Source organism: Oryza sativa, chromosome 7 (assembly GCF_034140825.1).
Source record: "Oryza sativa Japonica Group chromosome 7, ASM3414082v1".
NCBI classification, from domain to species: Eukaryota; Viridiplantae; Streptophyta; class Magnoliopsida; order Poales; family Poaceae; genus Oryza; species Oryza sativa.
This window is the reverse complement of record NC_089041.1, coordinates 19,092,970-19,236,769: the sequence shown is the minus strand read 5'-3', so window position 1 is coordinate 19,236,769 and position 143,800 is coordinate 19,092,970. Positions and strand designations below refer to the sequence as shown.

At 44.8% G+C, this 143,800-nt stretch overlaps 8 protein-coding genes, 2 long non-coding RNA genes and 1 pseudogene across 10 annotated transcripts; 8 read left to right on the top strand and 3 right to left on the bottom strand.

Annotated features, from left to right (window-relative positions):
* The first annotated feature begins 1,240 nt into the window (after nucleotides 1–1,240).
* On the top strand, nucleotides 1,241–3,361 carry LOC4343319 (anthocyanidin 3-O-glucosyltransferase 6). Its single transcript, XM_015790308.3, has one exon. It carries the CDS (start codon nucleotides 1,443–1,445, stop codon nucleotides 3,015–3,017), a length of 1,575 nt encoding a protein of 524 aa, XP_015645794.1. The 5' UTR covers nucleotides 1,241–1,442; the 3' UTR covers nucleotides 3,018–3,361.
* A 44,573-nt stretch (nucleotides 3,362–47,934) lies between these two features.
* On the top strand, nucleotides 47,935–54,438 carry LOC4343318 (protein DETOXIFICATION 19). Its single transcript, XM_015791806.3, has 6 exons — nucleotides 47,935–48,457; nucleotides 52,651–53,195; nucleotides 53,295–53,381; nucleotides 53,464–53,520; nucleotides 53,628–53,985; nucleotides 54,089–54,438. The coding sequence occupies exons 1-6, from the start codon at nucleotides 48,185–48,187 to the stop codon at nucleotides 54,215–54,217; spliced, it is 1,449 nt and encodes a 482-aa protein (XP_015647292.2). The 5' UTR covers nucleotides 47,935–48,184; the 3' UTR covers nucleotides 54,218–54,438.
* Nucleotides 54,439–58,479: 4,041 nt separating this feature from the next.
* LOC136357256 (uncharacterized) lies at nucleotides 58,480–78,865 on the top strand. The gene is made up of 3 exons (XR_010742458.1): nucleotides 58,480–58,834; nucleotides 75,452–75,508; nucleotides 78,560–78,865. It is a non-coding gene; the product is annotated as an uncharacterized lncRNA (long non-coding RNA).
* Nucleotides 78,866–79,642: 777 nt separating this feature from the next.
* On the top strand, nucleotides 79,643–86,576 carry LOC4343316 (transmembrane E3 ubiquitin-protein ligase FLY2). The gene is made up of 15 exons (XM_015791782.3): nucleotides 79,643–80,060; nucleotides 80,680–80,749; nucleotides 81,676–81,803; nucleotides 82,213–82,328; nucleotides 82,770–82,830; nucleotides 83,048–83,111; nucleotides 83,189–83,266; nucleotides 83,434–83,591; nucleotides 83,682–83,741; nucleotides 83,847–83,940; nucleotides 84,661–84,828; nucleotides 85,412–85,740; nucleotides 85,972–86,088; nucleotides 86,171–86,327; nucleotides 86,421–86,576. Exons 1-14 carry the CDS (start codon nucleotides 79,872–79,874, stop codon nucleotides 86,270–86,272), a joined length of 1,734 nt encoding a protein of 577 aa, XP_015647268.1. The 5' UTR covers nucleotides 79,643–79,871; the 3' UTR covers nucleotides 86,273–86,327; nucleotides 86,421–86,576.
* A 4,075-nt stretch (nucleotides 86,577–90,651) lies between these two features.
* On the top strand, nucleotides 90,652–96,159 carry LOC4343315 (receptor-like protein 4). The gene is made up of 9 exons (XM_015789817.3): nucleotides 90,652–90,870; nucleotides 91,611–92,669; nucleotides 93,015–93,162; nucleotides 93,866–93,937; nucleotides 94,299–94,370; nucleotides 94,920–94,991; nucleotides 95,078–95,155; nucleotides 95,332–95,516; nucleotides 95,616–96,159. Exons 1-9 carry the CDS (start codon nucleotides 90,771–90,773, stop codon nucleotides 95,744–95,746), a joined length of 1,917 nt encoding a protein of 638 aa, XP_015645303.1. The 5' UTR covers nucleotides 90,652–90,770; the 3' UTR covers nucleotides 95,747–96,159.
* Nucleotides 96,160–96,219: 60 nt separating this feature from the next.
* On the bottom strand, nucleotides 96,220–99,453 carry LOC4343314 (protein C2-DOMAIN ABA-RELATED 5). The gene is made up of 3 exons (XM_015789818.3): nucleotides 99,011–99,453; nucleotides 97,578–97,673; nucleotides 96,220–96,773 (listed from the first exon to the last, which is right to left on the bottom strand). Exons 1-3 carry the CDS (start codon nucleotides 99,125–99,127, stop codon nucleotides 96,486–96,488), a joined length of 501 nt encoding a protein of 166 aa, XP_015645304.1. The 5' UTR covers nucleotides 99,128–99,453; the 3' UTR covers nucleotides 96,220–96,485.
* A 4,772-nt stretch (nucleotides 99,454–104,225) lies between these two features.
* On the top strand, nucleotides 104,226–115,332 carry LOC107277901 (putative disease resistance RPP13-like protein 2). Its single transcript, XM_026026842.2, has 3 exons — nucleotides 104,226–104,607; nucleotides 109,670–109,885; nucleotides 112,865–115,332. The coding sequence occupies exons 1-3, from the start codon at nucleotides 104,342–104,344 to the stop codon at nucleotides 115,089–115,091; spliced, it is 2,709 nt and encodes a 902-aa protein (XP_025882627.1). The 5' UTR covers nucleotides 104,226–104,341; the 3' UTR covers nucleotides 115,092–115,332.
* Nucleotides 105,985–107,576, top strand: LOC136357502 (F-box protein At5g49610-like; annotated as a pseudogene).
* An 834-nt stretch (nucleotides 115,333–116,166) lies between the features above and the next one.
* LOC107276825 (probable carboxylesterase 2) lies at nucleotides 116,167–117,694 on the bottom strand. Its single transcript, XM_026027196.2, has one exon. It carries the CDS (start codon nucleotides 117,668–117,670, stop codon nucleotides 116,324–116,326), a length of 1,347 nt encoding a protein of 448 aa, XP_025882981.1. The 5' UTR covers nucleotides 117,671–117,694; the 3' UTR covers nucleotides 116,167–116,323.
* A 17,491-nt stretch (nucleotides 117,695–135,185) lies between these two features.
* LOC4343313 (chalcone synthase 1) lies at nucleotides 135,186–137,322 on the top strand. Its single transcript, XM_015790795.3, has 2 exons — nucleotides 135,186–135,573; nucleotides 135,985–137,322. Exons 1-2 carry the CDS (start codon nucleotides 135,351–135,353, stop codon nucleotides 136,977–136,979), a joined length of 1,218 nt encoding a protein of 405 aa, XP_015646281.1. The 5' UTR covers nucleotides 135,186–135,350; the 3' UTR covers nucleotides 136,980–137,322.
* Nucleotides 137,323–139,297: 1,975 nt separating this feature from the next.
* On the bottom strand, nucleotides 139,298–139,826 carry LOC136357497 (uncharacterized). The gene is made up of 2 exons (XR_010742816.1): nucleotides 139,679–139,826; nucleotides 139,298–139,587 (listed from the first exon to the last, which is right to left on the bottom strand). It is a non-coding gene; the product is annotated as an uncharacterized lncRNA (long non-coding RNA).
* Between the last annotated feature and the right edge of the window lie 3,974 nt (nucleotides 139,827–143,800).

Below are 143,800 nucleotides of genomic sequence, written 5' to 3'. Positions count from 1 at the left end.
AGTGATGTATCTGTTGATAGCGAGGCGCTTATGGTGATTTCGTAAATCTTAATATATGCTGGTCCAGTCTTCCGAAGTTGATAATAAGGGTAGGATGTACGTGTATGCGTTGGGATCAGTATACGCGCATTTTGAGTGTCTGCATTTGCACCAAGTTTGAAAAAAAAAGAGTTTGCCTAGGCTCACAGCACAGGACACATGCATTCCTATCTGTATGTGATCCCGTGGTGCCTGATCTGATTGCGACGCTGGAGAAAGGGACAGCATGCTAACTTATTAAGCATGCACGTCAGCACGTGTAACAAACGCCGTTGATAAAATAGATGTGGTGGTGTTCACCCAATATTATATATGGTTTGATTGACTAAAAGTAAGTTTAATAGTATAGCCTACTGCTAGTAGTTTCAAATCATCTATAGCCAATGTAATAGATAATTCATACAATAGTTGCTTACTATATACAATTAGTACATGGTCCCACTTGTCATACACACATTACGTCTTGAAGTCCGTGCTGCAGTTGGCTATAGATTTGTAGCCCGCTACTATTCTCTCTCATTTTTTCTCTCATTAAAATATGTTTACAGCTGGTTAATAGCCTGCTATTGTACACACTCTAAGAGAACTAAAAGTAAAATAATAGGCAAATATGAATGGTGTGGTGTTGTGGGAGCATGCAGCATGCTACCACCTATTACAATTTAAAATCCTGATGTACCTAATAATGTTATGTATATGTGAACGTAATTTTAATATAATTTTATTGAGGCTAGGGAATTTGTTGTTGATCTCTGTCTCTAAGGACGTGCGAGATATTCGTGGTTGCAAAACAAAGTGGTGGTCAATCTATACTATTGCATCAATTTAAAACTCGTAAAGTATTATTATTGATAAAGATATAGATCTAAATATATATATATATATATATTACATGATGTCGTCAGTCTTGTCAACTGCTGTGTGAATCACCTATTAGAGGGTAAGGTATTGTAGAACTGCTGTTTGTAGCTGTATTGTGATGACGTGGGAATAAATTTTAAACTCTCCGTCTCATTGTTGTTTACATGTCGTCTAAATAGTTACGACAAAATTTAACAAAATTAACATGGTAAATTAATATGATATATATCACTCTACAGATATACAATTCAAAATTTAACTTCTATAAGTTGTAACAAAAAGAGCTAATGAAACTATAGCAAGTTAATGTGTATTCACAATTTAAACTTGTATATTTGTTGAATGATATATCACATGCATATTTATTCTTTTTCTTAACTTGAATACGTTGAATTTAAATATGTACGTACGTTTGTTGAGTAATGTATCACATATCAGTGAGATCTTACCTAATAATATAGGCGCCGTTGTTTTGCCTTAATTAGCCAGATCTAATCCACTGTTCATCTGATGTAGCAGACATGACATAGCATAAATTGCACATGATCGGACACTATCTTTGCCTGCTTGCTTTGCTACAATACAGCCTGCCTGAGCAGTGTATCACACTGTCGTCTGTCGTCGTCGTGCCGCTGATCAATTTGGCCAAAGCAATGGCGATGGCGAGCGCGAACGTCCTCCTCCTCCCCGAGGCCGGCTCCGGCCACCTCATGTCGCTGATCGAGGCCGGCAAGCGGCTGCTCGCTCACGGCGGCCGGGGCGACGGCGAGGGCCCCGCGGTGACCGTCACCGTGCTGGTCGTCCGCCCGGCGACGTCCGAGTCGGCCGCCGAGGTCGACGCGCACGTCGGGCGCGTCGAGGCATCCGGGCTCGGCGTCCGGTTCCACCGCCTCCCCGCCGTCGAGCCGCCGCCGATGGGCTGCGCCGCCGGCAACGTGCAGGAGTTCAAGTCGCGGTACATGCAGCTGCAGGCGCCCCACGTGAGGGCTGCGGCGGCGGAGCTGGGCGCCGCGGCGCTCGTCGTCGACTTCTTCGCCACCGGCGTGCTCGACGCGGCCCGCGAGGCCGGCGTCCCGACGTACGTGTACTTCACGTCCACCGCCGCGTTGCTCGCGCTGATGCTGCGGCTGCCGGCGCTGGAGGAGGAGGTCCCCGTCGACTTCGAGGAGTTCGACGGCACGGTCGACGTCCCCGGGTTGCCGCCGGTGCCCGCTGGTTCCCTTCCCGCGTTCATGGGACGCAAGGAGAGCCCGAACTTCAAGTGGTTCCTCTACCACGGCCGCCGCTTCATGGACGCCGACGGCATCATCATCAACACAGTGGCCGAGCTTGAGCCGGCCCTCCTCGCCGCGATCGCCGACGGCCGTTGCGTGCCGGGACGAACGGCGCCGCCGCTGTACCCGATCGGCCCGGTGCTCGACCTCGAGGACAAGCCGTCGTCGAACGCTCGCTGCGTCCGGTGGCTCGACGCGCAGCCGCCGGCGTCGGTGCTGTTCCTCTGCTTCGGGAGCATGGGCTGGTTCGACGCCGCGAAGGCGCGCGAGGTCGCCGCGGGGCTCGAGCGCAGCGGCCACCGCTTCCTGTGGGCGCTGCGTGGCCCGCCCGCCGCCGGCACGGTGCACCCGACGGACGCGAGCCTCGACGAGCTCCTCCCGGAGTGGTTCCTGGAGAGGACCAAGGGGAGGGGGCTCGTGTGGCCGACGTGGGCGCCGCAGAAGGAGATCCTCGCCCACGCCGCCATCGGCAGCTTCGTGACGCACTGCGGGTGGAACTCGACGCTGGAGAGCCTGTGGCACGGCGTGCCGCTGGTGCCGTGGCCGCTGTACGCGGAGCAGCGCCTGAACGCGTTCGAGCTGGTGCGCGACATGGGCGTGGCCGTGCCGCTCGGGGTGGACGGGAAGCGGCGGGACAGCTTCGTGGAGGCGGCGGAGCTGGAGCGCGCGGTGAGGTCGCTGATGGACGACGCGTCGGAGGTGGGGAGGAAGGTGAGGGAGAAGGCGGCGGAGATGAAGGCCGTGTGCCGGAACGCCGTGGCGCCGGGCGGCGGCTCGTCGTACGCCGCGTTGCAGAGGCTGCTCGGGGCAATTCGCGGCGGCTTCTCGACTATGACCCAGTGACGTGCAGCCGCGGCGTGCGTGCGGCTGGTTTGAGTGTGAGTGTGAGTGTTCGTCGTCACTACCGCTAAATTTTTATTTGATGGATCCAACGGTCAGGGTGCAGTCCTCGATCGGCCGCCTTGAACTAATTTGCCAGCTTTGATCTGATTTTGGCTGTTATGTTACACTGTAATCAGTAGCCGAAAATGTCTGCCAGTTCATGGTGAGCGGATCGCATTAGCTCACTGTGAATTCTTTTTTTTGCTTTACACTGTTTTCTGTTGAACAAGACACGACAAAACATTGTAATGTTGGAATTAGTTGTACCAAAATTTGGACTTGATAAATATAAGTTGTACTCCCTCCGTCCCAAAATAAATGTAGTTTTGCACTATTCACGTTTAACGTTTGACCGTTCGTCTTATTTAAAAATTTTTTAAGATTAGTATTTTTATTGCTATTAGATGATAAAACATAATAGTACTTTATGTGTGACTAAATATTTTTAAATTTTTCAAAAATTTTTTAAATAAGACGGACGGTTAAATGTTGGGCACGGATATTCACGGCTACCCTTATTTTAGGACGGAGGTAGTATATGCCTGCTGAATTCTTTCTTATTTTATTCGCACGAACTGTAATGTACTAATTGGGGTTGCCAAGATTGATGCATCGGATTGAACGACCCTGACCACAAAATCTAAAGCAAAATATGGTCCTGTCTTGTCCCGACGGGTCCTCAAATCCCTGTCGAGGGAATGTAAGATCGAGGTCACTGCATCCGTCCAAAGCGCAACTAATTTTGGGTGTCACATCTGTTTGATCGGACGTTGGAAGAAGTTTTCGGATACGAATGAAAAAACTAATCGTGCCAATCCCAGTGTGGTGAGTTCCGGGACATGGGTCATCTCGACAAACAAATCCAATATGGCACATCCACTCACTCACCCACCCACGATCCCTTCGTGGGTCGACCCATCCTGTCTGTTCTTGCTCTTCTCATTGTTCGCGAAGCAGCAATGATGTGAAGTCAGACAATTCATAATTATAATAGATCAATACAGCAAAAAAAAATCATCACAGATTAGCCATACGAAACGATATTTATCGTGTGTACTACGCGTATAAGCTGTGGAATCTTGTATATAGTGGTTTGATGGATATATGGGTCGAGCCAGCGGATCAACATGGGTCGATTAGGTTGACCCACGATGTTTTTGCTTCATGTTTTGTGGATGCAATAAGTACACCAGAGGTCCCTCAATTTAACAGCGAGATTTTTTTAGTCCATCAACCACAAAACCAGAAATGTTCACCCCTAAACTCACTCAAACCGTTCGAAAAAGATCCCATGCCAGTATTTGCGCCCGGTTTTGCTGACGTGGCATCCTAGTCAGCAATAAAAATAAAAATAATAAATATGTGGGGCCCACATGTAAGTGAGAGAAAATGGTGTAGACCCCACATCTCTCCTTCTTTTCTTTTTCTCTTCTCTTCTCTCCTTCTCTCGAGCAAGCGCGGTGGGGCGTGAGGCGGCCGGTGGCAGAGCAGGGGCAGCGGCGGCGGGAGAGGTGGAGAGAGACGGCTGACGCGATGGCGAGCTCGGCGGTGGAGAGGAGCGGCAGGAGAGGATGCGCCGGCGGTAGCAGCTGGTGCCGGTCGGAGGGGGGAGATGAGACCCGCAGGAGAGGGGGCGCCGGCGGGACATGATGTCGGCCCCATGTTTTGCCGGCTACTCCTCGCACCAACTCCAGCGAGTACGGCCTCGCCTGAGTCAGCGGTGGAGGGGGTGGCATCAACCGGTCGACCGGCGTCCTCAACATCCCGCTCTCCCGAGGTGGCCCTCCCTTCCGTGCCGCCGCCTCGCTCGTCCTTACTTCGGCCAAAACCCTCACCATAAGCCCCAATTGGCCAATCCCCTACACCGTTGTCTCCTTTCTGCCCCGCCAGTGTCCACAACCTCTCGTAGCAAGCCCGAAACACCTCCGGCGGCGGCATGGCGTCAAACTACTCCTCCAGGTTGTCCGGCTCCACCGTGTCGGCCTGCGACAACCGCGTATCTATGCCGGCGGGGCCGCGCGGCTGGAACCGGTTGTACCAGATGCCAAAGAGGAAGACGTAGAGCTACGCCGTGGGCACGACCAGCTCCGGTTACCAGACGAGGATGAGGTAGAGGACGTGGACAAGAACGGTGGTGGAACGGTGTGGACCCCCGTTTTTATAACAGGAATCAATCGTGTAAACAGTACCATTTCCCTGGATCAAGTAGTCTGGTACACACGAATTCATAGCTGAAATACCAAATGCACATACACGAGAGTCTAGTACGAATTATTACATCATAAGCCCGCAGGCACAGTCTTAAATCATCAGACCGAGCGGTCCGGAATACATTCAAAAAACAGAAGTAGGTAAGGCAGTGGAGTTAAGGCAGCGGCACGCCATTGCCACAGGCAACGACCGTAATTAAGACCTACTGAGCGCCATCGTCTTCATCACCCTCCTGGTAATAGGCATAGGGATCCTCCGAAGCTTCATCTCCGGCCTCTGATTAAGTTTATATTTGCAAGGGTGAGTACCAACTGTACTCAGCAAGCCACCACAGCAACAATGCATATGACAGGGGTATTCAAAGGATGGCTATGGTTCTTTTGCGCAAAGCAAGTTTTGTAATTCTTTCCACAAACCTAAGACCTAGCACAGACTGATCAACTTTTAGTACCAGTGTTCATATCAAACAATGACGGTTTTGTCCACCATCCATTGTGATCCCAAGGATAGCTTCCCGCCATTGAGTCATCATGGTTTTCTGAGGACGTCCACATTCCCGCCTCTCAGGAAGTGGCTCCATCAGTATAGAAATCATCATGCAATATCCCATCCCACACAAGTTAAGAATTTAGAGTCTAGCCAAGTGTAATACATGTCCCGGTGCTCAGTAACTACGGGCACGGCTATTCGAATAGATTTGGTTTACTCACACTGCAGTGGATGTACACTTTACCCGTACTCCGCGACTGCCCAACACATGAGCCTCGTCCCAACACATGAGACGCGCCACGGCAAAGCTTTTCGATAACCTCGCATTGGCAGTACCCGCTCCATGAACTTTACATCCTCATGCACTCTAGGCGTACATGGTTTCTAGCAGTGAGAGGAGTTCTGGCGCACCCGGGAAGGGAAGACTCACACATGCATTAAGTTATAATTATGTTTAGATTCTCACATGGCAGTCCTACCGATGGCGACACCACTGTAGACACCCGCCTCGCAGTCCTACCAATGGCTGCCCCACCGTAGAGCCCCTACCTCACACATCAAGAAACCACTATGTATGGATACTGCCTCCGCTCAGCTATCTATTCCGCTAGGTCTATACCCATACGAGAAGTGCGGTTGTACGGGGGTCGTTTCATGCTTAACTTCATGGCTCGGTCCTTAATTGACCGGGGACGGTACTAGCCTTTTCCGGATACCACCCAAATCCTCCATCCGCCCCAGTCGAAAACAGTTGTTTAATTTTATTTCTCCTTTCATAAATCATGTCATCAACATCATGGCAATGTGGCGCTCATGTCTCCACATGCCGCATCTCAATTACCTTCCCAAAGGTAATTGGCCAAGCATATAGCATTCGATAAATATGAGTATGCATGATTCTAGAGTAGCATCTCTAAGCATTTGTTATAGTTGACCAAGGACTCATACGTAATCATGGTTACAAGGGAATAAGGGTAAACAATAATCAAGGTATGGCATATTCACAAATAGGATGTTCATCATTGCATGCATTCTTATTTGTAAATAAAAATAATTTCGCAATTGGGATCAACATGTTCAAGGGATAGTGATGACTTGCCTTGCTCAAAGTCTTGCGGGTCTTGGCCTTCACTTGGATCCGCAACTCCCTCGGGCTCTATAGTTACGTGCGAAAATTGATTTGAATTCGGTTAGAATTCAAATAAAAATCCAAATAAATCCAAATGGAAGTCGAATGCGAAAGTCGATTCTTTTATATTAACTTTACTATTCACGAACTAGGGCATACCCAATTTCGATTTATACATCCTAAACTATTTTTGCGGGTATAAATATTTTGTTATCATAAGTTTTTAATTTAATCTACCCGAGTATTATATCCATATAATAGGTTAGAAATTTCTATCGCGAGCTAAATATCGGCCGGAATCCAAAAATTATCTTATAATATTATACGATTTAATTTAGTCTATGACTAAACGATTAAATATAATATACGTCTAAAATTCCTATTAATTAAATCCGAGTACCTACTGTGAATTGATCACCTATAGAGATTACCAAAACAATCTATAATTATATTAAATTTTTTCAATTCTACGACTATAATTGATCTATAATTAAATTCTAATTATTTTAAATTTTCTAACTTCCCTAATCTCCCTCTAATTTCTATTTATTTATTTATTTTCTTTTCTTTTTCTCTCCTCTTTTCTTTCTTTTCTTTTCCCTTCTTTCTTTTCTCTCCCTTTTTCTTTTCTTTCTTTCTCTCCTTTTTCTTTCTTTCTTCTTTTCTCTCTTTCTCTCCCTCCCGGCTTCTTCTCCCTCCTCTCTCTCTCGGCTCTCTGGCGACGGCGACTGAGCAAGGGGAGGAGGTGGCCGCTTACCGACGATGGCGGCGGCGGTGATGACGGCGCGACGACGGCGCACGGCGCGGTGGCACGAAGGCGGCGGTGCGGCGGCGCGAGGGCGGCGCGAGGGCGGCGGCGCGGCGGCACGAAGGCGGTGGCTCGGTGGTGAGGGAAGAGGGGAGAAAGAGGGAGATGGAGTGGGGGAAATGGAGAGGGGGTGTGGAGTATTTATAGGGGAGAGGGGGAAGAAAGAGAGGAGGAGGGGTGGCCGGCCTGACACGACGGCGGCGCGGGGGCTCGGGGCGGCGCGCGGGGCTCGGGGCGGCACGGGGCTCGGCGCGCGGTGATGGGACGGCGCGGCGCGGCGCGGGACTCAGCGCACGGCGATGGGATGGCGACGGCGACAGCGGCGCGGGCTCGAGGCGGCGATGGAACACGCGCGGCGATGGGATGAGCGGTGACGGGGCGCGTGGGCGCGCGGGGTGGCGGGATGGCGGCGCGGCGGCTCGGGGCGCGAGGCACGCGCGGTAGGGGAGATGGGACGGGCGCGCGGCGGGGCAGGGGCGCGGGGCGTGAGGCGACGACGCGACGGCGATGGCGCGCGGCAGCAGGCGGCGATGGCGACGTCGGCGCGGCTCGGGGCGGCTAGGGGCAGGCGACGGAGGAGGGGCAGGGCTACGGAACCACATCGAGCACCTTCCGCGCAATGAACAGTGCTAGTTTTCATTTTATCCTTATTTAACCTATTCTCTATATAAATCTTATTCATTAATTCCAAATTTTTACGCAAATGAAGTTTACATAACATTTGTGTTATTTCAACCAAAAGATTCACTCTAGATTAACATTACCCATATTTTATTTTTATCTAATTTTCTTGAATTTAATTAATTCTTATTTCATCGTACTAAAATTTAATTATTGCTAATACGGTCGCGATAATATTTTATTTATTTCCAACCTCACCTAATCTTTATTTTAATTTATATTTTAATTATTTATTTAGCCAATTTGATTTTTAGGGTTTATTCCTAGTTAGTTATTCATTATTCGCGATTAATAAATTCCGAGATCAAAATCCAATGAAATTGGCGAATAAAATCGGCATGATACAATTTATTTAAAAAGTTTTTGAAGGTCCGTATTTTTAGAGTTTTGCTTTTACTGGTCAAATTTTCAGGGTGTTACAAACGGGCTGCGCCACCGCTGCACGCCGTCGAGCCACCGCGCGAGCCCGACGGCCCAGGTGAGCACCCCCATGATGCGGAACCAGTTCGCCTTGGCGCGATGCACGCTCCACGTGTGCCCGTCGACGTCGAGCATGTGGCGCACCACCTCCCGCCCTAGCGGCAGCTCAGACCGCTCCAGCCACGCGGCGATGATGCGCACGGCGGCAGCACAGAGCGCCTCCGAGCTCGCCATCGCGTCGGCCGTCTCTCTCCCCCTCTCCCACCGCCGCCGCCACTCTCTGCCACCAGCCGTCTCACGCACCGACGCGCCTACTCGAGAAAAGGAGAGAAGAGAAGAGAAAAAGAAAAGAAAGGAGAGATGTGGGGCCTACACCATTTTCTCTCACTTATATGTGGGCCCCACATATTTTTTTATATTTTTTGCTGACTGGATGCCACGTCAGTAAAACAAGGCGCAAATATTGCGATGGAACCTCCTTTGAACGGTTTGAGTGAGTTTAGGGGTGAACATTTCTAGTTTTGTGGTTGAGGGACCTCAAAAAATCTCGCTGTTAAGTTGAGGGACCTCCGGTGAACTTATTCCTTTGTGGATTGGGTCACTGGGTAGATATCGACCTAGCCTACTTCTTAGAAGCGGTGAATGGTGTGGCAACATATAACGACCACTCGACCAGTAGGGATGGGCGTGGTAGGGCCAACCCGCTGGACTCATTGACCCATCCAACAAAATTGGCTTCAATGGGTAAATGGGCTGGCCCAAAATAGAAAAGTTGGCTCCAATGGTTAAGGGGTCCAACACATGCTACCTTCATCGGCCTCCACACCGGGGCAACGTATCCTATGCACACATCTAACCTCGTGCACTCATGCACTCGGCTGTTATATACCCATCGATCCTGATCTAACGGATACGATCTAGGTGACTAGGTGAGGTGTTTTTTTCAGAAAAGCGCCCGCATACTCCATACAAATTTGCAGATGACCCCTTACCTTCTTTACTCTTCTCCGTGCTCATTCCTAATCGATCCCCATCCCCAAACCTTCTCCCTCTCCATGTGGCAGGAAGTCGACGCGCGCAAAAATCATAAAGAACAAAATTGTATTGGTCCTTTTTACAAATAAGTTCATTTGAACAATTCAAATTTTGAATTTTCAAAATTTGACAACTTCGAACAAAAATTAGGGTTAATAAATTATTTCAAATGGAAAAGTCGCCCAAACCAAAATTGTAGAACTCATCGAGATGAATTTTTATTTTGGTCATTTCTCCATCTGACTATGTGAACAATTTGAAGTTTGAAATTCAAAGTTTAAGAACTTCAAATAAAGTTTTTTATTAGTGAACGACTTCAACTGAAAAAGTTATCAATAAAAAAGTTGTATAATCTATCTAGATCTATAATTTTTATTTTGGTCATTTATTCATCCGATAAAACGATTTTAATATTGTTCACAAATTTTACATATCTCCCACATGGTTTCAAAAATTATAAGACAGAAGTGTAAATTTTGTGAACAATATTACTATCACTTACTCGGATGAAGAAATGACAAAAATAAAAGTTATAGATATTGATGAGTTATACAACTTTGTTGTTGATGACTTTTTCAGTTGAAATCATTTAGAATTTGAAAATATTGTTTGAAGTTTTCATAATTTGAAATTCAAATTCAAATTATTGAAACAAAGTCATATAGCAGAATGACCAAAACAGAAGTTGTAGATATTGATGATTTATACAACTTTGTTGTTGATGACTTTTTCAGTTGAAATTATTTAGTATTTGAAAATGTTATTTGAAGTTGTCATAATTTAAAATTCAAATTTTATATAGGTCAATCAAACTCAGATGGAGAAATAATCAAAATAAAATTGGCAGATCTCAATAAGTTATACAACTTTGTTTTTGATAACTTTTTCACATAAGTTCATTTAGTATGATAAAATTCAATTCGAAGTTTTAATATTTTGAAATTAATTGAGAGAAGGGAAGCAATATAGACTTCTCGGCTGGGCTGGTGGTCCGAAAAGGGAGGAGGGGAAGGGGAAGCCGGCCCGAGGAGGGAGAGAGGGGCTGCGGGCTGAGGGAGGGAGAGAATAACACTTGGGCCGAAAAAGGCCCAAGGATAGAAAGAGATTTTAATTTGTTTTCCATTTATTTTAATAGGTTAAATGAACTTTGTGATGTAAAAATTAGTTATTGAGCTCCAAAAATTCTAGGAAAATTTCAGAGAATAATTTAGACCATGTAGAATATTACAAAAATATTTCCGACCATGATTTTTAAAGTAAAATTTTAGTTTCCTCATTAATTCACTTGATTAAATTGCTTTAACTCTTAATATATTTTTCTAGAAATGCAATATATAAATCTACGTTTTCTTTGTCCCCCTTATGACAAATTATTATTCGTCATAATGTTCCATTGAAATACTTTATGACGATTTCTAGTTGGTATTAACAACGAACATCTTTTTTTTTTGTCACTAAGCCACCCCATCTCATACAAATCATCATAAAATGGAATATGCTAATAAAGAATAGCTCTGATGTCACGAGGAATTTGTCACAGAAGGTCATATTTCTTGTAGTGGCCATCGGCCATCCTCACGTCTAGGGCAGGCCGCATCACTGGCGTTTTGGCGCCTGTAGTGTGTTCATATAATCATGCAACTAGCTAGACATTGAACTGGGCGGAACTCAAGCAGCATCAGAGCACAGCTGGGCTATAGGCAACGGTGGGGTAGCGCCCAGGTCAGGCCGCAGCCGCTTTGATGCCGTCCTTCACCACCGGCACGGTCGTACTGCTGCTTGCTGCGCGCGTGGTTCATCGCCAGCTATAGATCGAATCTATGTTGTGGTGGTCGCCGCGATGGCAAGCCTCCTGCTGACCGCATTCGATGCACTCGGAGCATTTCTCCATTATTTTCGTTAAAAAAAAGTTCTCCATTCAAGTATTTGTGCTTTGTGTTAACTGATTGCAAAATTGTCCGTGATTGCAAAGGCACTGAAAATTGAATAACGATTTGTGTCCATTTCTTAATTTCTCTCGTTAGTTTGCTTGATTGGACATCACCTACCTTATTCTTGGCATGACAGCCTCCATGCCATGTTTTTTTCCTCAGGCAGTGTGTAGTTCCATGTTAAAATTAAAAGTTTGAAGAAATTGGAACGATGTGACATAAATGTTAGAAGTTTGTGTGTGTTGAAAAGTTCGATGTGACGGAAAAGTTGAAAGTTTGAAGAAAAAAGTTGAAATCTAAACAGGGCCTCAAATAGGCGCTGCCGCTGCTTGCACGTCAGGCTCTACACACCGGCGAAGAGAGACCAGTTAGCCGCGACAGGAAACGGTAGGCACGTCAGTGGGGGCGATTCTTCCTTCCGCACGGAGAAGTTGAAGGTTTGGGAATGGGGATCAATCTGGGGAGTACAGAGAAGAGGAAAGAAAGCAAACGGTCAGATGTAAATTTGTATAGATGATGCGGGTGGTTTTCTGAAAAAACACGTCTGCTTAGACCGTATTCGTCTGATCAGGATCGAAGGGCCTATAACAGCCGAGTGCATGTGTCGAAACATGAATTCGGCAATAATAAAAGGGGGTAGCGCACGAGACCTAAAAGTGGATGGATACGGAGACAAGGATTTAGACAGGTTCAGGCCCTCTCAATGAGAGGTAATACCCTACTCTTGTTTGGGGATTTGAATCCACCAGGTATAGTATAGATCTGACGATCTAGTTGTGTCATGCCCCCTAGAGGGCCTCCTGCCCACCTTATATAGGATGGGGGGCAGGATTACAAGATAGAAACCTTAACCAATACGGTATCGGTTTCTTAAATCTACTTTACAATATCATCAAACCAGGACTTCAGGCCGTTCCGTAATATACAAGGAAACATAATACCCAAGTCATGATCCATTACATATTCTATAGATATAAACTATCCCCTATATCCAGTCGGATAACCATGCCGTGTAGGTATGGGGTACCCATAATCTCCACAGTAGCCCCTGAGACCTTCACAGTCGAAAAGATAATCTTCTCTCGAACTAGATTACTCCAAAACCGAGTGCTTCAATCATCTTTGCCATGATTTCCCGAGTACTTTTACCAAATCTGAAGACTGTGGAGGGCTGAAAAATAAAGTCAGGTGCATCGACTGGATACACCTAATAGGTGTAGCCCCCGACTATGTGGTTAGCTGAACAAACTAAGCATATAGTCAAGGAATAAATAATCCAACCAATGAGTGGTTTTGATAATTGTAATCAACCAAGTGACTTGATATCAATACATAGCATATGCGATGTGAATCCCCAAATAACATGATCCAAGTGATATACCAACTGCTTTGTAAAAATTGATGCGAGCAACCTAAACTTGACTACATCATTGAAAATACACATAGCAAAACAGCTATAAAAAAGCTTGAATGATGTGAATAAAGAAATTTCCAAAGTATTGGGCATACGCCATGCGCACACTGCTTTAACAGATGTGCTTAAGTCCCTAAAAGACACATGGTTTCACCACACCCGAAAATATACGGCATATGTGGTGTAACATCCGAGTAAATAAACTCAAAAAGGATTCACCAACCGCCTGGAAAATGACCATAATATATAATCAGCCTAAGCCATAATATTGGTCAATAAAAGTGCACACTTGTGGCAAGAAAACAACGATATTGTATCCAATCAATTGCTTAAAAACCCCAAACAACACCTTGACTTCTATAAAAAAGTCAGCGGGGCAGCTATATAAAGCTTTACTGTTTGACACCTTTTAAGATGCATTGTACCAACTCCTAAAAAGTTGAGTAACTGCGGTATAAAAGGATTTTAAGGTATTGGGCACTTGATCACGCGCACTTTTGCCTAAGAAAAAATATGCCTAAGTCCCTAAAAGAACGTGGCAGGCCACACCTAAAAATATGGGCTGCAGACATATTAGGCCTAGGCTAAAAAATATACCTTCGACACCCTTTAAAGGATGACGCATGTAACATGCTCCCGAGTAATAAATCTTCCGGGTGATATAGACCAAGTGTAGTTCATATTAATAGCTTCTGATCTGAGTGATTGTCCCTCATGGGATACTCCAAAATAGATATAAAAATTGAATCCCGACTGGCGCAAGTATTCGGTTGATAACCCTTACGGGGAATAATGATTGGTCCAATCGTTGAGCATAAGAGATCGACTCATGACCATGAATCCATGTTAAATGTATCCGGAACAAGTCCAAATTGAAGATATAATCCTCGCGCTTGAGTTGATGAGCCCCTGAGCATATAGCTTGTCATTCTGTCGTAGTCAAAATTGTACATTGGCTATAGCTGATGCAGTCGACATAATGGCCAGATGACTAACATGGAGATGATATCACCCATCAAAGCTGACGAAGATGTTGGTGGTGGTAAAAACAATGACACCAATCAAAGGTGATGAAGTCACATAGCCATGGAGGCGAGGAAACCAGTCAGCGGCAGGCAGATCAACTAACAATGAAGATGAAGGCACCCAGCAATAGCGACAGAGTTTTGTAGCCATGGTGACGAAATAATCAGTCGGAGACAGACGAGACAGCTGGTGAAGAAGACGAAGACGCCCATCAGTAAAGGCATAATAAGCCAGCCATGAAAGCGAAGACACCATGGGCGGCGGCGGAGGCAAGCCGGTGGTGAAAACATAGACTCTCTTCAATGGCAATGGCAAAATCCATCAATCATGAAGATGAAGAAAATAGTCGGCGACGGCAAACGCAATCGACTGTAATGACAATTAGCAGCAACAGACATGATCGACTATGATGACGAAGTTGCCCATCGATAGCAGTAGATTAGGCTATGTTGAAGAGGCTTGACAGGATGTTGATGAAGATGACGATGTCGGCGATCCAGTCAATAGCGGTGTAGCAGCCGATGATAATGATGAAGACGATCATCAGCGTTTGCGTAGTAGGTCAACCATGAAGGTGAAATAATAAGTAGGCGATGACATAATCATCCATTAGCAACAACGGGGATGTCAAGGCCGATGAAGCAAAGGTGCTGGTGATGATGTCAGTGACAATAATCCATCAAACTGTTGAGAAGATATCAAAGCTCGAGTAGTTTCCTTGATGCGAGCATGTGCATAAAGAAGATTAATGCAACGCTTCTTGATTTACGAAGATGACTGCAGAACTTAGTGTTATAACTGTTGTAGATGCTTCACTTGGAGGAAAGTAGATGCTGTTGTCCAACTCGTCTAAACTGAGCTGATTGGTTGATAACTCTGAACTCCCGGACATGTAAATTAAATCTCAAACTTGATACTTGAGAAATTTGAAGTAGATCGTGGCGATGATGTAGAAGCCAAAATTGTTGGTGAAATAATTAGAGTTGATGAAGTAGAAAGCTTGCTCGGAAGCGAAGACGAAGATAATGACTCATTGGCTGGTTAATTGATTGCTTCATGTTGACATAACATCTGTCGTATTTTGAGTCTTGTATTTGTGTAGCCCCCGACTCTTTGGTTAGTTCGGAAACAACTGAACATAGAGTCGAGAACTGTAGCTTGTCGTCATCGAGTAGCCATCACTTGAGTGAAGATACATGTTGAAGATGTCCGAGTAGAATTCTTGAAAATTGGAGAACCACTTGTAGTAGATTAGCATGACGTCAAATTTCGCGACGCGTGCCGAGATGTCGAGGCCCATGTAGACGTCGTGGTTGGTGAAGTAGCAAAACTTGCAAAGTAGCGGCAATAGAGTTTGCCAATGCTGAAGATAATAAAGGTGAAGTCGCTCCACTATGATGAAAAAGTTGCATTGCCGTGATGAAGTGAACACGAGTCGGCAGCAACAGAAGCAAACCGGTAGCGAAAACGCGCAATTGTGAAGATAAAAGCTCCAGTCGGCGGTGGCATAACCAGTCGGCAACAGAAGACGATGATGTCCATCAGTAGTGGTAGCGGTATAAACCAGACGTAGAGGCGAGGGCACTAGTCAACAGCAGACGAGACGATCGGCGGTGAAGACGATAAGGCCAACAACTAGTGGCAGAATCATGCAGCCAAGGAAGTGAAGAAACCAGTCGGCAGCAGACGTAGACAAATTGAGTTGAAGGTGATAACGCCTATTAGCGGTGGCGGCGACGTGGCCGGCTGTGAAGACGATATCACCAGTTGGCGTCATACAAGGCGGCGAGCCGGTCGGTGAAGACATAGACGCCCAACAACGGTGGTGTGACCAACCAACCATATAGGCGAGGGCACCAGTCGGAGGCGGTGAAGGCAGCCGGTGGCGGCGAAGGCAACCGGTCGGTGAAGACGTAGACGCCCAACAACGGCGGCATAATAGGCTAGCCGTGCAGGCGGAGACACCAGTCGGCGGCGGCGAAGGCTAGCCGGTCGGTGAAGACGAGGATGCGCAACAACGGCGGCATAATAGGCCAGCCGTGCAAGCGGAGACACCAGTCGGCGGCGGCGAAGGCGAGCCGGTCGGTGAAGACATAGATGCCCAACAACGGCGGCATAATAGGCCAGCCGTGCAGGTGGAGACACAAGTCGGCGGCGGCGAAGGCGAGCCGGTCGGTGAAGACGTAGACGCCCAACAACGGTGGTGTGACCAACCAACCGTATAGGCGAGGGCACCAGTCGGTGGTAGCGAAGGCAGCCGGTCGGTGAAGACGTAGATGCCCAACAACGGTGGCATAATAGGCCAGCCGTGCAGGCAGAGACACCGGTCGGTGGTGGCGAAGGCGAGCCGGTCGGTGAAGACGTAGACGCCCAACAACGGTGGTGTGACCAACCAACCGTATAGGCGAGGGCACCAGTCAGCGGCGGCGAAGGCGAGCCGATGGTGATGTTCTGACTGATCCATTCCTGAAGCGTAGGAGATAGGCTTAAAGCCATGAATTCCTATTATGCATATCTGGATCTGGATTCTGCAGAACAAACATATAGGATGAGTAGTATCTAATGTAAATATAATACTCGAGGAAAATTCAAGTATTTTAAAATGTTTACAAATATGTATTTCTCCTCTTGTTAATTTTGGTTTCCCCGAGCAGATGACTCCTTACGTTTAAACACTCTGCCCGACTAGTTATAGCCCCCAAGCACCGGGAGTCGGCCTAGGCACTTCCCAAATATGCATATGAGTGACATGAGTTCGTCATTAATGGAACAAAGTTTCACGGATCGGAGTTTACTACTCGGGTACTTTTGCAATTGTTAAGAGCAGAAAATAAATTATTTTATCTCTATGCTTTTGATTTATTCCGAGTAATACTTAGCACCTTGCGTTACTCGGTCCATCCAACGAGCCCCCGGGTGCTAGGAATCGGCCCAAAGGCAACTATCCATTGGCAAACCAAACGGAAAGCATAGGAAGATGTAACTCCATAACTCGATAGGTACTTTTGTACTCAGATTATTTCACACGCCATCAAGATAAATATTATGAAAATTGTTGAAAAATATGATATAATATATGTAGTCCCCGACTCACTAGTCAACGGCAAACCAGTTGATGTAGTGAGGCAGAGGAAAAGGAAAATATCATATAAAGAAAATTAATGATGACTTATCTTTGTAATATTCCCCTTGGTGATGGCAGAGGTAGCCAATGTAGGAATAAAGTCATCCATCAATAACAATGAAGACACCAGTCGGCGACGACGAAGGCGGTCGACGGTGAAAGCGAAGATGCCCACCAACGGCGGCATAATAGGCCAGCCGTGTAGGCAGAGACACCAGTCGGCGGCGGCAAAGGCAAGCCGGTCGGTGAAGACGTAAACGCCCATGAACGGTGGTGTGACCAACCAACCGTATAGGCGAGGACACCAGTCGGCAGTCGATGGTGAAAGCGAAGATGCCCACCAACGGCGGCATAATAGGCCAGCCGTGTAGGCAGAGACACCAGTCGGCGGCGGCAAAGGCATGCCGGTCAGTGAAGACGTAGACGCTCATGAACGGTGGTGTGACCAACCAACCGTATAGGCGAGGACACCAGTCGGCGGCGACGGAGGCGGTCGACGGTGAAAGCGAAGACGCCCACCAACGGCGGCATAATAGGCCAGCCGTGTATGCGGAGACACCAGTCGGCGGCGACGAAGGCGAGCCGGTCGGTGAAGACGTGAACGCCCATGAACGGTGGTGTGATCAACCAACCATATAAGCGAGGACACCAGTCGGCGGCGACAGAGGCAGGCCGGTGGTGAGGTCGTAGACGCCCAACAACGGCGGCATAACAGGCTAGCCTTGTAGGCGGATACACCAGTCGGCGGCGACGGAGACAGGCCGGCGGTGAGAATGTAGAAGCCCAACAACGGTGCTGTAACCAACCAACCGTGTAGGCGGAGATACCAGTCGGCGGCGACAAAGGCAGACCAGTGGTGAAGATGTAGACGCCCAACAACGGTGGTGTGACCAACCAACCATGCAGTCGAGGACACTAATCTGCGGCGGCATCGTCCGACGTGTTCTATGGAAACCACGGCGAATTTGGCGGTGGCTCCACCAGTACATGCGAAGAGACAAAAATAATCTCTAATTAGTATCAAGAAAATTAAGAAAATTAATGATGTGGATGTATATTTGCATATATGCAGCACGCATATGTTATTTCACTGGCCGATTGATCTCCTGTAGCATGAACATTAGACGCATCCATATTCCACACAAGCAGATCATTGGACCAATCTCCTGCCATGCGTGCGTATAGGTCACAGGTCCGAGTCCGGAACGAATCCAAGTCAGAGAGAATCAGACTCGGGAAACGTGGTGCATGCAAAATAATAAATCACAGATCGAACTGAGATTGAGATTAGTAGTAGAAACAAATAAAAAGTGCAGATGATTATGGATATTAATCGATGCATGTATGTATGCATGCTGTCTGCCTTCTTGCTTCTTTATATGCTGTGAAACCATCAGGAGCCTGCGGCAATTGGAGTATTTCACGTGTGGATTCCACTGTGTGTCTCCTATACATAGCCGACGGCTTGCTTGATAGTCTTGCAGCACGATGAGTCGTGCAGAGGCGGTCGGCAGATCTCATCGACCTCCAGTGCATGTATGCGAATATGATATTGGAGGGTAAATCAATATATGATTAGAAATCAATCTAATATAAAATATTGAAACGACAAACCAGGGATCGATTAGAATCATAGTTCTAATTGAGATTGTCCTCGACCAAAAAAGATGTCGGCGATTCCTGAGATTGTTTCTATTGCACTTGTTGACGGAAAACTCGACGATACCCTACCTGGCGCGCCAACTGTCGAAACATGAATTCGGCAATAATAAAAGGGGGTAGCGCACGAGACCTAAAAGTAGATGGATGCGGAGACAAGGATTTAGACAGGTTCAGGCCCTCTCAATGAGAGGTAATACCCTACTCCTGTTTAGGGATTTGAATCCGCCGGGTGTAGTATAGATCTGACGATCTAGTTGTGTCATGCCCCCTAGAGGGCCTCGTGCCCACCTTATATAGGATGGGGGGCAGGATTACAAGATAGAAATCTTAACCAATACGGTATCGGTTTCTTAAATCTACTTTACAATATCATCAAACCAGGACTTTAGGCCGTTCCGTAATATACAAGGAAACGTAATACCCAAGTCATAATCCGTTACATATTCCATAGACAAAAACTATCCCCTATATCCTATCGGATAACCATTCCGTGTGGGTATTGGGTATCCATAATCTCTACAGCATGAGTGCAGGAGGTTTGGTGTATGCATAGGATATGTTGTCCCACACCGGCAGCACCTCATGCATCCTCTCAGCTCCTCCCTCAACTTATGCACAGAGATTTGACTAGGAAGTCGACACTGGCGGTGATCTTGGTAGGTAGATGTCTAACCGTAGACATCTTATTTTGTTACAAGCACTGCTACACGTATTAAATTTTTCTTAATAAATTTGTACTAATAATCGTCTCAACCGTTTGATCAAGGAAGCAGTTGTTCAATTTGAAGAGTTGAGACCACCTGATGTTTCTGAAAAATCATGTGCAGTACTACTGAAAATGATTTACATTCGTTCTGAACCTTTGAAGCTATTGCTGCTCGCTACGACTATCAGGACAGTTCTGTTTGATGATTCATTTTTGTGAGTTTTGAAGCTATTGTAGTTGTTATGTGCCACTGATGTATCTGGTGGCATAAAAAAAGTCATCTCAATGTGTTGCCGTTAACAGCGAGTAATTAATTGTCTTCAAACATGAAATCAACAGGTTTTTCTTTAGTTAAGTGACTTTCATTTTTTAGATAATGGATTTTCATTAATCCGGCCTCTATATCCACGAAGGATATACACCGCCAAAAGGATACAAGAGTACTTAGACTCACATCTCAACAAGGAGGAGACACACAACCAAAAAAGAAAAGAAAACCAAACGACCTCAGCACATCCTACTTCTCTGCCTCCCGCCATATTCTCCTGAAACAGCCAGATTTGATGAGTGGAAGTCTACTGGTCGCTGCCGCCGCTAGTGCGCCATTGATGCAAATCTCCATTTGTGCCATCTTCATCAGTTTCAGGTAAGCTAACGTCATGCACCGCTTATAAGCCCACTCTAAACCGTCGTCATTCGTGGTATAGTCGGAACTAGCCAACTAGACACAAACCGACGGGATCGGCTTCTACTTCACCGGATTCCTAGGCATCTACTATCTAAAGTGCTCAGACCGCCACCGTCTCGAGCCACCGCAACCCCTAGTGCCGCCTGCGTCGACGGGGGCCGCCGTAGCCCATAGTGCCACCGGCGCCGCCGGAAGCCGCCGTCGTCCTCTGTCGCAGCCCCTAGGGCTGCCGGCGCCGATGAGAGCCGCCGCAGCCCCTAGGGCCACCAACGCCAACGGGAGCCGCCGCCATCCTCTGCCGCAACCTCTAGGGCCGCCGGCGCCGACGGGAGCCGCCGCCGTCCTCCGCCGCATCCTCTAGGGCAACCAACGCCGACGGGAACCGCCGCCGCCGCAGTGCCGACAGGAGCCGCCGACGTCCTCTGCCGTAGCCCTAAGGCCGCCTCCACCGATGGGAGCCGTCGGGCCGCCGCCAACCTCCGCCGTCCTCCGCCGCCCCCACCGCCGTCCAAAGAGACTCCGTCACCGATGCCTTGCCACCTCCCCGCCGCCGCCGTCCTAGCCGCCGGTCAGCTCTCGCGACAGGCTAGATCTGGGAGCTGGGGGGAGAGGAAGTGACTTTCATTTGGTCTGATATGTTTTGTGTTTTCCAAAATCAAAACTCTAGCAGAATTTGATCTTCCTTCTAATGGGTCGACCTGCGCTACCCAATAAGATCTAGTGTGATGACCCGTTGGCACTGTTGCAGCCTAGGCTGGTTGCATGGGATGAGTCCGGATCACCCCGCCACGGACCACGCCCATTTATCCCTAACGACTAGTGGTCTGGTTCGGCCAATGGCTTGGTGTGCCAAGGATGAAGAGAGTGATTGGTGGCACAGTAGTATAACTTTGAACACAATGCTGTATGGTGATCGGGAGACAACCATAGTTATGTTATTGAGACCGGACCGGTAATCAAACCGGTGAGGCTCTTGGTTCAATGGTTCACTGGTTCAACCGCGTGAATAGGTGGTCTAACCCGGTTCAATACTTATCAAATATATTAATCATTCTATTAAAACACAAGTGGCAAGGTGGCCTGGTTGTTGAGAGAGTTAACTCTCTCCCATGCGTCCTGGGTTCGAATTCCACCCAAGGACATTTTTTCCACACCTACACGCACGCTTCCCCTTCGTATCCCACGCAACCGGTTCAAGCTTAATTGTGTTGTACTTTCTTCATTCTAAAATATAAGAGAATTTGGGTGGTAATTTAGGTGGGTATGAGCTGTCCAGATTCATGATTCTAGGATATGTTATATCCACCTAAAATTTTTTATATTTTGAGATGGAGGGAGTACTAAAGTGGGACTTTGGGTTTGCCTTTAACATTAATTTATATATCCACTTATGTTGGTCTTGACGAGCTTTGTTTGTAATGGACTGTGTTGCATAGCTTTGCTCTATAATTTCATGGTTTGATAGGGACCCACAGGTACAATTGTTCCTATAACCTCATCCATTAGCCCGAAGAATGAAAAATTGGCGCTACCCCTAGACCTGTATTGTGAAGTCCTCACACCTTGGGTGAAAATTACCACTCTATGTATCCAAATTGTAGCTAAGGCGAACTGTTATTTTCAACCAAAAATAAATGGCAAGATTATTTACTACTTCCTTCGTTTTATAGTATAACTAAAAATATATTAGTATTTTCAATACAAAATAAACATATTATCAAAATATATTCAATGCTAAATTTAATGAAACTAATTTGGTGTTATAGATGTTACAATTTTTTTCTAGAGTAAATTACATTGGTGGTACACAAACTTATTAGGTGGCTGTAATTTAATACATGAACTTGTAAAATGCTCGTTTTGATACATGAACTTATCTAATCCGTACGAACTAGGCCCAAAATGGCTTGGCAAGGTTAATTTTACCTAGCTGATGTTAATTAGAATGTGGCATGCATACGTACAGTGAGTATGCATAAAACATGCTATATTTATAAATTTGTTCTCTACTTTATCTTGAATTTTGTATGTTTCTAACCCATGTATCATTGCTCGATATTTTGTATCTTTCTCTACAATCACCATATATCTTTCTATCTTTTTATTGAACAAGTTTATGTCTAAGTAGTAACATTCTCATATATATGTTTAAGTAGCAACCTTCTCATATATATATGTTTACGTAGTATTCTAATCAGCACCTAAATTAACAAAATTAGTCATGTAATGTCCTTTTGACCTTAGTTCGCACGTAAAAGATTAGTTCATCTACTAAAATGAGCATTTTATAAGTTCATACACTAGATTGCACCTACCTGACAAGTTTACGTACCGCCAATGCAATTTACTCTTTTTTCTATAAGGTAGGTCAAACATAAAAAGGTTAAACAACTTATTAATATGAAGCGGAGGGAGCATTTCCCTCTATGTAGAAAAAAAATTCTTGGAGTATCCAAAAGTTTTCATATGTGAAAAATTGTGTCTGCTGAACTATTGAGTACAACTGACAACTACATCTGACCAACCAACTACTCTAGCCTCTCTGTAGTCCTTTGGCCCCCCTCCTTGTCATCCAACTTCCATGCCCCCACTATTTCTTTAGCGATCCGTGAATGCGTGATCCATGACGTTTTGGCGTGAAACACGACCTCATCCTGGAAAATCCTCCGGTTCATTTTCCACCAAATTTCCAAATTGATAACGAATGAAGATTGATCTGGCTCCATCTTTCCTCCTTGTCTCGTTCGCTGTATCCCCATATCGTCGACGAGTCATATCATCAGCTGCCAAATGGCATGTCCTTTCCTTATATGTGAGCAATTTACTCTTTCTACTGTAGCATTATGACTATTAGCGTTCCAGATGCTTTTTAGTTACAGGATATTCTTCGGAGGTGATGCGATCGCATATTGATTTTTGCTATTATATTTATCGATAAATATTTTCCTAAAAAATTATCAAAAATAAATACAGTATAATCATAGTGTAATTACGTCAAAATTTGTAACTTGAATGTAACTTTTAAATAATATTGGTCATTAGATTTGCTTCAAGATTTGTGCAAGTGATGAAGAAAAAAAATATAGTACGTGCACAGATAAGGCGATTCGGTCTCATGACCTTCGCTTTGTGAAAATAGCATATTTTTATGGGATTTTTAAAAGTTACATACAAGTTGTATTGTAGTTACGTATAATTTATAATGTAATTCCTTTTTAATTGTAATATATTTACATTCGACAAAATTTTAGGATAAAATTTGTTGACAAATGTATAGATAATCCCATACGAAATGAAAAGGTGCGATTTCTTTCTCATAATAAGAGTAAAGTGTATTGATGGTCTTAAACTTATTTGCTTGTGTTATCTAAGTCTCTGAACTTCCAAAATCTACTTTTAGATCCACGAACTTGTTAAAGTGTGTTATTCCGTCGGTTCCAAATTACATCTACCCCTCAACCATCATATGTGGTACTTATATAAGAAATAGAAACCACATAGACGCTAAAATGACATGCCAGACGAACATTCTAATCCTTTTTTTTTCCTTTTTTCATCCCCTCTAGGTTTCCATTCTCTCTTTTTTTCATACGAACAGGAAAGAATAAAAGAAGAAAAATGAGAAAAAAAAGATAAAGAAAATGAGTCAATGTCCGCGTGGCATACTACGCAAGCGTCACGTAGGATCCCAGAAGGGTTATGGTAACAAGTTCTTAGACCTGAAAATGTATTTTGAGACTTCGGAACCTAAAATAACACAGTGCACTTTACTCCATAATTAATTACGTTGGTAGTTGGTTATGGGCTTGTGGCTTACAACTTTCAGAAGCTTAGAATATGCTGGGCTGCATCATGATTTCTGGCCCCAATTAGTATTAAGCCACTAGCTTAACCGGGAGAAGATCCAGGCCACTTTGCCCTAATGCCCAACAGATCTCCAGAGGCTGGCGGCCCATATAGTTTAGTTAGTCAAAGGGTAGCCCAACAAAAAAATTTCTCTTTTCCATAAAAAAAGACTAACAAATCTTTGATTTTTCCTAGAAGACTTTTGTAATTTCAACGGGGAAAAATGAAGAAAGTGAGAAAAACTGACCCTGAATTTCAAAGGGGAGAAATTTCACGAGAATAAACTAGCAGGACTCGTGGAAGCACGCGTATCGTCGCGACTCGCGACTAGCCGAGCTAGCTTCCTTAGCTGCCACAGACTAGCCAGCTAGCTGATGATATGATCCCCGATTGTGCGTGGAATTCCAGGGACAATGATAAAAACGGCCAAGAAAACAACGATTTTAATTTGGGGGTAAGATATTGATGGATGATGCGAGTCTACACATCGGTCTCAAGGATTATTTATTGACATGAGAGACTAAGGGCCAGTTTAGTTTGTCGCTGAAATTAACCTTATCAAAATTTATTATTTGGTACACTTTGGCGTTATCAAATTTTGACAACGTTAGATATATTCAGTTTGTATCTTTACAAAAGAAAAATGGTAGTGTTTGTATGAGAAGAAGCTTTCAAAAATGCTAAATTATTAGTAATCTGGCAATGACAAAAATATATTTAGTTTGTTACCCTACTAAAATAATACTCCTACCAAAACTAAAATTGGTAGGATTAAAAGTGAACAAATCGTATTTGGGAGATGCTCATGAGAGCACGCATGCGTGTAAAGACCTATTGCTAATTTGTTAATTTGCCGGCTTGACGGTATTCCTAAATCTTAAGCACTAAGAAATGCTGTATGATTAATCCAGTGCATGACCATTATTCGTCAGTTGGATTCGGGACTCTGCCAAACCGGAAGCTAAATATAGCTTTCTTGGCTGCACCCTGCACATTGTTCACTAATTCAATTAATCTATCCCATGAACAATCAAGTTTTCTTCTCTTCTGAGGCCGAGTTTAGTTTTAAAATTTTTCTTCAAACTTTTAACTTTTCCATCACATCGAAACTTTTCTACATACACAAACTTACAACTTTTCCGTTCACATCATTTCAATTTCAACCAAACTTTCAATTTTGGCGTGAACTAAACACATCCTGAGTTGTTGATGTTGCTTCTGAAACTCATGCTAAATGTGCTACCTACCAAGCTAATTAATCATTCACTCTTGCCAACTTTCTAGAGGGACATGAACTTCTGAAGGCCTGTGGGTCCTGCATGATCTGATCAGAGAAACTTGACAAGATCTATATTCGGTCGGTGTAGATCTAGTACTGGCTGCTTGCTGTATGCAACATGAAGAATTCATAAGAAGTTACTCATGTCCTAAAATATTTATCATTCTAGGTAGTTTAATATAGATTAAGATTTTCTTAAAAAAATACTATAGTACCTTCATTAAATGATGTATGGTTAAAAGTGAAGTGATAGTTGAAAGGTATAATACGGAGAAATTTAAATGGAAGATGATGGATTGGACTGGGACAAGTAATACTTCGAGTGATAAATATCATGGGATAAATTTTAAATGTTAGGAAGATAACTTTTTGGGGATGGAGTTAGTAATTAACAGCTTTTCAAGGGTTTCTAGGAAATACTTCAGCTTTAGTACAAATGGAAAAATATATATAAAAACTTGCATATATATGTTCATCTCTTAGTAACTAACTTTAAAAAAAAAGGTGTGTTAGAGTTCTTTCTGAAACGATTGACTTACAAGCCGTAATAGGTTATTAGTAAAAAATATTTTGCAAATAAAACTTTTACATGTGTATTCTTAGCAATTTAAAAGTAAATACAGAAAAATAAAATTACAATAAAAACCTATAAAACAACACATAATTAAGTTTTTAAAATTAAATCTTAGTTACGTTTATAAGCTGAAGGGTAAACGATGAGACTGATACCTCGGTTTATATTAACTTGATCATTCCAAAGACTCAATGATCAATAGCACAAGCAGAGTTTATATTAACCTGATCATTTGAAAGAACTTAATGATCAATAGCACAAGCATGCAAAAAGTTGCATTGTTGCAACAAATATAATTCATGCGTGTCGGTATTGGGCAGGTAACTAAATGAAGTCAAGAGAATGACCGGGTAGATGATACTCCCACCGTTCTAAAATATAGGACACAACTGCTTTTTAAAGTGGTTTCATAATATAAGAGTAAGTTTAATAGCATAGCCAACTGCTAACTCAAATTCATCTATAGCTAACCTAATAGCTCATTTATACAATAGTTACATACTACAATATCAATATCTGGTCCCATTTATCATACACACAGTGTGTCTTGGAGTCCGTGCTACAACTGGCTACAAATCTGTAGCCCGCTGCTCTTCTCTCTTCTTATTTATCTCCTTAAAATATGTTTGCAGCTGGTTTATAGCATGCTATTGTACATGCTCTAAGGCGTGTATGCATGCATGCAATTAATTAGCACGTTCTCTCCCCTAAATCATTATTATTTTAAATCCTATACTCGTAAGATTTTCAATTCTATTGGTTGCATGTATTGTATTAATTGGAGTGATTCATGACAACGATGAGATATTAATTATTTCTTGGTCTTTGGGTTAAAGGTGGTTGTGCCTTAGGTCATTCCCAACCTAAGACACTAGATATAGTTTCCATAAACTCCACGTCATCAAGAAACTAGTACTAGACACTACTCTTCTAATGCAAACACCACTATTCCATACTTAAATTTAATGTCACTTATCTCACATGATGTCCTGGATGTTGTGTAGAAACCATGTCTCATGCAAGACATGATTTCCTTCTCTTTCCTCATTTATTCGTTTGCCACATTATTTTTCATCCTATGTGGTAGCTTATTTAATGCTATGGACATTATCCTAGTCATTGGGTTAGGAATGGTCTTAGAGCAGGTACAATAGCAGGCTATTAGCCAGCTGTAAACATATTTTAATAAGATAAAGGATGAGAGAGAAAATCAGCGGGCTACAGATCTGTAGCTAGCTGCAACGCGGACTCCAAGACGCAGTGTGTTTATGACAGGTGGGACCATATATTAATAGAATAGTAAGCAACTATCGTATGAATTGACTATTAGATTAGTTATAGATAAATTGGAGTTAGTAGTGGGCTGTACTATTAAACTTGCTCTTATACTCTAGATATGTACCAAAAGAAAATTCCACATTTAAGGGACGTGGGCCACGTGGCAATATAAACAAATTGAAGCGACCTAATTAATTAATGCGTGCTCATCAACTCATGTGCGCATGGGCAGCTGGTAAGCTCGAGCGACGAAAATGCCAATATCCACCAGCTGCCACACACTGGTGGAGAAACCATCTTTCGTCGGTCGGCCGAATTCCACAATAGTCCCGGATACAATAAAAACCGGGACTAAAGATCGGTTAAAAAGGGTAACGGGCATATTTGATAACCGGGACTAAAGATCATCTTTAATCCCGGTTCAAATGCTGTCAAGGCCTGTCAGGCCCCCCCAGGATCTTTAGTCCCGGTTGGTAACACCAACCGGGACTAAAGATCATAACTTCAGTCCCGGTTGGTAAGACCAACCGGGACTATAGATCTCGGGGATCTTTAAGCCCCGGTTGGTAACACCAACCGGGACTAAAGTCCCACCCCTATATATATGTCTTCTTCCTCCTCCAGCTGCCCGAGCAAGCTCCAAAATTTCTTCAAAAAAGAGGGGAGGTCATACCAAAATTTCCAGTGAATTTATTTTGGTGATTACATACAAATCGGAGGTGCCTAAAAGGTTTGCAACTTCATCCTCCAATGTTTTTTTTGTCATATTACATTTGCAGCTATGTTTTGCACACTTTTTTGTCTCCAAAATTTAGTTGTAAGTTGATGAGGGAGAAAATTTGTGTGGGGAAGAAAGAATATATAGAAATTTAGTTGATTTGCTAAAGAAGGTTTTATAAAATAGTTGAGAAGGAAAACTATAGTGAAAGTTAATCTTGAATACTAGAAAACAAACTAAAATGAAAATTAAAAGAAGTAAAACACATTAAAATTAGTTTAAAACTTTAGAAATAGTAAATAAGAATTATTTGGTGTAATATTTTATGATTTTTGTATGAATAAAGATATGTCATTATTGTATGACTGTTGAAACAGTTTGTAATTATCTTATAATTATTGTATGACTGTCATTATTGTAAGAATAATTATTTTTATACTATTTTTTTTCGACTCATGTAGATGGATCGGCAATGGATGTACGCTGACCGGCGGTCCAAAGAGTTTATTGACGGCGTGCACTATTTTTTGAGAGTGGCCGAAGCTAACAGGCAAAGGGGGTTTTATTTGTTGTCCATGCAATAAGTGTAAGAATCAGAAGGAGTATTCTGCATCTAGGACTATTCATTTCCACTTGTTTAAGTCGGGGTTCATGCCAAGCTATAACTGTTGGACATCCCACGGAGAGCAAGGTGTTGAAATGGAAGAAGATGAAGTGGAAGACGACAATATTCCGGACTTTTCTCAGTACGTTGGATTTGAAGGAAATCAAACGGGCGAGGAGGAAAGGGATGCTGATGTTAACGATGTTGCGGATGATCTTGGTCAGATTTTGCAGGACGCCAAAGAGAACTGCGAAAGTGAAAAGGGGACCCATAAATTAGACAAGATGTTAGAGGACCATAGAACTTCGTTGTTCCCAGGTTGCGAGCAGGGGTACAAAAAGTTGGATACCACTCTGGAGTTCTTGCAATGGAAGGCAAAAAATGGGGTTAGTGACAAGGCATTTGGCGATTTATTGAAACTCGTCAAGAACATTCTTCCGGAGGGAAACAAATTGCCCGAGACAACGTACGAGACTAGGAAGATAGTCTGCCCGCTAGGACTGGAAGTTCAGAAGATTCACGCATGTCCGAATGATTGTATCCTGTATCGCGGTGAGGAGTATGAGAACCTAGAAGCATGCCCTGTTTGCAAAGCACTACGATACAAGATTAGACGAGACGATCCAGGAGAAGTTGACGGGCAGCTAACAAAGAAGAGAATTCCTGCTAAGGTGATGTGGTATTTCCCTATAATACCACGGGTAAGGTGTTTGTTCAGGAACAAGGGGAATGCTAGAATGATGTGATGGCATGCTGAAGAGCGTCAACAGGACGGGATGCTGAGACACCCCGCCGATGGTTCGCAGTGGCGAAACATCGACAGAAAATTTAAAGAATTTGGAAAGGACGCACGAAACATACAGTTTGGTTTGAGTACGGATAGCATGAATCCTTTTGGAGAGATGAGCAGCGGCCATAGCACTTGGCCCGTTACGATGTGTATCTACAACCTCCCCCCCTGGCTATGCATGAAGAGGAAGTACATAATGATGCCGATTATTATTCAAGGCCCCAAGCAACCTGGTAACGACATCGATGTGTACCTAAGACCACTGGTCGAAGATCTTAAGCTGTTGTGGAAGATGGAAGGTGTCCCCGTGTGGGACGAGGACAAACAGGAGTAGTTTAACATACGAGCGCTGCTGTTCGTAACCATCAACGATTGGCCTGCACTTAGCAACCTATCCGGACAGTCCAACAAGGGGTACAAGGCTTGCACTTACTGTATGGATGAAACAAAAAGTACGTATCTTAAGCACTGTAGGAAGGTTGTATACATGGGTCATCGTCGATTCCTTGCAGCAAACCACCCAATACGGAAGAAAGGCAAGCACTTTGAACATAAGGCTGACCACCGTATGAAGCCTAAACATCGCAACGGGAAAACAGTGTTTGCTATGGTTAAAGATCTTAATGTAGTGTTCGGAAAGGGGCCTGGAAGCCAGCCTATAGAGAGCGAAGATGGTCACGCAGCGATGCGGAAAAAGAACTCTATATTTTGGGAGTTACCCTATTGGGAATTCTTGGACGTACGCCACGCAATCGACGTGATGCACCTCACTAAGAACCTTTGCGTAAACCTTCTTGGCTTCCTAGGTGTATACGGAAAGTCGAAAGATACACTGGAAGCACGTAATGATCTGAAGCATATGGAACAACACGGCGACCTTCACCCGGAACCAAAGGAGAAAGGAAGCCATTACTTGAGTCCAGCCAGCTACACTCTTAGTAAGGCAGAGAAGGAAAGTATGTTTGAATGCTTGGAGAGCATAAAGGTACTGTCTGGATACTCCATGAATATCAAGCGAATAATAAGCACAAAGGAGAAGAAGTTCACAAACCTAAAGTCTCATGACTGTCAAGTGTTGATGACACAACTGCTACCAGTTGTAATAAGGGGTATCCTTCCAGACAATGTCCAGGCAACAATAACAAAGCTATGTGCATTCATGAACGCAATTTCGCAGAAGGTCATCGATCCGGATAGATTAGAAGCCCTTCAGAATGATGTGGTGCAATGTCTCGTCAGTTTTGAGTTGATATTTCCACCTTCATTTTTCAATATAATGACGCATCTGCTTTGTCACCTTGTGAAAGAGATCAGTATTCTCGGGCCTGTTGTCACGCCCAGAAATTTAGCCCAAATTTCCAGACTATTTTGTGTATTAAATCCCTGTCCAGGACCAGCCAGGGTACACAAAACGACAAGTAATAAACAGTTCCAAACGTAAATAAAGCGTAAAATACTTACAGAAGAGGCACTTAGTCCTCACACCGAAACAAAAGCAGCAGCAGCGGAAAAAGGCGATCCTAGCGGGGCTTCAGCTCCACTCCACAGGCAAAACTCAACTGGGGTCTGAGCCTTGGTCCTCTAACTCCATCTTCAGCTCAGAAGCACTACACTTCTGAAAAGGGGGAATAATAGCAAGACTGAGTACAACCACCGTACTCAGCAAGCCACACCAACGATGCGGACGTGCAAGGGGATACAAGGAGGGGTTTGTGGCTATTTGCATCAAGGCGGTTGTAAAACATTTTATTGAGCAAAACAGTAAAACTGTTGAGTAATTAAAGTAACATTAAATCTCCACTGATCAACGCTACACCACGTTGAACAGGCCCAACCAACCCACCTGGACTACAGTGCATTGGGTCGATTTATTAGGTGTGAGACTAATCACGGTGAATCTGGTCGATCGCCCATAACCGCGGGCACGGCTATTCGAATAGTTTTACTCTGGCCAGAGGTGCACAACTGTACCCACAAGACACAACCCACCGACATGTCACCGCGTCATCATGTGCCCATGATGCACACGTCACCATGTCGAGTGATTGTGACGAGACCCTTCGCATAACCCTCCCCTAACCATCCACACCACACTAAGGTTTCACCCCCACCCCTCAAAAGGCAGTGGGCGGTCCCCTCTTGCGCCGCGGTGAATCCGGCAACTGGACAACCGGACACCCCGGCCGACCCAACTCCATCACGCCCACCCTCGCCACCGGTGCCTAGGAAAGGGTCGAGCTATACTTCAGATCAAGCAGTTACCCACTCCCGCTTGTGGCAAGCGCTGTAAGTCTTCCAGGGTTTCCCGTGAACCGGTCCTTAATTGCTATCGGTGCGACTCGCAAAACCATGCACCCACAGCCCACCATTCAGTCGCATTTTAGTTGGATAATTACGACCATAAAACATGGCCAGATGTCTCGAGCACGCGGCTCAACAAGATACTAGAATGTCTAAAACTGCAATTATCCCATCGACTGAGCTAGTGGTAATTAAGCATGGCTAAGCATATAGTTCTAGCTAGGTCATCAAAGTAACACCAGCTAGGCGATTTATTACCCACGGCTGACAAAGGACAGATATCAAGTAAACATGGCACAAGCGAGCAGATAGGTAAACCCTGATCCCGTGTAATTAGCAAAACATGCATATTTATTTGCAAACGGTAAAACATTTATAAATTGGGAACAACATGCTCAAGGGGAATGTGTGACTTGCCTTGCTTCTTCACTTTGATCTTCCGAACTCTTTTCCTCGCGACCGCGGACTTCCGAAACGACGGATTCTACACGCTGGCACGCAAAATGAGGAAAAACTCTAATAAAAACCAAGGAAACAGTATATAAAAACTAAACAAACATGTAGAGCTCAATTTTAGATGAATTTTGCAAGTTGAATGGCTCAATTCGGAGTCCGAATGAATTAGATATGAATTTTAGAAGTTTTGAGCCATTTAAATAAATTTCTATAATTAAACTCGATTTATTGCGCAATTATTATTTATTTTTACAAAGGAAATGGACCTCGCTGACGTCATCAAGGGGGAGGGGCGGCGCCGGCAAGTGGGCCCACCGGTCAGCGGCACAAGGGCGCCGGTCCACCATGGACCGGGACCACCGAGGCGGTCCACCGCCGGTCCACGGGAACCGACGGCCCGGATCGGCCCAAAGCCGATCGGACGGCCACGAGGCGGCGCGGCTAGGGCACGGGCACGGCACAGCCGGCCTGGTCGAGCGATAGCGCGCGGCGGCGTGCAGCCAGACGACCGCCGGCGACAGCGGCGTGTCGCGGCAGCGGGCACGGGGAGCGGCGGAGGAGGAAAAAAAAGGAGAAGGGACGGTGGGGATTCTCACCGAGGACGGCGACGGCGAGACGACCACAGGGAGGCGGCTGGCGGCGGAAAGGATGGCGGCGACTGGCACGAGAGGCGGCGGGAACGGCATTCCGGCGACACCCGACCATGGCGGAGACGCGGCCGAGGGCCGGCGGGGCCCTCGAGATGACGAAGCCGGAGGAGGTGGCGGCACAAGTCGGCGTCGACCGGAGAGGCGGCGTGACGCGGCTGGACTCGGCGGTGGCGGCGGAGAGAGATGGTGAACGCGGCGGCGGCGTTCCAGGGGCAGGGAGGGGAAACGGAGTAGGGGCCGGGGTGCGGCGAGGAACGGCGATGCCGATGGCGGTGGTAGCGCAGCGCGGCAGCGACGGGAGCGGTGGTGGCGCGCGACTGGAGGTGACGAGAGGCAGCTGTGGCTCGGGTGCACGGTGGATGTGGTGTTTCGGCGGAGTTTTGTGGAAACGAAGCGGTGGCCGGTGTGTGGCAAAGAGCGGCGGAGCCGACGGTGCAAGCGGTGCGGCGCAGCGGCGGCTACAGCGACGGCGGCGTGCAGCCGGAGCTCGCCGGAAAACGGCAGAGCGCGGGAGCAACGAGGGGAGAGCGGTTGGGAGTGCAGCAGGTTCGGGAAAATTGGGGAAAAGGGGGAGGATGGCACGGGGACCATTTTTATAGGCTCGGGGAGGAGAAATCGTGGCCGGACGTGGCGGATTTGAAGCGGCAACGGCCGGCGACGTGGGTGACATCGTGGGCGAAGTGGGGCTCGATTCGGCGCCAAAAATTGGGGAAAAACGGGGGAGGAGGTGGAGGAGAGGGATGGCTCCCGGTCCCACGCGAGAGAGGGCTCGAGGAGGCCGGGAATGGTGGCGACGTGGGCGGTTTTCGGCGGCCATGGCAGTTGCCGGCCCGGGCTGGAGGTTGGGGATGACAGGTGGGGCCCACGGGTCCCACCTGTCGGCCTGAGTGAGAGGGGAGGCCGGGAGGGAGGAAAAACAGACTTGCGCCAAAAGGGGAGGCAAGCCGGGCCGCGGGAGGGGAAGGAGAGAGGATTTTGGGCCGAGCCCGAAAGGGAGGAAGGGGAAGTTTATTTTGTTTTCTTTTTATTTAAATTAGTTTAATGAACTTTGTGACTTTAAAATTATTTCTTGAACTCCGAAAATTCACGGAAAAATCCGGAGAGTATTTTAGGGCACAAAGAATATTGCAAAATATTCCCGGCCAATGATTTTTAATTCTCCCATTATTTCACTTGATTAAATTGATTTAACTTTTATTTAATTTCTAGAAAATGCATTATTTAATGATTTTTAATCCCGAACGAAAATCGGGGCGTTACACCTGTGTACCTACACAACATGTTTCCTTTCGAGAGGTACATGGGCGTTCTGAAGAAGTATGTTCGTAACCGTGCTCGTCCAGAGGCAAGCATCGCCAAGGGTTATGGAGCAGAGGAGGTCATCGAATTTTGCGTAGAATTTATCGAAGATCTTCGCCCAATCGGGGTACCTGAATCACGCCATGAAGGGAGACTACGGGGAAAGGGAACTCTTGGAACGAAAGCAATAATGACGGTAGACAACAATTTATTCCGTAAAGCCCATTTCACAGTTCTGCAACAATCTTCATTGGTAGCTCCTTACATCGAGGAGCACTTGGCTCTAGTTCGCGCCAGGAATATCGGTAAGTCCGATGCATGGATTACACGGCATCACATTGATACTTTCCCCGCGTGGCTACGACAACATCTCATGGGTAACGAGTCGATCAACCAACAACTTGCCTTCCTGGCGAGTGGACCGTCTGGGTCGATTGCGACATTTCAGGGATATGAGATCAATGGGTACACATTCTACACGAGAGCCCAAGACATGAAGAGCACGAACCAAAACAGCGTTGTTCGTGTCGATGCCATGGGACACGATGGAACAACTGGCACGTATTACGGTGCCATCGAGGACATATGGGAACTTAACTATGGTCCTCTCAAGGTCCCTCTGTTCCGGTGCCAATGGGTTAGGTTGACTAGTGGAGGCGTAATGATTGATGACAGTGGGATGACTACGGTTGACCTTAACAAGGTTGGATACTCGGACGAACCTTTTGTCCTTGCCAACGATGTAACGCAAGTCTCTTTCGTGAAGGACATGTCTAGCAAAGGAACGAAGGGCAGAGGGCCTGACGAGCCTAAGCGTCATGTGGTTCTCCCAGGCAAAAGAAAAATCGTCGGAGTTGAGGACAAGACTGACGAGGATTACGATCAGTTGGATGGGCAACCCCCTTTCACGGTGACGATTGACCCTAGCATCCTCCTATCAAATGAAGACACCCCTTACTCACGTAGCGATCACAAGGAGGGAACAATAGTGAGGAGAAAGTACGTGCGGTCAACCATCACCGCTGTCACATCCGGATTTTCGTTTCAGGATTTATAAATTATCTAATAAATTATTAATAGAATTTATATTAAATGTTCTTTAATTTACAAGTGAAGTTAAATGTGAGAAATAAAAATTTCCTAAATTTAAAGCATGGATGGATTTAATTTTCATTAAATTCTCCATGATTAATTATACTCTCTGCAATTTTCTCGGATTTTTCGGAGCTCAATTCCTAAATGATACAAAGAACAGTTCAGTAATTATTTAATCATTAATGATCTAATTATAATTATGTTAAGTGCTTTTCTTGTTTAAAAATCCTTAATTTATAAATTGTTGTCTAAAAGGGAATTATTAGAAATGATCTTAAAAGCCTAGAAGAGAAGATCTAATTTTAATTAATAAATCCCAATATAAAATGGGGCCAGATAAAATTTCATTAAGTACTTTGCTTAATTCTATAATTCCTAGATTTTTCTGGGATTTATTTGAGCTAAGGAAGTATTTTTAATAAACAGAATTGAATTTCATGAATAATTTAAATTGAAAAAGGTTTTTAAAAATCCTCTTTTGGCTTTGGGCCGAAAGTCGGCCCAAAACCCTCTCTCTCTCCTCCCCGGCCCAAGCCGGCCTGCAACCGAGCCGCCGCTCTCCTCTCTCCCGCTGACAGGTGGGCCCCACCTGTCAGGGTCGTCGTCAACCTCGCGCCGGCCGCCGCCAGAACCCTAGCGCCGCGCCGCCGTCGTCTCCTTCCAAATTCGGCCGCGTCTTTCCGTCTCCGGCCGAATCGATAGAGGGGAAATGATCCCCGCAATCCACTCTATCTTTTCCCTTTTGGAATCGTCGGCTAATTTCGTTTGGAAATCGCCGGATTTGAGATCGAATCGGATTCGATTTTCTTCCCCGAACCCTAGACTTTCCTTCGCCGTCGCCGGTCGCCGTGGGCCTTCGCCGCCGCCTTCCAACCCCTATATAAGGACCCCCAAGCCCGCCGCTACCCGTCGCCACCCTCGCCTTAGTCTCTCGCAACCGATCGAGCTCTAGCGCCGTGCCGCCTCGCGCCGCCGTTGTCGCCGCCGCTCCAGCCGTGCGCCGCCGTCGCTCCAGTCGTCGCCGTCGCTCGGGGAGGTCGCCATCGTGGTCGCCCCTCCGCCGTTGCTGTCGACCGCCAGAACACCGCCGTCGTCGTCAAGCCGAAGGTCGCCGCCGCTTCTTCCTCGACGCCGTCGCCGTCCGTTGATCTTCCGTCGCCGCTTTGGTCACCGGTGAGTTCACCGTGCCGTCCGCTACCCGTAGGTGCCCTCCGTTCGCGCTGTCGTGCCGTCGTTCGCCGGCGAGCATGTGCTGCCCGAGCCGTCGCCGGTGATGACGTCATCGCCGACGTCATCGTCGCCGTGTCTCGTGGACCACCGTGGTCTGGATCGATCTTGGCCGTCCGTTTTGGATAGGGTCGATCTCGGCCGTTCGTTTCTGTGAGCCGCCGCCGTGCACCCGGTCCACCGTGAACCCGAGCCGCTGACGCAATAATCCTCTTTTCCTTTTCAAAAATAATTCATTATTGCGTCATAATTCAATTAAAATCTAAATAATTGATTTAATCTGATTTAATCTTTGAAAATTCATAACTAATTCATCTTAGCTCGGATTTAGTTGGTTCAAGTCTCTAAATTTTTCTAAAATTGAGATCTACATGTTAAAAATATCCACATGTACTGTTTATGCTTGTTTTTGTACTGTTTATTTGGTTTTTATTAGTCTTTTTCTTCGTTTTGCGTGTTAGCTTGTCGTTTCCGTTGTTGCGAAGGTTCGTGAGTGCGCCGGAAGTATTCAAGAAGATTAATTGAAGACCGATTATTGCAAGGCAAGTCACACAGATCCTAAACACAATCCTTTGAGCATGTTGATCCTATATTTAAATTCTCTATTTATTTCAACTGTGCATTTATTTTCGAATGTCACTGGGTGGGGTGAATCTATTCCTTTGTTATAGCCTGTTTGCATTGATTACTTTATTCCTTGATACCTTGGGTTATCATAACTTGACTAGTTGAGCTTTATATATTGGTTCAGCTAGATATTAGATATGATTGCTTAGCCATGCTTAGAAACATTAGCACACTATTGGGATAACTTATGATTCAATATTGTTTAATGATGGCTTAATGATAGTTCACGATGGTCAATCGTGATTGGTTAATTAATTAAATTGCCAACTAAAACTTGACAATGGTGGGTTGTGAGCACATGGTTTTGAGAGTCGTGCTCATGACAATTAAGGACCGGTTCACGATTTTCGGTTGTGAAACATTAACCGTGCCAACCACAAGCCAGCGTGGGCAACAGCTTTACCTTTTGTATAGCATGGTTCATTGCGGAGCACCGGACTGAGAAGTGGCGGAGATAAGCCCACGGGGGTCGCTGGGGAGTCCATGCCTTATTTATAAGGGGGTGACTATGATCAAGGAACGGTGCACTGTGGTGGATTGTGTTGTGCGAGGGGTAATGTCACAGCTCCTTTCCGAGGTACCGTGGTGGTATTGAGGCGCATGGTGACATGTTGTGGGGCTGTGTCTTGTGGGTACAGTGGTACACCTCTGGCCAGAGTAAAACTATTCGAATAGCCGTGCCCGCGGTCATGGGCGGGTCTAACAATGTCTTTCGTGATTAGTCTCACACTTCTCACCATAATAAATGATGATATAATTGGTAATAATTTGTTTAGCTCCTGGTTTGGAGATAGATCTGTGCAGCCGGGTATGGTTGTTCAGGATGGTTGGGCCTGTGCAGCATGGGTGTACTGTTCAGTGTTGATTAATATTGATGATTAATTACTCTATTGTTTTATAATTCTCAAATGTTTGCTAAATGCTGCTTTTGCAAATGAGCCCTATATTATGCCATCCTTTGGTATCCATGTGCACTTGCATATTTGCTGTGTGGCTTGCTGAGTATGTCATATGCTCACCTTGCAATAATCAATCAAACCTCAGTTGAAGACAAGTTGCGAAGGAGAAGACGTTTGGCTTATACCCCAGTTGAGCTGCCTGTGGGAGTGGAGCCGAAGCTTCGCTAGACCGTAATTCCACTGCTGTTTTCTTTTCTTTTGTAAGTATGTAACGTTATTATTATGATGGATTTGAATATTAAATTGTCAGTTTGTGTACCTCGGCTGATTCCTGGACGAGGATTTTATGCACAAATAAGTTCGAAAATTACTAGTGAATTTCCGGGCGTGACAACCGCCGATGTATTGCCGCAATTATTGTGTACACGATGTAAACTATTTTGGATGTATTGATTATCCATATAAATCAATTGATGTATGGCATATGTTAATTACGCACGATTATTAGAGGTTTTAACAACTTTAAATCATGTATATGCTAGTTATATGCGATACTTACAATTTTTAAAAGTTTTAAATCACGTAGGTGGCAATTTCATATGTTAATTAGAGTTTTTAACATTTAATTTACTATCATTCATATGCTAATTATAATTGACTAGAGAATTTTTAAAAGTTTCAAATCATGCATGTGGCATTTACATATGTTAATTAGAGTTTTTCACAATTTAATTTACTATCATTCATATGCTAATTATATATGACTATTCGAATTTTTAAAATTTTTAAATCATGCATGTGGCATTTACATATGTTAATTAGAGTTTTTAACAATTAATTTAATATAATTCCAATGCTAAGTATATATGATGATTACAATTTTTATTAATTTTAAATCATGCCGTATGTATATACATATGTTAATTAGAGTTTTTACCAATTTAATAATATCATTCATATGCTAAGTATATATGATTATTAGAATTTTTATTAATTTTAAATCATATATTTGCTTATTACGTTTTATCCACTTAATTTATTACAGACAACAATAATTTTTCGAAGTAATTGTCATTAATCTTTGTACTTTAAATAATTGTAATGCATTATCTTCTATTTTAGAAACACATATGCAATGGAAAATAATATTCAGTGCGCTTATCAGTAGTCCCGGTTCTTAACCCTAACCGGGTTTAAAAAGAATTTGAAAATAGCGGGAAAAGATCTTTAGTCCCGGTTGTTCTCATCAACCGGGACTAAAGATCTACGGGTATATATATTCCCGATGCGTGCCCTCGTCTTCTCCACCAACACTTAGAAGTTTTTGCCCGATCGATCTCTCTCGGTTTCTCCTTCGCCGCCACTGCCTAGGGCATCCCCGCGCCGACGCCGCCGCCGTATCTCGCCGTCGTCTCGCGCTCGTCGTCGTCGCCGCCGCCTCCACCACCTCCGTCGCCGCCGCATCTCTGGGGTGAGAGCCGCCGCCGCCTCCCTCTCGATCTCTCTCTCCGATCTCGATCTCTCTCTCTCTCCCTCTCGGTTGCCGCCGCCCGCCGAGCTTCAGACGCCGACGCCGACCTCGTCACGACACGACGCCACGCCACGATGACGCCGCGCCACGAGACGCCACGACGCCACCGCGGCACGGCACCGGCGCCGCGCCGCCACGCCGTCGCCGCACCACGCGCCACCGGCGGCGCGCCGCCACGCCACCGCCGCGCAACGCGCCGCCACCGGGTGTAGCGCCACGACGGCACCGCGCCGCGCGCCGCACGCCGCCACCGCGCCAAGCCGATGCCGCGCGCGGCGCCACGCCGCCGCGCCACGCGCCGGCCCGATGCCGCGCGCGGTGCCACGCCGCCGCCGCGCCGCCCCGCCGCCGCTCTGCTGCCGCCACACCGAGAACGTGAACGAGCGAACGAACTTGAACGAGAACAAGGTGAATGAACGTGAACGAGCCAACGAACGTGAATGAGAACGAGCGAACGAACATGAACGATAACATGAACGAGCGAACGAACGTGAACAAACGTGAACGTGAAATGCAATTATAGGCAGGTGAATGAACGTGAACGAACAAACGTAGGTGAATGAAGCGTGACCTTAACGAGAACGCGAACGTGAACGATATCGTGAACGAAACGTGAACGTCAAATGCAATATATGTTACTTCGCGTTTATCCTAATACATCTTTTTGTATCTTGCAGAAAAGACGTTGTCGGAGTCGTCCCTCAAGCCGGAGTGGTAGAGCTAGCCCTCAAAGGAATTCGCCCAGGCAAGTGACATAATTATATATATATGATTGTTATATTTGTAATGCAATTAAGATTATTAGATTTGTAATTAGACTTAATTAGCATATAAGATTGTGTAGTGTTCTAATATACGACAGTTACACTTAGAATACATGACTATTTGAGTTTTAGTATAAGATTATTGGAGTTTTAATATAAGATTATTATATTTATAATTAGACTTAGTATATAATTATTGACTAGCTAGGGTCCTATAATATACGTCACCTAGACTTAGCATATATCACTATTTGAGTTTTAGTATAAGATTATTAGATTTGTAATTAGACTTAGCATGTAAGATTGTGTAGATACGACAGTTACACTTAGCATACATGACAATTTTAGTCTTAGCATATAAGATTATTTGAGTTTTAATATAAGATTATTATATTTGTAATTAGACTTAGTATATAATTATTGACTAGCTAGGGTCCTATAATATACGTCACCTAGACTTAGCATATATCACTATTTGAGTTTTAGTATAAGATTATTAGATTTGTAATTAGACTTAGCATGTAAGATTATGTAGGGTTCTAATATACGACAGTTACACTTAGCATACATGGCTATTTTAGTCTTAGCATATAATATTATTTGAGTTTTAATATAAGATTATTATATTTGTAATTAGACAGTATATAATTATTGACTAGCTAGGGTCCTATAATATACGTCACCTAGATTTAGCATATATCATCACTATTTGAGTTTTAGTATAAGATTATTAGATTTGTAATTAGACTTAGCATGTAAGATTGTGTAGAGTTCTAATATATGACAGTTACACTTAGCATACATGACTATTTTAGTCTTAGCATATAAGATTATTTGAGTTTTAATATAAGATTATTATATTTGTAATTAGACTTAGTATATAATTATTGACTAGCTAGGGTCCTATAATATACGTCACCTAGTCTTAGCATATATCATCACTATTTGAGTTTTAGTATAAGATTATTAGATTTGTAATTAGACTTAGCTTCTAAGATTGTGTAGGGTTCTAATATACGACAGTTACACTTAGCATACATGACTGTTCGTTTAGTCTTAGCATATAAGATTATTTGAGTTTTAATATAAGATTGTTAAAACATAAATGTCTCATGACTTAGCAAATGTTTCCTGTATGAACAGATGGCTGATCGTGATGAGGAAAAGATATTGTACGATACAATCGCGGAGGGAAGCAGCCAGTACTGGAACGAAGAAGAGGGGAACGAGGATCCAAACCAGTATTTGAACGAGGAAGGGAACGTGGAGAGGGATGCGGAGGAGAACCAGGAGGGGCACGTGGAAAGGGATGTGGAGGGGAACCAGGAGGAGGAGGCTAGTGGAAGTCAACCCTCCGTTGGACAGAAGAGGGCACGCGGGCAACGAGGTGCCAAGAAGAAGCTTGAGGGTCGGCACATCATAACGGAATTGAGAAAATGGACGACCTAGTGCCCCGGCAGAAGCCGCCAAGAACTATGTACGTCACAGCGGTTGGGTTGTGCGGGATAACGTGCCTGTCAGTACGGTGTACTGGCGAAGAACAAGGGCACGCGGAGATCATGAAAGCTTTGTCCCAGATTCGAAGAAAGAGATGCTGTGGACCACAATGCTCGAGACATTCACCCTTCCCGCGGGTACAGAGGACAAAGTGAAAAGGTGGACTCTGAAGAAAATGGCAGAAATATATCCTGAAGGGGAAGACACCGAACTTCGACACATTCCCAAAGCTAAGGGATCACTGGGACGAGTTCGTTGCATATAAGACAGGTGAACAAGGGCAGGCGATGATGGAAAGAAACAAAGAAAATGCCGCCAAGAAGAAGTACCATCACCACTTGGGGTCAGGCGGCTATAGCGTCGCGATGCCGAAGTGGGAGGAGATGGAGGCTAGCTTGCTTGAGAGGGGTATCGAACCGGCCACCGCTAATTGGCTGGAACGATCGAAGTTCTTGTACTATGCTCATGGTGGAACGCTCAACCCAGCTGATGGCTCACTGGTCTTCGGTGATCAGATACGAGAGGCTGCGCGTCGACTAACAGACGCAGTGGAAGCCTCTTCTCAGGGCACGTTCCGACCGGACAGAGAGAGGGACGAGCTGTCACTCGCCCTGCAGACTCTAGAGCATCCAGGACGAACACAAGGGAAAGGGGTGATTCCTTGGAAGATTGGGTTCAAGGAGGACATCCACACGTACAGGAGTCGGATGAGGCGCAAGAGAGATACCAAGGCGAAAATTGCAGATCTAGAGTTCAGGGTATCGAGCTACGAGCGCAGCATGCAAAAGGAGGTGACAAGGAAGGTTGATGAACGCATGGCCGCACATCGGTCCCATGATCCCCAGCCGACCATTCCTCCTGCAATGGTGAGCCCATCAGGAAACCGTAGCAGCTGCGCCTCAACGGGGCAAGTAGGATCATAGAGCATGGACGCCATGCAAACCCAGGACGAATCCACCTGCCCCGTTGATGACATCACTCAACGGACACCATGTGAGCTGCATATTCCTTTCAAGAACTTATCAATAAAGGTAAGCTCGTAGTTTATATATTTTAGATTTGCCTATTCCGCTAGTTGCTGCTTATATATGTTGATTACTAATAAATAATCTCTCACCACATGAAGGTGGCGTCGGGCATGGCCATCCCAATGGACCCTTCAGGTACTTACCACTGCAGGCCGATTCCAGCAGGATACTCCAAGGTCGAAGTTGAGTTGGTCGAAGGCGCGTACGAGGACCTCGAGCTGGATTACCCTGGAGGAGACGGTGAGACGCATCTACGAGACACAAGCCATGCCATTATTCTATGGCGCAGGCAGTACATCATCCTCCCTGGGCGACAAGCGGCGTCTCGTGCACCATCTCCTCCGGCTCCGCCATCTCCTCCTCAGGATCCTGCACTGTCTCCTCCTCATGCTCTAGCACCGTCTCTACCTCAGGCTCCTGCACCGACTCCTCCTCAGACTCCTGCACTGACTCCTCCTCGGGCTCCTACACCGACTCCTCCACAAGCTCCTCTTCCGGCACCTTCAAAGTCAAGGGCCCCCCAAGCTCCACCGCCTGCCCACACAAGGGCAATGAAGAAGGCGAAAGTTGACACCGCCAAGAACAAGGACCCGGGGTACGATTGCACGCAAGAGGAGCTTGACGTTTACGTGGCATCAGAAGTCAAGAGACAATTCAAGCCTCGAAGTCCAGAAAAGAAGATTCCTATAGACCCGAGTGTCATGAACTTCTTCAGGGGTATGTCTGCACCTGCCAAGGAGGCCATTAAGCTATCGGACTATGAGCAAACGCTGAAGAAAGCATCTTCTGGAAAGTCCAAACCAGTCCCTCAGCTTAGAGAGCAACCAAACCAGGAGATCGAGCCGTTGGTGACCGGTAAAGAAATGACAATAGAAGAATTTATTACTGACACCGGTCTAACTACGGATCAATTGCTAGGAGTCGCACCAATCGAAAAGGCGGAAGTGAAATACATGTACGAACTCGGTAAACCGCTTGTCAAGCCTGAGCTGCTGCAGTCCCTACCCACACAAATGTACAAGTTCCATCAGCTGTACATGGAGATGAGCGTCACCGGTAGAGAAATGATCGGAGCGAGGATCAGGGACACGGACTTCTTGCAAGGAGATGACATTCTCTGGATCAATTTCAAGGGAATCTACGAACTATACCAGCTAGACGCCCTCGACGTCTCTATTATGAGTTGCTGGATTTTGTAAGTATATCGTTCAGTTAGATTTCTTACTACGTCTCCTTTAATTAATTAGGTCCTTGTATATAAGTAGACTATAGAAAATAATATACTCCCTTTTATCGTTGTAGAATAGAGATTCAAAGGGCCCGACGGCGGGGGGTTTTCGATACTGGATTCATTGACCCTCGGAAAGTAAACGTCGCAATGCTCGACCAATATCTGCAAGCCACAGAGGACAATCTCGTCCATCTCCTGAAGGTGCAGCATTACAAGACGTTCATACTGTTGCCGTACAACACAGAGTTAGTTTAATTTTACTGTCTTCCTATATCAAATTTCATTCCCGTACGAACTTGCTAAGTGTTTCATATGTAATGCATCCCACGCACATTGCAGATTCCACTGGGTGCTTTTACTCTTCGACCTGTCGGCCTGCACCGTCAACGTATATGACTCAATGGATAAAAAAGAGTCTACGTTTGACAAGGTTTTCGAACTTATAGATAGGTACCGTCATAAGTTCCTCTGTTAATTAAGAAAATCTTGTTATGTTAATTGCTACTACGAATCATAGCTTTAAACTCCATGTAAGGCTTGGTATCAGTTCCGTCATTTGGTCCGCGGCAAATGGAGAGAAAGACTTAGGCGGAAGTTCAAATTTCCTGTGAGTACACATGCTCTACATTTATATTTCTCCGATTCAAATGCATACAAGTGTATATTAATTAGATCTCTCGTTGTTTGTCATTTATTTGTAGTGCGCAAAGCAAAAGCAGGGAACTAACTTGTGCGGCTATTACGTGTGCGAGTATTGCCACTGTCTTGTAGACCAAATCATCACCACAAGAGAGCTCGATGTACATACAAATAAATTCAAAATTTCATTACGTATCGATTTCTTGTTTAATTACTAATCAATTTCATACATTCATATAGTTTATTCGCATGAGAGATAACCTGACCACACACAAGGAATTTATCGCGGCGGTTCAAGAACAACTCATGGGATTCATCAACGAACAAATCCTTGATCCCAAGGGTGAATTCTACTACGACGGAAACACAATTCATAGGTCCTTAGCTTCTGAGCTAGCGACTACTACTACGTCGAAATCGTAGCTAGCTAGGACATATAATGGATTGTAATTAATACATGACTACATATGTTTCTATATGCATGTGTACACATTTTCTATAATGTAAATATATTTTGGTCATATATATATATATATATACACACACATATGCATTTGCATAACATATATATGTATAAATACATATATATTATGCATGTACATATGTATTGAAACATATATAAATATAATATGCATATATTATATATGCATATATATATATATATGTACTGAAACATATATATGCATGGTTTATATATATATAAACCATGCAGCAACAGGGCCATGCAAAAAAAAAAAGGTCAGCTCGATCTTTAGTCCCGGTTGGTGTTACCAACCGGGACTAAAGATCGATCTTTAGTCCCGATTATTTCACCCGGGACTAAAGATAGCGATCTTTAGTCCCGGATTGGTAGTCCCGGTTTGGAAACCGGGACTAAAGGGGGTTACAAACCGGGACTACAAAGGGTTTCAACACATTAACTATTCATTCTTTGCATAGGAGTACTCATTATTTCACTACCTACACCCATAAAAGGCACAAATTAAGCAAGGCAGCGTTGAACAAAGCAGATTAATATATGCGAAGTAGTAAGCGAGGTCAATGGATGTTGAGGAAAAGGTCAGCGTTCCTAATTTCACACTAACTTTATTGTGTCGTTCAATAGAGCTCGGCGGAACTGGTAGCCGCGGTTACGTTGATTTCTAACATAACCACACCATGCCAAAAAAAAAAAAGTTTATAAATAGAACTAAAACGTACGACTTACATAAACCATAAGTGAATTAAACGAAATCAACATGACTGCGAGCGAATCTACAGTGATGAGGTCAGGTGACTTGGACAAAAAGCCGTATATATGATGCGGGTTCAAATATGATCAGTACTGCTCCCTCCGTTTCTAAATATTTGACGGCAACCATTAACTTTTTAAAATATATTTGACTATTCATCTTATTCAAAAATTTTAAGTAATTATTAATTATTTTTTTATCATTTGATTTATTATTAAATATACTTATTGTATACATATAGTTTTACATATTTAATAAAACGAACGGTTAAACATGAGCTAAAAAGTAGAAACGGAGGGAATACTAGTTATGACACCAATAAATACATATGGCAAAGATGGTGTATCATTAGTTTTCGGTATCCACCACTGTTGCTTGATAGCAAAAATGCTCAAGTACTTGCCTCTCATCGGATCGACCTATCCGAGAATATTATCACGAATTATTAACACTACATCTTTAAAAAAAAGATATGTTTTCTCATTAAGAAAATATTTTATGAAGCCTATTTTAATATGGATGAATTAAGATACGAGTGAAAAGTTTCCTACAGAAAGAAGAAAGAAGGTTACATCGGAAGAAAGCTTATACCAGAAGATATCTTATCGCGAAGGAAGAAAGCTTATACCAGAAGATATCTTATCGCTTAAAAGAAACTTACGTCGTGCAAGAAAGTAAGCTTGTTGTGGAAGCCATTTCGCGAGAAAAGCAACTTTATGGTGCAAACCAACTTACATCGCAAGCTAGCTTACGATGGAAGTCTTTGATTTCCTCCGCCTATAAATAGGACCCCGAGGTCGAAGGCGATGACAACTACTCTCTCCAACACCTATCTTCCATCTTTAGCTTGTACTCAAATTCAAAAGAAATAAAGTTTCTACTCGTCCATACTTTATGTGTTCCATAGCTTCTATGTTTATCTCCTTTTGTGTTCATCAGTAGAATAGCTTGGTTCCTTAACACAACTTACCTAGACCATAAGTAAATTAAACGAAATCAGCATGACAGCCAAACATGAGGGGATCTACAGTGTGGTGAGGTCAGGTGACCTGGACAAAACCCACATATAGTATGGTGCAAGTTCAAACATGATTAGTAATTCAGTACTACTAGTTATGACACCACTAAATACATTATGACAACGATGATGTATTATTAGTTTCTGTTATCCACCACTACTGTTGCCGCCAGGTACTCCCTCCATCCCATAGGGTATTTGAATGGATGGGACCTTGTCCAAATTTTTTTTTTGCTAGAATGTGTCTCATTCGTCTAAAATCTATTTTAGGATGAAAGAAGTAGCAAAAATGCTCAAAGTATTCGTCTCTTATCGGATCAACCTGTCCGAGATTGTTGTCACGAATTATTTACTCTGCATCTTTAAAAAAATACGCTCTCTCAAAAAGAAAACATTACCGCACTTGTGTTCTACTCCCTTCGTCCCATAATATAAGGGATTTTGACTTTTTATTTACATTGTTTGACCATTCGTCTTATTCAAAAAATTAAATCAAATATAAAAAACGAAAAGTTGTGCTTAAATTACTTTGGATAATAAAGTAAGTTAAAAAATAAATAATAATTCTAAATTTTTTTTAAATAAGACGAGCGATTAAACTTTGCAAGCAAAAATTTAAAGTCCTTTATATTAAATCCCTTATATTACGGGACGGTGGGAGTAATTCACAGTATTCAATTTGTCCGTATCATCAACTAGATTAATTACTACTCCATCAATCAATGAATCAGTATTTGTCTCAATCTCAAACAAACGAGGGGAGGAGAGAAGAGAACCAAAGCTACTTGCATGCGCGTCTCATGGACACGGATGGACCCCGATCGCGACCGGCCGGCCCAGGGCCACCGCGCTAGCTGCGCATACGCATTTGCGGTCGTTTAATTAACGTGAAGCAGTTGGGTCGCGTGCCCCGCGTCGGGGTGCGTACTACCGGCGTAGCATACACGTACGCGTGGGGAGAAAAAAAAAATGTCCCACTTCCGCCAGGTTCGCGGCGCGCACGCCGCATCCTCCCTCCTCCCGTTTTCCCACCGCCCCCCGCGCGCGACGACGACGACGACACCTCCTCGCCCAAACCGCTGCCGCCGCCTACATATACACTCCTCCGCGTCGCACCACCACATCCACAACCAGTTGCGCCACAGGCGCGCGAGCCACCACCGCAGGCGAGAGATTGTCGTCGTCGTCGTCCGTTGCTCCGGCCGTGACGACGACGGCGTCATGGCGTCCACGGATCCGCTGCTCGGCGGCAAGGAGGAGGAGGAGGGTGGAGGTGAGGTGAGGAGGGCGCGGCGGTGGTGGGTGGGGCGGGTGGTGGACACGGAGGAGGCGTGGGCGCAGACGCGGTTCGCGGTGCCGATGGTGCTCACCAACATGTCCTACTACGCCATCCCGCTGGTGTCCGTCATGTTCTCCGGCCACCTCGGCGACGTCCACCTCGCCGGCGCCACGCTCGGCAACTCGTGGGCCACCGTCACCGGCTACGCCTTCGTCGTACGTACCCCTCTCTCTCTCTCTCTCTCTCTCTCTCTCAACCACACACTACGCTGCCCTGCACTAGTAGTATATGCGCGCGCGTCCACCGGCGGATCCGCCGCCCACGCCGCCGGCGATCCACACGCCCACATGCGCGCGCGACCATGCATCATCGTCCTCACCTCCACACGCGCATCGATAACTCCATTAACTATACGCATAATAAATTATTAATGCTACTTTCATCCGATAAGAATTTTGAAGCAAGCATGGGTATTAAAAATAGGTAGAAATAATAAAAGGAAGGTTGTGATTGCTAAAGAGGAGAAAATAGGTGAAGAGAATGGTTTTGATTGATTCACAGGAGATGGCCGGTGGAAAAATAGCTTTATTTTAAAATAAATTATTGTGCAAAAAAATAACTATATTTTAAAACGGAGGTAGTATATATATATATATATATGTATGTATATATATATATATATATATATATACATACATACATATATATATATATAGTACTATCGGATCACCGTGCACAATTTACATAAAGAACGTCCTGAACATTTCGCCAACGCGTCGCGCTGCCTACGTGTTTCTTTCCCAGCGAATGCCGTGCCGTTCCATTGCCGTTTTTATCTGTGGCGATGATCATCATATGCACTACTAGTATATTGCAGTTGTAGCATTGGCATATGAATTATAACAAAGTAAGATCTACGTATAAGTGACTCAACTACTCACTTACAAGCGACTCAACTACAGCTGTGTTTAGTTCAGCGCAAAGTTTTGATTTTGGTTGAAATTAAAGATGATGTGACTAAAAAATTATGTGTGTATGACAGGTTAATGTGATGGAAAAGGATTAAAGTTTGGATCAAACTTTAGATCTAAACACATAAACACACAGCCTACAAAACTATACAAAGTCAAAGTTCAATTTCCACAGTACTAGTAGATTGCAACCACGTACCTAGCTAGCTACTAGCAGTACTAGTGGTAACAACGATATGCGAATGGCAAACAGGGGTCACATGGATGTATTCAAAGCTCGTGCAAGATACATCGTTTGACCTTAATTTGAATGGGATTGCACACTTCCACTAGAGAGAATCCATTATATGCCACTGACTTTGTCACACATCTACAATTTACCATCGACTTTGTCACATTCTACAATATACCATCGATTTTTGCTTAACTTCTACGATTTACCATCGCCGTCCGATTAGCCTCCGTTAGTACTGTACAATTTTGTCCAAATGACCGAAATACCCCTAAAACAAAAACTTCCAAAATTTGGATAAAAAATTCAAAATATCATATTATAAACATAAGATTGTAAACATCCAAAATTTGGCCAACAACTTAAAATCTTATATTTCAGAATTTTTATCCAAATTTTGAATGTTTTTGTCCCAGGGGTATTTTGGTCATTTTGGCAAATTTGTACAGTACTAACGGAGACTAACCAGACGGCGATGGTAAATTATAGAAGTTAAGCAAAAGTCGATGGCATATTGTAGAACATGATAAAGTCAGTGGCAAATCATAGACATGTGACAAAGTCAGTGGCATATAATGGATTCTCTCTTAATCCAGACGACAACTAGCTTGCCATCATTTTATATCATTTGTTCCATTCTTTTGCTATGTCAAAAGGAAATTTTGGATCTTTGTTAGCCCTACACCAATCAAACAGAACTATATAGTACATCGGATGTGAAATGCCATCATTAACCAAGAGCTATATATAGAAACATTTAAGTGGGCTACCCTAGTACTGAAATGCACGCTTTGAGCGAAGTTAGGTGAAGTGTTATTACAAAATAAACTAGAGATGTGAAGCGTAGTTTAGACTGCTTTATAACTTGTGAAGCTAAATTTTTGTGAAGCTAAATTTAATGGTTGAAACTGTATAAACATGCTCTGAAGTTGAGGAGGAGAAATAGTATACGGCTACGCGAAACGGCTCTCTCTCTCCGCCCCACATATCAATCGATCGGTTTGCCTGATGGTGCCAAAACCGTTGCTTTCTACGACTCCCAGATTGTCCAAGCTCGCGATTAGCTAGATGAGCCATGCAATCGATAGCTAGCGCTCTATCGTGTCTTCTGGAGGATTAACTGATAAATCACCCGGTAGGCGCCGCCCGTGGATTGGAACCACCCGTTTCTCAGAAAAAATTCACCGCACGTCGTTAATTGATCGCTGCGACTTGCACGACACAACGCTTGATTGGTTGTCTCGTTGTGTAGAAGAAACTGCACGGAGAATGCGATCATTTCAACGTGCGTCATGGCGCGAAATTAAAAAAAAAACAACAGATGTTGCCACGGGTTCCATGTATATATACTGACGAACCGGTCGTCGGTCGATCTCCACTAGCCAGCTAGCTAGCTACACACAGAAATCCACAGAAAAAACCGTTCTCCATAGTAGTAGTGCTGTTTTTTGTTTAAAGAAAGCAAAAATTTGGGTGGTTGAAAATTGAAATGGCCTTGAATTCTCGCTCCGGTTTGGTGGTGTCACGCGCTGGAACTGGTAGTATTACTGGAACCGGTCAGGGCACTCCGTCTCACGTCATCGACCAGAAATCGATCGATCGATCGAGTCGCCTGTGGAATGGTCAAAGTTACTCCTACAAGTCAGGCGAATCACCGTCTTCACAGATTTCCGGAGTCTAGAACAACCCGTTTCCGGAGTCAGAGCTCGCTAGTGATAATTTTTTGCTCAACTCCGTACAGGTTTTTTTCCTGTTGTTCTCTGAATTCTATAGCTAGTCCCTGCTATACTATTCACCGAGCGATGATTTCGTCAGCCACCGGAGACAGTACCAATTCAGTACTGCTATTTAATTACTCGCTCACATGCCTATAGTACAGATAACAAAAGCTGCGTACGTGATGAATGGTTAGCACGATGCCATCAATGGCAGTAGGTAGGATGATGAATGGTCCGATGGACGATCGAGTGAAGACGATGAGCAGTGGTGGACACGTCCGATGGATGGATGGATGGATGGATGGATGGATGGATGTAAAGAGACGGGCCAGGCCCCAATCCAGCGTGAGACAGAAAGGCCATTTTTTTCAGCAACCTTTGCTGTCTCCTTGATGATCTCTATAGCGATTGCCCCTCTGAACGAATTGAAGAGCGATTGCCTTTTTGAACGAATCAAAGAGCTTTGCACGATTGCATGTGCGCAAGCATTGCTATCGTTATTATATTCAGCGAACGACTCATCACGTTTGGTGGACTACGAGCAGCTACGGCTCTGTTTATGAAGCTTATGATAATCTTTAACTTGTTCTAGAATCTCCAGCAGCTATCAGAAGCCGTTCTAAATAATATTCAAATTTTGGGAATTTAGAGTTGTATATATTATTGTAGATCATACAGGAAATGGTTTTTTCGATTTTTGCAATTTAGCTTCTAACCATCCGCTTCTCGAAATATTAAGATCCCAGGTAGGCCTACATCACGTATCCGGGGGCCATTTATGATTGATTTGTTTACCGCAAGGGATGGCGTTTGTTGTTCTTTCATTTGGTATGGGACAAATCATGGTCGCTACACCGAATTAAATAGGACCACTAGTATCATATATCCATGGAGTATTTCAATTTTCATCAACTTCTCCCGCTGCATTAATTGTGCCCCTTTATTTTGTGATTGCTGTCGATCTCACGACAGTTCGCCCAGGTTTGTTGCTTATATATGATTATATCTCTTGCAATCTCACTTTCATATACATAAAATCAATTTATAGGTCGCGGTACAAAGAAGTCCACATCATTTAATCATAGGATTCATTTGAAATGCAGGATCAAAGAGAAAACAAATGAATAAGAAAAGCATACAATTCTGATTGAAATTCAACTTCAAAAAGAATTGTAAAAAAATAAAGTGAAAAAAAAACAAGAATAATTGTTTGATTAGAAAAAAAATATGAATCGAATAAAAGAGATAGACTCATAGAAAACTTATATGAATTGATGTATTTCTTAGAAATTTTATAGGATTTAATAGTTTTTAATTTAATACTTCTCAAAGGGCATACCGAAAAAAAATCATATAAAATTTGAATCTTACCAAATTCATACGTTTTTCCGGAGTATCAATGTTGCATTGCATCTGCGAGAATATTTGAAGTTCTTACAAAATGATGGGTAAATTGAAATTTGAAAATGTGGGTGTGTTTGATTCAGACGGGCATGAGCGGGGCCCTGGAGACGCTGTGCGGGCAGGCGTACGGCGCGCGGATGTACCGCATGCTGGGCCTCTACCTGCAGTCGTCGCTGCTCATGTCGGCGGCGGTGTCCGTCCTCGTCTCCGCACTCTGGTGCTTCACCGAGCCCCTCCTCCTCCTCCTCCGGCAGGACCCGGCGGTGTCCGCCGCCGCGTCGGCGTTCGTGCGCGCGCAGGTCCCGGGGCTCTTCGCCTTCTCCTTCCTCCAGTGCCTCCTCCGGTACCTGCAGACGCAGTCCGTCGTCGCGCCGCTCGTCGCCTGCTCCCTGGCGCCGTTCCTGCTCCACGTCGCGCTGGCGCACCTCCTCGTCAACGCGCTCGGCCTCGGCCTCGCCGGCGCCGGCGCCGCCGTGTCCATCACCTTCTGGGCCTCCTGCCTCATGCTCCTCGCCTACGTGCTCCGGTCCGAGAGGTTCGCCGAGACGTGGAACGGCTTCTCCGCCGAGGCGTTCAGGTTCGTCGTCCCCACCATCAAGCTCGCCACGCCCTCCGCCGTCATGGTCTGGTAAGCAAGCACTGACACACAAGCTCAACGCCGGGTTGATCAAACTAAAGCTTAATTAGCTAGATGTAATGAGATTCTTTTTTTTTTCACTATATGAAGCTTGGAGTACTGGGCGTTTGAGCTACTGGTACTGATCGCCGGATTGCTCCCGAATCCGACAGTGAGCACCTCGCTGATCGCCATGTGGTAAGTTCGTCGTTGCGCTGTCCCTTCCATGAATCGATCGCAAAGGAAGAAACTGATCTGATTAATGCATGATTGTGTTCAGCTCGAGCACGGAGGCCATCGCCTACATGATCACGTACGGGTTCAGCGCCGCTGTGAGGTACGTTACTTACATACGCACGCTACCTGTTCGATCGCCGGCCATTGTTCGTCGCCGTCGTTTCTGACCGAACGTTGCACGCGCCACGCGCGACGCGACACGCGCAGCACGCGGGTGTCGAACGAGATCGGGGCCGGGAACGTGGAGGGGGCGAAGAACGCGGTGGCGGTGACGCTGAAGCTGTCGGTGTTCCTGGCGGCGGCGTTCGTGCTGCTCCTCGGCTTCGGCCACGGCCTCTGGGCGGGGCTCTTCAGCGGCAGCGCCATCATCGCGGCGGAGTTCGCCGCCGTGGCGCCGCTGATGATGGCCTCCATCCTGCTCGACTCCGCGCAGGGGGTCCTCTCCGGCGTCGCCAGGGGCTGCGGCTGGCAGCACCTCGCCGCCGTGACCAACCTCGTCGCCTTCTACGTCATCGGCATGCCGCTCTCCATCTTCTTCGCCTTCAAGCTCAAGTGGTACACCAAGGTAGTACATTACTTATACTTACAATCTCACATTAATCCTTTTCATTTCTGCTTCACAAAGATTACATGCATGTGACATTTGATTTGTGTTGCATTGCTTGTAGGGATTATGGATGGGTTTGATCTGCGGGCTGACATGCCAGACCTGCACGCTGATGGTGATCACCGCACGAACCAAATGGTCCAAGATCGTGGACGCGATGCAGGAGAAGAAGGCCAGCTACGTCGCGTAGTTTAACTAGTCTTTGGCTATACTGTAGATTATCGATCGGATTGGATATGTGTATGTATACACGATGAGCATTTGAAGCAACATCTGCGGTTAGCATGTCTGCAACACGCGCGACGCCGGCTGTTGCGTTCGTGCAGTGCGTGCGCCTGCGACGTTTCGCGGGGTTTTGGACGCGACGACAATGCGCGCGAACTGCTTGTTCAAATACAGTTTCTTCAGCCATCTGGAAGCTGGAAGCCTGGAATAGACAAACACCTTAGAGCAAGTATAATAGTAGGCTATAAGCCAACTATAAGCTTAAGGAGAATTTGAAAAATGGAGAGAGTTGGCTCTCATGCAAGAGCTAGCTATTCACATATTTTAAGATAGATACATAGGTGAGAGATAGAGAGAGGAGGAGAAAAAAAAGAGGTAACCTTATAGCCCATTTACTATATATGTTAACTCTAAGATAAGCTATAAACTCATTGTTGGCTCTATTATTAAACTTGCTCTTACAGTACTATTTTCAAATGGTGAGCACCATATATTAATTGTGAAAACACACACACACACCGATGTACACGATGATGGAAATTTACTCCTCTCAAGTTTGATTGAATCTTGTCTGAAGTTTTATATAAACCAAACTAACTTTAGATAAAAGCCCTCCCACTACCATAAAACCTACTTCCTTCGTTCTACAATGTAAAACTTTCTAGGATGAGGACATATCATGTGAAAACAATGTAAGTGTTGAAAAATTATGAAAATCATATATAAAAGTTCCGTAAATTCATGAAAAATATTAAAGATAGGTGTAGTGAAATACATTCTCACCAAATCTCAACTCCAAACTCAATTTTGTTTAAGAGGAAAAAAAAGAGACAAATTTTGGGTGAATAGTGTCATATTACTATTCTCCTAAAATTTGTCTTTTGTCCTAAATAAAATTAAGTTTGGACTTAAGATTTGGTAATAATGTATTTCATGTTTACACTTATCTCTAGTATTTTTTTTATGAATTTATAAAACTTTTAGGTATGATTTTTACGAGTTTCTAACACTTAGCTTGTTTTCACCAGATATGTCCCCTTCTAGGATTACCCAAATTAATATAGATGTTAATGAATCTAGACACATATAGAAAACATATACATTGATCAATGGATGAATCTAGGTAAGTCTAAAAAGTATTACGATATGAAACGAAGGGAGTATCAAATATACCATCTTACTAGTGCTGGTTAGGGAAAAAACTAGCACTGGTAGCGGTTTTTGGTCCCTCAAACCCACACGACACTCGGAGGATAAGAAAAACCACACATGAGACCATATCGATACCAGTTCATTAAATAAACCAATAAAATGTGTGGGACGTTGATGTTGGAACATGTATAAAAAAGAGCTGATATTGATGGGTGATTAAGCTGAGCTGATCGAGCAAGCTCTAGATTGGTTTCGATATATTTAAGTCTAGACACTCTCTCTTGTGTGCGCTCAGAATCGATCCCTTCGTCTCCCTTCCCCTTTCTCTCATGGCCACCTCCCTTTTCCTCTCTCACTTCCTCTCCCTCTTTGTCCCGCCACCGCGAGATTGATTACAGTGGCTGATCGGTAGGCAGCGGCAACTTCCGTCATCTTTCCCAACGCGGCTGTCCTATAGAGCTCGGAAGCCGCTGGATCTGCCCATCATGAGCTCGGGTATGGCTGGATCCGATCAGTGTGGCTCAATGGAAACTTCCCTCCCCCTCTCCCAGCCACCTTGAGCTTTCGAATGCGACGACAAAATAGAACAACAGCTATGGTCTATTCTCAAATATAAGCATTTATATGATTTATTTTTTCCATGATATAAATATTTCTGAGCACTAATTCTAATATGTAGGAATTTAGGCATTTTTCAGCCAATTAGATACTTAGAAAATGAATCTAGCTATCTAAGAAACTCAAGATTTTTTAATATGACCATTGATGAGGTTATCGAAAGGGAATTATTACCTTAACATAATATTTACTAAATAACCTAAAAATGCTTATATTTAAAAATAGGTGGAGTGGTACATTTTGCGGTTAAGCTTTTCTTTTTACTAGTAATCGTGCACGTGCATCAATGCACGTTTTTCATAAAATATATTATAGGAGTACATTGGAAGTTTGGAAACTATATCTACCAAAAATAATTTATTCAACCAAAATTTATAAAATATATCTCATGTGTAACTGTAAAAAAAATATAACCAACATTATCGGTACTTGTAAACATGGGCATGACTGTTTGTTTTGTACAAATTTTGATAGGAGGGAACAAAATAGAACCGAAGCCAAAGGCTATACAGTAGCCGCCTTTTTCTCTACAGCTAGCTGCTCCACTGCTTGATCTCGTAAAAAAAAGAATTTGTCGACAATTCGCTAAATTGACCATCCCTCTTTCTTGAAGTTTCTATTGTTTCGTTCCGTCCAAATTCCCCAACAGACAAGCAAGAAGAGGGTCCTGAGCCCTTTGCTTTGCATCTTTTCTGATAAAGTCTTGTGACACCACCATTCCAATACTGAACAGGCTGAAGGAGGGCTAGCTGAAGAAACTTCAGTCAAGCACAGGCTAATAAATATAGATGTGTAAGACATGCTTCAGACAAACTTCAGTCAAGGAGGTAATGCATCACTGCAAGTTGAATTAAATTAAAAATCAAATATGATAGTTTCACTCACTAGATGTTACAACTCACGAGAATACAAGATTTCGGAAAACAAAACAACTAATAAATATAGATGTGTAAGACATACTCCCTTCGTTCCAAAAAGAATCAACCTAGAAGGGGCCACATACATCAACCTAGGAGGAGTCTTAAGTTGAATTTTAGGAAGTAGGAAGTAAAATCTAGATATTTTTCCCGAGCGTGCAACAAAATAACTTAAATATGGAGGCTCTCTATTACCCTCGATAGAAAGGCGAAGTTATAAAACTCGTTGGAGATGCTCTCTTGGCTGGATTTTTTTTCTTAGAAAGACAGATTTGTCAATTTTCCCAGTCAGACAAATGTAGCAGCGTCAACTAATTAAGGAGCTGATGAACCTTCTTCCAGAGAATGGAGTGTCACGGGCTGTTATGTTTCTCTTGTCACTGTAATCTGAGTACCAGCTACTATGCGTCTGTGCGTTGTTCTCGAACGAACTAGTGGTCTTATCGGTAAAGTTAAAATTTATATTTTCAAGTTGATTTTAAAATATTTTTAACATAGTAGTTTTATTTTCAGAATTGGCTTTTAAGTCCCTTAAAACATGCATATACAAGTTTTATCTATAAATTAATTTTTATTTTCTAATAAACTGTTTTGGTTTATAAGGGAATATGAGTAACCGACGAGGACATAAACAGCTTATCCCGATCTCAAAATTTTAGCAGAATAATGATCAACAAGCAGAAATAATTCAGATAGATAGCGACGTGTAAAGATGCACCAACCACATAGAAATCTCTGTTTCGTTGCGTTTGCCTCGGCGTAGGTTAGGGAGCAGAATTGGCTGTCAGCTGGTGCCTTATCGTTGATTGGAAAAGATATGGAAGTTGGAACAAGCCAACAAACTGTATATGTCATCATTTTAGGGCAAGCCCAAAAGCATTTTCTAGCCGCACCATCGAGAAAGCATTCTAGCCGCTCGATTTCGAGCTGGCATTTTCTCTTCTGGTCGTACAAATTTTCTTCCCTAAATTTTACTTGTTTTCAGTCTTTTTTAACAAAAAGAAAATATTTTAAGCCTACTGTTTGAGAGCGTACTATGCAGCAACAAATATTACAAAAAAATTATAACTAGAGATAGTATTCTATGATGTAATTTTCAGAAATTCACACCGACTTTCAAGTAAGTTCAACAAAACATACTTGAAATATATGTTGCTCCGTGATTTGGATCCCCGTGGACTACGGGAGAGAACCAGGGAATTGGAATCTAATTTCTTAAACAGGTTGTTTGGGTGCCATTGGAGTTGGAATCATCTAAACAATATCGGCTTCCAAGACGAAAATAGTACATATCCACATTTTATATTAGAGTAAATTTCACAAAACTATACGTCTATACGTTTTGTGGTCTATGTTACAGAAAACTACACACACTTTGATACTTGGCACTTAAGTACATATATTTCGATATTTCGGTAGTGTAGTTTTACAAAACCACACTATCAATAAATAAATTCACCGTGAGATGATGTGGCTGTTCCACCTAAACGAGGACGTGGCATCCTATGCTATTAATTTTGCATGACCTCCTATGCTTGTCAGCGCCGGCGCGGACGGCCGTTCCATATTTCCGCCCATCGACGACCACCGAGCAATATCGTGTAGTTCTCACCGCCTTCGGCTTGCATCTCGTCGTCATGTCAGCCACAAGCCAGCGCCTTTCCTCTCACTGCTATCCCCTCGCCGCCGCGCCACGAGGCTCCTCGCTAGGCCTCATCATCTCTCCCGGCGGCCCCTCACCATCCTCTGGTCATCTCTCTCCAATACATGCTATGCTCGAGATGTGGAGTTAGCAGGCAACTCGCTGGCTACATGCCTCTTTGAGTACTGCGGCTGTGCGGCCCCTTGTGTCTCATTCCAGTACTATGGTGGCTCTGCCATTCTGCTACTAACAGGTATGGTTTGGTTCTTTTTTTTTTTGTCCAAGGAATCAATCAGGTGCCCATTTTATAGTGAGTTTTAATGAGCAAGTTCCAACTGAAATTTCACATAGGTATGTAGTTTTTTGCCTCACTGTTGATTGATTTTGTTAAAAAAAACAGTTAATTCATCAAATATGGAGGTTTCTAATGCCTCTGAAATGAAAGTAGTACAAAACATGGGAGCTATAAGGGGAGGACAGGGAATTAGTATTCTCAGTCAGTCCACTATTGTACTTAATTTCAAGTAGATAAATTACGCTTCAGTGGAAAGGATCACTCAGTCTGAAGTTTGTGGCTATAACCCCTTGAGTTAATTGATTGTTCCATTCAGCTTGTAGTACTGGAACTTGACAAGAGAAGCACAATAGTTTGGCGTAGTACTGGAACTTGACAAGAGAAGCACAATAGTTTGGCTGTAGACAGTAGTAGGTGGCTTCTTTCATGTCTGTAGGAAAGTGCTCCTAAACCAAGCACAACCTTCAGTTGTGGTAAGCACAATACAGACCTTAACTCATGGAACTTTGAAATGAAATAAAAATGGTATAATGCTCCATTAGACATGTTCACACATCTAGTTTGATCAACAAGTATTCTTAATAACCAGCTCAACAAATAGTGCAAGAACAATAGACTCAAAACAACCATATAGAAAGGTGATCACTGACCAGAAAACAAGTCACATAATAAAATCCTTGGTAACATATCGCGCTGGGATTGGAAGGCACATATGTGCGTATATTTAGTTGCAGCAGTTTTAGTGGGCCATGCGCATAGAAGTCCAGCTTGTCCCACGATGCCACGTCCTCGTTATAGGTGGAACAACCACATCATCTCACGTGTGAATTCATTCATTGATAGTGTAGTTTTGTGAAGCTACACTATCAAAATATATATATTTAAGTGCCAAATGTCAAAGTGTGTGTAGTTTTCTACAACTTGGACCACAAAACGTGTAGTTTTGTGAAATTTACTCTTTATATTAAAAAAGGATGTCTTTTTTTTTCACGTACTCTTGTGACTTAGGCCCTGTTTAGTTACCACGCAAAAACTTTCCACCCCGTCACATCGAATGTTTGGACACATGCATGGAGTATTAAATATAGACAAACATAACTAATTACACAGATTGCGTGTAAATTGCGAGACAAATCTGTTACGACCAAATTTGGTAAGATATGAACCAGGTTCGGCATTAGAATCAAAGCGGATTCGGCAAAGAGTTAGGCTCGAAAAACATAGTTTGCATCGGCTGCGAAGACATCGGCTGAGATGGATCGGACAGAGTACAGCCGATACGGTCGATTCTGATGAAGACAGTTGTAAAACTGCTTCTAGAATCAATCAACATGCTACACAAAGATTGCCACGACGGAGATAAGCTCTTAGATAGGCAATTGTATCTATTAGTTAGTTAGGATATTTCGAATAGTTTCCTTAGAGATATGTTTGGACAAAAGTCTGTCGTAAAGACCTATGTGTATCTTAGAGTTTGTTAGAGATAAGAGTCGTGTCCGGCGAGGACATATTATGTATCTCGGGTATAAATATGACCCGAACCCAATGTAAACAACAACACACAATTCAATAACACTTTCGCGCATCGCCACCCTTTTTACTTTTGTTCTATTTCGACGAGTTATTGTTTTCGGGTTGAGCTGCATCGTTTCGATTTTCAACTAGAGGTAAACTTGTCATGACGGTTTGCGTTCTCGAGATTAGTACTTCCATCTTTATGGTATTCTAATCTTGTTTATGTAATTCGTCGAGTTATCGTATATACTTTATAATCTCTGTTAATTGTGCTTGTTGGTGACATGGGACCGGGGGTATCTTGACTAGAGGTTTGGGGCAGCTGCAGTCACCCACGTGGCCTGACCCCCTCGGGGGGGGGGGGGGGTCGGGCCCGAGGGTGATGTGGCCGCCCCTCCCTCTGTCTTCCCGAGGGGTCGGGCCGCTCCCGTTTCGGCCCCGAGGGCTGGGGCGCCCCGACCCCCTGTGGGTTTGGCGCCACGTGTGTGGGTTAGGTGAGCACAGCGGCGCTCACCTAACCGCGTTAATTGCGGGTTGGACGAGCGCCCCACGCCGCATTTAATGCAGCGCAGCACACTCGTTCGGTCCGTGACAGGTCACAGTGTGTGACCGGTCACAGACCGGTCAGATCGCGGGTTAGGTGGCAACAGGCGGCCTGACACACGTCTCGCCCTGTCCCGTCGGAATGATGAGAGCCTCCAGGCACTCGTCCCTAGCCGGAGCCGGCGTGGGAACTCCTGGAGTTGGCACGTCAGCCCCGGCCAGATACATTCCAGGCTTCATCGCAACCATTGCAAGGAAGTCATTGTATGAAGAAGGGCAGACGTGTAGCATGCTGAACTGACACGTGGTGGACAAGAATGACCGGTCTGTGACTGGTCTGACGCCGGTCGCGTCATCGGCAGACAACCGTGCTCCCACGATGCATCTGCCTCCGGTGGAGTGGAGGTAGGTATGACCCATCTCGTCGGATGGTCATTTGGAAAGCAGCCATGGTAAATCTCCGCCCATTAATGAGGGAGTAACAGGGAGATCCCCGGTGTCAGGCGAGAGACGGCGCTGAGCCTCACTCAAGGACAAGTTGTGATTTAGCTTCCAGGCGAAGGTGCAAGCCAAGTTTTGGTCAAGAGAGGGTAGGTCCCCACCCAGAAGAAAAGTAGGTAGAAGTGGTGCATGTAGTATCCCCTTGAGATATAAAAGGAGGACCTTGCCCACCAAAGAGAAAGAAAAAAAAAGAAAAAAAAGGAGGCGAGAGGGGTTCTGGAGCCTGAACTCTCTGGCTCTCCGGCTCTCTGTAAATCCTTCACACACAGATCCACCAGAACACAGGAGTAGGGTATTACGCTTCTCAGCGGCCCGAACCTGTCTACATCGCCCGTGTCTCGTGCACTTGCTCTCTCGCGAACATTCTCCAGATCGATCGAGGGCGAAGAACCTCACTTAGCGCCCCCGGCCGAACCGGCAAAGGGGGGCCTGCGCGGTCTCCCGGTGAGGAGCCCCACGCTCCGTCATCTGGCGCGCCAGGTAGGGGGCGCGTATGTTTTTCTAAGCCCTCGTCCTCTTTCGTGTGCGCCAAGCTTCTCCCGCTCAGCCCATTGGCCGAACGGGCAGTGGCGCACAATCTCTCTCCGAGCACTAGCGGTGAAGACGGGGAGCAGAACCCGCGCCGTCGAGCTCGTACTCCACTGTCCCCCTCTCGCCGAAGTCTTGGGCGGGAGGAGGCGCTCGAGGAGGTCGAAAGATCCGCGACTTCGCCGCACGCGGGCGATGGAGAAGGACGGCGAGACGGGGAGCGTCGTCTCCTCGTCTACGGAGATGGCAGCACGCCCCAGGGCGCGCTCCAGGCTGCGGGCGCACTCCTGCGTCACCCGCCCGTCATCCCTGATCCAGAGACTCCAACCCGACGTTGGCTAGATGACGTGGCCAATTTGGTCATGACGGCGCAGCAGCGCTTAGGCGCCGGCTGGCGGTCCTCCGCCACCAAGGCCACTGGCGTTGCTACTGCTGGCTCCGTGTCGTCGAGGCGGAGGGCGCGGCGAGCGGCGGCCGCTACCCGCCGTTCGTCCGCCATTCCCTCGTCAACGCCTCCAACCCAAGAAGATGTGCGTAGGGGGCCAGATGCCCGCTTCAATATCGAGCGCCGGCGCAATGATCGCCGTGCTGCCCATGCATCGGAGGGCGCTTCCTCGTCCGGAGCGCCACTTCGGTCCGGGCACGGGGGCCAGCCCCCCGTGTCCCCGGTTGGCGGTGCCGGCTGTCGAGCCTTTGTGGCGAGCCTTCGGAACGTCCGTTGGCCCCCAAGGTTCCGGCCCACCATCACCGAAAAATACGACGGAAGCGTCAACCCCGCCGAGTTTCTCCAGATCTACACGACTAGGATCGAGGCCGCCGGGGGTGACGACAGGGTCATGGCGAATTTCTTCCCCATGGCCCTGAAAGGACAGGCGCGGGGTTGGCTAATGAACTTGCCACCCGCGTCGGTCCACTCTTGGGAGGATTTGTGCCAGCAGTTCACCATGAACTTCCAAGGCACATATCCGCGCCCAGGTGAAGAAGCGGACTTGCACGCGGTACAGCGAGGGGACGATGAGTCTCTTCGCTCGTACATTCAGCGGTTTTGTCAAGTCCGCAACACCATACCGTGCATCCCAGCACACGCGGTGATCTACGCGTTCAGGGGGGCGTGCGCCACAACCGCATGCTCGAGAAGATCGCCTCCAAGGAGCCCCAGACCACCGCGGAGCTTTTTCAGCTCGCGGACCGTGTGGCTCGCAAGGAGGAGGCCTGGACCTGGAACTCCTCCTGTTCCGGTGTGGCAGCTTCGGCCGCCCCCGGATCCGCCGCTCGGTCAGGGCGACGGGACAGGAGGAGGAAGAAGAGGTCGGCCCATTCCGACGACGAGGGTCACGTCCTCGCCGTCGAGGGCGCTTTGCGGGCCACCCGAAAGGGGAGGCCTGCGAGCGACAAAAAGAAGGAGGCCGGCGCTCCTAGCAGGGAGCGCCCGACCGGCAAGTGGTGCACCGTGCACAACACCTCCCTCCACGACCTCGCGGACTGCCGCGCGGTCAAAAGTTTGGCTGAGCGGACGAGGAAGTGGGAGGAGGAGAGGAGGCAGGAGCGCCGTGAGGGCAATACCCCGGCGGCTCCCGCCGGCAACCGGCGAGGTGAGGCCAAGCAGAAGGCCCCCGCCGAGGACATCAACGATGGCGACGATGACCTAGGGTTCCAGGAGCCTGAGGCCACTGTCGCCACCGTTGATGGGGGAGCGTGTGCTCACGCTTCTCGCCGGAGCCTCAAGGCCATGAAGCGAGAGCTTCTGGCCGTGGCCCCTACCCATGAGGTGACGCGGCGGGCGCGGTGGTCGGAGGTTGCCCTCACCTTCGACCAGACCGACCACCCACCGTGCGTTGCCCGGGGAGGACAGATCGCGATGGTGGTTTCCCCCACCGTTTGCAATGTGAAGTTGGGGCGTGTCCTCGTTGACGGGGGTGCAGCCCTCAACATCCTTTCCCCCGCTGCCTTTGACGCCATCAAGGCCCCGGGGATGGTGCTCCGGCCGTCCCAGCCGATCATCGGTGTGACGCCGGGGCACACTTGGCCGCTAGGCCATATCAACCTCCCGGTCACCTTCGGTGGTTCCGCCAACTTCCGCACGGAGCGGGTGAACTTCGATGTGGCGGACCTCAGTCTGCCCTACAACGCGGTCCTGGGGAGGCCCGCGTTGGTGAAGTTCATGGTGGCGGTCCACTACGCCTATCTCCAGATGAAGATGCCGGGCCCCGGTGGCCCCATCACCGTCCATGGCGACCTCAAAGTCGCGCTTGCTTGCATGGAGCAGCGCGCGGACCACCTCGCCGCGGCATCCAAGCCCGCGGGTGGTGACGAGAGGCTCAGCACCTCCGTCCCAGCCGCCCCGAGGCAGCGGATGATCACGTGCGACGAGGTCCCGATCAAGCAGGTTGCCCTGGGCGATGGCCCGTCCAAGACCACACGAATCGGTGGTCTTCTGGACGACAAATAGGAAGACGCGCTCGTCTCCTTCCTACGGGCAAACGCCGACGTCTTCGCCTGGAGACCGGCGGACATGCCCGGGGTCCCCAGGGAGGTGATTGAGCACCGTCTCGCCGTACGGCCGGGCGCAAGGCCGGTCCGGCAGAAAGTGCGGCGGCAGGCCCCGGAACGTCAAGCCTTCATCCGCGAGGAGGTGGCGCGACTTCTGGAGGCCGGATTCATCCGAGAAGTCATCCATCCGGAGTGGCTGGCGAACCCGGTCGTCGTTCCCAAGGCGAACGGCAAGCTTCGGATGTGCATCGACTACACCGACCTTAACAAGGCATGTCCTAAGGACCCTTACCCCCTGCCACGCATAGATCAGATTGTCGACTCCACCGCGGGGTGCGACCTTTTGTGTTTTCTAGATGCATACTCTAGTTATCATCAGATTCGCATGGCTAGGGAGGATGAGGAAAAAACTGCATTCATTACCCGCATAGGAACTTATTGTTATACGACAATGCCTTTCGGGTTAAAGAATGCAGGTCCTACTTTTCAACGTACTACTCGAATTTCTTTGGGTAGCCAAATAGGACGTAATGTTGAGGCCTATGTTGATGACTTGGTTGTGAAAACACGCAACCAGGAGACCTTACTCTCGGATCTAGCGGAAACTTTCGAAAGTCTCCGCACCGCCCGCATAAAGCTGAACCCCGACAAGTGCGTGTTCGGCGTGCCTGCGGGCAAGCTTCTCGGGTTCTTGATCTCTGCCCGAGGCATTGAGGCCAACCCCGAGAAGATACGAGCTATAGAGCGGATGCGCCCCCCCAGCAAGCTTAGGGATGTGCAATGCGTCACTGGCTGTATGGCCGCCCTAAGTCGGTTCATATCGAGGCTGGGAGAGAAGGCGCTACCCCTATTTAAGCTCCTCAAACGCTCCGGGCCGTTTATCTAGACGGAGGAGGCTGAACGGGCCCTCACTCAGTTGAAGGCGTACCTCAGTTCTCCCCCAGTCCTGGTCGCCCCGGAGCCAGATGAGCCGTTGCTACTCTACCTGGCGGCAACTCCGCAGGTGGTCAGCGCGGCGTTGGTCGTGGAGCGCGACGAGGACGACCCTCGCTCCGCGCATCCCCACCCTGTGTCGACTCGACCCGGGAGAGAGCAGGGAGGAGAGGCCCCCGAGCCGAATGGTGGCCCGAGGCCCCCAACGACCGGAACTGGCCCTCTGCCCGCTTGTCCGACGGTGCCAGGCGCCCCTGATCCCCAGGATGGCCCCGGGGCCACTGCGGGAAGGCCGCGCCTGTCGCCCTCTGACCCCGAGGTCGTCGGCACAGAAGCCGAGTGCGCCCCGTGCGGCCTCTCGGACGAAGAGCACCCTGTATCGACTCGACCCGGGAGAGAGCAGGGAGGAGAGGCCCCCGAGCCGAACGGCGGCCCGAGGCCCCCGACGACCGGAGCTGGCCCTCTGCCCGCTTGTCCGACGGTGCCAGGAGCCCCCGACCCCCAGGATGGCCCCGGGGCCACTGCGGGAAGGCCGCGCCTGTCGCCTTCCGACCCCGAGGTCGTCGACACAGAAGCCGAGTGCGCCCCGCGCGGCCTCTCGGACGAAAAGCGCCCTGGAGATGCGGCCCCTGGCGAAGAGGATCGGCCCCGACAAAAGGTGCAACGGCCCGTCTACTTTGTTAGTGAGGCCCTCCGGGACGCCAAGACCCGATACCCTCAGGCCCAGAAGATGCTTTACGCTATTCTGATGGCTTCGAGGAAGTTGCGCCATTATTTCCAGGCGCATCGGGTCACGGTGGTTACGTCCTACCCCCTCGGCCAAATCTTGCATAACCGAGAGGGTACTGGACGGGTGGTGAAATGGGCAATCGAACTCTCTGAGTTCGATTTGCACTTTGAACCACGCCACGCGATCAAGAGCCAGGCCCTCGCCGACTTTGTGGCAGAGTGGACACCGGCTCCCGAGCCCGTCTCCATCCCCGAGGCCAGCTCGGGCCCTTCGCAGCTGCCTCACACCGCCTATTGGGTGATGCAGTTCGACGGCTCCCTGTCTCTTCAGGGCGCCGGTGCGGGGGTCACGTTGACCTCGCCGAGCGGAGATGTCCTTAAATACCTGGTCCGCCTCGACTTTCGGGCAACCAACAATATGGCAGAGTACGAGGGACTCCTTGCGGGACTCAGAGTGGCGGCTGGACTGGGGATCCGCCGCCTCCTGGTGTTAGGCGACTCTCAGTTGGTCGTTAACCAGGTCTCCAAGGAGTACCAGTGCTCTGACCCGCAGATGGATGCTTACGTGCGCCAGGTGCGGCGTATGGAGCGCCATTTTGACGGGATAGAGCTTCGGCACGTGCCCAGACGGGATAACGCGGTCGCCGACGAACTCTCAAGGCTCGCTTCCTCGCGAGCCCAGACCCCACCGGGCGCCTTTGAAGAAAGGCTTGCCCAGCCGTCGGCGCGACCCGACCCCCTAGGGGAGACGGACGCGCCTGAACGGCCCCCGAGGCCCGTCGGAGTCCAGGCCTCGGGACCCGAGGGGGGCGCTCCCAGCTCCCTTAGATTGATTGCTTAGATCGCTGAGATCCAGGCGTACCTCGCAGATAAGACTCTACCTGAGGACCACGAAGGGAGTGAACGCGTACAGTGCATCTCCAAGCGCTACGTGCTGGTGGAAGGGACCCTCTATCGGCACGCGGCTAACGGAGTCCTCCTGAAGTGCATTCTTCGGGAACAAGGCGTCGAGCTTCTTGCCGATATCCATGAAGGCGAGTGCGGAGCCCACTCTGCCTCACGCACCTTGGTTGGCAAGGCCTTTCGCCAGGGTTTCTATTGGCCGACGACTCTCAACGATGCGGTCGACCTGGTCCGGCGGTGCAGGGCGTGCCAGTTCCACGCCAAGCAAACCCATCAGCCGGCCCAGGCCCTGCAGACCATACCTCTTTCATGGCCGTTTGCTGTCTGGGGGCTCGATATCCTGGGTCCGTTTAGACGGGCCCCGGGCGGGTTCGAGTATCTGTATGTCGCTATCGACAAGTTCACTAAGTGGCCCGAGGCTTATCCGGTCATCAAGATCGATAAGCACTCCGCACTTAAATTCATCAGGGGTATCACTGCTCGGTTTGGGGTGCCTAACCGTATCATTACGGATAACGGCACCCAGTTCACTAGTGAGCTCTTCGGTGACTACTGCGAAGACATGGGCATTAAGCTCTGCTTCGCCTCTCCCGCCCACCCCAGAAGCAATGGCCAAGTGGAGCGCGCCAACGCAGAAATCCTCAAGGGCCTCAAAACCAAGACCTTCAACATCCTCAAGAAGCACGGCGACTCGTGGATTGAGGAGCTGCCAGCGGTGCTCTGGGCGAACCGAACCACGCCAAGCCGAGCAACCGGGGAAACGCCTTTCTTCCTCGTCTACGGCGCGGAGGCGGTTCTCCCATCCGAGCTCACCCTGAGGTCCCCTCGGGCCACCATGTACTGCGAGGCTGATCAAGATCAGCTTCGCAGAGATGACCTCGACTACTTGGAAGAACGAAGGCGGCGCGCGGCCCTTCGAGCCGCGCACTACCAGCAGAGCCTGCGGCGCTACCATCAGCGTCACGTCCGGGCCCGATCACTCTGCGTCGACGACCTCGTCCTACGCCGTGTCCAAACGCGTGCTGGACTGAGCAAGCTCTCACCAATGTGGGAGGGTCCGTATCGAGTGATCGGCGTCCCCCGGCCGGGCTCCGTTCGGCTGGCCACGGGCGACGGCACAGAGCTGTCTAACCCGTGGAACATCGAACACCTTCGTCACTTCTACCCCTAGTGGGGGTCAGGTGTTAGGTCTCGGGCTCGGGCCAACCCCGCACCCCCCCTCGGGCGTGCAGGGTTGGCCGGGGGCTACCACATATGCATATACTTATCTTTTTTCTCTTCCGTATTTCAATAAAAGCTTTTTCGATTTCCTAAGGACTGTGTCTGTGCCATTGTTTCCTTTTGAAGAGTTTTGGCTTGAATTAGCACGCTCGTGCTCGACCCTGCCCTCGGTGGCTCGGGCCAGCGGAAATCGCCAAACGGGGCCCAGAACCGAGCCGTGCCCCGGGGCGTGGTGAACTCCGGGGGGGAATCGGCAAAGGCCCACAATCGGGTCCCCATAACCCTCGGTCACCACGCTCCCAGCCTGGCCAGTCTCGACACGTGCATCTCCCCAGGCACTAGCCCCGACCCGCGCCGTTTGAGGCTGGGACCTGGGCACGAGCCCTTGTTCAAGCCAAGACACAGAAGGACCGCGGCACAGACCATCCTCGTCTCATACACACAACAAATAAAATTGACACAGAAATTTCTTCTTTATTTGATTGCAGATTAAATTAGTTTATACAAGAAGGGGGCCCGAAGGCCTCGGAAGAAGAAAGGAAAAACTATTTAAGATTGGCGGGGGCCTGGGGGCTCATTTCGAGGCTCCCGGGTCGCCGGCCTCGTGGTCGCTGTCGTCCACACCACCGTCGCCGCCCTCCTCGTCGGAGTCGAGGGCGAACGCGAGCCGAGGGGCCGTACCCTCGAAGCTGTGGACGATGTGGTCGGCGGCGTCCCGGACCTGCGCGCGCGCGTCGTCCTCGGTTCCGGGAGGGAACTCGTCCAACGCTGCCCACGGGGAGAAGTCCGGGTCCCTGGCCTGGTAGCTTGCCAGTACAAGCTCCACTGCCCCCCCGGGCGAGGTCTCTCGAGGATGACTTGATCGTCTCCTCGAGCTCCTCGGGGAGCCGCTGGAGAGTCCCGGCCATCTCTGAGAGGCGCTGGGCGAGGCCCCCCTGGTTGGCGGCGTACTTCGCGGTCCGCTCGCCCCAGAGGCCCGCTTGCCGCCCGACGCGGTCTAGACGGGAGACGGCGTCCCGAAGCATGCCGGGCCCTACCTCGCCCGCCAAGCGGAGGGCCTCGACCTCCCCGGCGGACGAGTCCAGTGCGCCCTGCAGATCAGCGATGGTGTGTTCGGCAGCTGCGAGGCGGGCGGCTAGATCGCCGTCGCCCGCGGCCGCCTCGCCGCTGCGCGCCCTCGCGTCCAGCTCCTTCGCCCGCGCCTCGAGCTCAGCGGCCCGCTGATCCAGTGCGGCCCTCTTGGCGCGGGCGCCTTCCAGATTACGGCGCGCCTGCTCCTCCCGCGCTGCCTCGCGGAGGGACAGGCTGTCCGCCAGCCGCTGCGCCGCGGCCTCGGCCTCCTCGAGAGATCGCTCCCGCTCGGTGAGCGCATCCTCGCGGAGGCGGAGTGCGGACTCCTCTTCGGCGCAGGCGGCCTCGTGCGCCGCCAGCGTTGCCTCCTGGATAGCGACGGCGGTCTCGCGGTCCGCCAGGTCCTTCTCCCTCGCGCGGGCACGCTCTTCCAGCGCCGTGGCGCGAGCCTCAAGGGTCACTTCGCGCCGCCGGGACGCCGCCTCGTTCTCCGTCGCCCGCCGTTCCCGAGCAGTGGTGGCGTCAAGGACTCCCCGGGCGGCGTCGAGTTTCTTCTCTAGCTCCGCCACCCGGCTCCCGTATTGAAGGCGGAGATCGTCCCGCGCCTCGTTGAGCACGGCGGTGGCGATGAGGGCAATCTCCCGCTCCTCCTCCACCTCCCTGGCGATCTCCGCCAGCTCCCTCCGACGGGCCTCGAGCTCTGAGGCGTGCCGGCGGTATGCCTTGCGGCCCGCCTCCACCATGGCCTCCACCGAGCGCCGCCCCTCTTCGACGCGCGCCCACGCCGCGTCGAGCTCCGCCCGCTCTGCTTGCAGGACCTCCATCTGGGCACCTAACCCGTCCAGCACCATCGTGTTCGCGGCGGCCAGGGCCTGCAGGAGGGGCTCTGTGTTCAGTGGAGCGGCGTAAGGCAGAGGGGAGAGCCGCCTCGGTGTGGGCGCTATGCGGCTCGGCCCGCCAATCGACGTGCCGGACTCAGGGGCGTCCCCCGAGGCTGGCTCGTCCTGAACGTCGCCCGAAGGGTCGGGTCCGAGCGGTGCGCCCGCGGCCTCGTCGTGGGTGGACTCGGAAGTCGTCGTCGCCTCGGGCGGAGTCGGGTCGGGGGCTTGGCAGGCCGCCTGGCGTGCGCGCGTCGCCTCTGCCTCCCGGGCTGACTTCCCGGCCCGGTGGAGTCTGGCCTCCTCCCGAGTGGCCTCCTCAGCCTGGCGAACCCGGACGGCTTCCTGGGCAGCCTCCTCAGCTTCCCGGAGGCGGTCCGCGGCTTCTCGCCGGACAGCTTCCCGCCTCCGGGCCTCCGCGGTCGCTGTCTCCTCGGCCTCAGACCGGCCGGACTTGGAATGGCGAGGGGGGCGCGACGGAATCTCGCTGAAAGCGGAAGAAAAACCAGAAGACAAAAAGAAACGGGTAAGTGAAAACTCGCCTTGGGAGAATGAATACGGCCGCAGTGGGCGCGGGGACGAACCTGCGAGGAGGTCGGCTAAACGACCACCTTGGGGGGGAGATGAGGTTTCCCCGGCATGGTTCGGTCACCCCCATCTTGCGGAGCCGCTTCTTTTTTCGCTCCCCCTCGGGCTGCGACGTCGGCACAGCACCCTCCGGGCGCCTGCTGCTGGCACGCACCGCCCCGCCCCCTCGGGGAGGAGATGGGGAGGGGGTATCCTCCTGTTTCCTCTTCCCCCGGGCGTCGGCAGGGCGGCTGCCCCCCGGGCCCCCGTCACGGGGCCCAGACGCACGACCCCCTCCCGGGGTAGATTGTTCCCCCCTGCGGCTCCCGCCCGCGCCATCGTGGCCTCGAGGAGCCCGCTCCCCTGACGCCCCGACCGGCTGCATGATGGTCAGGATGTTGGCGCGCTCTGGATCGCTGCAGAGGGGGAGGACACCTTGGGGGATGAGGGATGCCTCCACGGAGCTGAGATTCAGCACCCGTTGGACCACCATCTCGAAATCCTCAGGGGCCCAGTCCCATCTGCCCCCCTGGTGGGTCCTCATGTAGTCCTCGGACCCGGTGTACTCCCAGGCGCCCCGGGCGCGCCGCTGGAGTGGCGCGATCCGGCGACGAAGGTAGTCGCCGAACACCATGGCCCCCGTGAGCCCCTGGGATCGCAGACCCGCCAGGCGGTCAAGAACGGCGTCGTAGCCATCTCCCAGATCTACCGGCGCCCGCCAGCTGGAGGCCTGCGCCGGGGGCTGGCTCGGAAGTCGGAGGCGCGCTTTGTCGGCGAGAGGGGTGTAGAACCAGTCGCTCTTCCAGTCGTCCCACTTCTTGCGAAGGACGCAGGAAATGTAGCGGTTCAGCACCGGCCCCCGCGGCTGGAAGTAGCAACCACTGACTACCGACGGTGGCGACACCGGCTGTACGGTGAAGAACCACCGGAACAGCCGGAGAGATGGGCGCACCCCGATGAACATCTCGCATAGGTGCGCGAAGATGGCCAACGTCATTACCGCGTTGGGGGTGAGGTGCGCCATCTGGAGATCATAAAGCTCCAGAACATCCATGAAGAAAGAAGAGAATGGCGGGACCAGCCCTGCCATTGCGAAAGAGAGGAAGAAGACGGACCGCCCCGGGTAATGCGGCGCCGGGCGTCCCTCGCCCAGCGCGACCACCTCCCGGCCGGTGGCAGATTCCGGCATGAATCGGCGCGGCAGCCCGGCCTGCCTCTCGCTCACGATGCGGGAAGGCGGCAGCACGCTACCCTCGAGCGGTGCGGAGCCCCGTGCCATGACGCCGGCGGAGGAGGAGCTTGAGAGCGAGCGAGTATGGCAAGGGTAGGGCGCCGGAAACGGAGAGTCAGAGCACAAGTGGCAAAGGCAAAGGGAAGAGTGACGAGAGGAAGGAAACAAGTCCCTTCCTTGATGTCTTAGTACCCTTGCCAACGCTATGCCCGGCTCCTCGATCCCCGCGCCCACTACCTCGCCCCCTCGTCTCTCGCGCCCACGCCTCCACTAATCCCGCTCGCCCGTTTGCGGCGCACGAGGCGGATGTGCGGCCGTGGCAGTCGAGATGGGACATATCGTGCGCGCGTTAACTACGCTCGCCGACCGATGCACCGTCATCACATCTCCAGACGAAACGAACCGGCTCGTCCCGGTTCGCGCGCTACTTAAGTAATGTAGTGGTCTTGAAGGAAGCCGCTCATTATTGTCGGTCGGTTTTTTCCTTGACGATGTGCGCGATTTGCGACCGCTGGGTTTCTGCCACCTGTGGAGACCGGCCCCACCTGTCACCAGGTCTAAGGAGTGGCGTCATGCCCGAGCGCTTCCCTCGGGGGGGGGGGCGATCGCCCTGGCGTAACGCCGGGGGCTACTGTCGGTGACATGGGACCGGGGGTATCTTGACTAGAGGTTTGGGGCAGCTGCAGTCACCCACGTGGCCTGACCCCCTCGGGAGGGGTCGGGCCCGAGGGTGATGTGGCCGCCCCTCCCTCTGTCTTCCCGAGGGGTCGGGCCGCTCCCGTTTCGGCCCCGAGGGCTGGGGCGCCCCGACCCCCTGTGGGTTTGGCGCCACGTGTGTGGGTTAGGTGAGCACAGCGGCGCTCACCTAACCGCGTTTATTGCGGGTTGGACGAGCGCCCCACGCCACATTTAATGCAGCGCAGCACACTCGTTCGGTCCGTGACAGGTCACAGTGTGTGACCGGTCACAGACCGGTCAGATCGCGGGTTAGGTGGCAACAGGCGGCCTGACACACGCCTCGCCCCGTCCCGTCGGAATGATGAGAGCCTCCAGGCACTCGTCCCTAGCCGGAGCCGGCGTGGGAACTCCTGGAGTTGGCACGTCAGCCCCGGCCAGATACATTCCAGGCTTCATCGCAACCATTGCAAGGAAGTCATTGTATGAAGAAGGGCAGACGTGTAGCATGCTGAACTGACACGTGGTGGACAAGAATGACCGGTCTGTGACTGGTCTGACGCCGTGTAACACCCTGAAAATTCGACCGACAAAACCAAAACTCTAAAAATACGGATTTTCAAAAACTTTTTTAAACTAATTGCATCATGCCGATCTTATTGGTCTATTTTATCTGGAGTTGATCTCGAAGATTATTAATCGTGAGTAAAGAATAGTTAATTAGAAATAAACCTTAAAAACAAATTGGTAAAATAAATATAAATTAAAAATAAAGATTAGGTGTGGATAGTAATAAATAAAATATTATCGCGACCATATTTGGATCAATTAAATTTCATTGCGATGGAATAAGAATTAACCCTAATTAAAACTCAAATAAATTATATAAAAATAAAATATGAGTAATATTAATCTAGGGTGAATTCATTAGTTAAGATAACACGAATATTGAGTAAAATGCATATATGTAAAATTAGGAATTGTGGAATCAAATTTAGATGGAAAATACACTAAAATCGGGATAAATAGGAAAAGTCACTGTTCATTGCGCCTAAGGTGTTCGATGTGGTCCCTAACCTTCCCCCTCCTCTCCCACCTCTGCCCCTAGCCGCCCCGAGCCCGTCCATCGCGTAGCCGCTGCCGCGCCGCGTCGCCGTCGCGTCGCCGTCATCACGCGCCGCGCGCCATCGCCGTCGCCATCGTCACCGTCGGCCTCGCGCCCCGTGCCGCCGCCTCGAGCCCCGTGCCGCCGCCTTGCGCCCCGCGCCGCCGCTGCCACGCTGTCGCCGCGCCGCACGCCCGCCTACCGCCGTGCAACCGTCCCGTCGCCGCGCCGCGCGCCCGTCCCGTCGCGCCGCTGTCCCGCCGCCCCGCGCGCCCTCGCGCCCGTCACCGACCGTCCCGTCACCGCGCCGCGCGCCCGTCGTGTCGCCGCTGCCGCCCCGTCCCGTCGCCTCGCGCCCCGCGCGCCGCCTCGCGCCCTGCGCCCCGCGCGCCGCTCGCCCATCGCGTCGCCGCCTCGCGTCCCGCGCCGCTGCCGCGCCGCGTTATCGTCGCGTCGCCGTCACCGTCACATCTAGCCGCGCCGAGCCCCGCGCGCCGCCCCGAGCCCCGCCGCCCCTCCCCTCTCCTTCTCCCCCTCTTCCCTATAAATATCCCCCCTCCCCCATTCTCTCCACTCCATCTCCCCCTTCGTCTCCCCTCTCCCCTCACCCCTGCGCCGCCGTTCCCGTGCCGCTGCGCCGCCGTTCCCGTGCCGCCGCGCCGCCGTTCCCGTGCCGCCGCGCCGCCGTTCCCGTGCCGCCGCGCCGCCGTTCCCGTGCCGCCGCGCCGCCGTTCCCGCGCCGCCGTGCCGTCGCTCCTGTGCCACCGTGCCGCCGCTTCTGTGCCGCCGTACGCCACCGTCGCCACCGCCGTCGTCGCCGCTGCTGCCGTCGCTGAGCCGCCCTCCTTCCCCCTCGCGTCCACCGCCGCCACCGCTCGGGTAGGAGGGAGAGCCGAGAGAAAGAGAGGAAGAAGAAAAGAAACCGAGGGAGGGAGAAGCCAAGGAAGAGAGAAAGGAGCCGGGAGGGAGAGAAGAAAGGGAAAAAGAAAGAGAGGAGAGAAAGAAAAGAAAAGGAAAAGAGAGAAAAAGAGAAAAAGAAAAGGGAAAAGAGAAGAGAAAAGAAAAAGGAAAGGGAGAAAAAGGAAAAGGAAATAAATAGGAAATTAGAGGGAGTTTGGGGAAGTTTAGAAAATTTAAAATAATTAGAATTTAATTATAGATTAATTATAGTCGTAGAATTGCAAAATTTAATATAAATTATGGATTATTCTTGGTAATTTCTATAGGAAATCAATTCGCGGTAGTAATTTAGATGTAATTAATAACTAAACAAATAGTTGAATTCTTATAGATTATTATAGATTATTTTTGGGTAATCCCTATAAGTAATCGATTCACGGTAGAAATTCGGATTTAATCGCTAGGAATTTTAGACGTATATTATATTTAATCGTTTAGTCATAGACTAAATTAAATTGTATAATATTTCTAGGATTTCGTCCAATATTTAGCTCGTAATAGAAATTTCTAACCTATTATATACAATGCTCGGGGAGAGTAAATTATTGACAACGAAATAATTATACCCGCAAAGTAGTTTAAATCGAAATTGGGTTTGCCGTAGTTTGCACATAGTAAAGTTAATAAAAAGGAATCGACTTTCGCATTCGACTTTCATTTGGATTTATTTGGATTTTTATTTGAATTCTAACCGAATTCAAATCAATTTTTGCACGTAACAATAGAGCCCGAGGGAGTTGCGGATCCAAGCGAAGGCCAAGACCCGCAAGACTTTGAGCAAGGCAAGTCATCACTATTCCTTGAACATGTTGATCCTAATTGCAAAATTGTTTTGTTTACAAATAAAATTGCATGCAATGATGAACATCCTACTTGTGATTATGCCATGCCTTGATTATTGCTAACCCTTAAATCTTTGTAACCATGTTTACGTATGAGTCCCTAGTCAACTATGACAATTGCTTAGAAATGCTACTCTAGAATCATGCATACTCATATTTATCAAATGCTATATGCTTGGGGCAATTACCTTTGGGAAGGTAATTGAGATGCGGCATGTGGAGACATAAGCGCCACATTGCCATTATGTTGATGACATGATTTGTGAAAGGAGAAATAAAATTTAACAATTGTTTTCGACTGGGGCGGACGGAGGATTTGGGTGGTATCTGGAAAAGGCTAGTACCGTCCCCGGTCAATTAAGGACCGAGCCATGAAGTTAAGCATGAAACGACCCCCGTACAACCGTACTTCTCGAATGGGTATAGACCTAGCGGATTAGATAGCCGAGCGGAGGCAGTATCCCTGCATAGATGGTTCACCTCTGAGTGAGGCAGGTGCGCTACATTGGGACAGCCGTTGAGGTAGGGCCGAGAGGCGTGCCCTCCATCGGTGTCGCCATTGGTAGGACTGCCATGAGTGTGTAAGAGAGAGAACTTAACTTGAACCATAATTTAATATGTGTGTGAGACTTCTCTTTCCCGGGAGCGCCAGAACTCCTCTCACTGCTAGAAACATGGACGCCTAGAGTGCATGAGGATTTAAGTTCATGGAGCGGGTACTGCCAATGCGAGGTTATCAAAAAGCTTTGCCGTGACGCGTCTCATGTGTTGGGACGAGGCTCATGTGTTGGGCAGTCGCGGAGTGCGGGTAAAGTGTACATCCACTGCAGTGTGAGTAAACCAAATCTATTCGAATAGCCGTGCTCGCGGTTATTGAGCACCGGGACATGTATTATACTTAGCTAGACTCTAAATTCTTTAACTTGTGTGGGATGGGATATTGCATGATGATTTTTATGCTGATGGAGCCACTTCCTGAGAGGCGGGAATGTGGACGTCCTCAGAAAACCATAACGATTCAATGGCGGGAAGCTATCCTTGGGATCACAATGGATGGTGGACAGAACCGTCATTGTTTAATATGAACACTGGTATTAAAACGTGATCAATCTATGCTAGGTCTTAGGCTTGTGAAAAGAATTACAAAATTTGCTTTGCGCAAAAGAACCATAGCCATCCTTTGAATTCCTCTGTCATGTGCATCATTGCTGTGGTGGCTTGCTGAGTACGGTTGGTACTCATCCTTGCAAATATAAAATTTATCAGAAGCGGAAGATGAAGCCTCGGAGGATCCCTATGCCTACTATCAGGAGGGAGATGAAGACGAAGGCGTCCAGTAGGTCTTAGTACGGTCGTTGCCTGTGGCAATGGCATGCCGCTGCCTGAATTCCGCTGCCTTATCTATTTCTGCTTTTGGATGTATTCCGGACCGCTCGGTCCGATGATTTAAGACTATGCCTGCGGGCCTATAATGTAATAATTCGTATTAGACACTCGTGTATGTGCACTTGGTATTCCAGCTATGAATCCGTGTGTACCAAACTACTTGATCCAGGGAAATGGTACTGTTTACACGATTGATTCCTGTTATAAAAACGGGGGTCTACACGCCGGTCGCGTCATCGGCAGACAACCGTGCTCCCACGATGCATCTGCCTCCGGTGGAGTGGAGGTAGGTATGACCCATCTCGTCGGATGGTCATTTGGAAAGCAGCCATGGCAAATCTCCGCCCATTAATGAGGGAGTAACAGGGAGATCCCCGGTGTCAGGCGAGAGACGGCGCTGAGCCTCACTCAAGGACAAGTTGTGATTTAGCTTCCAGGCGAAGGTGCAAGCCAAGTTTTGGTCAAGAGAGGGTAGGTCCCCACCCAGAAGAAAAGTAGGTAGAAGTGGTGCATGTAGTATCCCCTTGAGATATAAAAGGAGGACCTTGCCCACCAAAGAGAAAGAAAAAAAAAAAGAAAAAAAAGGAGGCGAGAGGGGTTCTGGAGCCTGAACTCTCTGGCTCTCCGGCTCTCTGTAAATCCTTCACACACAGATCCACCAGAACACAGGAGTAGGGTATTACGCTTCTCAGCGGCCCGAACCTGTCTACATCGCCCGTGTCTCGTGCACTTGCTCTCTCGCGAACATTCTCCAGATCGATCGAGGGCGAAGAACCTCACTTAGCGCCCCCGGCCGAACCGGCAAAGGGGGGCCTGCGCGGTCTCCCGGTGAGGAGCCCCACGCTCCGTCAGTGCTATATAACTTGCAATTGGCTGATTTTTACTGTTGGAAAGTAGCCGATAGAGTTAAATCTCGTTATTAATTTAGATTATATTGTATATCTACTATCTCTTAGAGATTTTCATCATCTTGCCTAGATCTTATACTTATCTTTATGCTTAATGCTGCATCGGTTGGGTTCGATCTATTAAGTAATATCCATAATTATAAATATCTAGTTTGTTTTATGATTGTCAATAGAGATAGTGTCGGAGTTCCAGCCGATCTTACCTGATTTAGCTATTTATATCTCATATGCTTGATTGTTATGCTAAATCTGCCTTTTATATTAAAATCTTATTGCATTAAAGTATATTAGGCTTCTTGTTTGATATTTTTTTGCTTGTTTTGATATCTTAGTATAAAGTGGTATCAGAGTATTAGCCGATACACGCTAGATCTATTTGGTCAGCTATGCTATAAACATCTATATAATCTTTGCTTCAATGTATGTTTCGACTTAAGTGATTTATACTGTCTCTGCATGACGACCGATCTATCCCAATCACTTAGTTTAAACATATATCGAAGGAAAGATTACATGTCATTAATATCTACAGACGATCGAGTAGATTTAGTTTTATCTTATTCATTTATTACTGCCGATCGATTCCAACATGACATCGGCTCGAAGATAAATGATATGTCATCGGCAACTAGCCGATCGGCTATCATTTATGGATTTAATCGTGGTTTTTTTTGTCTTTCTTTCTTGTTGATTGCAGGATCAAATCAACTGGCACGCTCACGAACCTAAAAGCAAGATTTTGGACCTACATATGAGTTAAGCAGATCTCCAGGCCAGTGTGTGTTTTTCACATCAACAGAATCTTTTAAGCCTAATTACTCCATGATTTGACAATGTGGCGCTACAGTAAATATTTGCTAATGACGGATTAATTAGGCTTAATAAATTCATCTCGCAGTTTACAAGCAGAATATGTAATTTGTTTTGTTATTAAATCTACGTTTAATACTTCAAATTTATGTCCGTATATTCAATATGACACGCCAAAACTTTTTACCCTGAACAGGGCCTTACCCTACTCATCACTGCACTGTTCTCCGTATTGGGAAGCCTCAGCTATGGTGACACCATCCTCAATGAGAGGAGGAGGAGGATGAACCTAGGCCAGCACACCATGTTTCAACCTTAAATTACCAAATCTGGTTGCACGAAAATATAAGCGTAAAGATAACATCAATAAACATGATATTAAGGTTTGTGCCAAACATTTGATGACATCAAGTGCAAGTGCAACGGAGACAGCAAGGCAATGAGAAATTGAGAAGTCTAGTATTTTGCTAGTTGCTTACTAGTATACCTTACTCTCTTTCTGAACTTTTCTTTAAAATGTTCTATAAAAGTTTATTTTAAAAATCATATTAATTCAATTTAAAATATTTTAAGCTAATACTTAATTAATCATGTGCTAATCTGCCACTCCGTTTTGCATGTCGAGAGGAAGAATTTTCAACACTCAAAAGAACACAACCTAATTCTCTCCACGCTTTCCTGTGCTCTTTCTCGGTTATTAATATTTTCTCAATCCTATAATTTTTTTAAAAAAAAACAGGCATTTAAAACTATCCGCTAAGGATTTAACTCAATACTAAAATGGAAATATAATCCATTCTAAACATAGAATTCGAGCAGAGGCCTTTCAATAATCTTGAGCATAGCCTGGCTAGCGAGTCCATAAACAGTCACTGACAAGTGGGCCCCAAGTAGAGCGTGGCCACGACCAAAGCTCTGCTCCCCCCTTCCAGCCCGTCTCCAACCAGCCGCCTCCCCCCCAACGCCAACCACCCGCACACGCAAAATCCCCCAACTCCAGCAACAACCAAAAAGTCGCCGTCGCCGTCGCCTCTCCTCGCCGTCGCCGCCCATCCCCCCCCCCCTCTCGCTTTCCCCTCCCCTCCCCTCCACCGACCAGCCGCCATCCCGACCTGCTCCCTGCCGCGGCGGTCTCTCGACGACCGTTTCCGTCCCTACTTGCTCATGGTGGTGGCCGCGCCGTGCTCGTCGTGAGGGGGATGATGCGCCGCCGCGCGACGATCGGGGCCATGGGGCCCTCCGCAGCCGCGCTGAGGGCCGCCGCCGTGGTGGGGCTGGTTGTGGCGGTCGGGCTCGCGCTCCCGCCGCTGGCCGCGGCGCTGCGGCCGCTCAGGGAGCGCGTCGCGTCCGCAGGGGCCGCCTCCTCCTCCGGATCGTGGGGCGATGAGGTGAGGACACCGAGGCGCGATTGGGAGGTTTCCTCCCCACACCATTTCTGTCGCGGGGGTTTAGGCGAATTCGGTCCCGACGGGGTAGTGCAATTGAAGAGAAGAGGCCGGGGGGAGTTGGGGAGAGATATATGCTTTGCTCTGCGCTAAATTTGGTACTCCATGGGTTTAATTTCGTAGAGGGCTTATTTTGGTGCCTTGTTTCCTTGCAGTACAAACAATTCGATGGAAACAGATAACTAGTGTTGAATTTGGAAAGGTACTGCAAAACCAAAATCGGCGTCTAGGTTTACAAGTCAAATTAGGCTATTCTGTTCTTGGTAGGCACCTTGAATTGGATATGCTGGCATCCCAACTGACTGTACGTTTGTACCTACATAGACACCAGGTGTAGTTGGAGTAAGAGTCTACTAGGCGTCTATAAGCCCTTGGGAATATGAAGAAGGGGCACTCGAACAGCTCGCACTTCAAGTGGTTTCTTTCATTTCTAACTTGGTTGTTATCTGATCATGCCCTTGAGCTTGTCTGTTTATCACTTTTATCTACAACTACGAATTCTACTTGTATGTCTGCAGTTGAGCTTATTACTCATTATCTCTATCTTTATGTGCTTCTGCAGCATGCATTCTTCAAGAGGGATGAGAATGAGATAAGTCCGTACTCATGGAATATCACAGGGACATATAAAGGTAACTTCTGGGTCATAGTTACACTTACACACTCGATGTTCTACCTGCTTCTTTAGCTGAACATTTGTATCACTACAGCATGTGCTATAGTGATATGTTGTCTTTCGCTTGCCATACATTTTATTGCCGCTGCATGTGTTTGGATGATCTACTGTTGTAGGTATTCCAGGAATTAAGTATGTGCTATTTGCTCTTGGAATATTATTTGAAACATGGGAACTGCCCTCTATTCCCTGGAGTTCAGTACTGTACCTGCATTTTAGGTGCTGGAATGATTTAATTTTAGTGCTACCAATTTTTCTTTCGAAGATTATAAGTTAATGATATGCTATTCAAACCATATGATATAATTTGATCATGCCTTATCTTCTTTGCACTTACTTCTTTTGTTTCATGATATTCCTTGTGCCTAATATTAATTCACTGCTGTTGCTTGCTTGTCATAATGCTTAGAGCTTTCTTGGATCTTAGGTTAGGACGTTCAGCCCCAAATTGAAATGTTTGATACTTTGATTTTCCTGCTGTGTATCTAGTTAGTAACAGGAGTCTTTTAACAATTTGTGGTAGATTTTCTATTATGGGTCCATATCTATGCTTTAAGATAGTTACTGTGGCCAAAAAGTGGAATAACATATGTGCTTTTGAAAATCCACCTCGTCACTGCTTGCCAATCCTAGCAACTGTGGTCTTTCCTTCCTGTCCAAACAGTTGTATCATACACCATGTCTATACTTGTGTGCGTTTGAGTGTTACACACATTGTTCTCTTAAATATAATTGTAAATATAAATAAAGTGCACATATGACGCCTTTTTTTAAAAAAAAAAATAGTTACCTTATGTTGTGCTAGTGCTATGCATAGGATACCGTTGCTTCATTACAGTGTTAATGTGCTTCATGAAATAACATCACCAATTTGTTGTTCAGGAAGTTGGAACTTTGCTGGTTCCACAAATGGTTCTTCTAGGTTTCTTGAGTTTACAAAATTGAAGGGCGATGCGGTTTTGGAACTATTAAGTACACCGACAAAGATAAGCGGGGTGCACTATGTTCAGGTAATGCAGTTCCCCACCCCACCAGGTACATGAGGCCATTCTAGTTTACTTTCATTTATAAGTCCAGTTGAGCTGATGTCACATCCTGGCCTCCCACACCCTTCAAATAGTCCCTGTTGAGCCATTCCTACATTGGTGTAACTCCTTTATCCCTGTAGCCTAAACTTAATTCTTTCCCCCGCCCCCTTCATCTCAATCAACTTGAAGCTTGTAATCCCACCTTTTTGGGACTTTTTGAAGAGATTTAATTTCAGGTGGGCTGATCACAGTTTTTCGTGGAGTCATAAAATAATAATAAAAAAGAAGTTACACAGTCCTTTGCATGTCCGATACAATTTTTGTGGTCATCATGATCATTTTCTTCTTCATTCGTGGCTCCTCTGTTCACTCTTTTACCTTGGGATGGCAGGGATCTGTTACATTCCATGATGTTCTAGACAATGCTCATGATCGTGGAGTTGCTCAGATAAGGTTAGAAGGCGTGTACATATGGCCTTTTCGGCAACTTCGGATGGTTGCAAACAGGTGCATATTTAATTTTATTTTCTTTGTACTAAGGAGCTTTATTATACGGTTTTATGTTATGCCTTCCTGCTTCTGGATTATATTATGTTCTGTTAATTTTGTACAAGAGAACTATATTATTAATATGTTCTATTGCCAAGCACTCCAATAAACCTGCATTATGTTACTTAATGCAAGCTTAGCTACTATTACAAATTCATTCAAATTCCTTGGTTATCCTGACAGATACTTTTTTTTTTCTGTTAGCTAGTGCTAATGTTTAATTGTGGTGTCACATTGATTTATATTAATTACAACGAGGGCGACATTACATCACCTTTTTGTAGGGTGGCATATTTATTTGTTTTTGGTGTCAGTTCTGTTTTGGAGTATTCTGTAGTGGCACATGTAAATCTTGTCCTTCTACCATATGATCTAATGCATATGTACTATACTGTCCAGTGGTGCAGATGGCGAGCCACTTCAAGAAGAGGATTACTTCTTATCAAATCCATATCATTTGGTAAGAAGCATAGTTCTTTTTTCTTTATTGACTTTTCACAGAATGTCTTCCAGTAGTTTCCTCTTACCAAATGCCACCATCCAGTTTTCCTTGTGTACTTTCTCTTTAGATATGCATGTAGTCCCATGACATTTACATTCATTATGATAGTAAAAGAACCCCACTCTTTAAGCTAATGTACACGCCTATGACAATGCACTTGCTAAATTTGTATCAGCTGCGGATTTTCTCCTCTCAAGTGTTCCAAGAAACCTCTGAAGAGAAGAACCGGAGGAAGAATTGTAAGATTTTGACTTGTACATTGAATACTACCTACAACCTCATGTGGTTTTGATATGCGTGACCTCTTCCTTATCAGCTCTTACTTACGACATGGAGAAGCATTGTAGCGTCGAAATAGCTGCTAAGGTGGTCCGTGTGTCCTCTAACCTAAATGGTATTGAATTTCTTTGTGAAATTCTTAAACTCATTTCTCATTGGTTAGTTTGTTGTGCATCACCAAAAGCTGCATGCTCATATTTCAAGTTTTCAGTTTGTGATTGCCTTTCCTTTCATTCTTCAATGACATCTAAACAGCGTCTGTAAATGCTTCTTTTCAACTAGAGGGAGAGCATGAGAAATACCGTTTGGAGGGATTGATGGAGAGTACAGCAGTGGATGATGATGGAGAGTGTTTCTCACCGATCTTATTAAATGCAACATCATTGAATGTTGAAGTTTATTACAACAAAGCAGTCAATTATACACTGATGGTCACTTTTGTATCCTTTGTGACTCTTCAACTTTCTTTGTTCTGATTTTTTATTGGTATGTACTGTACTCTATGTGAATTCCTTAATTGAGTATACCAGATCTCCTTCCTCCAAGTTTTGTTACTGATTAGACAAATGGAACATAGCAACACCCAATCTGTATGTATTCATTTTCCTTTTCAGAATATGTCAGTACAATTTGGACCTCTTGCTTTTCATAACCTCAAAGATTCCAGTTTTGAGGTAGTTTATATCATTTTGCAGGGAGCTGCCAAGGTTTCAATTCTAATGATAGGGCAACAAGCTATCATGGATGCATATCTTTGTCTACTGCATCTGACTGCTGGGATATTGGTTGGTGAGTCTTTTGAATCCTAAAATATCAGATGTCTTTTTTGTCTATTATTTTCTGATAAGTGCCAACTGCTAGTATCACCCACTCTTTCTTTGCTGGTAAAAGTTGGGTCCTTGTGCCACTTGTTCTGACATATGCTGTTGCTATGTTCCAACTTGCATGAAGTTCAAGTGTTTCTGAGCAATTAGCTGTAAAATAAAATGTCTTCCAGTAGTAATGCGAAAATAATTATGTTCATTGATTTTTTTTCTCTATTAAATTTAAATTCCACTTTGATTAATGGTTATTCCATTTACAATGGTATTTTCTGTTGAAGTCTTGAAGGGTTGAATAGCAATGCAATATAATGGCAATCTGAGCCAAACACAAAATGAACATGTTATGGTTACATATGCTACTTATCAAATAGAGATCGTGGATAAAAATGATCCACCGTTGAACCTGCTACTGATCACCAGTTAAATACCATCAACATACCCCAAGATTGGGCCCAGCATGCATGCATGGTCTGAATTTGCCAACCCACTCAAACAAGTCCTGTAATTTCACTAATTTGTAAACCCCTAGGCCATTAATCTGAAATGCTGTTAGTCACAATATTAACTAAGTGGAAACCTTTAAGCTTTTCGTGCGGCCTGATGCTTATAATGTTTTAAATTCTGCATATCTTCAAAATTTATTGGTGGTATTAACATTTTAATTGCTTGTTTGAATTATCTACAGAGTCTCTCTTTAACGCATTCGCAACGGCTGCTTTCTTCAAGTTTGTCGTATTTTCTATATTTGAGATGCGATATCTCCTTGCCATATGGAAAGCCAGTAGACCATTGAACAGTGGAGAAGGCTGGGAAGTAATGAGGAGAGAATTGTCTGTTCTTTACAGCCGCTTTTGTAAGTTCTCCATTTTCATCTGGTTTCTCCATTGTCTTAAAAACCAGTCAGTAGGTCATCTCTTCCAGCCAACATTTATTATGCACAAGAGCATGAATCTGCGTAAACTTTAGAACTTTACATGGGCATGTAATCTGGATCACAAGAAGATTGAGTTCCTAGCAGTCTAGCACCCATGCCGATCATTGTTCAATTAGTAAGATGTCATGTGCTCACCATAGTTGACTTGGCAAGATAGCTCCTGTGCTGACCCCATTTCTCAGTCATTCTTATTTATGGTTCTACACATTTACCTTTCATTTGAATTTATTTATGATAAGTGATACCTAATGTGTAAGTGAGTGGGCAAAGCACCCTTATGTGCTATTTGCCTATTTGTTGAAGCCTTTGAGTATGTTGTTCTGTTGGAACCATTAGGATGAATATTTTTGTTGCTTGTTGAAACAGCCTATTTTTCCATTGTAGTATCAGTATGTTGGTAAGATGTCAAATTAGTTGACACTTTCCACCTTTACATCAGTGTTTAGCACTTTTAGCTTTTATTTTACAAAATATAATGTTCAATTTGCGTTGTGTTATTCAGATGGCATTCTTTTGGGAGGGATCCTTCTCATGTATGAGTTGCACAATTTTCTGCGCCCACTTCTTTTCCTGATGTACTCCTTTTGGGTTCCTCAAATTGTCACAAATGTCATCCGGGATACAAGAAAACCCCTGCACCCTCAGTATATTTTAGGCATGACGATCACTCGCCTTGCTATTCCACTGTATATATTTGGTTGCCCTAGCAATTTCATGCGCATTGAGCCTGACAAGACATGGTGCATAGCTGTGACAATATTCATGGGTATCCAAGCGGCAGTGCTCCTGCTCCAGCACTATTTTGGTTCACGCTGCTTTATTCCTCACCAGGTAATTACTACATGGTCTTTCCTAAATCCTCATACACAGTTGATCTGTTGATCTTTCCTACACGCACTCTAGTTGCCATTCATGGCATTAAATTCCATGCCTCCCAAGTTTTTTTTTTCCTTCTATGCTTGCTGTATTATGCACTGTAGTACTTCCATTCCTCAGATTGGAACAATTTGTTCTACCTGTATCACACTATCATTAATAAATTGTCATGGGTACAATTTTCAGATTCTCCCTGAGAAATACTGCTACCACAGGAAGGTAGAGGATAACACAAATCAGCCCATTGATTGTGTTATTTGCATGACTACAATCGACCTTACCCAAAGAACAAGTGAATACATGGTAATTATGAAATCTTGTTGCCTGTGACTAACTGTGATGTCATAGATAACTTTGGCTGAACGTGTGCTGCCTTCTCCTTCAGGTGGCACCTTGTGAGCATATATTCCACTCAGGCTGTTTGCAACGTTGGATGGATATCAAGATGGAGTGCCCAACTTGCAGGCGCTCCTTGCCGCCAGCTTAGATGAGCACTACTTTGTACCATATAGTTAACAAGTAGGTAGCTCAGCATATTCAAGGTATTACAAACTCAACTCCTTTTCCCTTTTATCCGTAAAAGTGGCTTTATACATCTGCAGCTTGACGGTTTGTCTGTTTCGATGCATTTTTAGGTGGGAATTGAGGTGCAATAAGACGAGTTGCAACCATGGGTGGTTTCTCGAAGATAGCTGTAGAAAATCTGTTACGCTTTTAATCTCAAGTGATCTCTGTGTTGTACACAAATCATTGTACCAATTCTCCCACGGAGGAAAAAAAAATTTTACTTATGCAGTATTCTCGCTCGGCATGCTGCGTTCTTATGTCTTCTTCAGATCTGTCCTTGTTTTGATTATGTAAGCATTGCACAAAAGGTATTCTCACACTGCAAAACGAACTACGGTGTTCCAACTTCTGCGATCTGCGGTAATGCGCCGCCACCCATGCCGTTGAGGTGTGTGCCCCTGCTGTTCCGGCGTTTGTTGTCGGGTGTGCTGTACCCCGTTGAGGTGTGCCCATGTTTAAACGCAGGCAGTCGAGACCAACACGACGAGACAGGAATGCTGCAATTGGAGAAAGAATATGAGGCCCCTTTCAAATGGAGGAAAAATAAAGGAATTGAAATCCTACACTATTCATATCTTTGATTCGTAGGAACGAGAAAAGAAAAAACGTAGGAAACCTTCCTATTCCTACGATTTTAGAGGAAAAACGTAGGAAATTTAACATCTATTCTAACCTCTTGGAAAATTTTCTCTGAGTCTATCTCTTGGAAAATTTCCTCTGAGTCTAACTCTCTTATCTAATTCTTGTGTTTTTTCTGCGGTCTAATTAAACGGTTATTCCTATGTGTGTTTCCGGTATTTTGTAATCCTCTGTTTTATACTTTATGTTAAAATCATGTGTTTTTCCTATTCTTCCGTTTTTTCAACCTTGCGATTCAATGGGGCCCTGGAAGGGAAAAGGAGAGCAAAATGCAAGATACTGCAGTGGACGAGAGGTCACAATGCATTGAAATCGAACTTATTCACAATGCACTTCAATCATGTTTTTCTTTTTCTTTCGTACACTAGCTAAAGACCTGTGCGTTATAAAAGAATATTATAAAAGATAAAACAAAAGCAAAAACTTTATAGCATAACTAGTCGATTTAACATATAATGCAAAGACATCCATACTAAAATGTGTTGCTAGATCACCTCTTTTTATCCTCTTTGTCAATTTCCCTAAGCCATAAAGTCGGATAATACAAGATTGGATGCTTATAATTCATCTGTGGTAGTAGATGAATTTAAAGGTTTTGTATGTGATTCCTTTAAAATTTCTAGAATTAGCATTTTTATGGCTATTCATATGTTACGGAGATCTCATGCTTATGTTCTGACATGTAAGTTTGTGGTGTTGAAGACAAACTCGGACACCACAAAAATCATTCTAAGTAGTAAAGATAAGAGCACTTCAATTTCCTATAGAGATTGAGAAAATTTAATTTCAAACTGGACATAAAGGATAGTCCACCTTACCAGTTGCAACAGTGCCACCGCCAATTCTTTTACCCCTTGCCAGTAGTACTATGTGCCATTGGTCTCTTGTGATTAACAATCGGAAGAGAAAAAAAAACTCTAGGTTTGCTTCTCTGTGCTCATGTTGACAAGTTTTACTTTGAAACTAGTACTATCTCCGTTTCTCCGTTACAAAATATAAATATTTTTAAGATTGTCACATGTATTAAGAAAATATGTGTAAATGATTGGTTGAAAAGGAAACGTAGGTAAAGGATAATGGTTACGATTCGTTGAGAAGTAAGTAGGTGGAGAAGTAATTTTATTTTAATATAAAATACCGTGCTAGAAATAGCTACTTCATTTGTTCCAAAATATAACAACTTTTAACCCTCTGGATTTGTCACAAAATGTAACAACTTCTCCACCAACATTCTCTTCCTAACCAATCACAACCCTCTAGCATTCACTTTTTCTACCTACCTCCACTACTCATCCAATCACAACCCTCCACCATTCACTTTTACCTACTTTCTTAATAATCGTGTTCAACTTTAAAACGTCTTATATTTTGGGACGGATGGAGTATATTTTGGAACGAAGATATCAATGGAGTAACGGAACAGAAGAATTACTGCAATTGGCCGAGTTTAGTTTCAAATTTTTTCTTCAAACTTTTAACTTTTTCATCACATTAAAACTTTTTTACACACATGAACTTCCAACTTTTCCGTTACACCGTTTTAATTTTAACCAAACTTCTAATTTTGGTTTGAACTAAACATGCCCTTGGACTCTCTACGGGAAATTTCACTCACCTCAACGAGGCCACTGGATCTCAATCGATAGCTGGAGCATCCAATACCGCTACTCCAGCGTAGTGGTAGGGACAAATCGCCGCAACAACCGGGCGCACTTTCCCACTTCCGGTCCCCCCCCCCCCCCCCCCCACCCGTCGTCGATACCGCCCGCCGGGACGGTGCAATAAACGTTACAGTGAGCTGGAAGGACATGCTGCATTGCATTGCTGCCCGGCTGCCCGTGATCTTAGTTTCGCACCGATTGGCTAAGGTTGATTTGCTCCCGATGATTTCTCCACGAGGCCGTAGTACTACGAGCAGTAGCTGTGTACCCCGACAAGATGCAACCCTTTTTTTTCTTTTTCTTTTTTTTCGCGCGCCTATTCATTTGTTGGGTGACCAGATTTTTTCTATCCTTACATTTACAACTAACGGATTACAAAAGAAAATAATAAATACATATTTACTTACACAATATTTATATTAAAATTATAGTGCACTTACCTGTCATATCAACTAAATTTACAAATGTAATTTTAGTTATATAGGACTGTAATTCTATATTTTAAAGAAAATAACTAATACATATTTACTTACACAATAATTTTTATCAAAATTACATTGCACTTACATGTCATATCAACTGAATTTGCAAATATAATTGTGTTATATAAAACTGTAGTTTTATATTTTATTTCATCAAACCAAACTAACACGCATGGTTGCATCCGTTCATATTCCTTATCTGGTTATAGTGTTGGTTGTGTGTCCAATAAAAATGCTACTAGGTGGTTCGTGCAGGCGTGCACGGTAGGGACGCATCACAGCCGTTAAATTAAGTCATGCCCAAGCGATCCAACGGAAGCAAATTCTAGTGATTTCCACAAAAAAAAAAAATCTGTCGCGTGATGTTTAACAAAATCGTTCAGAAAAAGAGAAAAACGGCCGCGCAATTTCTGGCGACTTCGAGTTTGAGGCTTTGAGCCAAAGCTCGCAATATTCTGGGCTTCTGTCGAGTACGAGCTCGAATCGAATAGCTCGCCAGGGGCAGGGCAGCTGGTTGCCTGGTTCTTGTCCAGGGCGCGGTGTCGCCTCCACCAACGGCTGCACCGCGGTTCTATCGGCACCGTCGTCGTAGCCCGCATCGACGTTGGTAGTCCAACACCTCCTCCTCCCAAGTTGCCTCGATCTATCTACAACACCGACCACCAAACATTATCTGTTCTGAAACACCGACCACCAAACACCGACCTCCCTAGTTGACAGCGGAAGTTCGGCGGCGACCCCCACTCCTTTCTTCCTCCAACCGGCGGCCTTCCTCCCTAGGCCGGACACTGACAAGCTCCTCTCCCTCTCCGTCAAGTTGCTGCGTGGTTTGGAACAGGGATAACGATGGGCTCAACAGCGCTGAATGGGGACGAAAACGAGGTTAGCCGCCTCCTCATCTTCTTCCTCTACCACCTTGTTGTCGAGGTCGCTAGATCCACTTTAGGGGTGGCAACGCATCTCGTGGTGGTGGCCTCGCCGACGACCGCCACCACCCTTGCATGAGGTGTGGGGGTGTTGCACGGGGCCACGCCTCTTCCAACACGCCACTCGCCTCATGCCTCAGCTCCGCCCTGACATATGCCTGCGTAATTTCTGATGAAAAACCCGTGTCTTTATTTTAGCTCCGTGGTCTTTAGATTGGGAGCGCGGATGTGTGCGTGGCGTGAAATCTCCGACGTGAACGGTCGGGGGTGAACGCCATGTAAGTATACTGTGAATGGCCTTAGCCCTTGGTCCGGACATTCATTCCTGCGCGCTGATAACCAATTCCCAGATGATTATTGTTATCCTCTCCTCGGGTGGCTCGTGCGTGGGTCGGGAGCACGAACGTGCACGGTGCACTCCTCTCACTATCCCTCCCGTACCCCAACTAAAAAATGATAAAAGGAGGTTAACCTGTGACCACATCATCTGCACAGCTCAAGTCTCCATTACTAATCATAAAAGCACCCCGTATTTGTCTGTCGCTAATCACGAATATTCTAATACTACACTCGGTTTTAGCTCTCGAAATCAGAGTTTTCAGGCAGCTTGTTGTTTCTCTGCCTCGAGAGAAAAGAAAAAAAAAGAGAAATCTTGGGAGTGCCAAAGCGGAGGAGAAAGGCTCGTACTTTGAAGGGGAGGGAGGAGCGCAATGCAGCGCGGATCTCTCGGCGTGCTGCGGCTGCGGCTGTGGCTGTGGCTGCTCGCGGTCTCCGCATCAACCGCTGTTCTTGCGGCGGATCCTAGCAAAGGTGAGCTTTCTTGCTTGATTCTTGTTTGCCTTTTTTAGCTTTGAAAAGCTCAGTTTCCTGGGTCTTCCTGCTGAAATGTTTGCTAAATGCAGCCCAAACCAGCGACCGTTTTTAGTCTGTGGAATGAAACAATTTCGTCTACAGAATGAGAAATTCCTGGCTATTTTACCCCTTCTTTCCTTCCCTTTTTGGATCTTGAAATGCGAATCGTGTCTTGGGAGGATGTAAGCGGCGAGGTGGGTTCCCCCAGTTTGAGTTTTTGGGTCCAATGCTGCATTTCTTGAGTCTTGGCCAAAATTAGGCGCTGTTGTTTGGTTTCAATCAAGCAAATTTGTGGGAATATCCTTCTATTTTTAAGCATTTCTTGTATTTTGGGGGCACTGCATTGTTCACGGAAAAAAAAGATTGATTTTGACCCCTTCTGAGATACTACTACTTATGATATTTCTGTTCCCTTATCGAGTTCATCCATTTTGGAGTTCATCCATTTTGGGAGTACTACTCCCAAGGAGTCCAGTTTTCTTTGCGAGTTCGCATGTGCTATTTGATAGTTTCCATTTTGCTAGGACAAATCTTGCTCAAGCTATGACTGAATAGGAAGTAGGAACTACTCCCATTTCTGTATATTTGTACTTTCACGGTTTAATGAACTCAGATAATATTTGCTGTAGTTGCTTGATTGATTGTTCTTGTCTAGCATGACATAGCTGTGTGCCGTAATTCAAGTATCTTGTTTTCAGAGCCATTCACCATCCGCATAAGCTGTGGGAGTTTTGATGATATCCGGACAGCTCCTACCAACACATTGTGGTACAGAGACTTTGGTTATACTGGTGGCAGATTTGCAAATGCTACACGGCCGAGCTTCATAATTCCTCCGCTGAAAACGCTCCGGCATTTCCCTCTGTCTGATGGTCCTGAAAATTGCTACTACATCAACAATGTTCCCAATGGGCACTATCAAGTTAGGCTTTTCTTTGCTCTTGTGGCTGATCCTAATCTTGACAGCGAGCCGATTTTCGATGTTTCCGTCGAGGGTACTCTATTTAGTTCTTTGCTGTTGGGTTGGAGCAGTGAGGATGAGAAGACATTTGCAGAAGCTTTGGTTTTTGTCCAGGACTCAAGCCTGTCAATTTGCTTCCACAGCACTGGTCATGGTGATCCATCGATACTTTCTATCGAAGTTCTCCAAATAGATGACAATGCCTATAAATTTGGTCCTTCATGGGGGAAAGGTACAATACTTAGAACTGCCAAAAGGTTGACATGTGGTTCTGGCAAACCAGCATTCGACGAAGATCTAAATGGTATTCACTGGGGTGGGGACAGATTCTGGTTAGGGGTGAAAACTTTGTCTTCCAGTTCTGACGACCAGCCGATATCAACTGAGAACGTTATAGCAGAAACATTACTTGCACCAAATTTTTATCCTCAAAGCATCTACCAGTCTGCTATTGTGGGTACTGACAGGCAACCAAGCCTATCCTTTGAAATGGATGTTACTCCAAACAGGAATTATTCTGTGTGGCTTCACTTTGCAGAGATTGAGAATGGAATAACTGCGGAAGAGGAAAGGGTGTTTGATGTACTTATCAATGGGGATACTGCATTCAAGGATATTGATATAATTCGCATGGCAGGAGAACGTTTTACTGCCCTTGTTCTGAATAAAACTATTGTTGTCACTGGGACAACACTAACAATTGTCTTGCAGCCTCTTAAAGGAACACGTGCCACTATTAGTGCTATTGAGGTCTTTGAGATCATTCTGGCCGAAAAGAAAACTTTAACTCAAGAAGGTTGGTGCTTGATACCCTACAAATTACTTTCCTTTTGTTTCAAGCAAATAGCAAACTATGGTAGTGGCTTTTTTGAACATTGTACTGACTTTATTTTGACTACTGAGCCTTTTTGTGTCAAATTGCGTATGAAACTTTTAGTCCCATTTCCATCTTGTAGATGATTGAGGCCACCTTAGCTTTTCATGATGTATATTGATCGATGAAAAATGTACTGCCAAATAAAGTAGCTTTTACTGAATGCAAAAAATGTATTGATGTCTTTTTTCAAAGAACAGAAAATGACACGCGAATCACCAGAGTTTGCTGCTTATGTAATGATTTTCCTGTTTTAATGCTTTATAGTGAGCGCATTGCGTACTGTGAAGGGTTCGCTTGGTCTTCCTCTTCGATTGGGCTGGAACGGTGACCCCTGTGTTCCTCAACAACATCCATGGAGTGGAGTTGAATGCCAGTTTGATGATATCAAAGGCCATTGGGTCATTGATGGGCTGTATGTTCTCTATATCACAAAAATCAATATTTATCTTTATTATTAGCTTGCTAGAAATGCCACACTGATTTTTTATTCGTTCAAATAACATAAATAGAAGGATTCCGCACGGTCTATTTTCTCATTTATTAAATTTCAGTAACATGAAACTAATACATAATAATAAGGTATGTTCTAGTAAGCAATATTGCATACAATTGCCCAACCAAAAAAAAGGAAGGTCTGAAGGACTAATAATAGGACAAAATATGAGACCGTGAACATATAGTAGTTAACTAAAAGATAGTGCCAAATGACATCACTTGTGAAATTCCACATGTATTCAATTATCAGGTGAAGATTGTTGCAAGCATACTATTGCTAGTAGTTCTACAACAGCTATCACCTAATCTTATTGTACAATAAATTTAAAATGCTCTAGAATTTGATTTTACAATGCCATGCTGTCATATATTCTTTTCAGACAATTATTGATTGTCATGTGATTTTCCCATGGATTTCCTAATGAACTGCTGGTAAACCATTGATTCGAACACCAATCTTTTCATAGTTTGGTTTTAGTGTTGTAAAAGTTGTGTTTTGATGAACTAGGGGCTTATCCACAATTTTTGGTTTCTGACATGCATTTCAATTTCAATAGTTATCCATCAACAGGAAATCTTTTTCTATCGCAAGCATTTAAACTTAATTCCTGAACATGCAGAGGTCTTGACAACCAAGGTTTGAGAGGATTTATACCTTCTGACATATCTAAGCTACAACATCTACAAAGCATGTAAGTTGGTATCTAATAGAGACGATCTGATTTCATTTTTTTGAGGAGCACTAGTATGCTTTGCTAGATCTTATGATAAGTGCAGTATCTGAAACCTTCACATTATAACAGCATTAATTAAGGACTGCTGGAAAGTATTCAAAACCTATAAAGCTGTAACATTGCAATGGATGCATTGACCTACACACCTGTGCAACATATATGACTGTTGGAAAGTGGTCATGTCCAGTATCATCTGAAAATCTAATATGAATATGGGATTTTTGTGAAATCTAAATGACATGTTCTAACTGCCATTGCCATAAGAAAGTTTTGCCCCTCTTCTAGTCTGACACAAGTACAATCCCATTTTGTCAAACAGAAACTTGAGTGGTAATAGCATAAAGGGCAACATTCCTGTCACCTTGGGTACTATATCAGGGCTGCAAGTGCTGTAAGTGCACCTCAACTATATTTTACTATTATGTTTCCCTTGATTATTTCAAGAACATTCATAATATGTTCTCTTGATTAAAGAAAGAGTATGTAAAATGTATTTGTATTCTTTGTGTTTGAGCTTCTTAAGGCTTGATGCCAAATGTTCTTGGAGGTAACAATAAGGGAAATTTATTTGTTTGGTCAAAGCGTACCTTTTTGGTGATAACACATGACCTCAGAATGGGATATTGCAATGGTTAGATCTTGGCACCTTGCATCATGTGCCTAAAATTACCGATATCCCTGCTCCTTTATTTTTATTGTGAATATTCATCCAGCTTATTGCCTGTTCTCTGCTGACATGGAACTCAAAAGTGAATTGTATTTCATTTCCTTATACTCCTGAGATTGAAACTGCAGTTGGAAGCTAATGATTCAGTTAAATATCATTTCTTGATTAATCCTATCTCTGTCAAATCCGCACTACTCTTAGACCAAATTTAAGTTATATCGGGAAAGAGCAGCAGTTTTTTGTATAATACTAACTTGATAATTATGTTTGCAGAGATCTGTCGTACAACGAACTTAATGGTTCTATTCCAGATAGCCTTGGTCAGCTGGCATCGTTACAGATACTGTGAGGACATTTATTATGCATTTTGTTTTGTTTGGGACATGCTTTATGCTTCTCCCTGTTATCTTAAAAGAATAGCTCTCATGCAGGAATCTGAATGGCAATTATCTTTCTGGAAGGGTACCAGCCAGCCTTGGAGGAAGACCTCTACACAGAGCTAGATTTAAGTAAGCACTCTCTTTTCATTTTGTCACTATATGTAACCTGGTTTCAATTTGCCACATCCTCCATATACGTAATCACACATACCAATCTAGATACATCTGGCTGGTAATTGCTGTTAATAGAAGATTGAATGATAACAAGTTAAGTAGCTTATGATTGCTGAATGCTGATATGGCAGCTTCACGGACAATGCTGGACTTTGTGGAATTCCCGGTTTACATGAATGCGGCCCGCATTTATCTGTGGCTGCAAAGATTGGTATGGCTTTTGGGGTACTGGTAGCTATCCTATTTCTAGTTGTATTTGCGGCATGCTGGTGGAAGAGAAGACAGAACATTCGCCGTGCGCAGAAATTAGCTGCAGGTAAGAAGCAATCATAAGTTGTTAAAATCTGAATGCAGGGTGTACGCCTTTTCTGAATATAAAGGACTGATTGCCCATTTCCCCCTTATATTACTGCAGCAAGGGAAGCTCCTTATGCAAAGTCTCGAACACAATTTACACGGGACATGCAAATGGCGAAGCATCACCGCCCACATGAAAGCTCTCGGAGCGGCAACGATGAAAGCACTCCACATTTGCTTCCTTCCTAGTTAATTGTTAGCTATGGTGATTTGTTGTTTGCTCAGTTGATTCTGCTATCAGGTTGAGTTGCAAAACAAATTGTACATACTAGGTCATGTATGGTGTATAGACACTCGTTTTTGGCTCCAACGTTTATGGTACAGGAGCATTATCAGTTGAGAGAAAGGAATGATCCAGATCAGGTTGTCCTATTGCTTCTGAATTCTGATGGACCAGGTGGTGTACTGACTGAATTGCAACATCTTATGCTTGTGCAAATTAGCAGCCAGATTATCTCCTGTACTACTTTTAAGTTTGCCAAATGTAAATTCAGGGGAGCACCTATTTACTGTTATATAAACCTGAAATCTCACCTGGTCTGTCAATCTGTAAATGTTGTTTTTTTTTAGTTTCAATTGACAGTAATTTATTTCGAGTGGCATACTGAAAATGTGTTCCAGAACTTATACATCCCTGCGGAACAGAAAAGCAACAGAAGGTATGCAGAACCAAACACTGAAAAACAAGCATATTACTCCCAGTAGCACAGGCCTGCTGCATATCAGCATCACATATTTTTATCCCATCCTACTGATCTCATGATCTCATCAGGATGTTTTTTTTTTTTACTTATCTTTCATACCTCATAGACCGTGTCCACACCAGCCATGTGTGTGTGTGTGTGTATATTACACACACACACATACATACATACATATATGTGTGTGTTGTGTGTGTATATATATATATAAGCTCGCCGCCGGCGAATCACCGGGAGACACCTGGGATGTTAACCCATTGGAGGTGCAGGATGATCTCGCCGGTATCGGTGTTCCTGAGCTTGAGGACGATGTCCTGGGACACCTTGCCGTCCTTCCATGTGATGTGGCTCTCCGCCGCGAAGCAGTTCTCCTTGTCCGGGTGGATCGTCTTCATCACCGCGCCGTCGCCGAGATGGCTGTGGTCCTGCTTGGCGATCTCGACGAAGTCCAGGATGCCGAACTCCGCGTCGCCCATGCTGTCGTCCTTGGTGAAGGTGTCCTTGTCAAACACTTCCTGCGTGCAGGTTGATGTTTCAGAAGGGACCAGAGGTGGCAACCAAATGCTTAGAAGTAGGCTTATACAAGAATCAGTGCAAATTTCATATATTATTTAACATGAAAACTACCGTTAAATCAAAATAAACGTTTGAGATTTGTCCGCGTTACTCTAAGTAAAACTTTTACTCCCGGATTTAACAACGAGGGAATGTTTTACCGGGAGTAAAAGTTTTACTTAAGATGACGTGAACAAATCTCATATGCCAATTTTTTTTATCCAACGATAGTTTTCAGGTTTACGTTACATTTTGCACTACATATTTTCCCAACTTGTAATGAAACACTTGATATCTTGAAGGAAGAAGCACTGAAGTAGTGACGAACCGAGAACGGAAATTATCAAGGGTCTAATCATACTCCCTCAGTTCTAAATATAAGGCATAACCACACACTTAACCCAACGAGCAAGAAATAATTATTATCAACTTCTAGTTCACGTAATGTAAATAAATATAATGTATGCACCCAATAAATCAAGAGATCTTGAGGGTGAAGGAGAGTAGGTGCTAGCTAGTTACATGCATATACGTATGTTTTATCTTATAAAACAATTTTAAAAAATAGTTTTACGTTATATTATGAAATAGAGAGAGTAATTAAGTATCTAACTTATGAATTGATATACTTAATTAATATAATATACATTATTAAAATTGGATAATTATTTATCTGGGTCCTATGACCTCGAGAAGGATAACGTAGGAACACCACTGGCTGGCTGAAGGTACTAAAATGTGAGTGGAAATGCTGATGAACTTACAATTTTAACAGGCAGCATCATGTTTGTGATTGATAACGTGAGTTCCTCGTTCCATTCTGGGTTGATGGAATGATATCTTATACTTGACTTGACTTTCTGCACATCGCACGAATAGATTAGCAGAAATGTCAACAAAGAAGCATCATTGAGGATAAGGAAGACAAGAATAAGTAGCCTGAATTTACACCATTTCACTATATAAAACGAATTGTCGTAACCAGTAACATCATACAAAACGAACTATTTGAAAAAAAAATTTCTACTTGGTTTTCCTATCAATAATAAGTACTACATCTATCTACGACCTCTCTATCTCTTTACTAATACTCCCTCCGTCCTAAAAAAACTCAAGCTCATACTACGACGTGACACATCCTAGTATAATGAATCTAGACGTACTCTATGTCCAAATTCGTTGTGTCACATCCTAGTACTAGGTTGTCTTTTTTTGGGACGGAGGGAGTATGAGATATTGTAGAGTTTTGCCTGTCTCATCAACCGCTTTTCATTTAAATTTTTTAACATCTTACTCCCAACAAGTCTCTCACGTCCAACCATCCAAACTCCTTTTCTTCTCAATCTGGCTTAGTTCTTTTCAGCAATTCCAAACGACAACTTCATTGTTTTCACGAACACACTACTGAACTTATATAGAAACTTATTTAAAAAATTAAATAAATATATTTTCTAAGTTTATCATACACTAAAGAGCTTTCTCATTTTGCGCGTGGTTGGATATCTCATCCTAGAATCACAAAGGAACGGGACCTTTATCTCTACAAAATAACCTAGAATCCATTTACACGTAACGTAGAATAAAAACAGGGGTGGAGCCACCGCCCGGCTACCCTGGACGGTTGCCCAGGCTCATCAGTGAAAATGCTATTAAATTTGTATGTTGTTGTTGAATAAGTTGATGAAATATTTATAGCAAATACTAGTTACAGTGAAATTTGTTTGGGCTCAAAAATATTTCTGGCTCTGCAACACTGAATAAAGAAAGGAACTTGGAAATTAAATGATGCTCTTCTATATTCGAGGGTCCCTGATTTCTTAATCTGTTTTAGCTTCGCCATTACTCCGAATTAGCTGCTTCAATTCCGCGTTGGCCGGAAATGGTGTGACTGATACAACGATCAGTAAGTACGTACTACTACACGTACATATATACAGGTCGATTGATTACCGGCCTTAATGGAGAGCTTGTGAATCAATCCCATCAGGGCTACGTATACCGCTCGCTCGATCCAAATTAATCGAAACAAAAGCATGCATGTGCGATCAGGATCGATTAAAAACCGAGACGATCGACGACATTACGACAACCAATCAAAAGGTAATTAAGGTGGCACTCGCCTAGAAGAGCATATGCATGAACAAGGAGGATCCAAGGAAGGAAAGGAGAAGATCGATCGATCGATCGATCAGCAAACCTGGGAGCCGTGGCGGAGGACGACGTAGGGGTCGCTGCTGTGGGTGAGCGGGTCGCAGATGGCCAGGTTGAGGCCCCGCATGACGCGCACCTTGAGCAAGCCAAGCAGGCACTCCATCGATCGATCGAACGAGATCGTCTCTCCGGGCTGATCAGCCTCCTCTCGCGGCCGCGCGCGTCGACCTTATTACCGGAGTTAAAGCTGAAGGAAGAGGAGGAGGAGGAGACGACGGGCGACAGAAAGAAACGGCAGGAAGGCAGGCTTAGGCAACGCAAAACTTGGGCGCCGTGGAGGAAGATGGAGAAGCTGGACGCCAACGCCGGGCAGCCAGCCAAAGGCTTTTTATATTTTCATTAACTACACGGATGCATCATGCATATGCATGATATTTCTGAAACCGCTCCAATCCACCTCCACGCGCCGGTAACGCTACCAAATTTAGGTAATACTACTTGTAGGAACGATCTGAGTGCTCAGATTATAAGGGTATATTAGGCCTGGTTCATTTGGCAAAAATTTTTGCTTCTGTGTGTCATATCGGATATACGGACACATATTTGAAGTATTAAACGTAGTCTAATAACAAAACAATAAATTATAGATTCCATCAGTAAACCGCGAGACGAGTTTATTAAGCCTAATTAATCCGTCATTAGTAAATGTTTACTGTACCACAACATTATCAAATCATAGCGTAATTAGGCTTAAAAGATTCGTCTCGCAATTTACACGCAATATGTGTAATTGACTTTTTTTTTGTCTACATTTAATACTCCATGCATGTGTCCAAACATTCGATGTGAAATTTGTTTTAGGAACTAAACAGGGCCTTAGCACTCTCTCCGTCCCAAAAATGAACATTTTTGGACTTCGACACAGTATTCAGGATGCTATTTTGACCAATAATAACTATAAAATAAGATGTTTTAAATAAAAAGAGTTATACATTATGATAGTTTGTTTAATGATAAATTTAGTAACATCAATTTTACATGATTGATCCTTTTTTTCTATTAATAGTTAAAGTTAAAAATATCTGACTGGACACCATACTTAAAAATGCTTATATTATACTCCCTCCGTTTTTTAATAGATGACGCCGTTGACTTTTTCTCACATGTTTGATCATTCGTCTTATTCAAAATTTTATGCAAATGTATAAGATATAAATCACACTTAAAGTACTATGAGTGATAAAACAACTCATAACAAAATAAATTATAATTACGTAAATTTTTTAAATAAGACGAATGGTCAAACATGTGAGAAAAAATAAATGACGTCATCTATTAAAAAACGGAGGTAGTAGGATGGAGGGAGTACTTAGTTACTAACTCTATAGTTAGGGGTAATTTTGAGAATCACCGTCGCTACCCGTTCACCCGGCCATGGCGGCCGCTGTTCCACCCAGTGATCACTGCCCTCGCTCTCGTAGTTCCGTCGCCGTTCTTCCCAGCCATCCTTGCCCAGGTTCGATGCCGTCATATTCGTCCTGCGGCACAAGCTCTAGTAAACCACGATGGCCTAGCTAGATTATGCTAACAGTAAAGAGGATCGTGAAAGACGTTTTTGATGGATTTTGTTCGGCTTTTCATGATTTACCGTGGTAAGCGAAACCTAATTCCCGATATCCGTCCGACTGTTAGCTTTCTGCCATGCTAAGGAGGACATTGACGAAGCGTTCATTTGTCCTCCTCCCTGACGGCGATATCGGCGGCCGGCCGGCCGTGCAGTGCAGGGCAGGGAAGGGCAGGGCGTCTCGTGCGAGCCTGCGTTGCGGCGACTCGTCAAAACATGTCTTCCCTCCGTTTCAAAATGTTTGACACCGTTGACTTTTTAGCACGTGTTTGACCGTTCGTCTTATTTAAAAAAATTTTGTGAAATATGTAAAACTATATGTGTACATGAAAGTATATTTAACAATGAATCAAATGATATGAAAAGAATAAATAATTACTTAAATTTTTTGAATAAGACGAACGGTCAAACACGTACTAAAAAGTCAACGGTGTCAAACATTTTGAAACGGAGGGAGTATAATATAAGGAGTTTTAAATCAAACATGGGTATTTATTAAATATGTTGACAAGACTAAATGGAGAAATATTGTGGTTGATTAAGAAGAAAATGTATAAAGGAAATTTCAATAGTGAAAAGTTATGCCTGGTTAATAAGAGAATGTAGGTGGATGAATTGTTATTTTTTAAAAAATAATTTTTAAAGATTTAAAGTTGTTATATTTTAGAAGGGATGAAGTAAACAACTGCATGCATTTTGTTCCACAGACGACAGGATCACAGGAACATTTCCGTCGGATCAGTGAAATGAAGAATGCGTCAAAAACAATTTAGCGAAAACGGATGGTGGGCCTCGCTGAGCCAAAATCTTAGCCCGGCCTACAGAGGCCAGCAATGTTGGGCCGAGACGCAGAACCGATGATTTTGTTCTCTTCTACTCTTTTTTTATCACTACTATAGAAATGGACATTCAAATCGATACTATAAATACCAAAAATGATATAACATTTATAGTGTTTTTTCCACCCACGCGCTCACCAGCGAGAGAGCCATCACAAAAAACCGGCATCTTTCTCTCCAAATAGATGCCGGTTTTTAAATTGAACTTGCACCTATTTTTCCTGTCAAAGAAAGATGCCGGTTTTAAAATTTAGACTTACAATTTTTTTTGACTTTTGGCTTAGTAACTTTGACTGAGAAGAGACCGAGAGCTTGTTCGGGTGGCAAGCGTCGCCGGTGGGCACGCTGCCCACGAGCATTCGAACCCCAGGTTCGACGCTCGTGCTCGCCCGAGGGATTTTTCCCCTCTTTCCCAGGACTGACTTTGGTTGGTCCTGGCTAGGTAATAGGGTACACACGCGTGCGTGTTCAGTGGGACTGCACGTTTTCCGTGCACTGAGGCCTAGTGCCTCTAATCTCATTCCTAGCGTGTGTTAGGGACGTGCACACGTGTGTGTGCGTGTGTCGTGGTGAGTGTGGTGTGTGTAAGTGTGCGTTATGAGTTGTACCCTTCTAAAAAAACTTTCACTGATGATATACATGCAAATTTCAGATTTAGGAATGGCTTTGGACTTAGTTATTTTACACTAAGGAAGGTTTAGACTTATAATTTTTGACTGAGGCATTTACTCTTTTTTTTTTTACATTTCTATGTGTTGATATATATGTGAACGTGGATGTGGATGGGGTTGTGGATTTGATGAAAAATTCAGATGTGGCTACGAATGTGAATGAATTTGTGTGAATGTGAATGAATGTGGCTGTATACTAATGAATGGATGTGATTTGAGACAAATTATGTTACATGTGATTTGTATATGAAATTGGAAGGTCCTGCTATTTTTATTTTTTTATTGTCAACATAAGGGTGCCGGTCTACTTGCCACATGTCCAGTTCAGTCAAAAACTGGCACCTATATGCTATTTATAGGTGCTGGTTTTCGTAAGAACTGGCACCTACACTACACCAGTTGCGGTTTTGGTCAACAGCTAAAATGATCTACACTCACGTCTAAAGAACTGCAGATATGCAATAGTCTTGTCGTGGGTGATTACATATGGATACCGGTTCTTGGATGAAAACTGGCACCTATATATTTTTAGTCATCAGTGTCGGCTATTAGATGCTGGTTTGATAAATCTGGCATATAAGAATTTTCTCAACTGCCACCAATGAGGGTTCTTTTAGTAATGTATACTCATTTTAGTTGAGTTTAGTCCCACGTTGGTAATTGATGATGGGGGAGCACGACTTAAAAAAGTGGATGCCGTCCTTACCTATCAGACTATTCTTTTGGTTTGTGTAGGCCCGGAATCTAAAGTTGTGGGTCCGGTTGGGCCTGTGGTGGAGCAGGCCCAATGTGACCTGGGTGACCCACAGTTGGTGGGCTGGGCTGCGTACTCTAACAAGTGGTATCAGTTCCCAAGGTTTGGAACCCGAAACAATTTTTATGGGTCACATGGTGGGAAGGCCGGGTAACAAGTCTTCGGGGTCACATGGGTTGATGTGACGGGGGAGATTATTGGGTTTAGTCCCACATCGGTAATTGATGATGGATGAGCACGACTTAAAAGGTGGGGGTAGTCCTCACCCATCAGACTGTTTTTTGGGTTATGTAGGCTTAGGACCTTAAGTTGTGGCTCTGGTTTGGCCTATGGGGGAGAATGCCCAATGTGACCTGGATGGCCCACGGTTCGTGGGCCGGGCTGCACACTTTAACAAGTTTCCTCTTAATCATGTAGCAATGTAAATTATCATTTTTCATAAATGAGATGGAAGGTAGAGTTGGCTCTACCTTCTTATGTGTGAAAAAAAAATATTTCAGGTCTTTTCTCATTGTTTGCTTGTTAGTTTATCAACCACAGTAAAAACTTAAATTTTGGAGTTCTTTCATCGTAATCTATTTTACAGCATTAACTTCCCATAACTTTTTTTTTCAATAGTTTTCTACAGCTTTTCAACCATAAACCATTAGAGTTGGCCATTCTCAACTCTCATAAAATTTTGGTATCAGAGTTGTGTGCAATTAAAGGTGGATGAATTCAATTTAGCTGATCGATCGACCGCGCCTTCATACTCTCAGACACGGCTCTGCTTTGAGAAAGCGGAGCTAACACTTTCACGTGGCTAGCTAGCTAGCTTACAGTACACCATGCAGCCTGGAAAATATTAGCACATCAAGTTACCCCATATATCTTGGACGATATGCAAGTGTCGGACGGAAAGCACCATCACGCAAACAAGCTGGAGTAAGAAACGAACCGGTGCTATTCCCCTTCAGTCTTGACGTTCAATTAGCAGACATGCTGTGTTCGATTACAGAGGTTGGGAACACATGCTCTGTACACGAAAAACGGAGTGGTCTATTAGTACGTGATTAATTAAGTATTAGCTAATTTTTTTTTCAAAAATAGATTAATATGATTTTCTTCAAGCAACTTTCGTATATAAACTTTTTTTAAAAAAAAACACCGTTTAGCAATTTAAAAAACGTGCGCGCGGAATACGAGGGAGAGGGGTTGGGAACCCAGTGATCTAAACACAGCACACAAGCATCAATCCTTGCCTGAACTAGGACTCAAAGCAAACATTTATGTAGCTATAGCTAGCTACTAGCTACTATGGATCAAACGTTAACGTGTGTTGTCTCTCTCTATATATACACATATGTTTATATGCATGCTTGTGATATCCGGCCATTGCTGCAAGAAGACTACGAGCAAGCAGTATAGCTAGCTAGGAAGCTAGCGTCGTTGTTGCCCGGCCGGCGCCGGAGAAGAAGGAGAAGGAGAAGGCGGAGGTAGGTCGAGATCAATGGCGGAGGCGATCGTGGGGCCGCTGGTGGGGAGGCTGCAGGAGCTGGCGCTGGGGCAGGCGCGGGCGCTGGTGGGGGTGAACGCCGACATCCAGAAGCTCAAGGACAAGCTCATGTGGCTGCAGGCCTTCCTCCGGGAGGCCGACGCCAAGCGCCGCGCCGTCTCCGACGAGGTCACCAAGGTGTGGGTGCTGCAGACGCGGGACGCCGTCTTCGACGCCGAGGACGCGCTCGACCATTACTATCTCCAGTTGGACAAGTCCAGGTATGTCACATTATTAGTACTACTGTATACTACCTCTATTTTTTTAAGTAACATTTGATTATTTGTTTTACTAAAATCTTTTAGTATGAATATGTAAAAGTATAAGTTATTAAGGTTATAGTTTTTCAATGATAAAATAAGTCACAAGACAACAAAGTAAATAACATTTATATTCTTTTTAAAAAAGACGAATAGTCGTACGTTACATGAATACATTAAAAACCAGAGAGCGTTTCAAAATACTAATAACGTTCTAGTTTTATCATAAGTCAAACATTTTCATCTTTATAATTGTTAATTTTTAAAATTTCATATAGTTTAACAATGTTTGAGTTATATATTATGGAAGTATTTCCTATAGTGAATTAAAAATATAAATCTTATGATGTTAAACTATATGAATTTATCAAAATTGATGGCTAAAAAAATGAAATGATGGACTTAGCACTACTTAAAAAACTATTTTCCTGTAAGAGATCTTATGATTTTTACAAACGGACCGCGTAAGTTGCCGTGTCTGGAAAAATCGAGCGGTATTTTCGCATATGGCTCCTTAAGACGGCCGTATGGAAAAATCGATTTTTTTCCATGCGGGCTCTTAAGAGATCTGCATGCAAAAAATAAACTCATTTTGTGAAAATAAAATTTGAAACTAGTTTATCTCACTCATTTGAATTCCGAATTGGATGATTCATTTTCCTAAATGTTACTAAAATCATGCTCTATCATATTATCGTGTTCTTACTGCTATTATTTTGGCCTTTTTTTTATTGTGACTTTGTTTTATCAATTAAAAATTTGAATTTTAAAACTTCAAAAAATATTTTGAAGTAGTAAATAATTTCAGGTGAAAAAAATCATGAACATAAAATTGTAGAACTCATCAAGACGTACAACTTTTATTTTGATCATTTCTTCATCCAACAATGTGATTATAACATTGTTCACAAAATTTACATATCTTATCTCTTATAGTTTATAAAACCAAATGAGAGATATGTAAATTTTGTGAACAATGTTACTATCACTTTGTCGGATGAAGAAATGACTGAAATAAAAGGTATAGATCTTGATGAGTTATACAACTTTGTTGTTGATGACTTTTTCAGTTGAAATCATTTAGTATTTAAAAATTTTGTTTGAAGTTATCATATTTTCAAATTCAAATTCAAACTATTCGAACAAAGTCATACAGAAAAATGACCAAAACAAAAGTTGTAGATCTTGATAAGTTATACAACTTTGTTGTTGACAATTTTTCTATTTGAAATCATTTACTACCCGAAAAATTATTTGAATTTCTTATGTTTTAAAATTCAAATTTTATATAGTTCAATCAAACTTGGATGAAGAAATAACCAAAAGCAAATTGGTAGATCTCAATGAGTTCTACAACTTTGTTTTTGATAACTTTTTTCACATGAGTTCATTTATTATTATAAAATTCGATTCAAACTTTAAAAAGCCACATGATTTTTGCATGCGGATGGATAAGTGATCTGCACTGCATGCAAAAATATCACCCATATTTTTTTCATGAGAGAATCCACTCAATACCACTGAGTTTATCGCACTTCTACAATCTACCACTCACTTTGTCAAGTTCAATAATATACCATCGTGTTTTCTTTACCTCTATTGTGTGCCCTCGCCGTCCATGAGCTGTTAGCTGACATCCTTTTGCTGTATTGAATTTTATCTTAATGACTAAAATACCCTTTGACTAAAACCACCAGTACCCACCAGCTTCAATGTGCACTAGTAGTTTGAACGGATCATGGTGAGGACAACGATGCTGCCGAGGAAACCCCCCGCAATGGAGAATGTGGGCGTCGACTTCCCGACGGATGTTCTGGTGGTCATCCTATCGCAGCTCCCGACGAGCTCCTTGTGACGGTGCCGGCTCGTGTGCCGGCGGTGGCGCGACACCGTCGACAAGCGCACGCTGGAGCGTGACGTCCGGACCAAGATGCTCACCTTCGTCAAGGGCCTCGACAATGAGGCGTCCGCCTACATCGTCGACGAGGCACGAGGCCGTCACAGGTGCGTGTGGACCAGCTCCTGCTCCGTCGACATGATCGGCACCCGCAACGGCCTCATCTGCGTCCTGGACGGCGACACGGGCGCCGTCACGGTGGCCAACCCAGCGACGCGCGTCGCAGTCCATGCCGCCGCCGCCGTGACAGGCGTGGCTCTTGCCGTGCTCCCCAGACGCGTGCACGTCCCGTGCTACTTCAACAAGTCTGGCACGTTCGATGCCATGTAGGTGTACGCCCTCGGCGGCAGCGCACCGCTGTCATGGCAGAGTGTGCCTACCGTAGGTGCCAGCGGCCGTTTCCAGCCGGGAGGGGTCGCCTGCGTCGATGGCGTGGCGTACTGGATCACCGCCGGAATGCAGCTGGTTGTGGCCAGGTCGTCACTGGGTACTGAGTGGAGACGGGTGGCCGGCGCATCAATGGGGATTCCGGCGACCGGTGGCGCGTCGATTGGGATTCTAGAGACCGGCGGGCGGCGGCACGTCGATTTGGAGTTGGGCGGTCGACAGCGCGTCGTTGGGGAGTCGGGCTGCCGGTGGCGCGATTGGGAGTCGGCGCCGCCTCGCTGGGAAGAGAGGAAGAGAATGATTTAGGGGAGAGATTGATTTGCTAGGGTTTTCACTTTTCAGTCAACAAGGATGAATAAATTAGCCAAAGGGTATTTTAGTCATTAAGAGAAAATTCAATACAGCAAACGGATGCCAACTAACGGCGCATGGACGGCGAGGGCACACAAGAGAGGTTAAAGAAAATACGATGGTATATTATTGAACTTGACAAAGTGAGTGGTAGATTGTAGAAGTACGATAAACTTAGTGGTACTGAGTGGATTCTCTCTTTTTTCATCTCCCTCCACTGTCTTAATAGTACGACATTCCTAAACTCAAATGTAAATAGGAGGAGAATTATACCAATAGGAATGTCTTCTTTCCATCTTTCTTTCATTGTCTTAAGGGATGCCAATGCCGAAACCGTTTCACCATATATTCTTTAGATGATTGATGCGGTTACTTGTAGCTTCAAATGGCCTCGCACGGTCCATCATGACAAAGCCTTCACTCGCCCTTGATCACCGGATTTGGTTCTTCGGTGCCAAGCCCCTTGCTTGCCCTTGACCGCCGCATGGTCCATCGTAACCAAGCATCGCTTGCCCTTCACCGTCTTGCCATAGTAGCCACTTCGTATCCCATATCTTCAATATCTTCACTTTGTCATCATTGGCATCTTTAGGTGTAATGAGATCACTTGAGCAACAATACCTTTGCAATCCTTGGGACCTATTTCTCTCATTCAACTCAATAAAATTATTATATGAATAAATAATGAGTACTAATCAACACCACAAGTGTCATATACTCGAATGTATACTCAAATGTAAAGATCCCAATTAAATAAAAGTGAATCACTTGGATCAAGTACATGCATAACTAAGGTATAGTATTTACTCCCCCTAAATGTATGCATACGAAATATTTGTGTGAAGCAAGAGTATGTATAACAAGATATGAAACATTGAGAGCTTATCCTATACAAGAATAGAAGACATTTATCAAATATAGACATTAAAATAAAAACATACCTTCATCATCTCCATGTTCTCAATGTAAAGAGACTAAACAAGATATGGCTCAAACAAAACATTAGTCTCACATGCTTATGTAATCACATGAAAATATCAATATGTGAACAGAGAGAAAGAGTGATACATGGCTTGATCTCTATTCATTTCATCTTTGTGATTTAGGTCCACCATCAATGAACGTTTCTATCTCAACTTATATGATGTCTGGGAATCACTTCTCACATATTCCGTTTTCATATCCATATGAGACTAGTAGACAAAGAAATGCTTATAATTAACAATATTAGTCTCATGTAATTGGATTTATCATTAATCACCAAAACCAAATTAATGGCACATAAACTTTCACAAACTCCAATTGTACTAAATTTGGACTCCCTCCAAATTTAAACTTCTCATCCTATACGCATACAATATCTCCATCGTATGCCATATGGAATCTCCAACAACCACATGCATTGATCTTTAGCCTAAGCATCCTGCAAGATACTCCGATTGTCAGGACATCATCTTCTCCCAAGTTAACTCCTGATCCATCTCCGGTAACTCTCTCTCTCGAGGCGTCAAGACTCACCTACACATGAATCTAACACAAAACCATATCCGAATACAAGTTCTCTCCAACTTGACTCAACATTAGCATACAACAGTATTACATATGCATAGAAATCATCTAGAAGTCATAAACATGAATTATCCACGAGTATCCAAATAAATAACCCGAAACCGAAACCGATACAGAGTTGGTCAGTCAAACCGCGGGCTGACCAGTCTGACCGCGCACATAACATCGGTCTGACCGGTCCCGTCAGACAAAAATCCCTGTTTACCACTTGAAAACATTGTTCACAATCATCCCAGTCTGACCGGTGCCAAAACCACTTCCTCAATAATCTCCATATATCAAAACAAATAATCTCAGATGTCAATTGTTCATCAGGAAATAAGAATCAAACACACTTTGATTTTACACTTGCAACCACAAAGTTTAGCCAATAAGTAGATGTGAGTCTCAAAAGTTTAATGAAACATTCATATCTTAATTAGGGTAAACTTTGGCAACAAAATCAGCCATCCTTTGTTTTACCAATAAGTTCCATAGAATATTTTTCCTTAAGTTTTAGTACAACTATAGTTTAGTTTAGCTTTGTATGTATTTATATGATACTTATACATATGCTTTTGGTCTATCTAGATTATAAATTTTTTTATTTTAGCAACTATTACTTAGTGGGGATTTGCGTCGAAAGTAGAGATCAATTGTCAGTACTGGTCTAATGGTCTAAAAAAAGGATCAACCACTTGATTAATAGATGATCTAATAATGAATAATGCTTCTATGCTTCAACAAAGTTGAATATATGGTCTTGTTTTGAGATATCTGCTCTTGATGGTCTAGTTTTAAAAAAAAATTGCTCTAATAGTTTTATGTACATGTATTCAGGTACCCATTGTGGATTCGTCCCACCGCAAAACTTGTCACGACCTTTACAACACAGGCACACATTCGACACAAGCTGTCTAGGAAAATAAAAGCAATCAATTCAAGGCTTGAGGACATCATTGAAAACAAACATAAATACAAGATCGAGGAGGCAAACACGAAGACAACTAGGACATGGAAAGCTTCTACATCAATATCTTACACCCATAAAAAATTGTAAGTAGACAGAAGTACCTTTTGCAATATTTATCTACATGTATTAGATCTCTAGTATTATTTGGATTTGGTTCTTTGATTATTCTTCTGTAGAAATAAAGGCTTAGCTATTCCAACTTCAAGTTTCAAAATTGTGGAACTTTATCTTTTAGTTACATTAAAATCAGAAACATGGAGTTCAATAGAAAACACTTGAATTCCAAGATTAAGTTTGAGAATAAAAAAAAATCAAATTATTGGACTTCAAATATAAATATTTTAAATCTCATTTAGCAAATGGTATTCCTGTGTTGGTGCTTTTTCTGACCAACATGGGTTCACCTAAAAATTTACGGTGTTAACAGGGTCGCCAGCCACCTCGGAGTAGAAAAGCTCTTAACAAAGATGGGTTTAGAAAAGAATAAAACTAACTAGCGGAACTGATTCAGAGATCAAACCAACGTCTAGGCTGATTTAGATCGATTTGAAAATAACAACCAGTCTCATGGGTGAAACGGAAGGTTTACGAGGCAAACCTTCAAAGGGTATTGCACTCTCGCAGCGAAGGCGGATGATATATGGCGCAAATCGACAAAGATGGATGAAACTATAGGATAAAGTAAAAATACATGGCTGAGAAGTAAATGTAAAAGAACGATTCGATGGATGGTGGTCAGGGGTTTAGAATCGAACCATCCATTGCCCTTATGAAGAGGTTGGTCTTGTCTCCGTAGGGCCTTCTCCACATCCTATTAGGCTTAGAGAATAATTTGGACTATAGAAACCTTGGAACAAAATAAGGAAACTAATAACCCACAAATTGGGCTCGAAGTCGAATCTGCTGGTATGACCGGCCACATACCGTCGGTCAAATTGGGCCCACACCATCGGTCTAATCAACCCTATGGCAGGGCTCAAACCAGCTTCATATGGCAAACCGGGTCTTTTCTATATATGGCTGTGTTTTCTTATTTTCAATGTTTGGTGTCTAATTTAGGTGTTAACACTTTTATAGGGAGTTTTTCGTAATGTAGGAATAAATCTAAACCCCACTATCAAGTTTATCTAGAAGCACTACTCAACTTATATAGTGGACATAATTAACACTTCATCTTTTGAAACCATTCATTTCTACAGTTACATCTCACTAATCACCTAAAGCTTAACATATAAGCATAGTAATTATTAACCTAACCTAAAGCTTAACTTACAAATATACCACATCAACCTACTAAGCACATGTAACTCAACATGCAACCATAGCAATTAATTATTAATATGTCCTAAACTTAATATACAAGTAGACCATATCATAATATTTCAATCAAAATCCACCCACCATTTCTACTATATTCAACATATATTCCTCCATATGTCCCGCTGCAAAGCATGGTGCGTCATCAAAACCCAAACCGTGGTTTTTCTCTATGGGGTGCTGACAATTTAGTTAAGAAAAATATTTTGTCGTATCTATATTTTTAGATATACATCTAATTTCTAATCTAATTATTGCTCTATTAAATGATTAAACCAACAATTCATGATCCATAATGCCTATATTTTAAACTAAAATAAGACTTGTATAAAATAAAATAGAAAAGTATAAAAAATATCAATAGGGATTGAATTAAATTAATTAGAGAGACTCTAATAAATTTGTAAAAAATAGTTATTACTTTTCAAAAATTGGAACAACCATTGTATGTTCCATTGCCATAACCATGTTTAAGTGCTTAGATATTAATGGTCTTCCATCTATCCTATACCCTGGAATTATGAGTTTCTCCAATTATTGCATATATAAGATATACTAAGGTAGCAAGATGTAGAAGTACGTAGTTGGTTAAAAAGTTATATATATGCTACTATTAACATTATATTTAGAACTCATGTTGACTAGGTATATTTTAAAAAAATAAATTATAAATCACATATATAACAGTGAAACGAGGTGTACAATATATATCTCCTATGTATTTATTGAAACACTCTTTCTAGAAAATAAAGAAGATTATTGATAATTGCTTATAGTAATGAATTAAATATTATATAGTTCAAAACTTACAAATATCTTGTAAAAAAATTATCTAAGCAATGTCCACGAAGAAAATTTTCAAAGAAATAGTACTTTTCAAACATAGCAGGTGTCATCTCATTGATATTCCACCTTACAAGTTACTCAAGCGTAACTTACATTACATTCTCGTGCGAATGCGTGGGCTACCTTCCTAGTTGTTTACATGGCCAACAGGTTAGCCCAATTTTCCAAGCCAACCAACAATACCCTTATGTGTTTGTTTTCAAGCTAACTTCTTAAAAAAAAGATTGGCTGAATTCGTTATTAGGCCAATTCCGTCCTAGTTTGCATGACCTGGTAAAATCACACTAGGTTGTTAGCTAGTCTAGTTTTCATTCCTTTTTTAGGGGTGGGAGAGGGGGGGGGTTGATTGGGGTAGAAATTAAACCCATTTTCATACTTAGGCTATGTTCGTAACTTGGGGTTGGGAACCCATCTCCTCCACATGGAAAAGGAAGCAGTCCATTAGCACATGATTAATTAAGTATTAGCTAATTTTTTTTACAAATGAATTAATTTGATTTTTTAAGCAACTTTCGTATTGAAACTTTTTGCAAAAAACAAACCGTTTAGTAGTTTGAAAAGCGTACGCGCGAAAAACGAGGGAGAGGGGTTGGGAACCCAGAGCACCGAACACAGCCTTAGGGGTAAACAAAACACCTACTATAATACATCAAGTGGTTGTAGACTTTTTCCTTTAAGGAACCCACGAGGCTCTACACCTAATAGTTTCATGTTTTCAGATCTCTTTGAAATATTTGAAAGGTACAAAGAGATACTGCTACTTACAAGTCAGAAGGCAAAGAAAAAAATTAACTCTTTTAGTGAACTACATTTGTGGCACAACTAGGATATAGTTATCACTTATTAAAATTATACGTACTATTACTGATAATAACGGTATACTTATGATTTGACCACAGGGAATATTTGCATGAGTCAGACGTGCCGATTCATGTGGAAGAGCGAAAAAAACTAGAGAAAGTCCTTCTTACTACACCTGAAGATCTACATGGCAAAGAACACAATCCAGTCATAATCTCTGTGTTTGGAAAAAGTGGTGTTGGCAAGACAACTCTTGTGAGAAAAATATTTAAAGAAATAGGTAAGCAGAAGCAGTTCGACATTCCAGCCATGGAGTGTTTTGCACCTTACCTATCCGCTACCAATATCTTACAACAAATTGTTCAACAACTAACAACAGACAACCAGGATTGCCCTAGAAATAAGGTCCTCGAAATTTTAGAAAAGAAATTAAAAGAAAAAAAGTATTTGTTGGTGATAGATGGTGAAGTTAGTGGTACTGAACTGAACAACATTTTGAGTACACTCCCGATTGGTCATGCGGGTAGTAGAATAGTTCATATCACAGAAAGTAAGCCAGAGGAGCCACCTAGCAACTATCATCATGTCACCATTGAGTTGAAAACAATTGACAAAAGTATATCCAAGAAGATGTTCCTACACCATATGGAAGTACAAAATCTAGACCTTGAAAACCATGAGGATGATATTATTTTTCAGATTACTGGAGGGTTACCACTTGCAATTGCTCTTTTATCAGGTCTTATGAAAACCAAGGAGTCCACTGGTGAGTGGCAGAAGGTATTCGAATATCTTAAGTCCAAGCAATCAAAACAAATTGATGATATGCTCTCAATTTGCTTTGATGATCTTCCACATGAGCTGAAATGTTGCTTCCTGTATCTTGCTGCATTTCCAGCCAATGTTACCATTGAGGCACGCAACCTAGTGTCTATGTGGGTAGCTGAGGGATTTCTAAGGTCAAAAGTTGGCAAGTCAATGGAGGACATTGGCTACTTCTACTTGAAAGAGTTGTCGGCTAGGAATCTAGTCAGTCTGGTTCAAATGGACGATGATTCCAATGTTAGCAATATGACTGTTACCATCCAAAACAAAGTCCATGAATTTTTGCAGTTTGAAGCACATGAGGCAAGCTTCCTAGAGGTACATAGTGGTGATGATATCCCCACATTGACAAGTGCTCGTCGTCTCTCCTTGCAGAATTACACTGATAAATATGCTGTTCTAGCAAATCCATTGCCGAAGCTACGATCCATCTTCTCCCAGTTTGAGCAAGAGCCTAAAGAGGAATTGGAGACCATGACAAAAAGCATCCAAGCATATGTATGTTGTTCCCCTCAACAAGGTACTATAGCTTCTATGCAGAAGAAGAATATCAAATCTCACATAAAAGAACTATTGCATGGATCTGAGTTCCTCCGTGTTATCAATATACAAGGCATTGAGATAGGTAACAGGTTGACACGTGCAATAGGCAAAGCCGTTCACCTCCAATACCTTGGAATCACTTCTTGCTCACTTGAAAACATCCCATCATCCATAGGAAATCTTACAAGCCTTCAAACATTGGATGTAAGGGAAACTAAAGTCCGGAAGCTCCCAAAGGCATTTTGGATGATCAAGACACTAAGGCATGTGTTTGGTTTTATCCTCAAATTACCCAAGCAAACTGTCAATTTGAAGCAGCTACATACACTTGATTCCATAGAACTTGAAGATTTTGAGCAAGGCTTGGATAATACACTTGGAGAGATGATCCATCTTGAGGGCTTAGTTATTTGGAAAATCTCAAATGGTAATGTCAAAGCTCTGTTAAGTGCTCTAAGAAAGCTTGAGAGCCTTAAGACTCTAAACTTACAAGGTAACAATATTACATCAAGTGTATTCACCACCTTGTTCTTGCGTCGCCTCAAGTTTATGGTTCTAGACGGGGAGTTGGACTTTTCATCTGATCAACTGAATAATGGGTTAGCCCTCCCTAATCTGACTATGCTTACATTGAAGGAAACAAAAGTAACTCAGGAGTTTATTAACAAGCTAGCAAAGCTTCCCTCTCTTGTCACACTTGCGTTGTGTCTAGGATCCTACAAGGATCAGGAACTTGTCTTCTTTTCTAATAAATTTCGATGTCTACAGAAGCTCAAGGTTGACGTGGAGAAATTGAAGAAAGTAGAAATAAAGTTGAGTATGCTTCCCAAACTCAAAAAATTAGAAATCCAGACACATGACAGTCATCACTATCAAGAGCATGAAGTAACTCATCAGGAACACGAACAGAAGACAGTGATCTCTTGGAAAAAGGAAAATGCTATTCAAGTTGAATGATGAAGCCCCTCTGATGAGATGTCACTTCTCCCACTATGCATGGCTAGACTCCGTTATCTGTTATGACATGCTTGTTCTTTCTTGTGTTTCCGCCTATACCTCTCTAATTAATATATCCATAGTGTTGTCTATGTATGGATTGATTATAATATTTGTCTAACCCAGGTGCGGTCAGTGTTGTCGTGTGTATATATAGTAAGCTTGTGTAATAATGTGGTAAAAACTGTGATGATTACTCTGCCTCAAGTTCATGCATAATTATACTTAGCTAATGTGGGTTACTAAAACAACAATTGAAAGTTGTACGGCTAGTCCCTTAAGCATACCAAGAATGTAAAAATGCCATGTGTGTTCTTTTAGCTGAGCGAGCGTGAACAACGGCGTCGTCAAGCATTGGCTTTGCTTCTCTTTACTATGCGCTACCCAAAATTTGGTCATGTAGAGACATAAAAATTAAAAACAAAATACTCCTTTTCTCCTCAAAACAGAGAGAAAAGATGTATAGTATTTCTAATGCTTCTAACATCAAATTTATAGTATTGGCCCAAATGCCCATGCTGCAAGCGCAACGACAAACACACCCATCAATGCTTAGTCTGATGAGTTAAGTCTAGCGGCACCGCCTCACACCCTAGCCCGCACCATATCTACATGACGACAATCAGCAAAACGCCTCAACAATGGAGGGCAGATCTCATCCAATTGATCTCGTTCATTTGTGCTGCACTGCAGGATGGATGCACGAATGCACGTGATCGATTGGTCAAGGTGCCATCAAGGAGATGGGGGCAAGCATACGTGACATGACCCGACGACGTACGACAGTCGGCTGGTTCACTAAGAGAGGCTATCTGCAATGATGCCAAGCGTAAGCGGACAAAATGGAACCAGATTTAAAACTATTTTATCACAAAACTACAGATTTTATAACTTTAAATAGATAATAGTACTATGATCTAACTCTAGAATATATAGTTCTTTGATAACTTCATCATTAAATCTGTATTGTTGTGATACATATTTTTAAATCTGTAGTTTTATGATCATTTGAGCCAAGTATCTATATTTTGTGAAATTTACTCTTTTATCTACGTACAATCATCATTGGTATACAATAGATTTACATTTAGATTGATATATAAAGCCTTATCATTTAACAAAATAGTCCTGTAATAAATAAATGTATTATCAGTCTCTTCAGCACCTGCATGGAGGACAAGTTGATTCTGCCTTCAGCACAGCACCCGTAGAGCAGCTGACGAAACGGAATATTTGTTGGTCCCACTTGGCATTGGGCCACCCATGCCCACAAATCCATGACGCTGGGCCTTCCCCATTCCTCGTGGGCCCAAGCACAGAGCAGTTTGGGCCTTACAAGCAGGCCCGCCACAAACTTTCGTTTTTGGCCTGCCTAACTTAGCAGTAGTAGGTCCCCCTGACACGACGAGCTGACGTCTCGGTGCACCTGATCGTGTTGCCGCCGCAGCCGTCGCGTTGCCATGACACAGCGTGCGGTGGCGGCCATGGAGATGGAGCTCCTCCGCCTGCAGGCAGCTGCTCGCCGGCGAGATGAACTGCGCGACGCGGTCCATGAGCTCCACGGCGCTGGGGCGCGCCGGCCGGTACAGGTGGAAGCAGTGGTCCTCGCCCTCCGACTCCACCAGCGTCACCTCGCGCCCGCCGCCGCGAAGCTGGGCGGCGTACCGGCGGCCGCGCTCACTCAGGACGTCCTTCTCGGCGACGGCGACCAGCGCGCGGCGGCATGGAAGCGACGACACGTCCTCGGCGGGGGGGTCGATCCGCGGGTCGTCGTTGCCGGCGGCGCCGCCCGTCACGTACGGCCAGAGCGCGTCCAGCCTGCCCGGCGCGAGCATCGGCGGCTCATCGTCGCGCCAGCCGGCCGCCGCCGCCTCCTCCGACGGCAGCCACCGCGCGCCCCAGAAGCATGGCTGCAGCAGCGCCACGCCCTCGATGTCGACGTCGTCGCCGTCGGGGCCGGCGGCCCGCGCGGCCACGTTGTGCGCGATGGTGGCGCCGGCGCTCTCGCCGGCGAGGAACAGCCGCGTGGGGTCCGCGTAGCGCGCCACCCAGGGGTCGGCGAGCGACGCCGCCCACCGGAGCGCGGCCCACCCGTCGGCGAACGCCGCGGGCAAGGGGTGCTCCGGCGCGAGGCGGTACTCCACGGAGACGACGAGCGCCCCGGCGCGCGCCGCCAGCGACGCCGCGTACCGGTGGAACAGCCGCCCGAACGCGCTCCCCGTGACGAAGGCGCCGCCGTGGAAGTATAGAACCAACGGAAGCCTCCTCCCTTCGCCGCCGCCGCCGGGAAGGAACAGACGCGCCGACGCGCCGGTATCCTCGTCGACGACCACGTCCCTCGTCGCGACGCCGTCCCTAGTAGCCGGCCGCACCGCCGCCGACGTCGCCGTGCCGTCGTCGTGGGACGCCGCCACGGCGGCGGTGCTGCGCACGAGCCGCTCAATGTGGCCGCCCTCGTACACGCGCAGGAACGGGTAGAGGTCGACGGCGACACGGCCGCCGCCGCCGCCGCCAATGGCCGGAGATGATCTAGGCGCCATGCATGCACGTTACGTCGCACGAATATGCTTGCGAAAGCTGCATGCAAAGTGTGCTACTTATACTGTGCTGCGGTGGTGGGCTTACCGGGTCGTCTAAATGTTCAACGAGTCATGCGTGCCAATGTGCGCGTCAGCCGTGGCGCACACAGTCGGGGGCTCAAATCACATACTTTCTTGCCTACAAAATTTCGAGAAGTTTTTTGAGGGGAAAATCTCGAGAAGTTCAAAGCAGCCATCGGTTGCAAACAAGATAGCAGCAGAGAGTTTGGAATTTGATGAGTATCAACACTTCACGAGCGTAGAATTCTAAACGCATGCATGCATACCGTCAATTTTACGAACAAAAAAGGTTAAAAAGAATGTCGCAGCTTGGGCCTAAAAGTTATTTTCTATCCAAACCATCGAGCGATATGCATGCATCCTTTTCTGCAGGAACATGCGTGTACAAGTTACAAGCAAAGGAATTTACAAGTTAATTTTAGCCTGTGAAAGAAGGGCCGACTGATTTCAAAAAGAGGGGTAAAAACAAAAGCGATTGAACAAGCTTTCAAAGTGTCAATTTCCATCAAATGTGGATATATTATGAGAGATAGAGTTATTGCCCGAATCCATGGGGATATGAGTATATGACCTAATCTTGACATGTCTTCTAATTTAAGTTATCTATAAGCTCACTACATATTATCATGAGGTAAAATAATATACTTTTCCCCCATCTTGTTATATACCTTTCTCTTCTTCATTTACTCTCTTCTCTGTTCCATAAAAGCATAGTATTCTTCTCTGTTTTCCCCTGTTCTCTCCTCCTATGTATATATGCATAGACACAAATATGGCATGACATAAACAAAAGCTATAAGCGATTTACACGGCATCATGAAATGATAAGAATATACAATGCACTACTGCACCAGAAACGCCCTTGTTGATGATTCTTTATTGCGACAGCATATAGGGCTCCTAGAATAATGCGATATATATCTCGCACCAGGTAAATCCTTAACCCTTCCTCCTCTTACTAATACTACGTAATGTTCTTGTAAACTATCGACAATACCAGGTATATAAGCAGTGATTTTAAACCTAGAAGTTAATCGTACTCTAGCAACTTTACGTAAGAGCATGTACAAATATAAAGTTCAATATTGGTTTGTTAGTTAATATATATCACTTAGAAACCATCCTCATACAATAGTGAGACAATAAGATCTCTTAACTATTATTACACCAAAATATTTTTTTTACCCTTATTTCCTTTTCTTCTTCCCCTGCAACAATTTTTTTTTAATAAATGTTAAGAGTCGACTCTGAACCGTTGCATAGAAACGACGGTTCCCTTTTCACCCCCCCCCCAACTACTAGAAAAAGTATTTTCGCAGGCGGACAAAAGTGATTTTTGCAGGCGGAGGGTTGGACCGCTTGTAGCACAACGACGGTGAAAATCAACGATTTTCGCAGTCGGGGCAACAGCCCGCCTGCAAAAATCCATGAAACGAACAAAAAAAAATCACGGCGGCGGCTCACTGACACCGCCATGCGCCTCACCGCCGCTGCCCTCCGCCGGCCGGATCTGGGAGGGGAGGGGAGGGGAGCCGGCGCCCCGTAGTCGCTGCCGCCGGCCTCCCCCTCCCTCCTCCGGCCGGATCTGGGAGGAGGGAGGGGAGCCGCCGCCGCCGCCCCGCGCGTCGTCGTCGCCGCCGCCCCGACCCGTCGTCGTCGTCGCCGCCTCCGCCGGCCTCCCCGCTCCCTCCTCCGGCCAGATCTGGGAGGGAGGGGGAGGGGAGCCGCCGCCGCAGCTCCGCGTGTCGTCGTCGCCGCTGCCGCCGGCCTCCCCCCTCCCTCCTCCGGCCAGATCTGGGAGGGAGGGGGAGGGGAGCCGCCGCCGCCACCCCGACCCGTCGTCGTCGACACCGTCGCCGCCCTCGCCTGCCTCCTCCCTCCCTCCTCCGGTCAGCCGTACGCCACGCCGCCAGCCGGACACCGCGCCGCCCCGCCGCCTTCCACGCCACCCCGCGCCGTGGCCGCCGTCGCTCCCCCTCCGACGGCCGGGGAGAGGAGGAAGGGTGAGGGGAGGGGAGAGGAGGCGGCGTGAGGGGAGAGGAGGAGGCGTGAGGTGTGGGAAGAGAGGCCGGCCGTGGGTGGAGACTGGAGACTTAGAAAAAATCAACACTTCCCCAAGTCTATTTATAGTGAAGTCTATTTTCGCAAGCGGACCACTGCGAAAATAGATTTTCGCAGACGGACCGACCATTTCACCCCGATTTATATTTTTGTAGACGGTCATTTGGCTTTAAGAGTCATGTCCGCCTGCGAAAATGAGACCCCTACGTTAATATGCCTTTTCTAGTAGTGCCCCCCCCCCCTCCCTCATTTCTATCTTCCACGTCATCAAATTTGCATGCATGTCAACCGAGAGAGCCCGTTAATAAACGTGGTTGTACAAGCCCTAAGCTAGCCAGCTATTTTCATCTACTGCCTTCGTCCATAAAAGATATATTTCTTGTCCAAGTATATGGCTAAAAACAAGATCGGCAAGGAGAAAGTGCGTATTGAAAAAATAAAATCTATTGAATAAGTCCCTACATGGGCGGAATCTTGCCTTCTTCCATATAGCAGGCTTTCCTAACTTGGGGAAATTTTCAAGAGAGACTTAAATATAATTAAGTTTAAATTAAACACAAGAATATATTGTTCCTAAGAGCATGCTGGTAGTTAACAGTAAGCCGCCGGGCACAGTGACAGTACTGCAGGCATCTTGACGACGTTGATGCGCCAACGTTTTACTTTTCTCCCAATAATTTGGTCAAGATCGATATTATTCGGCGTTCACTTTGCTCCTAATAATTGGTCAATAGATAATTCATGCCCGTTGAACAAATCAGGTCCATGCCAAGTGCTTCAGCCGCCTACTCTTAATTAGTACCGTATACGAACTCATATAAAACCTAGCAAAAGCTGTTGTAAGCAAATGTCTCAACAAAATCCACTAGTACATATCCTTATATATGTGACGGCCTCTAACATGCCTGGAAATAGCGGGCCGTCACAAGAAAGTCATCTCAATTAGGCCGAAAAAGTGCCCGATTGAGATATGGTCGCACAGACATATTACAAGGGCATAAAACTTAAGTCCGTCACGGATGACACCTATCAGTGACGGGCCGTAGTTTAGGCCCGATAGAGATAACGTTCCATATCTCAAACGGGCCTAAAGTTAGGGCCCGTCATAGATGACCATCATCCGTGACGGGCACCAACTTTAGGCCCGATTGAGATAACATTCCATATCTCAAACGGGCCTTAAATTGAGGTCCGTCACAGATGACCATCATCCGTGACGTGCACCAACTTGAGGCCCGTCACAGATGACTCATCAGTGACGGGCTATATACTAATCCCCGGTTGACACGACTTAATCTCTATCGGGCATTAACTAAAGCCCGTCACCGATGAGTATTTTTCCATTTTTCATATGAAATGTTTATATTTGTAAGTTGAACTATAGCAAAATAATTAGCTTGTAGTACAATAATTCAATTTATGAGTCAAAATAATTTTACGTGTAGTAAATGATATCAAATGGAAAAGTCATCAACAACAAAGTTGTATAGCTCAACTCATCAAGATCTATAACTTTTATTTTAGTCATTTTTCTATATAACAATTTTTGAACAGTTTGAATTTGAATTTAAAAATATGACAACTTCAAACAATATTTTCAAATACTAAATGATTTCAACTAAATAAGTTATCAACAACAAAGTTGAATAACTCATCAAAATTTATAACTTTTATTTTGGTCATTTTTCTATATAACATTTTTTGAACCGTTTGAATTTGAATTTAAAAATATGACAACTTCAAACAACATTTTCAAACACTAAATGATTTCAACTGAAAAAGTTATCAACAACAAAGTTGAATAACTCATCAAGATCTAAAACTTTTATTTTGGTTATTTCTTCATCTGATAAAATGTTAGTAACATTGTTCACAAATTTTACATATATGTGTTATAGTTTATAAAACCAGATAAGAGATATGTCAATTTTGTGAACAATGTTACTATCACTTTATCAGATGAAGAAATGACCAAAATAAAAGTTTTATATCTTGATGAGTTATTCAACTTTGTTGTTGATAACTTTTTCAGTTGAAATCATTTAGTATTTGAAAATGTTGTTTGAAGTTATCATATTTTCAAATTCAAATTCAAACGGTTCAAAAAATATTATATAGAAAAATGACCAAAATAAAAGTTATAGATCTTGATGAGTTATACAACTTTGTTGTTGATGACTTTTTCAGTTGAAGTCGTTCACTAACAAAAAATTATGTTTGAATTTCTCAAACTTTGAATTTCAAATTTCAAATTGTTTAAATAGAGTCGGATGGAGAAATGACCAAAATAAAAATTTTGCACCTCGATGAGCTCTACAACTTTGGTTTTGGTGACTTTTCCATTTGAAATCATTTATTAACCCTAATTTTTGTTCAAAGTTGTTAAATTTTGAAAATTCAAAATTTGAATTGTTCAAATGAAACTTACTTGTACAAAGGACCGATACAATAGTTGTAGATCTCGGTGAGTTATACAATTTTGTTGTTTAGGATTTTTGATGGTTGTGTATGTGAATGAATGTATATGAATGAGGGATGTTGGGGTGTGACATCTTGGCCTAGGGCTTAATAGGATTAATAGAATACTCATAGCAACAAGTTACAACTACTCTTCCGGAAGCCAACTTTGATGTTAAGCGTGTTTGGCCTGTAGCAATTTCGGGATGGGTGACTGATCGGGAAGTTCTTCTCAGGTGCACACGAGTAAGGACAAAAAAGATTGGCCTGAGAGAGAGGCTAGACGGCATGCCTAAAAATAAAATTTATTTTTTTGGAGATTATACTCATCTGTGACGGGCATTAACTTAGACCCGATTGAGAGGACTCATCTATGATGGGCATTAACTTAGGCCCGATTGAGATAGGTCATCCGTGACGGGCTATAGTTTAACTGATCGTCTGGGTCAAAAGCTATTGGTGACGGGCTTTAATTATGGCCCGATTGAGATAGGTTCATCTGTGACGGCCGTTTGCCTGATTGAGATAACTTTTCACATCAGTGACTTCTAGCCTGTGACGGACGCCATGCCCGATTGAGATGGGGGTTGCCGCCCGATTGAGATGATGGTATCCGTTCTAGTGATCCCAAATTATCCATGTCGTCCTAACTATTGGCAATGTACAAACTTGTGGGATGGATACAGTCTAGTCGAATAGCTTACGAAATTCTCATGTCGATGCGAAAATTTGTTTCACTGCATCCTAAATTAAACTTCTATAAATTGGACAAGTTCATAAAAAAAGCATTATTTAATTAAAAAAGTATTATATTCAATGATGGGTTTAACAAAAACTAATTTGGTGTAGTACTATATTTTTCTATAACTAGTGTGACCATCAACTATATTTATACAATTAAGCATGAGAAATATAAAACATTACCAAACAATACCTCGGATGAATGGAAGATCTATAAGATATTCAAGCTCATTTTTGGAATCCAGTTCGGTCTTAAGAAACATCACTGGCTTCAAATAAACCTAGCGTCTTCATGCCAACTTCAATTTAGGTGATCTTGGATTTGTTGAAATGCTTACATTGTCACCTTTCATATGCATATGGCCTCATATCAAAATCTATCCTGAGTCAACAGAAATCATCAAAACAAGACAATATAGTTGCCTAACCCGAACTTAAACTTATACCTTGCGATAGACTGTACGTCGGTCCATCCTTACAAGAGTGATTTTTTAGTTTTTGGATTTTTCTCATAAAGAACTTTTGAATTAATGGAGGATATAGTAGATTTTTTTAGCCCATTGCTAGCTTGATATATGTCTTTGATTTTCTAAAATATTTTTCTTTTTTTAAGAAAAAACGGAGGCAGTATACTAGCCTATAGCTACTACAACTCACAAATCTGAACACACAACTGTATCGGCAGCCAAATTAATAGTGAACTCGGCCGGCGAGCCAGTCGATCGAGCGGCACACGTATGGTCGTGAGTTGCTAGCCTCATGAGCGTCCACCCACCGCGCCGCTATTGGCTTGGTCATTCATGCATGCAAGCATGCTGCATGAGAAACAAAACGCATATTCACCTGCACCTAACATTGACTGCTAGCTAGCTGCTGCCGGCGCCTTGACGCCACAAAACAGATATTATCATCATAATCGTTACTCCCTTCGTTTCATAATGTTAGTCATTATAACATTTTTCACATTTATATTAATGTTAATGAATCTAGATAGATATATATATGTATAGATTCATTAACATCAATATGAATATGGAAAATACTAAAATAACTTACATTGTGTAACGGAGGAAGTATGACATTATCATCAGCAATATATCTCCGCAGATATATACATCAAATCATTATCATCCGGCTACGCTAGCTGTATATATAAACGTTTGAATTTGACCGGTGCAAAGTCAGACATGTTCACGTGCCAAATAGTACTCCTTTTGTTCGATATTATAACAAGTCATTTTAATTTTTTTTCCTATTCAAACATATTTAGATGATCAAACTCATAAAAAAAATTAGCAAAAAACATCTACTTCCGCGCCGCCAACACCAACCACCTCACCGCCCTCATGGGCAGGTTCAAGCGTACGTACATGCCTATAAGCATGCACGCCACCCGGCTTTACATAAACGTTTTTTTCTGTACGATAGCCACTATAGGTACTATAGGTGTTGTAGGTGGATCTTAACTGATCGCGTCTGCAAAAATCGATCTTCATTTTCATATACGGCTACATAAAAGACCTACATCAAAAATCTATTTTCACAGGTGTGCATATAAAAGTGAGCATATTTTCTCATGTGGTGTTTTAAGAGGCCACATGGAAAAAAAAAGATTTTCGCATGCGGGCTTCTTCAATGATCCGCATGCGAAATAACCCCTCTTCTCCACAGATATTTTCTATGCTCTCTCTTTTCCCTTTCACCACTTCAAATTTTGTCACGATCTCTCCTCTCCTCTCCTCTCCCTCTCCAGCTCTCCTCTCCTCTCTCTCTCTCCTTGTCTCCTTTCCTCCCCCTCTCTTCCTCTCCTGACCGCGCTGGAGTGGGCAGCGCTGACGAGGCGGGCTGGGAGCGGGCGCCGCCACTGCCGCCGATGAGGAGGCGGCTGGGAGTGGCACCCCTTGCATGGATCCAGTGGCAGCGGTCCCTTCCTGCATAGATCCGGCGCTGGGGGCCCTCACTCGCGTGGATCGGAACCGACGACGACAACGGTGGACACGGATCTGGCATGGAATATGGTGGGCTCGGGCGGCAGCAGCGTCACTGCCGCATACGGATCAAGCGCCGTCAACGACTACGGCGGGCAGTGGGGGCGAGTGGATCCAACGCCGGTGACGACGGTGGGTGGTGGGGGCAGAAGATCCGATGGCGATGATGATGGTGGGTCCGACGCGGATCCAGCAGGCGACGACGGCGGGCTAGGGTTCAGTCGATTTGGGTTATTTTTATTTTTTCGCTGAAATTATTTTCGCATGTGGCCGGTATTGGTGACATACCGTACGTAAAAATATGATTTTCGCAGATCTTTTGGCGCATACTATTGCACTGGCCGTATGCAAAAGTCACTTTTGGGCACCTATAAAAACGATTTCTATACTAGTGTCCATCGATCCCCTCTCAAAGTTCCACAATCGTCTATGTGTTCCCGTGAATTTCTTGCATGTAGTGGCAATGTGAGCGCCTTCATGCGTGGCCGTATATATGGTCCGAACCATATGGTCGCTAGCTGCAGGTCAGAAGCAAGCACACCACGGCTGCACCACTCGTGGATCGAGGAAGGTTCTGGGGTTCATCAGCGAGACGTCGAGCAGTGCCTCCTGTACTCGTTCTGGCCCCGGCAAAGGCAACAAGTACGTCTGAATTCCGAAAAGTGAAAAATTCACGGCAAAGCCCAAAGAGAAACCCCCACAGATCGGTAAGCGTCTTTGGGCGCGTGGAGTATGGGCCGCAGCCTGCAAAATCAGCGCACTCCGGGTCCAACTCGTTCACCTTAATTCGGCCGGACGCCTGACTCTAACCGGCAGGTCGTACGTCGTCCTAGAGCCTAGCAAAAGTAACCAAGTCCAAGTTCAGACACCTCCTCCGGCCTCCGTTGCACGGCCTACTACGAGCTCGTTTATCCACGCATAGTCCAGTCGCATGCATGGCTGGTGGGCTGCCTACCGCGCGGCGTCACTCTCAACGGGAAGATCGGCAAGTCTAATTTCAAAGGATTCTTTTTTTGCGGGGAAAGGGAGATATATTACTCAACAAAGCTATCCACACCAACAAGGTGTGAGATACAATCACAGCTATTGTCTGGCCAGAAGGCCGTCAAGGACTCACTTCCGCCCTTGTTTGCTAGGAAATCACTAACACAATTATTCTCCCTGTGAATCTTCCTAATGATAATCTCCCTATTCCCGGACAAGGGGTCTCTAACCTCCTTGACCAAAAACGCTAGCTCTGATCTGTCACTGCTACCAGCGCCGACAAGCTTCAAAAGCTCCAGGCTGTCAGTTTCCACGATAAATGGAAGCAACGTCCACTGAAGAGCCATAATAATTCCTTCCCTGCACGCCAGAAGTTCAGCTTCCAGAGCGCCGCCGCATCTGCTCATGTTCCCGCAGAAGATCAAACTGCCTGCACTATTACGGAGGACAGCACCTATTCCCCCTGAACCATATCGAGCGTCAAACGACCCGTCGACGTTCAGCTTCATCCAGCCCGGGTTTGGTTTCTCCCAATGATTAAGCACCTTCGGATCAGGCACCTGGGATGTCCCCTTCATGCAGCCCAAATTCGAAACCACAAATTTTCCTTTGGCGAAATCCGCCCGAGGGAACTGCTTGATTTCTCGCAAAGATGACACATAACTGACGATAAACCTGTGCGAGACAGACACTGGTGGAGCAGATTTCCCATGGTATATCTCATTCCTGTTGTACCAGATGCGCCAAAGCAGCATCAAAAACATTGCCCCTTCCTCTTTTGCAATCAGCCCTAGCTGGTCAAGAATCCACCCAGAGCCTGACCAAGAAGCCCCCGCTTCAAATGAGATGTCCTTTGAACTGCGCAGAGAAAGCCAAAGGTTAGTCGCGTGAGGGCAGCGGCATAATGCGTGAGCTACATCTTCCTCTTCCCTGCCACATATGCTACAGATGGCCATCGGTTCTAATCTCCTTGTCTTCTTATTTTGCAGAGTAGCCAGACTATTAGTAGCTGCTTTCCACGCAAAGATCTTAACCTTTTGAGGTATGTTACAGTTCCAAACTAACTTCCAAGCCTTGCTAAGATCATGCCCAGACGAGCTAGAGCTGGAGTTAACATTAGCCAGGGAAACAGCCAAATGATAGGCACTCCTAACAGAGAAAATCCCATGTTTATCAGGATGCCATGCCACAAAATCAGCTTCTTGAGATCGTGAGGGACGAATCTTCAGTATAATATCAGTGTCAATCTGGTTAAAATGTTGCTGGATTCTTTCAAGATCCCACTCACCATTATCGTTCAGAAGATCGGGAACCCATTTAATGCGGCAGTTACCCTTCCTGGTGATGGGTCTCCTGGAGAAATCCCTAGGAAGCCAAGGATCACGCCAAATGCGGATGGAATGACCATTACCCACTCTCCAGATTATACCTTTCTTCAAAAGTTCGAGACCATATTCTATCCCTTTCCATCCTGGGGAAGAGTTCCCCCCAAAACTTGTATCTATAATCGAACCGTTGGGGAAATACTTAGCTTTTAAAACTCTAGCACATAAGCTGTTCAGGTTGTCCAAGATCCTCCAAGCCTGCCTGGCCAACAACGCCTGATTAAAAAGCTTGAAATCTCGAAAACCCATACCTCCACACTGTTTCGGTTTAATCAGGGTGTCCCAAGCCCTCCAATGAGTTTTCCTTTTTCCTCTGTCGGCGCCCCACCAAAAGTTACGGACGGCTTTTGTTAGTTCATCACAAACCGAGTCCGGGATCTTGAAGATGCCCATGACATAAACTGGAATAGCCTGAAGGACAGACTTAATAAGAATTTCTTTACCACCAACAGAAAGGTGGTTTTCACCCCATAGCAGAATTCTCTTCCAAACTTTCTCTTGTAAACTTTGGAATTTGCCTTTATTCATTCTACCTTCGGGCGTTGGAAATCCCAAATATTTGTCCTCAAAGCCAGCGCTGCTTATATTAGGTGGTATTTGGGTCAAAGGATTCTTTAAGCACATACACTAAATCATAAATCATGTGAGAATCCTATACATATATAAAGTTTATCTCCACTAAGTACAGTTAATGTTATTTCTCTCTTCTTTCGTTAAGTCACATCATCTCAATTGTTTTTGCACCTGGATGATTGATCTATAGTCTAAATTGTCTCCCTCATTTCTTCTCCTTTGTTTAATCTGTGGATGATTAATCTGTGTTACCTTGCTTCTTTTCTCTCGATAATTGAGACGTATCACCTTAGCTTTCCTTTTGAATGATCAACCTATATATGATTTAAATTGTTATAAACCACATCATCTTAATTATTTATAACTTATTTCATGGTCGATTAAAGATGAAAGTTATATAAAGCATATAAAGTTATGTCATCTAGCTATCTTATATGTTATATGTTATGTACATTACTATTTTACGGAACTCCCATAGCAACGCTCGGAGTTTCATCTAGTTCTATAAAATTCATATAATTTCAATTTGGGATAAAAGGATTTTGGAGGATTCTTACGGTAGTTAAGCATTCATGTGAAAGTTCTCTAAACAAAGCATGCTTGAAGAGTTGGTAGCGGCTTGTGGCTTCAACCCCATAAACCCATGTATGACTACAACATCAACATGTGAGGAGAAAAAAAATATAGCTAGCCTACACAAATTTAACCATATTAAGCATTTGATATGAAAATTATATTTTCAATGCTTACAATAATATCATTATATATTGAGCATTAACTAATAGGGGACAGTGTGCCGCCTAGGGTTGTAGTTGCGGGGCTTTGCCACTGCACCATTTTTTTTTCTTGATTATTCGATTATGTGCTCATCGAGCATTTGTTTGTATGTAAAAATTTGCAATAGGACACTTAAAAACTTGTGGATTTCGTCGCAGGATATCCTAAAATTGTAACACCACTATTGGGCACCCTAAAAACTGATAGTTAGATGTGGGATACCGCGGCTGCTATTTTAGACAAAATTTGTTCTAAGGCATCGTGATTTTATGATTTTAGCTCCTGACATATAAAAAGTCAATATTTCTCACTTAAGATATGGTTATTTGTTGATGGACACTAGCTCACTAAAATATACATTTATATACTATTATAAAAATTGAAGATGTTTTTGCTAGTACTTTGGTACGTCATCCATGTATGAGTCGGTTTTTAAGTTCGTTCGATTTTGGAAATACAAATCCGTATTTAAGTCGGGTTTTAAGTTCGTTCGCTTTTGAAAATACAGAAGAAGTCGTATAAGATATCTCTTTAAAAAACTCGCATACTAACTTGAGATGATTGGACTCCTAATTGCAGCTCATTATTGTCTAGAAAAATATATATCCAAGTGAATTCCCACAGTGAATTTTACCTTAACTAAACCGTATAACAATAATAATACTAAAATAACCTTCACCAGTTGCAACGCACGGACATTTTTTCTAGTGTAATGAGATATGAGAAAGAAACCATGTAACATGTCAAAAATGTCCTTAGCCCCGTTTGTTAGATTCTTCCTTCTCTTCGTGGCTAGCGAAAGGGGCATCAATGGTGGCGGTACATATGCATGACGAACCACTGAATGGGTGCTGCGGGACGTCGATTAATTCCACTCAGAGTGATACTAACACTACTACGAAAACCATCTTTCATGGCGGTTATTTTGGGTTTTCACTGGTGGAATTTGGAGCTGCTACAAAGCAAAGGCTAGTGAAGATCAAGATCTTCACTAGCGGTTATCAACCGCCAGCGATAATTCATTTTCGCTGGCGGTCGTCTTAAGCCAGCCACCAGCAAAAATCCATTTTCGCTGGCAATTGGCTTAAGACGGCCGCCAGCAAAAATGAATTATCGCTAGCGGCTATGTTAAATAGGCCGCTAGTGAAAATCTATTTTGGGCCAAAAAATATACCCATGCAGCTACCCAGCCGCCAGCGAAGATGATTTGGAGAAAAGCTCGTTGATTCATTTTCAAAATTCAAATCCACATCTAGAGATCTAGATTAGATGCTCACTTCCAAATTCAAACACGAAATACAAAATCATCATTAGCACATATCAAACATCATTTACACAGACCAAAACATGTGCATCATCTGGAACAACAACATGCACAAAAAAAATTTCAAATCGGAGAAGAGGAAGCTGGGAGCACGATGAGGACAGCGTCACGGTCGGAGAGGAGGGAGCCGGGAGCACGGGGCAGCACGGTCGGAGAGGAGGGAGACAGGAGCACGGTCGACGGCGTCGAGGTCGGTGCCACCCTCCCCGTGATCCGGTGGCGGCGGATCCGGCCTCCCCGCCCGCGCCCGAGCTCCACTTCCCGTTCCCGAGAGCCACCGCCCGCACCCGAGCTCGCCGTCGCCTTCGTCGCGCAGTCCTCCGTTGCCGGCGCTGGAGGATTGGAGGGAGAGAGGGAGTGGAGGGAGGTGGAGGAGAGATAGGATAAGGACGAGGCTGGTGTGGGGGCGGTGATTTTATAGCGTTAAATTTTATTTCGCTGACGGTGCTGTAACTTGCTGCCAGCGAAAACCCGATTTTTTATGACAGGCCTCTTAGCATCGCCGCTAGCAAAAATAGAACTATTTTTTTGGTAGGCCTCTTAGCTTGGCTGCCAGCGAAATTTTCGCTGGCGGTCTGTAACTCCTCACCCCTCATTATATTTTTAGTGACGGTTTTTGCCTATTACCACCAGCGAAAAATTATAGGGTACACGTCGTAGACCTTGTAGCGGTTCAGCACGCCCACCTGGTGATAGACCTTGTGGAGCAGGCAAAATATTAGTGGTTAAACATCACACAGTACGCTGGAATGAATGATGCAGATCGATGCTAATTGTGGTGTGGTGTGCAATTGAGATCATCAGTAATGGTGGTGAATGGTGACTGACTTGTACCGGTTGACGACGTTCTACCTGGGGCATCATCCGAGCTCGTTTGCGGAGGCTCATGGCGACATCGTTGGGGACGGCGCCGAACATGGTGACCACCTTGGTGAGACCGGCCGGAGTCACCGAAGAGGCCGGGCAATGAGTACTTTTGACCTTTGATCTTTGGCATTGTTTCCCTCTGACCTGAAAATTTATATTTTGATGTTCAGCAGCAAATAGTTATATTTTGAGAGTTTCCTAAAGATCGATTTTTATATGTCCAAAGAGGATTATTCTTTAATTTCATTTGTTGCAGAGGTAATGACGTTGATTCAATTCCTTTCCGTTGCAAAATATAATGAGAGAGAGAGCAGCCAAGCCCTGGCCTGCCTAGCTCAGCGTGTGCAGGGCAATCTGATCACCACCTCAACCGGTCAACATGTATTCTTTAATAGCTACCAATTTAAGTTGTGATCCTTTCACATAAATTTTTAAGGTGGTATTAATCTATTAACATTAATTGTGGACCAATGAAATTTATTAGAAAGAAAACGGGTCTAGTCTATTTATTGTAACAGAAACTAAGTAGAAATTAACTTTCCAAATATAACATTTTTTGACGTGAACATTCCAAATATAACATGCATCATGCCCACTTCACATGTGCAGATTGCATCGAGGAAAGCTAACGCGCGCGTGCGTATCGTCAGCGCGCGATTCCAGAGAACGTATCTAACCCGCGTAAAATCTATTTTCGTTTTTCCTTAACCAGCGACGCCTGAATATGGAGAAGACGTGGAGTCTACTACATCGGACTCGTACTACATGCATGCATGCCCTTTTTCCTCTTTAAACAAAGTTTTCTCTCAAATTACTTATCCGATCTATAATCCGATTACACCATTGTGTTCGTTACAATTAAATCTTCACAACAAGATCTTACATGATTATATTATGATGAAAAAATATTTATATTTATAAATTACTTTTATTATATACATAAGTTACTTTTATCATATATATAAGTTACTTTTAGATTTAACTAAATTACTTCTTAGACATATAAAAGTAAATTCAATAAAGTTTAAAAGTAATTTACATATATTATAATATAAAAGTAACTTAAACGGACGTAACTTTGTCACGATATTAGAAGTAAATTCGTTGTAGGGATAAAAATATGACTTCGTGTCATATGAAAAAAAGGCATTCATTAAAGTTATTTTCTTTTTGTTATAAGTTACTTCTATAATATATGTAAATTACTTTTAGGTTTTATTGAATTTACTTTTATATGTCTATGAAGTAATTTAGTGAAATCTAAAAGTAATTTAGATATATGATAAAAGTAATTTATAATTTTTCATCAAAATATAATCATGTAAGATCTTGTTGTAAAGATTTAATTGCAACGAACACAACGGTATAATCGGATTATAAATCGGATAAGTAATTTAAGAGAAACTTCTCTAAGAAGAAAAAATACATAGATATTGAGTGCACTAGTAGCTTTTTTTTTTTGGAAAGAAGAGTGTCTCTCTTTAGCACTATCCAGCTAGCACTCTCGGTGTAGTTGTGTCCATCTAACCCGATTAGTTTAGGAGAACATAACTAACTTGATTAGTTTAGGATAATGATGGTAATTAAGGAAATATTTTCCTTTTTCGGAATTTTTTTATTGTAATAGATTGAAAATAAATCTATACATGAAAAAAATTTTCACGTAAAATTTAAAACTTTCAACTTAAAATTTGAAACTTTAAACTCATTTTAAAATTTTATTAACTCGAAATTTGAACTTTCGAGTTAGACATAAAATATTTTGACTTAAGATTTAAACTTTGAAGTTAAATTTTGAAATTTTTTAACTTGAAATTTAAATTTATAAAACAAAATTTGAAAACTTTCAACTCAGATTTGAAAACTTTTAAATCAGGTTTGAAAACTTTCAACTCGAGATTGAAAACTTTCAAATCCATATTTGAAAACTTTCAACTCAGATTTGAAAACTTTCAACTCAAGATTGAAAACTTTCAAGTCCATATATGAAAACTTTCAACTCTGATTTGAAAACTTTCAAATTAAAAAAATAAAAAAGAATGCAAAAAAAATGGAAAATGCGCTGAGGAAAAAACATCGTGGAAAAAAGAGAAAAAATCGCACGAAAAGAATAGCTAAACAAAAAAATCCACGTGTAGCGGTGTTGGGCGCGCGCGCGCCATTTCCGTATATGGCGCGCGCCTCTTCAATCAATATCGAACTTGATAAAATTAGTCTCTTGTGTCGTTTTGGCTTTGGTTCGTATGCACCAGATCAGATAAGTTTGTGTAGTAAAATGAGTATTTTTACAAGTCTATACACTAAGGTGCATCCACCTAACAAATTATATACCATCAATACAATTTAATCTATTTAATTTATCCTATAATCAAATCAACAATCCGTAACAATAATCGGCTCAGCAATAAATCAAACAAGGCCTAAAAATAGGGGAAAATATTCGTCCTGTATTTGGCCCCTATCATAGACAAGAACGTTTTTGTCACGTCGCTAAACAGAAGAGAGCATACAAAAAAAAATCTATTGATAGTGGCGTTTGACAGTTGAGAGTAAGAACAAGTATGCATCGAGGACATTGTACTAGACTAGAGGCAGCTAGCCGACGCAACGTCTTGGACTGGATTTCTTGATATACTACCTCGCCGTTGACTTTTTTAAAAATATTTGACCGTTCTTCTTATTCAAAAAATTTAAGTAATTGTTAATTCTTATTTTATCATTTGATTTATTGTTAAATATATTTTTATGTATACATATAGTTTTACACATATCACAAAAGTTTTTAATAAAACGAACGGTCAAACATGTTTAAAAAAGTCAACGGTGTCAAACATTTAAGAAAGGAGGGAGTATATTAGCCGTCAACTTTTCTTATGTTTTTACCTTTTAGGACGCGTGCATATATGTATATGCAATTCAATTAGTCACTTAAGTACATACTGACGTTACATACATATATAATTCCTTGAAGTCTCGAAGCAACTTCTTGAAATTTAATCTTATTGGCACATCCAGTACAGTGTAGAAATGTAAGCTAAGTCTGCGTTTATCATTTGAATTCTTTAGTACTTTATATAGATGTCTACATCACAAGGCAAATTTAGATCAATTGTCAAGAAATATGACCAATTGGGTTCTCGAATTTCGACTCTGACAGGAGCAGCGAGTATGTGGTTTTGGAAATCCTCGCTGCATTCGTCTATGGGCACAAGCCATTGGTTTTAGAAATTCCCCACAGTAACACTGCACATATAAAGCTAACCCCCTTTTTAAATGCTAATATATACTGTATTAAGCTTATGATTTACATTCCAGTTGATCATTTCCACGCCCACGTGCACAGAAAGCTACAGCGGAACACCTGACCAGCAGGCCATGACCAGCACCATATGTGTGTGACTGAGACTCCAGAGAGAATGTTCAAATTCTCAATTCTAAATGCCAGGTGGTGTAAAAAGTTACCGCCTTTATCCACGAACATGTACTCCCTCTATCCCATAAAAAACCAACCTAGAACCGGATGTGTGTCACATCCGGTTCTAAATTCGTTTTTTTAAGGGATGGAGGAAGTAGGAATTTTGGGATTTTAGTATTATCTCCGTCCCAAAATATTGTAATCTAAGATAGATCAAATTTACGAAAGTTATCTATCTAGACTCGTTATTTTAGGATAAAACCCATCCTAAGTTACAACATTTTTTTGACGGATGAAGTATTTTCGTAGAGATTAAAAATAAAATGGACAAAAAGACACACGTACCCTCATCAAAATTACATGAAGGTAAGTGGGTAAAAGGTTCAATATTTTAAGATCCCTAAGAAATATAGGTCAAATTTGAACCTAGATCTCTATATTTGTGGACGAAACAGGAAATTACGAGCTGAGGAACGAAAAACAAACTCTCTCTCTCTCTCTCTCTCTCTATCTATCTGATCGTTAATCCTTGTCAACAGTCCTTCCAAATTAAGGTCATTCAGACGTCCGGTCATAAAAAAGAGGAACTAAAACTACTTTTCTATCCTAATTCACGCTTCAAGCTGGTTAATTAATAATTAAAATAACAATTTACAAACGACCGGATTAACTGAGTCGTGTCCCATCCCACCTGCGCACCCAGCCCGGTAATCTCCAATTATTCTCCATTCTCCCCCACGGTTTAAGATCATTCCGTTCGCCATGTTCAACGAGCACGTAAGAACACACATGTACACCCCAGCTACGTACGTACGCTCGCTCGCTAGCTGCGAGCGATGGATCGGCACAGTATAAATAGAGCCCCAGTTTCATCAGCTTTCTCAAACCACGCAGCCACGACACATCGATCTCCCATCTCCTTGTGCAGCCGCTGATCTCTATAGCTAGCATCCTCTGATCCATTGATCATACAAGCACTTACCTAGCTAAGCTAGCTCGCTTGCATTTGCTATATAGTTTGAATTTGTCACCCACAGCGTCGACGTTCATGGCACCTGTTCCGGCCACCGCCGCCGCCGCCGCCCCTGCGGCCGTCGTCAGCACCCACGAGATCCGGCGTGCGCAGCGCGCCGATGGCCCGGCCACCGTGCTCGCCATCGGCACGGCGAACCCGGAGACGTGCGTGCCGCAGGATGAGTACGCCGACTTCTACTTCCGCGTCACCAAGAGCGAGCACCTGCCTGAGCTCAAGAACAAGCTCAGGAGAATCTGTAAGCATTATGCATCCATGCATGCACATTGTGTATATATGTTGTTAATTTCAAACCATTTTTCTTCTCTTTTTCACCTTAGAAATATATGTAGTAGTAAGAACAAGATTGAAAAAGTATATGGATGCACATTGCATTGGGCAAAGTGTTAATTAAGCTTCAATTTCCACACAAAAAAAACTTCCATTTTACTATACAATCAATTCCAACAAATTTTAGATCGATTGACTCATTGTATATCTTTGGGATGGTGCGAACTGAAACTTATTTTTTTTTCACCTTGATGCAAAATTTAACTTGCAATACTTCATCCGGTACAAAGTGTAATTTAGCGCATTATAATTGAATAAGCAAATAACAATAATTAGTGCATTTCATGTGTGCTAATGTGTGGATGTACGTATGTTTCAGGTAACAAGTCAGGCATCGAGAAGCGGTTCATGTTCGTGAACGACGACGTCATGGAGGCACACCCGGAGTTCGCCGACCGACACCTGACGTCACTCGACGCCAGGGTGGAGATCGTCTCCAAGGTCGTGCCGGAGCTCGCCGCGGCCGCCTCGGCGAAGGCGATCGCCGAGTGGGGCCGGCCGGCCACCGACATCACCCACCTCATCTTCAGCACCTACTCCGGCGTCAAGGCGCCCGGCGGCGACCGCCTGCTGGCGTCGCTCCTCGGCCTCCGCCCCACCGTGTCGCGCACCGTGCTCAGCCTCCACGGCTGCTACGGCGGCGGCCGGGCGCTGCAGCTCGCCAAGGAGCTCGCCGAGAACAACCGCGGCGCGCGCGTCCTCGTCGCCTGCGCCGAGTCCACGCTCATCGCGTTCTACGGGCCCGAGGTGGGGTGCAACGACACCATCATCGGGCAGGCGCTGTTCGGCGACGGCTCGGGCGCCGTCATCGTCGGCGCCGACCCGGTCGGCGCCGTCGAGCGCCCGCTGTTCGAGATGGCGTTCGCGTCGCAGGCCACCGTCCCGGACAGCGAGGGCGCCATCACCATGCAGCACAAGAAGGGCGGCATGGACTACCACATCGGCGGCGGCGTGCCGGAGATGCTCGCCGGCAGCATCGAGCGGTGCCTGGCCGACGCGTTCGGCGCCATCGGCGTCGCCGCCAGGTGGAGGGACCTCTTCTGGGCCGTCCACCCGGGTGGCCGAAGGATCCTGGACCTCATCGAGGAGGCGCTCGGGCTGGACAACGGCGCCATGGCGGCGAGCCGGCAGGTGCTGCGCGAGTACGGCAACATGAGCGGCACCACGGTGATCTTCGTGCTCAACGAGCTGCGCCGCCGGTTCGTCGCCGACGGCGCCGAGGGAGCCGACTGGGGCGCGCTGATGGCGTTCGGGCCGGGCGTCACCGTTGAGACCATTTTGCTCCGCGTCGGAAGCGGCCTCAAGGGAAATTAAATAAACTTAAGTAAATTTAATTATTTTACTTATACATGAATTGCATTCTATTGGAAGGTAAGTCCTATAATAAAATGTGTTGAGTCCTACCACTTTGTTTGTCCGTTTGGGTCATGGACATTTTTAATTAGGGCATCAAGTTGAGGGAGTAGCTCTGCTAAAAGGAGAGATGTTTGGACCTTAACTGGGTGTTTTGGAAGTGACCTTGAACCCAAAAGTGTGGAGTAGCTATAATCATGGTCATGCATGCCATTTGTTAATTACTGCTTAATGACGATCTTTGTAATATCAAAAGTTAAATAAATAAAGATCTTTGTGCGCAGTTACAGTTCGTTTACACAGCAAAATTTCGTGTACTTCAACGCAATTCATATTTTGCGAATTTTGTGCATTTCTGAATTTAAATAAAATGCGCTAATTGGATGTTTCTGATTATCAAAGTTCATACTATATATGTCCAATTTAAAATAACACTTTCCTAACTTAAACTAAATGATCAAGCTAGAATTTCTTAGTTTTAGAATTTCGTGCGACACATCAGTGTCTAACCCCACGTGGCACATATCAGATTCAAACTAATAAAAATAGAAACTACTATGTTCGTTCAAAGAAAAACGAATTTACTATAAATGTGTCGCCATATTTACTATAAAAACGAATTTAACATATATTTACATTGTAAATCCCTAAATTACATATGTAATTTTAGTGTATTTATAATGTAAGACCATAAATTACATATGTAAGTTCTAAAATTACATTTGATAGATTTTTATCTAAAAATCTGTCACCATATATTTAGATAGACCTAAGAAAAAATAGAATTAATCATTTTAACTAGAATGTGAATTTATAGAGGATTGTGGGTGTATGATTTTGATTGTTGCGCATCCATAGCAATTAAAAACCGGTTCAAGAGAAACTTCAAGACATCTGGTACTTACCATGAGAAAGAGTGAGTAACAGTGTTGGACTTGTATAACTAGCTCCTCTTCTAAGCACCCAAACGAGGGAAGGTGTGATGGAGTTTGGTTGGCCCTGCTTTAGTGGCTAAGTGGTTTCCGAATTCATTATGTCACAAGAGGGGGTGGGTGTGAACGGTCAGGAGTGAGTTATGCGAAGGGTCTTATCATAATCATTTGCATGGAGACGTGTCAGATTTGTAACATGATGGTAGATTGTGTCTTGTGGATACAGTTGTATATCTTTGGCCAAAGTAAAACTATTCGAATAGCTAATCCATAATTATGAGGCGATCGACCTGCTTCAGTGCAATTAGTCCCACACTTTTTAATTCGCTTGACTTAATAAATTAGTGTAGATCAGGTGATTCGTTGAGCTTGTCCAACATAGTGTTGTGTTGTTCAATGGAGATTAATCTTACTTTAATCAATTAACCAATTTAATGTTTTAAACTATAAATGTTCATAACTGTATTTATGCAAAGAGCCATAAACCTCCATTTACTAGTGTGGCCTGCTAAGTACGGTGGTTGATACTCAGCCTTTTTATAATATCTTCTTTTTAAAAGTTTAGTGACTAAATGCTGAAAATGAAGTTACTGGACCAAGGCTTATATCCTACTTAAACATGCCAGTCGAGTGGAGATGTAGCTTCGTATAACGTCCGTGTATTTCTTAAAATATCAATTTAAATTTTATTTAAGCGTCGCTCTTTTCTCCCCTGTTCAAAATCTCCAAAAATTTCAAAGTTACTTTTAATCTTGCTTTTATTTTTTCCCGGCCAAAATAATTTTTTTTCTTTCCATCCGAATATTTTATATATTCTCGGAATTTTCCTTCTCCGGAGTAATTTTTCCGGAGCCGGGAGTTCGTCCTTTTTTTTTCCTCTCACCAGCACACGTGCAAGCATGCGCGCCTTCTCTCTTTTCCTCACCGAGAGACAAGCAGACTCATCAACCTTTTTCATGCATGCACAAGCTCTTCTCTCTTCCTCCTCTGCCACCCTTTTTCGTAAACTCTCTGCAAACCCAGCGGTTAGGCACAGCTCTGCCTCCTCCTTGACAGAGCTTCCTGCAATCCCAGATGGTCGTTAGGCACCGTTCTGCCGTTTCACAGTGAAAGGTTGGTATCAAAACATGAATTCGGCAATAATAAAAGAGGTAGCGTATGAGACATAAAAGTGAATGAATGCGGAGACAATGGATTTAGAAAGGTTCATGCCCTCTCAATGACAGGTAATACCCTACTCCTGTTTAGAGATTTGAATCCGCCGAGTATAGTATAGATATGACGATCATATGTGCTCATACCTCCTAGAGGGCCTCCTACCTACCTTATATAGGATGGGGGGCAGGATTACAAAATAACCTTAACCAAATACGGTATCGGTTTTCTAAATCTACTTTACAATATTAACAAACCAGGATTTTATGCCGTTCCATAATATAGAAGAAAACATAATACCCAAATCATGATCTGTTATATATTCCATAGATATAAGTTATCCTCTATAATAAGTCGGAATAACTAGTCAGATAACCATGTCGTGCGGCTACGGCGTATTCATAGTCTCCACAGTTGGCACTTGGCACCGCTCCGCCTCTTCGGCCGAGCAAGGTAGGCGGCGTCGGCAGCAGCAGAGAGAGCTGTGGATGAAGAAGCAAGAACAGTCACAACAATGGCGGACGTTCTCGTTGCCAGACTCGCCTGCGGAATCACAACAGAGAGTATAAATACCCCACTGCGCCGCCTTGCCGTCACCATGACGCCACCACCACGCCGCCTCCCTGCCCGTGAGCCTGTGCGCCGCCACCCACCACCGCGCGCGCCGCCCGGCCGCCGCACCTTGCCGTGCCGGCAGCCGCTCCGCTCGGTCGAGAGAGAGAAGAACGAGAGAGAAGAGATAAGAAAGGAAGAGAAGAAGCATGAGAAAGAATAAGAGAAAAGGAGGTGGGACACATGGGCCCCACATCTCCCCCTCTCCCTTTGACCCGTTGACCTGATGCCGGACCCACTCAGAATATTCCCTGAAATATTCCTTTCTGTTCTTTCAGTAAAAGAAATCCTCGTAACTTCAAAAATCCATATCTCTTCATCCCTAACTCCGTTTAACTCCATTCAAGTGCCAAAATCTTCTAAAATCCTCCTCTATTTAATGGCACTGTATTTTTTTTTGTGTTTTGTTTTGTTTAGCAGTAGTTTTATGTATTGTTTATTTTCTCGCATATAGAACCCGAGGTGGATGGAGGATTCGCGCAGGAGTTCGATGCTCCGTTTGTTCTCGCAGGTCAAGGCAAGCCCCCTTGACCACTTCTTGCACCTATATTTTTAACTAAGTATTTTGTTTGCCAAATTGCATCTTTAGGTCGCATTGTTTGGCCACGATTCGAATATGGATTGTTGGGCCTTCCTAGTAGTCACACTTTTATTTTGTAGTTGATGACCCCTTTCTTCGTAGCTCCACTGTATATTTTCCTCGGTATTCACACTGCCGAAGTAGACTACCTATATAGGTTACGATTGTGCGTACTAGCGTGTGGGAAAACTTGGATACTCATTATTACTCATTTATTTCGAAGACCTGACGAGATGTCAGTGTGGTTACGAAGTGGAGAAGTGTTTTATAAAAACTTGATGATGCGGGAGTCAGTACCTGGTCGTTTGGCTACGTATTATCCATAAGTATCGTTTCCTTTGAGAAATTCATTCAAACATAAAACAATACGACCAAAACATGCTGGACACCTACGTTTTAGCTACCTGCGATAGTGACCGACATGACGCTATACCGGATGTGCCCCTTCGGGGGTCAGAAGGTATATTTCGAGCATTCTTTTTTTCCAAATAAAACTAATAGTTTTATTAGTTTGTCGCATTTCATGCTTTTTCAAATCATGAAATTTGACTAAGTTCGGGGCAAAAGGTTTCCCCCGAACCCCCCTTCCAAAAGGTAAATGAAAGGTTGAGAAACTTCCATTTGATTTGGGAAGGTGTTTCTCAACCACTACTTTTAGGAACAAACAACTCTAACGACTAAAACGGGTCTTGGCAAGACCCTTAACGGAGAGGACTTCTTCTTTTAACACGAACTCCGCGAACGGTCCCCCCAAACCCCCCGCAGGGGCTCCAGCTCGCCCTTCGGGGTAGAAGAACTTGTTAGTTGTAGTTGTTCCGAAGGGACAAGTTGCTCCCCTCTGCTAACCAGAGGAAGCACTTTGGAAAATAAAAACTTGATGTATACCTCCGGGCAGCAGAGCAGAGGGAACGGAGCCCTCGTCCCGAGGGGATACTAATTCTCTTTCTTAACTACTTATTAATATATGATATAGAGGAATACCTATTCCTATCAGTAGATAGACAAGCATACTATAAGATGCTATCTGGGTAGATAGCATCATATAGTATCAATGGATAGCAGAGCCTACAATCGGGTTGGAGCCCTCCTTTTGGGGTCTTACCCACCCTCGAGTCCAATCTCGGGTGGGCGCTTATGGCAAGTCCCATTCCCTAGAACTTATCCGTGGATCACCTCCCCTTTACCCGAATCCACAATCGGATACTAAGATTTACTTTTTAAAGTAGCAATCTTTCTAGTGTTGATTTTACCAATTCAATGTTTCAGATAATTGCATCTTTTTTTAATCAAGTATTTTTATTTTATAACTTTCTTTTTTAAAAAGTGCTTTGTTAAAAAAACACATGTCCCTAACAATGACAAGTGGTGTTATAGCGCTCGCTAGAAGGCATCTCGACCCTTTTTGAATTGAAGGTAGAATCATACAAGGACCACCTCAAACTAGCTAAATAGTGAAGGCCCACAAGGGGTAGTTCTCTCTAGAGAAATGAGCTAGAACCACGGCTTCCTTTTTTTTTAAAGAAAACTGACGCAAGGTTACTTTCGTGATAGCTGAATGCTTCAAGAAAGGCCATACAACCAGGTTAATATTGCCAAATTAGGTAAAATGGTGCCATATTTATGACTTAAAATGACCAGTGAACCTTTTGTTGCAACAGCAGTTGTTTCCTGAGAAACCAATCATCCAGTACAGCCACGCCGGTAGGGTTCGATTCCCCCAAGCCTAGAATCTGGAATGAGGGAAGGTCTCATCTTGTCGATAGCCTAGCTTAGAAGTGCCATAGGAACCTATCTGGAAAATCAGCCCCCGGGGATAATGCAAAACTCTGACTTCGAACTCGATGTTAGGGACATTCCCTGGCAAGAAAAGGTTAAAGAGTTGAGCAACAAAAGATGAGAAGGCACTGGTTGTGGACCACTTTTCTTGTCGCTAGCGGGAAGAGCCCACTGGATGGATTCCAAGGGGATCCTATCCTGCGATAGTGACCAACGCGACACTATACTGGAGGTGCCCCTTCGGGGGTTAGAAGGTATATTTCGAGTATTCTTTTTTTCCAAATAAAACTAATAGTTTTATTAGTTTGTTGCATTTCATGCCTTTTCAAATCATGAAATTTGACTCAGTTCAGGGCAAAAGGTTTCCCCCGAACCCCCTTCCAAAAGGTAAATGAAAGGTTGAGAAACTTCGTGGGATGCCATTGGCCGAGCAAGTAGCTAAAACGTAGGTGTCCAGCATGTTAGCGGTTGAGGAGCACTGGTATGGTGGTGTATATGCCAATCTCCTGTAGTGGGAATGTGTTGGAGTCCATATGGTGGGGCCTGGGTAGATGAGGGCCTGAGCCTGGCCTGATGCTTGGTGGAGAGATTCCACCCAACTGTGGGACATGTGGTATTTATGGGTTGGTTATGGAAAAGCCTTGTAGTGAACTCCCCTTTGTCATCCATGTCTGATCCACAAGTGATCGTAATGTGAAGCGTTCACTACGTGTGGGTAAAGCGTGCAACCTCTGCAAAGTTTAGTCAAACTGTTTAAACAGCCGTCCCACGGTCATGGGCATATGTGAGGTGTTTCTCATAGTGTAGTGTTTGTTTTAAACTTATTAAATTGATTCTTGGGATGGGAATCGTTACCAGAGTTTGCCTTTGTGGCAGACGACCATCCTTCGTGGTTGGGAACGAGCCTATGTGGTTCGGGATGCCGATTGGCACCAAGGTGTGGTTTAGGGCTAAGACCACCGTGGTAGAGTGGCTGAGATGGCCGAGTTGTGTTGAGATGGCACGGTGTTTGTATTTTACTCATTACTACAGTGACAGGTGCAAAGCAACCTGTGGAATGGAGTGTGGTGTGAGCCTTACTCTGAAACTAAAACTTGACACTCTAGAGGTTTGCAACTAAATTATTTAAAAACCTTGGGTTTTCCAAATGAAACTGTTCCACTCCTTGTTTTAACCTTGCATGTCATATTTTTCCCTGACTTGCTGAGTACACTGAGTACTTGCCCTTGTTGATATTTATATTTATAGAGTTAGAAGAAGGATACCTCAACCCTTCTGCCGAGGCCTACTTTCAGGAGCAGGCCAAGTACGATTTCTCATGGTTTCAAGCCTAGTTCCCAAACATAGCTTTTGGATTTATGGTTGTCATCCTGCTTTTATGCTTTCGCCCACGTGTACCTTATCTTTCTAGTGTTTCTACCCGTCTAGGGTTTGTCCATGACGGTAGTAGTTTGAGACCTCCACCAATGTTGTAATAAAACTTTGTTATTTCTGGATTCCACTATTATTCTGTGAATACTAGCTTGTGTATACTGGGACTGGTACTGTAATCACAGGTAATGTTGTGACCCCCAGCCTATGCCGGTTTATATTCTTGACTGGCATAGTTTGGGGCGCCACACCCCGTTAGGATTTAGTGCCTAATTGGTAAGTATTTGTGTTTTATTTATGTTTGTATCTGCATATTAATTTTTCATTTTGCATATCTTGACTTGGTTCCTGCATAG

Coding starts and splice junctions, on each gene's coding strand:
- LOC4343316 (XM_015791782.3), top strand. CDS start 79,872: ATGATGCGCCGCCGCGCGACGATCGGGGCCATGGGGCCCTCCGCAGCC. Junction 80,750..81,675: donor TATCACAGGGACATATAAAG/GTAACTTCTGGG, acceptor TTTGTTGTTCAG/GAAGTTGGAACTTTGCTGGT. Junction 84,829..85,411: donor TGTTCTTTACAGCCGCTTTT/GTAAGTTCTCCA, acceptor TGTGTTATTCAG/ATGGCATTCTTTTGGGAGGG.
- LOC4343318 (XM_015791806.3), top strand. CDS start 48,185: ATGGCGTCCACGGATCCGCTGCTCGGCGGCAAGGAGGAGGAGGAGGGT. Junction 48,458..52,650: donor TCACCGGCTACGCCTTCGTC/GTACGTACCCCT, acceptor TGTTTGATTCAG/ACGGGCATGAGCGGGGCCCT. Junction 53,382..53,463: donor ACCTCGCTGATCGCCATGTG/GTAAGTTCGTCG, acceptor GATTGTGTTCAG/CTCGAGCACGGAGGCCATCG.
- LOC4343319 (XM_015790308.3), top strand. CDS start 1,443: ATGATCGGACACTATCTTTGCCTGCTTGCTTTGCTACAATACAGCCTG.
- LOC4343314 (XM_015789818.3), bottom strand. CDS start 99,127: ATGGAGTGCCTGCTTGGCTTGCTCAAGGTGCGCGTCATGCGGGGCCTC. Junction 97,674..99,010: donor TCCTCCGCCACGGCTCCCAG/GTTTGCTGATCG, acceptor TGCGATGTGCAG/AAAGTCAAGTCAAGTATAAG. Junction 96,774..97,577: donor TGATGCTGCCTGTTAAAATT/GTAAGTTCATCA, acceptor ACCTGCACGCAG/GAAGTGTTTGACAAGGACAC.
- LOC4343315 (XM_015789817.3), top strand. CDS start 90,771: ATGCAGCGCGGATCTCTCGGCGTGCTGCGGCTGCGGCTGTGGCTGTGG. Junction 90,871..91,610: donor TGCGGCGGATCCTAGCAAAG/GTGAGCTTTCTT, acceptor TCTTGTTTTCAG/AGCCATTCACCATCCGCATA. Junction 93,163..93,865: donor CATTGGGTCATTGATGGGCT/GTATGTTCTCTA, acceptor CTGAACATGCAG/AGGTCTTGACAACCAAGGTT.
- LOC107276825 (XM_026027196.2), bottom strand. CDS start 117,670: ATGGCGCCTAGATCATCTCCGGCCATTGGCGGCGGCGGCGGCGGCCGT.
- LOC4343313 (XM_015790795.3), top strand. CDS start 135,351: ATGGCACCTGTTCCGGCCACCGCCGCCGCCGCCGCCCCTGCGGCCGTC. Junction 135,574..135,984: donor GAACAAGCTCAGGAGAATCT/GTAAGCATTATG, acceptor CGTATGTTTCAG/GTAACAAGTCAGGCATCGAG.
- LOC107277901 (XM_026026842.2), top strand. CDS start 104,342: ATGGCGGAGGCGATCGTGGGGCCGCTGGTGGGGAGGCTGCAGGAGCTG. Junction 104,608..109,669: donor CTCCAGTTGGACAAGTCCAG/GTATGTCACATT, acceptor ACATGTATTCAG/GTACCCATTGTGGATTCGTC. Junction 109,886..112,864: donor TCTTACACCCATAAAAAATT/GTAAGTAGACAG, acceptor ATTTGACCACAG/GGAATATTTGCATGAGTCAG.